Source organism: Cyphomyrmex costatus, unplaced genomic scaffold (assembly GCF_001594065.2).
Source record: "Cyphomyrmex costatus isolate MS0001 unplaced genomic scaffold, Ccosl1.0 scaffold8, whole genome shotgun sequence".
Lineage (NCBI taxonomy): Eukaryota > Metazoa > Arthropoda > Insecta > Hymenoptera > Formicidae > Cyphomyrmex > Cyphomyrmex costatus.
Genome location: NW_017280375.1, coordinates 1,734,410 through 1,855,429, shown reverse-complemented (window position 1 = coordinate 1,855,429; position 121,020 = coordinate 1,734,410). Strand labels below are relative to the sequence as shown.

The 121,020-nt window shown below is 33.4% G+C and overlaps 11 protein-coding genes across 14 annotated transcripts in view; 6 read left to right on the top strand and 5 right to left on the bottom strand.

Moving 5' to 3' along the window:
* LOC108781317 (UDP-glucuronosyltransferase 2B15) overlaps positions 1 to 10,817 on the top strand; it is a 12,043-nt gene extending 1,226 nt beyond the window's left edge. Inside the window, exons 2-8 of the mRNA XM_018549255.1 lie at positions 527 to 597; positions 690 to 788; positions 1,392 to 1,531; positions 2,814 to 3,127; positions 5,792 to 6,011; positions 8,564 to 8,783; positions 10,517 to 10,817. Coding sequence (XP_018404757.1) covers positions 527 to 597; positions 690 to 788; positions 1,392 to 1,531; positions 2,814 to 3,127; positions 5,792 to 6,011; positions 8,564 to 8,783; positions 10,517 to 10,817 — 1,365 coding nt within the window. The remainder of the gene's footprint in view (positions 1 to 526; positions 598 to 689; positions 789 to 1,391; positions 1,532 to 2,813; positions 3,128 to 5,791; positions 6,012 to 8,563; positions 8,784 to 10,516) is intronic.
* A 1,780-nt stretch (positions 10,818 to 12,597) lies between these two features.
* Positions 12,598 to 14,743, top strand: Mob3 (MOB kinase activator 3). The gene is made up of 5 exons (XM_018549269.1): positions 12,598 to 12,680; positions 12,916 to 13,066; positions 13,752 to 13,979; positions 14,096 to 14,211; positions 14,513 to 14,743. The coding sequence occupies exons 1-5, from the start codon at positions 12,636 to 12,638 to the stop codon at positions 14,678 to 14,680; spliced, it is 708 nt and encodes a 235-aa protein (XP_018404771.1). The 5' UTR covers positions 12,598 to 12,635; the 3' UTR covers positions 14,681 to 14,743.
* A 3,576-nt stretch (positions 14,744 to 18,319) lies between these two features.
* On the bottom strand, positions 18,320 to 22,346 carry UQCR-C1 (Ubiquinol-cytochrome c reductase core protein 1). The gene is made up of 7 exons (XM_018549166.1): positions 22,223 to 22,346; positions 21,422 to 21,640; positions 19,934 to 20,319; positions 19,674 to 19,867; positions 19,434 to 19,603; positions 18,920 to 19,174; positions 18,320 to 18,328 (listed from the first exon to the last, which is right to left on the bottom strand). The coding sequence occupies exons 1-7, from the start codon at positions 22,289 to 22,291 to the stop codon at positions 18,320 to 18,322; spliced, it is 1,302 nt and encodes a 433-aa protein (XP_018404668.1). The 5' UTR covers positions 22,292 to 22,346.
* Positions 22,347 to 22,830: 484 nt separating this feature from the next.
* On the top strand, positions 22,831 to 29,993 carry LOC108781369 (RNA-binding protein 5). Its single transcript, XM_018549324.1, has 8 exons — positions 22,831 to 23,015; positions 24,303 to 24,902; positions 25,004 to 25,073; positions 26,332 to 26,405; positions 27,217 to 27,330; positions 27,408 to 28,158; positions 28,247 to 28,410; positions 28,494 to 29,993. Exons 2-8 carry the CDS (start codon positions 24,327 to 24,329, stop codon positions 29,493 to 29,495), a joined length of 2,751 nt encoding a protein of 916 aa, XP_018404826.1. The 5' UTR covers positions 22,831 to 23,015; positions 24,303 to 24,326; the 3' UTR covers positions 29,496 to 29,993.
* Positions 29,994 to 34,045: 4,052 nt separating this feature from the next.
* On the bottom strand, positions 34,046 to 35,544 carry LOC108781326 (beta-1,4-N-acetylgalactosaminyltransferase bre-4). The gene is made up of 2 exons (XM_018549264.1): positions 34,604 to 35,544; positions 34,046 to 34,525 (listed from the first exon to the last, which is right to left on the bottom strand). Exons 1-2 carry the CDS (start codon positions 35,402 to 35,404, stop codon positions 34,331 to 34,333), a joined length of 996 nt encoding a protein of 331 aa, XP_018404766.1. The 5' UTR covers positions 35,405 to 35,544; the 3' UTR covers positions 34,046 to 34,330.
* Positions 35,545 to 37,213: 1,669 nt separating this feature from the next.
* Positions 37,214 to 45,641, bottom strand: LOC108781276 (5-aminolevulinate synthase, erythroid-specific, mitochondrial). The gene is made up of 4 exons (XM_018549199.1): positions 45,554 to 45,641; positions 40,498 to 40,552; positions 37,611 to 38,896; positions 37,214 to 37,529 (listed from the first exon to the last, which is right to left on the bottom strand). Exons 3-4 carry the CDS (start codon positions 38,880 to 38,882, stop codon positions 37,278 to 37,280), a joined length of 1,524 nt encoding a protein of 507 aa, XP_018404701.1. The 5' UTR covers positions 38,883 to 38,896; positions 40,498 to 40,552; positions 45,554 to 45,641; the 3' UTR covers positions 37,214 to 37,277.
* A 458-nt stretch (positions 45,642 to 46,099) lies between these two features.
* On the top strand, positions 46,100 to 64,491 carry LOC108781371 (protein SZT2). Its single transcript, XM_018549327.1, has 26 exons — positions 46,100 to 46,120; positions 47,123 to 47,440; positions 47,527 to 47,604; positions 47,678 to 48,071; positions 48,193 to 48,410; positions 48,499 to 48,883; positions 48,985 to 49,234; positions 49,373 to 50,116; positions 50,187 to 50,386; positions 50,457 to 50,620; positions 55,521 to 55,830; positions 55,904 to 56,092; positions 56,286 to 56,840; positions 56,971 to 57,347; positions 57,431 to 57,530; positions 57,835 to 58,671; positions 58,880 to 59,153; positions 59,251 to 61,208; positions 61,283 to 61,377; positions 61,455 to 61,893; positions 61,963 to 62,335; positions 62,397 to 62,583; positions 62,658 to 62,874; positions 62,954 to 63,569; positions 63,693 to 64,164; positions 64,245 to 64,491. Exons 1-26 carry the CDS (start codon positions 46,100 to 46,102, stop codon positions 64,374 to 64,376), a joined length of 9,903 nt encoding a protein of 3,300 aa, XP_018404829.1. The 3' UTR covers positions 64,377 to 64,491.
* Positions 64,492 to 65,203: 712 nt separating this feature from the next.
* HUWE1 (HECT, UBA and WWE domain containing E3 ubiquitin protein ligase 1) lies at positions 65,204 to 89,798 on the bottom strand. Of its 3 annotated transcripts, none has more exons than XM_018549303.1 (44): positions 88,449 to 89,798; positions 84,496 to 84,576; positions 83,939 to 84,157; positions 83,564 to 83,803; positions 83,439 to 83,501; positions 83,117 to 83,341; positions 82,607 to 82,878; positions 82,250 to 82,526; positions 81,456 to 82,100; positions 81,079 to 81,348; positions 80,472 to 80,981; positions 77,729 to 80,376; positions 77,117 to 77,357; positions 76,883 to 77,036; positions 75,543 to 76,773; positions 74,908 to 75,028; positions 74,715 to 74,820; positions 74,342 to 74,629; positions 73,756 to 73,900; positions 73,406 to 73,547; positions 73,200 to 73,326; positions 72,969 to 73,118; positions 72,658 to 72,801; positions 72,381 to 72,569; positions 71,913 to 72,168; positions 71,596 to 71,811; positions 71,297 to 71,525; positions 71,029 to 71,209; positions 70,507 to 70,879; positions 70,259 to 70,435; positions 69,521 to 70,142; positions 69,227 to 69,399; positions 68,928 to 69,109; positions 68,759 to 68,818; positions 68,406 to 68,498; positions 68,090 to 68,217; positions 67,728 to 67,965; positions 67,361 to 67,636; positions 67,088 to 67,276; positions 66,805 to 66,992; positions 66,600 to 66,733; positions 66,336 to 66,501; positions 66,074 to 66,264; positions 65,204 to 65,969 (listed from the first exon to the last, which is right to left on the bottom strand). In XM_018549303.1, the coding sequence occupies exons 2-44, from the start codon at positions 84,538 to 84,540 to the stop codon at positions 65,867 to 65,869; spliced, it is 12,627 nt and encodes a 4,208-aa protein (XP_018404805.1). In that variant the 5' UTR covers positions 84,541 to 84,576; positions 88,449 to 89,798; the 3' UTR covers positions 65,204 to 65,866. The 3 variants fall into 3 exon arrangements, with proteins under 3 accessions (XP_018404805.1, XP_018404807.1, XP_018404806.1); XM_018549305.1 differs by having other exon boundaries at positions 71,913 to 72,123; XM_018549304.1 differs by having other exon boundaries at positions 65,867 to 65,969; positions 72,381 to 72,560.
* An 879-nt stretch (positions 89,799 to 90,677) lies between these two features.
* On the bottom strand, positions 90,678 to 93,656 carry alpha-PheRS (phenylalanine--tRNA ligase alpha subunit). Of its 2 annotated transcripts, none has more exons than XM_018549220.1 (8): positions 93,506 to 93,656; positions 92,962 to 93,302; positions 92,656 to 92,877; positions 92,429 to 92,544; positions 92,166 to 92,350; positions 91,727 to 92,088; positions 91,552 to 91,653; positions 90,678 to 91,329 (listed from the first exon to the last, which is right to left on the bottom strand). In XM_018549220.1, the coding sequence occupies exons 1-8, from the start codon at positions 93,644 to 93,646 to the stop codon at positions 90,678 to 90,680; spliced, it is 2,121 nt and encodes a 706-aa protein (XP_018404722.1). In that variant the 5' UTR covers positions 93,647 to 93,656. The 2 variants fall into 2 exon arrangements, with proteins under 2 accessions (XP_018404722.1, XP_018404723.1); XM_018549221.1 differs by having other exon boundaries at positions 91,263 to 91,329; positions 91,525 to 91,653; positions 93,506 to 93,646.
* A 5,746-nt stretch (positions 93,657 to 99,402) lies between these two features.
* On the top strand, positions 99,403 to 101,197 carry LOC108781342 (cytochrome b561 domain-containing protein 2). The gene is made up of 2 exons (XM_018549281.1): positions 99,403 to 99,654; positions 100,654 to 101,197. The coding sequence occupies exons 1-2, from the start codon at positions 99,403 to 99,405 to the stop codon at positions 101,170 to 101,172; spliced, it is 771 nt and encodes a 256-aa protein (XP_018404783.1). The 3' UTR covers positions 101,173 to 101,197.
* A 13,634-nt stretch (positions 101,198 to 114,831) lies between these two features.
* LOC108781260 (TOX high mobility group box family member 3) overlaps positions 114,832 to 121,020 on the top strand; it is a 75,273-nt gene continuing 69,084 nt past the window's right edge. Inside the window, exons 1-2 of the mRNA XM_018549179.1 lie at positions 114,832 to 114,906; positions 115,361 to 115,458. Coding sequence (XP_018404681.1) covers positions 115,387 to 115,458 — 72 coding nt within the window. The 5' untranslated portion in view covers positions 114,832 to 114,906; positions 115,361 to 115,386. The remainder of the gene's footprint in view (positions 114,907 to 115,360; positions 115,459 to 121,020) is intronic.

Sequence of the window (121,020 nt, the reverse complement as noted above, 5' to 3'; positions counted from 1 at the left end):
TCTCTCTCTCTCTCTCTCTCTCTCTCTCTCTCTCTCTCTTTCTCTCTCTCACTTTCCCCCTCTCTCTTTCTAAACTCGAGTTCAAAGTTACGCAAACTTCGTTTAGCTTCAATTTACTTCTACTAACATTTCTCTTTGCTGAATGTGTCTTCTCACGGCTTGATGGTCCTGTTTCTTTCGCGGCAAAATTAGAAATTAAATTGTTCACGTAAACTGGATAAAACCTAACTAACGAAAACATAATTGCCTTGCACATAAACTATCGCGGTACTTTATTGCTTTTTCTCTTAAATTTACAACAATTACTGATGCGCTATTTGAATATATGTTTTTATTAATTCGTCTTTTGTAGTATTTAAGAGTAATTTTACTTTTATATTTCTTATAGTACTACTTTATTATCCTATGATTTTGTTTTACTTTTACATAAAAACATAATTACAAAATTTTTTTGATAAATAACTGTATGCTAAAAATCTTCTTTTATTTGTAATTAAAACATTAAAAAAATTTTTCTTATTTTCAGAATGCTCCACCGAATTATGAGGACGTTGACTTATCATTTTCATATATAAAAAAAGATTGCACAGGATTACGGTATATATGCATTCATCACGTTTCGTAAATTAATACAAGTGAATTATTTTACATCTAGAAAATTATTAATCTTAAATTTTATAATTTAATAGACATGTAGGAGCCTACGCGATCTTCCATCAAAATTTAGTGGAAGCAAACCTTTTATGCAGACATCAATTGTTCAGTCCTGCTGTTGACAAACTTATAGCGTAAGTTGAATGTAATAACAAGAAACCATAATTCGCGGAAACTTTACCAATCTTTATATTTTTATTTAAAAGAGTTTAAAAACTGATTATTTTTCTATTTAAAAACTGATTGATTATCTTATTTTTTAAAAATTGAATTTTCAATAATATGGTATTTCTAACTCTTTCAGAAATTGAATCCGTATGTGTTATTGTAAGTTATAAAATTTTTTTTCTTTGGGATGTCATTAACTCTGTGATTATAAGTTAATCAAACTCGCAACTCTCTCACATATAATGTCAAAAATAAATCGTAAACAAATAGTTATTGTCTAAAAATTATTTTCAAATTCTATGTGTATCTAATAAAAACTTCAGCAAAACCGATTTCGCCGAGTATAAGTAAATTTTAATTAAGCATAAAAATATTCAACCTCTATTCATAAATACTATAATAAATGAATCAAAATGTTAATAGTCATGGCTTACACGAAAAATTTTACAATACGCATTAACAATACATTTCCATCATTTGTAAATACGGAGACGGAAATGATAATTTTTGTATTTTAATTTTATGAATAACACTCAAAAACAAATCTAACTCGAATTTGCTTGTTATAGAAGCAACAAGACATTCGACGCAATCATTATCGAACAATTATGGTACCAATGTTATTACGCCCTCGTAAAGCACTACAACTTCCCCGTGCTGATTGGATTTTTGAGCGTAGGCAACTTGCCCTACGTAATGGATTCCGTAGGTAGGCATATCGTGCTTGTCGAACAACTTTCGTGGTTTCGTCGGCCTAGTAATTTTATTGTTTACGAAAGTCATCCAGCGCAGGTAACAACTGGAAATGCGAACCTGGTCGGACAGTCGTTCCGCAATGTCTCTTTACTGGGTTTGCACCCATCCAGGTTGGCATCGTCAACGAACGTCGTTACCGCGCGCGGAAATTGACGTAAATTGTCGTTAAAGCAGAAAGTGCGAGCAATCGGAGACCGGGTCTTCGTGGAAAAGGATAGATTACTAGGTAGTGCTTTAACTTGTACCGGGCTGACCCGAAGAACGCTGGAGAAAAGGTGGCGAAGGACGACGCGCCAGCTAGCCGCCATTCGATTCCTTTACCTCGACGTAATTGAAGATACCCGAAAGTACTCTTTCGGATGAACGTAATAGACCGTGAAATAGATCGCCGTGGCTGCTACTGAAATATTTCAATTACAGCCAAGCGAGTTTTGCGAGAGCGAACCACGTTTCAAAGTAGTAACGTTCCCTATTGATCCTGACCCAATCACTGAGTTGAGTTTTCGAAGAAATAGATACCTAACTATAACACATTGCGCTCCCTTCTCTTGACTTGCGAGAAAATTTACCATGTAATAACGCATTTCTCTACTCGTTCGAACAGAAGCAATAAAAGAAAAGTATAGTTCTAAATCTTTGAAGAACGCATCGCACTGTAGAGTACCTCTACTTGTAACCTATCACTCCCTTACTTCAAAAATGATACAATTAAAAAAATTAAGTTTCTTAGAAAAAAAGGTAGAAAACTATTTTTCAACTTGACAGAAAATTATTGATTAATCAAATGTCACATCAGCAAAAAAATTCATGTATGATCAAACATCATTTTTATATTATTTTAGTATTTTAGAACCCTTAATCCTACTCATCTGTTCATTATACGATTATATCGTATAGTGAGATCAATTATATCGTATAGTGAGATTAAGAAGCTCTAAAAATAAAAAAAATTACGGCAAAAGATCTTACATTAACAAATGAAGTGTTCAAATATCACAGAAAATGTTTTTAAATAAAATATTATTAAAATAAAAAAAATAAATTACATTAAAAGTGCTAAAAACATTACTAATGCCAATGTTTCATGAATCTTGCCGTTCACTTTATCAAGCGAAGAACACATATATACTTTTACATTACACAATTGAATATACTGCATTTTATAAGCAGCTAGTTTTAGAAACATTTTTTTTTATTTAAAAGAAATATTATAATACATGACTTATGGTTGGCAGGAAATCCAGACGATCCTAACTTTAATCCAGACATGACGTATCCATTCACGGATAGAATGACAATCAATGAGCGTATAATGAATATCCTTTACACAACATATACAAGATTATATTATCGATACTGGCATCTACTAAAGGCTCAACGCATAGCTAACGAACGGACTTCCGGCACATCCGTTTACAACATCGATAAAAATTTCAGTCTAGTGATTTTGGGCAACAATCATGTGTTCGGTTATCCAAAGCCGCTACTGCCACATGTGATCGAAGTTCACAGTTTGCATATTTTGGAAAACCCTGGTTCCTTGCCTAAAGTAAGTAATTATAATTCTTTTTTTTTTTTATTGAAGTCTTTTTTATCTTCTACCGAATTTAGCTCAATGTTTTTTCTATAAAATATAAAAGATGAGATAGAAAAATTGAACGATCTACTGAACAGTAATTTTGTTATTTCTTACAAATAGTAAAATGTCCAAAAAATTAAGATTATGATTTTCTTCTAATTCAACAGTAAATTTTAGTCTATTATGGTAACTAAAATTATTATATATGGTAACTTTCGAAAATGTCAATTCATCCTTGGGAGCTACAAGCAAGATGTCATCGATATGACAAAAAAAAAATATATAGATAATTACTCGAAACTCTTTCTTCCAAATCTTACATGACATGATATCTCTATTGTTAATTGACAACAAGAAACCTATGAGGATACCAAAAGTTTGTTAACAAATCATTGTTATTTGAAAAAGTAATAAATTTGAAATAAGGTAATTATAAAACGCACAATTGTAAGGACAAGACATATTGATAATTATCTTTTCTAATTAAGCCGTTTCCATTTACTTCAAATTTCTTTTAATCGTACATTTACGGTAAAAAGACATTTAGATTATAAAATGAAATTAAATAATTTAACGAGTTAAACGTATCGACATTTTTCCTACTTGAGTAACATCTAGAATTGATATTTTTATGTCAATTAAACCTTTGCTTCTCGTAGTTTTAAGTACACCTCAGAAAGAGAGAGAGAGAGAGAGAGAGAGAGAGAGAGAGAGAGAGGCGAAATTGTGTGTCGTACGAGAATGATTTCTCCCGGGAAAATACATACCATTCTCACAGGTGACCAATAATAGTCAGTTGGTAGAAGTTTACCAACAACTCAACGTAGCGATGTAAAAGTAAACATCATTGCTATTTACCGCGAATTGTTCTAAGTCTCCTAAGAGGTGACAAGAAAAATATTATTGAAAGGATATTTCCTTGAAAATCCATAAAAAAAATAACCGTGGAATCGTCTCTACATAATACTACAATAGTGGTTTGCGACTTTCGCAGTTAACCTAGATTCTAGAAATATGCTACCAAAAACATTCGTTTGTAACGATTGTTTAACATATAATTGTAAACTGACAATTTAATCATTGAAAGTGCATTTCTCTTTTTTTAACTTAAAACTAAAATAATTTTATACTAGTTTTTAATTAAAAATTAGACATTTTGTTGAAACATTGACCACACATTAATTTTAAATATATATTAAGAGAAAGGCAAACAAGTAGAAAAATTGAAAATTAACTTGATTTATTTATAAGAAAAAAGATAGTATATTAATAATAACAAAATTGTTTTGCTCTCTCTCAATAAAAAAAGAGAAAAACTATTTAACGTTTTGTAACTGCTTTTTAGTACCACCAAAAAAAAAAAGATTTTTTTAAATAAAAAAAAAATATATCTATACTATTAAATAAATATAACCTAACGCAAAGATGCTTAAAGATAACGTAACATCAAATGATATCGAGAACAGAACGTGACCGCGGCAATATGATCGTCTTTATATATACATAGAATATATCGAAATCCATGAATAGTTGTAATTAATAGGGAGGGAGGGGGGACAAAGCCTTCGGCTGCACATTGCGCATATGGAACCACCATTGCCGCCATGTCTACTATAAAAGCTAGCGCAGGTTTCGCAATTAACAAAGGAAGTTACATTATCAGTAATATCAGTCGTATTAATAGCACCATCGGTTCCATTTCCTATCGCAACAGTTGCTAATAATGCAGTTTTGAAAATATAGGTTACATAACGAATAAATGTATTTTATAAAACGAGATAGCTTTTTTGTCTACAAATTGATTACCTGATACAGCATCGTTTGCCTACATCATTTTTACCGACAGTTCATTTGTGCACAAAATTATTGCTTACAGCTCGATTGCCTACATGCACTTTTATGCACAAAAACAATTAAGGTTAAATTAGGTAAGAAAATAATTTGTATATTTTTAAAGCAGAGAGTAGTACGTGTAGTAGCCAATCAAGATTTCGAAGTAAGCAATCGATTTAGGTAAATGTGATATTCTCTTAAAACAAACAAACAATAACGCTTGTGATTCAATTATTGGGTTGGGGAAAAAAATCCTTTTACATATATCTAAAAAGACCCTTTCTCAACCCACCATTTGTTGCAAAATTTTCGTTGGTATATTATTCGATAGAGTAAAGTTTCAGCTTTAAGAATCTGATTGTGGCATCATGATTTTTAACGGAGTTATGAGCAATCAAAATCAGAATGCCCCTTTACTCGCGAATAATTGAGGAACAAAAAATCGTAGGAACATTTTTAAAATACGTAGAGAAACTTTCACGATATGCTTTCACGCATATTATATATTTTTGTAAATGTACAGAAAACATTAATTTTAGTTAATAAAAATAATGTAAACTATGAAAACAATTTTTCCGTTTATTCTATTAATTCAAACTTTGCTATTTATTGAAACTTTTGAGCAATATTGTATACAAAATTATAATAAATTAAGAAATATTTTGCAATATTTATGTATATTGCATGCCGCTTGTCATTAAAAATAAAAGTTGAACAAAGTATCACTAAATCATCATTATATATACGTGTCACACTTTTCAGGTCTCATTAAACGAAATTTTTATTAATATAATATTTCAGGATGTCCAGGAATTTCTAGACAATGCTCAAGATGGTGCTATTTATTTCTCTCTGGGCTCAAATCTGCAAACTGACCAACTACCCGCTGGACCTTTGACCGCATTGTGCAACGCCCTAGGCTCGCTTAAACAAAGAGTTCTATGGAAACATGCCGGTAACATGGCCATTCATGCGACCAACATCAAATTTGTAAAGTGGGTGCCTCAACAAGCAGTACTGGGTAAGGCTGCCCAAGGCTAAACTGACCAACTCTTTAACCTCGTTCTTTTCGAAAGAAGCGGATCAACTGCCGCGAGATATGCATTTACAAAATGGTTCGATGAGAAGCATTCTATACTGAAATTTCTTTGTGCTTGAAGATAGGGAATCGATAAAATTATAAAAAGAGAGAGAATATACTTCACAATCTTATTTTGATTTTATATAGCTATGGTCCTTACTATAATTACAATACACAATTAATATATTTTATTTTAACTTTAATAATAGATGCTTTATCAAATTTAAAACTATTTTTTCTTCGAAAGAACTATTAAAAAGCTAGAACAGAAGATATTGCAACATTGTAAGTTTGAAGATATTTAGTAATAGCAACACATAATTATGCAACGATGTACATAGTGAATAATTTTAACTGTTGGAGAATTTGCTATGGATTTAATTATTTAATTTAATCGCGCTTATGTAACACACAAAAATTTAATGCTTTAGCATTAAGATTTTCTTAAGATTTCTTAAAGATTTTCTTAAAAGGATTATCCCGAATTAATTATAAAATCTATTATAAAATTATGAAATTGTAAATTTTACAATACATATCGTATTCTGGTTAATTCAAATAAAGTTTATCGAGTTAATACGCAGTAAATATCGTTAATCAATCTAGGTTTCGCTGGTCGCAAATAACGATTACTAAAGAAAGCAATTTTACTAACTTTATACAAGTACGGAAACTCTTCCAACTTGCAAACGAAATGTAAAATTCTACCTTAATTGTCCGATAACGATCTTACAAGAACTTCATATATTGCCAAAGTACTTTAACCACTTATTCGTGATTATTATAAATGAGTTGAGAAACTTATACTTGGGCTTTCAATAATTACATTTTTATTTTGTTAACGGGTACAAAGATTTGTTGAATTCATCCAGCAAAATTTAGCGCGAGAGAGAAACAACGGCTACAAGGATATACGAACGTTGCACACAGATATTGAACGAACTTGCGACTTTAGCATTACTTTCAAAAGACGTTAATTTCCCCAAGTACATTCTCTGAACTAATCTTTTTCATGATTTGAAATCTTTAAATGATTCAAACTTAATTACACGGTTATACATATATCATGGCTATTCCGACACCGTTTAGCAAACGAGATGAAAAGAATGAGTTTTCTTTTACATCGAGAGACACACGGTTATATTTCAACCGAACAAAGTCCCAGGGATCGAAACGGCATCCCTACCACGTTTCGAAATGATCATCAAAGCTGTCTTCCGATCAAGATCACGTTACTCGGATGTTTGAATTCGACCAACGTTACCTCACTCTCTCTCGCGTTACATCAAAGAGAAAAGTAACGTAGAATATAAGAAAGGCCGATACACACGTCGATACCAGGTCCTTTTCCCGCCTTTGGATGGTTGAAACGCGTTATTTTTGCAAAAGTCGCTTAAGGGTAAGTATTGAAATAAAAAAAATTGCCAACAACAGAGCCGCGACCAAGGAAAATATAGCCACAAACTAGTATGGCGGAATGAAGTGAAACGATAACTCATGACGCATGCGGCGGTGAAATTCTCGCGGGAAATTCTGACAAACAACTCCTGTTGGCAGTAACGCAACTGGCTCGATGCAAATGCATAAGCGTGCACAAAGTTTTATACACGTTGATAGACAGGCAGCGGTTGCCTGCATGAAGAACGTATTAGTGTTGGGAATACGAATGGTGACTAGAAAAAATTATGCAATTATATCGAAACTTGAAAAATTATTGATGTACCATATAATATCTTTCGACACGCGTCCGCGTTTGATATCTATACCCTCAATAGTCATATTCCTTCAACATTCATATTACTTGTAATGCAGAAATATCCCCATGGAAATTTAATTTTAATAACAGATTCCTAACAGATTCCTTTACTTAATTTTAAAATAAGCAATAAAAAAAAGGTTTTAATATTTGAAAATTCAACTACCTATTTAAAGAAAATTCTTCACTTTTATACAAAAGATTTTCTAATAAATATATAAATATATATTAAAAATGGCGTATCTAATAATTTTACCGTTGCACAAATTTTCTAGATAAAATTTGTTCTAATTGAGAGAAGTGTGTCGCGTAACGTACAATGAAAAAAAAATATCCTTCCCTGGACTTCGTGTGACGATAAAAAATGCACATCCAGCAGAATTTCGTCGAAAAATTCCGAGTGCGTTGATACTCGAATGCGATCAATCGGCCGTAAAGAGCGACGCGAAAAAATAAATATGACAATGCAGACATTTTTATGAAATCTCGCGTCGCATCTCTCGGTTGCTCGTAATCAACGCTAGGGCTTTACTTTACTTCCACTTCTCATCGCTCTTTCTTTCTCCTTCTCCTTCCCCCTCCCCTCTCTCTCTCTGTCTCTCTCCATATTACGTTTTTTTATCACTATCCTACGCGCACTACTGTCCCATTGTTCCTCGGTAATTCTCCAAAGTAAATACCCGTAAAACATCATTTTGCGATACTTTATGTACTTATGCCACTTTTATATATGTAGGGCATCCCAAGGTGGTAGCGTACATGATGCAAGGCGGATTGCAATCGTTGCAAGAGGCGGTGCACTATGCCGTGCCTGTAGTCGCAATACCCTTTTTTGGAGATCAGTATTTCAATGCACGTAAAATCCTAGACGCCGGTATCGGACTGACACTGGACATCGACACCATAACCGAAAACGCCATCGTACAAACGCTCACGGAAATCGTCAAAAATAAAACGTGAGTATGACCTGATTCTAACACAGAATCGCAACAGAATAGTAACGTGATCTTTCAAAAAATTAATCCTGACGGTATTTCGCTCTTCGATAGCTATACTATTGAATCGTACTCATTTAAAAAAGTCTGAACAGAATCGAATTACTTATGATCTTTTCTTGTCAAATTATGTTTTATATAAACTAATATACAATAAGGTGATCGCCAATACGGTCCATACCAGTTTGTTTTGAATTGTATTTCTTTTAAATAGAAATCAAAAATAAAACTTTAGAAACAAATACAAACTAAAAAGTATTTCTTTAAGATGATATAACAGTTATATATTGTGTTTGCAATTTTGCAATAATTAACTTTTTCATAAGATAGTAAAAATAACAAAATAGTAGGCTAAAACATTAGACAGTAATGCCACACATAATTCTATTTTTCTTCTTTCACAATAGTTATCTGTGAAATATCCGTTATTTATTGTATGTGAATGAAAATTTTTATTTTTCTATAGAAATTTTTACTTCGATATAAAATATTTTGTTATTAATATACTCGTATTTTATGCTGTTGTACAAAACGCAAACATAAATAACGCGGCATTTTCTTTCTTTTGAAAATGCCTTTAACTCTGATAGAGCTATTTAATACAATAATGTTACATCATATAAAGATTAGAGTAGTCACATCGCAGCGTCGCAAGTGTTGCGGTTCAATGAACATCAAGTTTAGCTCGATTCTGATTGAATCGCAGTGCTTGTGACATGCTTGCAATGCTGCGATGTGACTAATCCAAAACCAGTCTAATGCGTTATTAGACGATATAATTACATTATCCTCAAATAATGTTTTTCAAGGAACAGCAAAAGACCAATTATAACTGTCAAAAGTCTTGATCAACTATGATATAATTATCATATTAGTAGGGGAGGCCGAGAGGCTAAATGTGGATTTACTCGAGCGTCGTGGGGACCTATTGAATTGTGAAGATTAGATGCTAAAAAGAAAAAAAGGTTATATGATGTATGCCGTTTCAGTGGTGGGGGGAGCGTGTATAGGCTTTCAAAAAAAAACAGTGACAATGAAATACTCGAGCGTGTCAGATATTAATAGTGTAAGCGACCCATGTGTTTCTGATAACGGATAAATATTAATCTGACGGTTTGCGTGGTGGAGTTAGCTGTAGGAAGGGGTCAAAAAAAGGGGGAAAAAAAAAAATTTCCTCGAGCGCGTCAGATTTTTGAAATGTACACTTTCCTACGTGTATTTTTCTATAGAAATTTTTACTTCGATATAAAATATTTTGTTATTAATATACTCGTATTTTATGCTGTTGTACAAAACGCAAACATAAATAACGCGGCATTTTCTTTCTTTTGAAAATGCCTTTAACTCTGATAGAGCTATTTAATACAATAATGTTACATCATATAACCCAAAATCCCCGCTTGGCCTCCCCTACTATATCTACTTTGTAAAGTAAAACAAAGTTGTCTTTAGACTTTAGAATAAAAACAATATTATTAGCATTGATTCGTAATCCTTCTTTTATGTTTAATTGTTTTATTCAACTGAGTCTGTATCACTGTATTTTATTTTATTAAATAAAATACATTAAAATTACGAAATAATTGTCAGCTATAACCTTAAGAATAATTAATGGATTAGTCGTAAGGGAATTATCGATGTCTACTATAGAATATATGAATTCGACATGTGACATGCCAAAATTGTAATTACAGGTATTTGAACAATATCAAAACAATGTCTGCGATAGTACAGGATGAATTAATGAAACCTATAGACAGGGCAGTGTGGCATGTAGAACACGTATTGAAATTTCCAAACTCGAGACATTTACGATATCATGGACAGGATATGTCATGGATTCACTATTATGCTACATATCTATACTTGGGTACAGATTTCGCTTTATTATTATACATCAGTTATATATTGTACAACAAAATTGTTAGTCCTTTTGTAACATACGCGAGTAACTTAAAACGATGGATAAGTAACTTGAAACGGAAACTCGATTAAATGTAAATGTACAAAGCAATGAAAAAAAATTGATTATATGGCAATTAAGAGAAAATTTCTTCGCATTACTTTCATACAAGTACTTTATGTAATGTTTATAATAAATAAATAAATAATACATTGTTGGTAATAGAAAGATGTTTTCCCAACCCAATATCATAAAAATGTCCTTATGTTTGTCAAATATCTTAATTATGTCCCCTGTTTGGGTATGCATGTTGTCTAGATTATGCGTGTAATTATTACATTTGTTTAATTTTTTGGTAAATATACATTTTAGGTGACACCTCGATCGACTTTAATGTGCTTTAAATACGTTGTAAGAAAGAGTGTCCTGATTCCCCACAAGAATTAAATGGAGGACGGCATTGGTTTAGGAGATATAATAAATTAAAATTAATAAATCCTTAGGGGACCTCGACTGTGATGATCTTGATCTTGACATAGAGGTGAAGGTACTGATCAACTTTTTCTTATAAATTAATTGGATAGTATCTTTTCTATCTTTTCTGCCCGGGCTCGATCCCATCACTATCAGTACTATCACACACATTGCCAAAACTTTCCAAATCTATACCTTCGTGAGGGAAAGTTCAAATAATCCAAATTTTTTTTTAATCCTTACTGTTTGGGACACATATGTAACAAATAAGGATTTATATATTTTTAAAAACTATTGCATATAAGTTAGAACCCTATATTATCTATTGTTGACAAATACCGACGGATAATGAGCAAAGTTAATGTATTTGAATCCAAAAGCTCCGATTGTGTAGTTTTAAGAGTTAAAAGCCGTAAAAAAAAGCCGTAAGAAATTTACCAATCATAATCGATTATTCTTCTCATATCCAACTATAATTGGCCAATTTCTTACGGCTCAGATCATGACTTACGATCATTCTATTGAATTATAGAACAGGAATAAGGGATTCTAAAGTCATCTGTATTATCAATTAAACATATAATTTTATATAACAATTATCTTTTTTCTCTTTTACGAATTCGAAAATTCTTTTCTAGGATTAAAATATATATATTAAAGAGATGCTGGAGTGACCAAATTATAGGACATTGTAGACCGATAAAATCTCCGAAATAACTGAACGGAGTAAAAAAAATCCTTTTAGGCTGCGTTCGGAAAAATCACCAGAGTACCCCCGTGTATCGTTTTATTCTTGTTTAACATTGAATGAACAACAAAAGGATAAGATGAAACTTGATGACTCGGGGAAACCTGAGTGATATTTCCGAACGCAGCCTGACGCAAAATTCAGAGGTGTTGTAATGCTCTTTATACTGACATTGAAAAAAGTTAAAAACTTACATTTTTTAACTCGTAGAGCTGTGTGTGTGTGCGTCCTGATGTAAATATTTCCATATTGTTCCATATGAATATTTCCTTATTTGTAACGCGTCCCGGGGGTGAAGACTGAAGAGTGTATTAAGTGCTACCAACCCATCTCTTGTACTCGCCGCTAGGTGCGGCAATCTCGAATCTCGATTCTCGATACTGGCCGTATCGACTCCGCGTCTCCGCGATTGGAGTCAGAGGCCATCCTCGTTAAAGAAGATTCTCTGCTCTTTGGTCACAATTTAAACGAGCATTTTTTCGTAATTCAGTACTTCAGTTTAATTGTATGATCAGATAAAATATTTTACTCCTATTCGTATACGATTACCGATAAACATCGTAAAGTGATTATTAAAGATGAACATTCTGTGCGTAAGCTAAGCGTGTCAGCCAATTTCCTTCTCTCAAATTTTTTTATGTATAAATAAAATCGTTAATAACAGTGACAATAAATCTTCACCTTCACGATGACTACGTTAAGTGGATTTATAGAATTCTTCCAGAAAGGCAAGGTAAAGACCGCTGTTAGTTTGTAACACAAATATAGATTAACCTCGAATTATAAAAGGCTTACTGTAAAGCTTACTGTAAATAATGAATTATCGTTTGATTTATTTTCTGATAAATATCTGATATTTTATTTCTACAATTTTCTACTTGTTATTGTAAAAATTGTTTTCAATTTCTGCAATTTCTGCATTCTACAAAAAATGTTTGTATATTTGTATATATGTATTGAAATTGCAGACATTTAGGCCGAAGAAAAAGTTTGCTCATGGAACATTGCGTTACTCTTTACACAAGCAAGCTCAAGCTTCTCTCAATTCTGGAATCAATCTAAGATCTGTTGTCACATTGCCACCAGGAGAAGATATGAATGATTGGATCGCCGTTCATGGTACAGAAAATGTTCAAATAATATAAAGATTTAAAGTTAAGATTAGAGAGTATCATTTTACTCACCCCAAAAAAACCAAGAGGGTTTTTTAGATTTTACCCGCTTAAAAATTGTACGCTCGAAATTGTGTTTTCTTTTTTGAGGTTTTATTGAAATTGTATTGAAGATCATAATCAAACACCAAACTTATAATAAATTTGTTTAAGCGTTAATTTTAAGCGCTAAATTTATCCATATAAATGTTAATATAGTTTATAGTATGTAGTATCATTGTTTCTTTCTTTATTTTCATTATAGAAGTGTTTTTTTATATTTGAAAAATTTATCATTATAATGCTTTTACAAAATTCTTTTATAATTAATTTTATTTAAATATTTAATTAAATAGATAATGATAAATACAATGTAAACTAAATATTACGTGAAAAAAATTAAATAATTTGATTTTAAAAAACCCAAAATTCCATTGGAAAATCAATAAAACCTAGTGGACTGAGCTTTTTTTTTAAATAATGTTTCGCTAACTTATAAGACGTAAATACTTTAATGTATAATATATTTCCTTGATTTTACTATTACTATTATATTAAAAAAATTTTTTTAATATTTTAATTCCACTTTTAAAAAACATCTCTATATGAAGAAAATACTGCAATTATATGTTTTTCCGGTTTTTTTTTTATAGTTGTAGACTTTTTCAATAGAATAAATCTTATATATGGCACTGTATCCGAGTACTGCGATTCAGCGTCTTGTCCAACAATGAGTGGTGGAGCACGTTTTGAATATTTGTGGGCAGACGGTGAAAAATATAAAAAGCCTACAGCATTACCAGCGCCTCAATATGTTACCCTTCTTATGGATTGGATTGAAGCTCAAATAAATAACGAAACGGTTTTTCCAGTATCAACAGGTTTTACATTTGTTTTACAATACTATTTGATATAGATATTTAATGACTTTTAATTTAATCCTATTTTATATTTTATTATAATTTTATTATAAATGTATAATTTTATTTATTTCTAGATGTGCCATTTCCTAAAACGTTTGTGCCACTATGTAGAAAAATCTTGACGCGCCTTTTTAGAGTCTTTGTCCATGTGTACATCCATCATTTTGATCGCATTGTAGCAATAGGAGCAGTAAGTATATTAAAATATTTAAGATACTTTTAGTATTTTACTAGATGACTTAATTTAAACTGAAACGTTGGGAGAACATTTTTTATTCGAATTCATTGAGGAATTAATTCATTTGGAATTCATTAAAGAATTAATTCATTGAGGAATCAATTTATTGATGTTTACGTTATGTCGAATTCGTTTAAATATATTATTATATATTATAGATGCAATAATAACTAGCATGGCTCATTCATTATTTGACTTAAATTTTAATTAGCTAAGCCTATTACTTTATCTAATTTTTAATATAATATTTTAGGAAGCACACGTGAATACATGTTACAAGCATTTCTACTATTTTATAACGGAATTTGATTTAATCAATTCTAAGGAATTAGAGCCGTTAGCCGAAATGACTTCTAAAGTTTGTAAGGATAGTGTTTCTCCTACTCAAAGCACAGCACCATCAACCAATCAAGGCAGATAGTTATTTCGTAGTCATATTTGATAAACTTGTTAATTTCAAGTTATAGTAGAAGAACAAACTTCCAAAGAGATACAGAAAAGGAAATCATGATAAATGTACTCATTTCATATGATATAATATAGTTTGTGACATTTTAATTATATACTTCCTGTATACTTCACTATATGCTTTTTAAATAATTTGTTGCAAAAGATATCAGTAACATTTTTAAAGCTTCTTATGTGATTTGTCTTATTAAAAAGATGGTATTAAGTATAAAGATTGTGTTAAGTTATTAGTTATATATTTGAAAATATAAAATGTTTTTTATATAAAAAAATATAATAAAAGTGCTAATGAATCAAGCTAGTTGTATAAAAAATTTTTCTTTTATAAACATAAGTAGACAACAAAATTATAAGTAAATATAAGATCATAATATTTTTCACAATAAATTTGTACAGGTTTGAAAAATGCTAGTAATCAAATTGATCCAATTTAATTTGATTGATGAAAAATTATTATTCAATACTTGATTATGTTGCAAATTTAAAAATAATTGGCGCACAATCATATATCTAAAATAAAATGTATTTAAAATATGTATAAAAATATTATTCCAACTAACTTTGGCTATAATGACGATAATAAATGTCGATAATAAATTTCGATAATAAAATAACTTTTTCAAATTTAATTAAAAACAGTGATTATGTACATGTGTAAAAAATATGAATTGTTCTCTTGGATGTAAAAATGTTAAGTTGTACTATTAGTAATTGTGTTTGTCATTCTAACTGATATCAGACAGTAATCAACATTGACAGATATTGTGTATGTTATATAGATAGATATTACTTTCCATTAAAAAAAATAACATCCACATGTAATATTTTTTAATTTTATCTGTTTGTTAAAGATGACTAACATTTAAGATCGAAATGACTGATTTTGTTATCTACGTCTGTTTATAAAATTTGAATTATACTAGCACAACTAATTAGCTTGGCCTATTAGTTATCTTTTTATTTCTCTTGATTATGATTTAATCTTTTATTTCTATTAAATCTTACAAATAATTATTTATTTTTATTTCTTTTTCAAATATTTAATTCCAAAAAAATAGTCATGGTGTACGATGTATTTTATTTTTACATTAAAAACACCTTAATAATAATATTATAATTATGCTTAAAGTATAGTGATAGGTGCAATACTTAATAAACTGTCATATATCTATATTGTTTCCAAAATTAATAATTGATATATACTCAATATTTATATATATTGTTTAAATTACTGTAATACAAAAGTTAAATCTTAAAATTTCGTTATTATACGATATTAAATATTTAAATTTTAGGTTGAAAATATTTTGTTAAATCTTAATTTTATTCCTTCTAGCTTTTAAATTTTGTTTCTTTTTGCATTACAAGATATTTTATTAAATAATTATACATATAATGTACATTTTTTTATCCAATTCTTTAAAATTTAATTATACAATTTTCTTATTGTACCTTCTATATGAATCTTCTTTAGCGTACTAGATATAGACATTTGATATACAAAGACACTTCCCTTTTTAATAAATATTATATTATATAAATATTAATTATACAAAAGAAACATGGAAAACTTTAATGATTGCCAAATAATAGAAAATTTATAATGCAGTTAACAATTAGTAATTCAAACATTTATTCATCCTTGAATACAAAGCTTATTTAAATTTGCACAGCATATGTACAGGATATTTCCGTGTTATACTGCCAAATTTGAAGTATGAATTTAGAATACATCAAAAATAAACGAAATTTTCCTCGCAAACGATTCGATTAGGGGGCTCGCATATACTTTTCATAATGATAATCGTAAAACCCAATAACATGCGAGCTCTTTATGTGTAGTCTACAGTAACAATAGTAGTAATAGTAGTGGATGAGACTGTAAAAGTAAGAAAATGGCCAATCTCACAGTCGAATGTGAGAAGAATAATCGCTACTGCTATTATAGACACGTATTAAGTATTTTTATGTACCAGAGCGCAACAATTTTGTAACCGTTTTATGATTGTTAGATAACTTAATTTACAAAACTATAGGAATGAATTTTGACATTCATTCCTATAGTTTTGTAAATTAAGTTATCTAACATTACTGCGAAGCAATAAAGAGGATAAATCTAGATTTCGACATCTAGATTTATCCTCTTTATTGCTTCGCAGTAATTAAAATGTAATTATTAAATGTTTTGTTCAAAATAATAGCCTCCAATTTTGAAATAAGCATTAATTGCATTAATGAGAGAATGAGTAACTGATTAACATTGTGCATCTATATAAATTCTTTGCACGCTTGCATTATCCTCTATTTTAATGATTGAAAAATAGTAATAAAATAAAGAAAATATCATTGCTCATTTCTTACTACTAGATTAAATATTTTGCAATAATATACAAGACCATGAATAATATAAGACAAAGAAACATTGCTCCAAATTTTTGTAAATATCTAGGACATTCTTTTTGTACTATACATTTAAAATTCTAACATTTCTGTTTCATAAGCTTTATAGACGTAACAAATTTGCATATTATTTAATGTTTGAACTTTGAAATAATAAAGCTTTAATATGCAATTAATATAGAAATAAAATTTTCTTTTTAATATATTTATAATCTATATTATATATAAATGAAGAAAAAAATATTATTCACATTTTTTCGCACAATCATATATGCCAAAGATTATTACGTTGGTAACACAATTAATTTTTTTATAATTTTATTATAAGTGTATTAATATATATACTTAAATTACATAATGTATATTATATACATTTTATGATTTAATTCTTAAGTACAGATATGCAATTTCTCAAATTGGACCATGTTCCTACTTGTTTTAATTATAAAATTGATCATATTTCATCTTTACTTTTATGTTTTTTTAAGCAGGTAAATAATATTTATCTCAATTAACGAACAGATTACAGAATTCATTGAACTATTTAATCGAAATGTATGTCTGTATTTAAGATTAAAAATTTATATTAAACATATTTAAAATTATTATAGCATTATTCTTATATACAATGATAAATACAGTTTATACTATATTATAATATTTTCTCATATACTATGATAAATACAGACAGTCCAGAGAAAAGTACAAATACCGATTAAAATATTCAGCTTCCTTTGTATCTATTACTAGATAATTTGTAACAGCATAATTGTGTGTATTGTATAAATAAAAATATATCATCTATTTGTTGCTTATGCATGCGTTTTTAATACATTATTAATTGTTTTTATATAGAAATTATTGATAGATAAATCAATCCCTAAAAATTATCATATATCTTTTGTAATCGTTCATTTGCTGAGTTTTCTAAATATTTAGAGATGAGATGATTGTATATCTTACTATTATCGATTAACTAAAAGTATTAAATGTTTTTTTTTTACTAACGAACAATGGGAATAGTATAAAAATAAAATGTTGAAAAAAAACAAATATTTTCTCAGTATAAAGGATGTAATTATTATAAAATAAAAAATTTTTAGAATCATGTCTTTTATATGAGAAATGTAATATTAAATTAACAATCACTAATGATCGGATACTCCTAATGTTACTTAATATTGAGGATACACTATACCATCTGAAACGTATTTTCAATTATGATTTATTTTCGCCAGACAATATACATTAATAAATATTTATTTGATAAATATATGGTAAAATAAAACTACAATCTCATATAGGGATGTAATTTTTATATTTGTTAGAAACTGTATTATTAGTATTTTTTAACTTGCACGGATATTTTATCAGAAGCATACATATGTATATCGTAGTTTCATTTTATTTCTAATTAATATACTAAAATTTATTAATAACTGCTTGAAGATAGTTACACTTTGAGCCAAAACATATCTGAACGAATAAGATTATAATCTGGTAAATTTTCAACAGGACCAACTGCTGTGACCACTGGACAGTGATCGAAAATGTATTTCATGCTAACATTTTGAATATTATATATATATATATAAGATATATTTTCTAAAAATCTTCATAAAAAAGATTTTGTTACAATAAATTACATGTTTACTCTTTTTGTACTAAATATTTATACTTTGATACATCTTACGCACGCACATGCAGAGTGATATAGACATTTAAAAAAGTTTCCTCATAATATCGTCTCTTATGACAATATTTTGATTCTCATACAATAAAAACTACATACATCTATCCTCATTTCGAGTTCATGGAGTGGAATACGGCGATTATAACAAAGCATCTGTCGACCGATATCTTCACAAATGGCAGTAGTTCCGTCCAATTGTAAGAACATGTTGGTTTTCAGAATGTTCTTTGCACGTGCTACATCTTTCTCAGCAATCGACGTACACAATTTCATCCATTGTTCTTGAATATGAGATAACATATCTTTACATTTCATAGGATCACAAACAAAATATATACCCCAGAGTCCTGTATCCTGCAATATTAAAAAACAATGTATTCATTGATTCGATACACATTAATTATTATAATCATGTTTTACATGCAAATTAGTTATTTTAGGCTTGATTTTTTATTTGCTGGTTAATTTATAGTTAAACTTAACCTGATGTTTTATCCAATGTGCTTTATCTATAATGATTTCATAAGTCAAGTCCATTGGATGAAACACCAGGTTCAGTTTATAATCATAAGTTAATTAGCAAATGAAAAACCGGGCCTTATTTAATACATACTTTGTAACATGTGTTAAAACTTTGATAACTGTGGCACAAGCCTTCTTCTGCACAAGCTCTAGCTAAATTACTAGCATTGTTTACACCTCCTCCTTGACTACGATCCCATCCTCCTAGAAGAGTATTCGCGACCATAAGAGGAATGTTGTCTGCCTCAGCCCATCCAGCACCTAAATAAGCATTCACTCGTTATTTCTATAACATGTTACAATTCATTCATAATATTAATTAGTACAATACCTTCAACAGCGATCGCAATATGAGCGAGAGGAATCGAATCATCACGAACTCTTATATCAGAACCAGTATAGCGACTTGCTTTAATATAATCTGGTATAACATCATAGTCCGGTCCTGTCATTTTACCGAAATGCTTATCGGCAAGCTCGATTAATTGATTGTGATCTACACCACCAGCACCAGCCAGTACAAATCTAAAAAAAATAACATTTAATTTTCTAATAATAAATATTAACAACATAAATCAACGAGAATTTTACCTAGGCGGTCCATAATGATTTTTCACATAATTAACAAGATCATCTCGCGAAATACTTTTGATATTTTTAGTAGGTCCCAATATTGTCCGTCCTAAGGATGTACCTTGATATGCAGCAGCATGCAAATGGTCAAATACAACTTCTTGCAAGTTTGTTTCAACTTCCTGCATTTCGCGTAAGATAACACCACGTTCCCTTTCAATTTCATTTTCACCTAGCTTCGAATTTTGTATAATATCACTGAGAATCTCAATAGCTTTTGGCACATCCTGTGACAAGCATTTTGCATAAAAGACTGTTTGTTCTCGACTTGTGTAAGCATTCAGATGTGCTCCCATATTCTCTATTTCTAATTCCAAATCAGTTTGAGATCGTTTAGCAGTTCCCTGTAAACAATAGATTCTAGTATCACTAAAGTTAAACATAAAAATCATATAAATTTTACAGCCTTAATCATAAACATAAGCATTATCAATTTAGTCAATTTTTTTGGAAAAAGCAACAATAAAATTCAAAGAAAAAAGCTAACAAAATATATGTATTAAATAGATGCAAAAATAATATCGATTTTTATTATTTTAACCTTTGGAGTTCTATTCTACAATAAGGATATGTTTAATCATGTTGATGTTATATCATTTTCAATTGCAGATTCTGGTTTGTTAATTTTGCTAGTAATTTTGTTTTCAATGTTAACTGTGTGGTTAATTATCATTATTATTAAATATGAAAAAGAAGGAATTCCGAAAAATTTTTTCTTAATATAAATTCAAACTAGATTTTAAAACAGCAGAAATGAGTCAAAAAATTAATAAAACATTCAGCTAGTAAAATTATAAATAAACGAACGGTATAATGATGTTTAAAAAATTTCATAACAAAGATGTCAGTCTTGAAAATGGAAAGGGAGATCGCCTGTAGTTATTAACAATGACCTTAAAGGCAAGTATTGAAATGGATTTATTAAAAACCACTCAAGAAATTCCACAAGAACTAATCAATCAACAGTTTTTGATCAATCAACAGTTTTTGAACAATCAATAGTTGTTCATTTTAATTGAATCAGGTAAAAAACCGACATTATTGTTGCATCAACCTAATAAAACTGTTATACAAATATATTCCAATAAGGCCTGATTTTTCATTATCTGATTAATTTGTAGTTAAGCTTAACCTGATGTTTTATCCAATGGGCTTCATCTATGGTGATGTCATGAATAAAGCTCATTGGGTGAAACATCAGGTTAAGCTTAACCACAAGTTAATCAGATAATGAAAAATCAGGCCTATAACTATTTTTTAATCTATTTTTATTAAACGTAGAACTTTACATTAATTTTTGAAGATGTTTTACAATCTTATAGTCATTAGTCATTATGTTTTCTTATTCAAAATTTACTCTAGTTTGATCATACATAAATCATAACTCTAAAATTTACACTAAAAACCACAAATATCATTTTTTATTAGTGATATTAGTTAGTTTACCTTGAAAGCCATGTGCTCCATGAAATGAGCAACACCATTGTTTTCATCTGTTTCATATCGACTGCCAGAATCTATCCAAAGACCAACAGTAGCTGTTGCAGCTCCACTATCTTCACTGGCAACTCTCATTCCACTGTCCAAAGTCGTAACTCTCGTAGCTGGTTGATTGATAAGCAATTCTTTCAGAGAAGCAGCAGTTGACTGCCATTGTTTTGGTATCTATAAGAGTATCATTAAGCAAGTCCAAGTAATATAGTTTCCATTAAAAAATATACAACTTATCCAAATTCAATTTACTATAACATACTTATATCTAACTTATCTGACATTATATCTGACTTAAATTACATCTGTCAAAATAAATAAAATGTAAACATGAAAGAGACCAATATTTGACTGTCCATTTCTACTAATGCAGATTAACTTTAATCTCGGTTTAATTTGCTTTTATCTTTTTCCAGATATAAGAATTAGAAAAATAAATTAATTAAATCGAGATTAAAATCAATCTACATTGGTAGAAATAGATATAAATAAGATTATGTACCCGAGGATATGTATTCAAATGCATTTCAAACTTCTTCATTTTATTAAGTTTTAATAATAAAATAACATAAACTACAGTCACACAGTTTTTGAATATTATACATTATAATTAAAATATTTATTTTTTTTTCTTATTACGTAAGAGGAAAGTATGAAATGGACGAATCTCCAATTCAACTTAAACGCAATTATAAATGGATCGATTAGAAAGCCAAAATTGTTATTATAACACAATGACTATACATCGCGTTTTACCTTTACAAGGCTGGTTTTATTGGAATATGGGCGAAGAACACTCTTAATCTTTAGCAAACGCGTAGCCATTTTTCCGATTTAACAAATTGACGGAATAATGCGGAATAGAACCAAACTGGTGAAAGTGAAACTGAAACGTCTGAAACATGAAACACAGAGATTATAGGGTGTCTTCTTAACAAGCGATATGTCGCTTGTTGGAAGGCATCCACGAATGACTGGCATCATGTGTGGATTTGGGTATTTGACGCCAATGTTTGGCGTCAAAACGATTATCATATTGTAATGTTGGCGACATATATTAAGTTGATTATTAAATACATTAGTAATTGTGTTCTTCTGAATTGATATTATATCAAAGAAATGATTATTCACGAACTAACAATAAATTAATATACTTTCAATAACGCGCCAACGCATTGACGTCGCAATGCTCAAATCTGTATGTTTGGTGCCAGCCAATCACGAAGTAGCTAGTCGCAGGATCAAGTTGGCAATTCTCTCGCCAGGTTCTCTAATCTAGTAGTATATATAAAGTCTGTGGTTTCTTCTACGATGTTCTTCACGGACTGACGGACTTGCCATATTCGCCATATTTTACAGATCGAACGAGGTCTTCGGTAACGCCATTTGTGTGCGCGTCACGTTAATATTTCTTGCGCCGTGCATTCAGCAGCATTCAGCGAGCCTTGGAACAATAAATATAGAGCGTTGCGGCATTCCTTGCCATCGTTTATTTGGAGATTGTTGAAAATTAACTCGTACGGACTAAGACGAGGAATCATTGAAGCTGGTAAGATTTATTTAACGTTATGTGTTGAGACTGCTGAGGTATTGGCATACTCGCGCGTCGTGGCTTCATCGAGACATGCGGTCCGAACTACGAATTTTTAATCGAACGAAATACAGCGAACGCATCGCTGGGACGTTCGTTAATCTGCGCTTTACGAAATCATTGCCGTTCTATATAAACCCCATTGCTGTCACAGTTTCATAAAAAGTTGCTGCATTGTATCGACTTCTATTTCTTCTTCTTTTTTTTCTGCACATTTAAGAAAGTAGTGATAAACGAGGAATCTAAATTTAAGTTTTAAAATAAAAGGATATTTTTAGTTCTGTGTTTCAGTAATGTATTTATGATGTATATGATTATTGTAACAAATTTTATAATTCTTTGTTTCTACTAGGTTCAAATATTAAAGGAATTAATTTTCTTAAAAGTAGTAAAAAATATTTATTTAAAAATATTATCTATTAATTTATACATTTCTTTGAAAGTTTGGGAGATTTTTTTTGGAAGTTTATACTCTTCAAAGAAAATTTTGGTTCAGTATGTATTCAGTTTTTAAAATAACATTTGCAATGTACATTCTCAATAACTTTGCTAATTTATTTTGGACACATTTACATCTTTGACTATACAAATATATAAATACTATATAAACATAACTTATTTATTTTTATATATCATATATTAAAATGTACTTGTACATATGTATGAAAAGAGAAACAGTAAAATTAGAATTAATATTTGAAACATTTTAAAATCTTGTTAATTATGTATAAAACAATTATGGAAGCTTTTCAACAAGCGATACAGATGACAAAGTAATCACTTTGTTTTTGTTCAACTCTAGCTATACACACACTGGAGTCTTGGAAATCCCAGTGCAATTTGCTAAATCGAGATTTTTTTCATGTTTCTGAACTTTTCTTTTTCTTTGAACTTATATATCTCAAGACTCTTTAATTCTATCAACTTTTATACATGGACTTGTTCCTTAATTCTTCATTAATTAAAAAAAGAAAATTAATTGAAATATGTCCATTTTTATGGAAGTTACAGTAACAAATATGGATGGGGTCTCAAAAAGACCTGAGTAATTATATCAAGAATACAAAAAAACAATGTGTATAGTTAGAGTTAAGATTAGCAAACAACATGTAATGATTTGTTATACTGTATTATTTGTTGGAAATCTCATTATTTTTACTTATTTGAAATATTCTGTACAAAAATAAAATTTTTGTAATTATTAAAGATATATGTAGAGAAGAATGATTTTGTTTTCTTTTTCAGAAATTGAATAAATGTGCAAATAACATGTACAGCAATAATATCGACCCATGGGAGCCTGGCTATGGGCCAGAAAGAAGAAGTCACAATTCCGATTATGACTACCGCAGTGATTATGGAAACAACAGATCACCAGAATATTCGGAACATCGTGACGTTGATCATCGTGATAGAGATCATCGTAGTCCGGATTACAGAAATCATCGTGGAAGAGACCGAGATCGCGAAAGAGATCGTTCGAGAGATAGGAGAGATCGTAGCAGAGACGATCGTGATCGCAGCTATAGGGATCGCGAAGATCGTTACGGGAGACAAAGAGATAGGGACTCTGTGGAAAGAGACAGGGATAGAGACAGGGACAGGGACAGAGATAGAGACCGTTCCAGACGCGACAGGGATCGGGACAGAGATAGGGATCGTAGGGGGAAACGGGAAGATCGCGATCGCGATCGCGATGACGATCATAGTCGAGAAAGTTTGGACTTCGAACAAGATCATGGTCGTGCCTATAGTTCGTCCATGGAGGGAATCCACTACAAATCGCAATCACCCAACAACACCATAATGATACGTGGGCTCGCTCAGCATATTACTGAAAATGACGTAGGTTGTCAACTTTGTGGCCTATCATAGTGGCCACTCGTGAGCCAGCATTATCGAGCATTTGCTCCATTATTATTATTATTATTATCTGTGTATCACAGGTGCGGCAAGACATCCTCAACTGTGGTCTTATGCCTAAGGATATCAGGTTGATACGGAAAAAAGATACAGGTAACTATTACATTGTATTAAAAATCAACATCCTTGTAATATCATTATTACGCATCCTAATTTAATTGCTATTTGTAATATTATTCGTATCGTTAGATTTATACAACCTTTGGTGTTTACCAAATTGTAAATGAAACAAAAAAATTGTATTGTACAGATTTACAAGAGTTTCTTACAAATTGCTACTTGTTAGAGTTTTAAGTTTATCATATTTCTTGATATCATTTGTATATATTTCCCAAAATATTGGGAAATATGTACAAGTGATATGAAGAAATTTAGCTATTTTATTAATTATTAATTATAAGAGGTAAGTATAGAGAAGTATGGGAGAGGAATTTGCAAAAAAAGATCATTAAGCTATTAAGATCACTTGAAATAACTCAATAAAAGCTTTATTAAATTTTCTTAATACAATCTAAAAAGATATTTAAAAAAAGATCTTGCATTTTACATTTGAATGATAGATTCGCGATTGTTTCAGAAGTAGGGGTAATATAATTTACATTTATAATAGTTGAAACATATAACAATTCTTCAGTTAGGATACTCTTATTACATATGGAGACATTATTTTAATAATATAGCTTCTTTTTTTTCTCTTGTAACATGAAGTTTCAAAAAAACTTGAAAAATATTTTAAAGTATAATAAAAAAATAATATATATGCACATATCAACTTTTTGTTAATTGATGTTTTAAAAAATTAAGTTTTTTTTCACTGCTTGTTGAATTTTTCTTGCTTTTAAAACTTCAGATTACAAGTGAAAATAAAATGATATTGTAAATTATTAAAATGATGTCTTACATTAATCTATAAATTGAACTGCTACTACAAATTGTAAACAGTATATGGTTAATATACGTCTGGGTTCGGTTACTATTGTCGGCGTTTTTTTTTTTAATTCGCAAAAAGTCTTTACGTCGTGCTTGTCTGTTTGCGTAGAAGGGTAAAAGAAGGCTAAGAAATTTTTGTCTCGGTCAGACAAAGACTCGGCGTTTAAAAAAAAAAAAGAAAAAATCTCGTAAAAATTATATACTATCCCGTACATATCGGTGAACTGCGGTCTCTCGCACAAAATTCGTTCTACTGAAATTTAGGTAAATGGAAAATGAAAGCAAGCGACGAAGCGAAGAGACACTTCGTTTGAAACTCAGTCTGTCAATGGTCGGTGCTGATTGCCTGCCCTCTCAGAGTAGAGAAACCCAGGCAAAAACGTCGATTAACTCTGGATATGTGTGTATTTGCTCTGTATAGGTGCTTCGCGAGGTTTCGCATTCGTCGAGTTTAACGCGACTCAGGAGGCCGCACGATGGATGGAGATGAAACAGGTAGAAAGAAGTTCGGTCCAGATACCCAACCGATGCGTTGTTGCACGCGTGCCACCGACTGCCCCGTGGCGGCAAGGCACGGTAACGCAGCCCTCTGGCCCTCCCCGTGGCCACGGCTGTGCACCTATAAAAAACTATTTCAATCTACCGTATTTAATTATTTATCTAGGAATCCCCACATATTTTGCAGACTTTTTCTTAAACTCGCTCGCAATACTCGCGCAATTTGGATTTAGTTTGCGTTTGTCATTCCGTCGGCGTCGCGTGCTTTTACATATCTAAAATTCACGGATTAACTGTAAAGGCCGGAGGAGGGTCATTCCAGTCGTTTTTTATATACCGTTTTGATTGCATATTTTCTGTTCGGCACGTTACTTATTTCGAATTACGATTTTTGCTACTCGCGTAATTCGCTTTTTATTGTACTATTTATATCTTTGCTTCTTCTATTTTGCTTAGTTCTTAATGCAATTACTTGCGACGTTCAAAGTCTCTATGGAAATTTATGCAGAAAAGAATTTTTTATTCGTACATGAAAATTTATTACGCGCAAGCAATTCACGTATTGCTTGCCTGCACTTTCTTGTTTAAAATTTAAATTATCTACATAAAATCGCGCATGAACAAGTCAGTCTGCAAGCGGTGTGGAATGGCCCATGTTAATAAGCCCATGAGGCTTTGTTCGCTGTTTGAGACAGAAAGCTATGAAGTAGAAAACTATAATTTCGTCAACCAAGAAGAAAGTTTACGGGAAAGAAAAGAGGCCTTAGGAAGACGTTGGACGGGATAACACTGAAATTCTCTGTTTCAGGGAGTGCTGATGCTGCAGGATCAATATCGTGCACTGATGCAGTACAGTATACCGAAAGAATGTCATGTGGATAAACCGCCAGCGAAGAATACGCAAGATTGGCATTGCGTTAAGGTTCGTATCACAAATTTGCTCTTTCATAGAATACGTTCATAAATAATTCATTACTGTTTTATATTTGTTTTGTACAGTGTGGAGCACACAATTTCAAACGACGTGAAACTTGCTTCAAGTGTTCTGCCTCACGAGCAGAGAGCGAAGAAGGCGGGGAAGGTAGCGACGAAATCAGCCCGCATCCCACAAACACTGTACTTTTACGAGGACTAGATGTATTAACGACTGAGGATTCGGTTCTGCAAGCGATGAAGAATTTGTCATCGATGCCAATACGTAGTATTCGCATTGGTCGCGATTCTCTCACGAACACGTCTAGGGGAGTATGCTACCTGGAGATGGGCAATGTAGTAGATGCCATGTATTTGCATACCGCGCTCACAAAACAAGGACTAGTGGTTGACGGCAGAAAGGTGGAGATAACATACTGTAAACTTCATCAAATTAATAATGCCAACGCGTGGAAGTCAAACGACACTCAGCCACAGAGATATACCTTGGACGACGTCGCTCAATTGGCTGAATATAGTGCCAACTTGTATGCCAAAACGCCTGCGCAGAAGGCTCATTACCTTCAGTATTACACACAATACTATCAAAATCAAATAATGCAAGGTTCGGCGATTACATTGCCATCCCTGAATCAAACGGATCGAGTGAACGCGGCCGCAGCGGTAGCGCAATCCGCTATACAACAATTGCAGGCATCCAGAAAGCTAGGAGGTGAAACCGACGACGTGAAAGGACGACCAACTCCTACAGCACCTTCCAGTACAGTATTAGCAAGTGGAAGAGTTCCTGCACACTCCAGCGATGGAAAAATATATTGTGAGTTTTCATAGAATACGCTTTTTAAATCTATCTTGGATAAACTGAATTTTTTTTAATTTTCTATATTTATTTATTATTTTTGTAGCTGTACCGGATGTCAGCACTTATCATTATGACGAATCATCTGGCTACTATTACGATCCTAGTACGGGATTATATTACGACCCAAACTCACAATATTATTATAACAGTCATACGCAACAGTTTCTCTATTGGGACGCCGAATCATTCTCTTATCAACCAGCTAAGGTAATTAAAATAGAATCTCGTAAAAGGACATTAAATCAATTCGTTTAAAGATATCACGACGAATATTTTCATATCATTTACAGACTACTGCAAGTACAACGCAAGGAGTTACAAGCACGATAACAGCAACGGCAAGTAGTACAGATTCCGCCAACACTATCAGCAATCAAGCTACGACTTTGTTAGCCGGTAATGCAGCTCAGGAAGCATCGAAAGAGGACGAGAACAAAAAGAAGGATAGCAAACAGGACAAAGTAAAAGTAGCGAAGAAGATAGCAAAAGACATGGAACGTTGGGCAAAGACTTTAAATCAGAAAAAGGAGAACGCCAAAAGTAATTGGAATTCTGAGTTTGCCGGTATGGATGGCAATCAAGGTATCGGAAGTGGTGCGGCAGACGCGGGGTATGCTATTCTGGAAAAGAAAACTATCGCAAATCCTTATCACGAGGATGAAGATCAAAGCGGTAATGGATTGGTAGCTGCTTACGGAGGCGGTAGCGATACAGAGGAGGAGATAGAAGACGTGCAACAGGAAGAAAGACAACATACGGATTGGAGTAAGCTGGCATGTTTACTCTGCAAACGACAATTCCCAAGTAAGGAGGGGTTGCTCCGTCATCAACAGTTGTCCGATCTTCATAAACAAAATCTTGAAAACTGGTATCAAGTACGTGGTCTGGATCCCAACGATCCACAGCAGAGAAATAATAAATACAGAGACCGTGCCAAGGAAAGAAGGGCCAAATATGGTGAACCCGAACCACCGCAGCCCAACAAATTGAAGGAAAAATATTTAAAGACTAAGGTGGAGGAGATGTCGGTATCTTATGAGGAGCCTACACGAGCCGGTATCGGGTCCGATAACGTTGGCAATAAATTACTGCAAAAGATGGGCTGGAGCGAAGGAATGGGTTTAGGAAAATCTAATCAAGGTCGAACGAGTATTATTGAAGCAGAGAGGCGCGTCCCTACGGCCGGCTTAGGAGCAAAAACTTCGTCGTATAGTGCACTACCGGGCGATACCTACAAGGATTGCGTAAAAAAGATGATGTACGCACGATATCAAGAACTATCTGACACGTAATACGTAGGATATGATTAAGATAGGTTTTATATATACACATACACAACACACAAGTTCTTGGTACTCCATTTTCCATAGACACATAATTACACATTCGTATTGTTATCATTCGAATAATGTAATAGCAATTTACTGTAACTGCACAGTGATAGCCAATTCTTTGGGACTGTTGCGTGCGCCATGCAATACGCATTTTATATATCCTCGTGTAAAGTCCCGTTTTCGTGATGATTTAACGAGTATTTTCTCTTTATAGATAATAAATTTTTTTCTTATAATATATACGGTAAACGAAAAAATAGTATGTTGTCAAAATACATAATATACATACTTTATTTATGTAACAGCCGTGTTACTCGTAAACTAAAAAAATATTCTTTCAAGGATGCATTCTCTGCACGAGATCACTATCGAGATAAATATAATTACCTTATCATTGTGCAATGCAATAATTGTGTCCACAAATAAATTATGTAATTAAATAGTAGTAAAAAAGTTCGCGACAAACGAATACGATCTTGTTAAAAGTTTTTTTTTTTTTTTTTCAAATTGTATGCATTTAGCAAAATTAATTATTTATAACATAAAAAAATTTAATGATTTAACAAGTTATATAAAGTTGTATTAAAAATAAATATCACTACGAATATTACATTATGCATTATGCAGAAATATATAAACTATATTATGTCTTGCTTCAATTTCATGTTTCTGTTTAAAAAAAATACGTGATCATTACGTACGATTCGATATATTTGAATTTATATATATATATATATTTTGGCGCATATTTTATATTTATTGTATTACAACGAAGTCTGAAGAGTTCTGACCCAATCAAATTGGATATGAAGATACTGCAGTTTTTGCTTATTCTCATACACGTATATACATTTATTTTTTCTTATTACAATTTTTGTCATATTTTGAAGGTAATGCATTATAATCACTGTATACATTTCTAATAGCATTGTTATAATTTACTGTTATTTTTCTAAAATTATTGTGCTATATATTCATATATTAAATAAATTAGAAAAAATTAATAACTACTCGCAGCGCTATTTTATTTGCATATTGAGAACGTGTGAACTTTTTTGTAACAGATTAAACTTTATAAACTTACCTGTCTTATTTATCTTCTATAACATCCTAAAATTCTTATACTTGATCCAAAAATTATTTATATATCAAATATTGTATTAGTAATGAGAGAGAGAGACAGAGAATACATGATTATTAAATCTAATCAGAGATTTTACAAAAAAAAATAACTCGATTCAACGCTTAAAAAAACGATTATCTATAGTACATTGTGTAACGCGTGGGGGCTAGTGTTATGGCGCGAAAGCACGAGCGAAGCGAGTGCGTTATTCGCACCCGTCCCGCGCTATATACACTATACCCCCACTAGTTATTCATAATATTTTATATCACGCGGTTCGCGTGACATAAAAAATATAAATGTACATAATTAAGTATATTACAATATACTTAAATGTATGTATGTAATTGTTACATATATAATGATTTTTCTAAATCAGATCAATTTAAATTCTTATCGGATACTTTTAGGACTGTTAAAAATTTTGTATACGAGAATATATATTAGATATACATATATATTTATGATATATGAAAATTATATCTCCAAAAACATTTTAAAATTTGTTTCCTTTATATCTGAAATATAGTAAAAAATTAAAAATTTTGTATTACATTTTTAAATATATTTAAAAGTGTATTATTTTAAATATTCATACAGTAGGGTGTATGTATGTTTATATAATTTTACTTTATTTTTCTACAATCGAACATTTTCCATTGTCATGTCTTTCACTTAATTAATGTATTTACTATTTATATATTCATTTAATTAATTAAATTGTTTTAGATGATATTTTAGATGTATTATAACTTAATACAATTAGGAGTAGGGAAATGCTTTATTCGATCTGAGTTAAATCATGATATTTCAACGTGGACTTTCTAATATACACATCCAATTCTGCAAACTACGTACCAATTTAATTTTTAGTTTTGAAACGTAATTCTAAAGTATACTTAAATCACTAATATTGCTCTGTTATGATTTTTTTGTATATTCAGAGATACAAAATACTCAAAATATAAATTTCTATACTCTGTTTATGAATAATTTATAAACATTTAGATATATATAATAAGTTGGTATCAAGCATTAGAGACTGAATAATGTAGAAAGTTCTTCTAATTATTCATTCATATTTAACACTTTATGTCACGAATTTTTGTACAAGACCAATTTTTTGAAACTTAATGTATCCGGGAATTTTTTGGATTACTGATTATGAATCAAAAGTTAATTTTTTTAATTTAATTGCCGTTTCAATGACGGACCAATAATTCAAATAATTTTTAATAAAATATTTAGTATTTCATTATGTACAAAAATAAATTATTTAGTAAAAAAAGATTTTAATAATCTTCAGACTCTCAAATGCAGTGACAACATATATAGAAACTAAATTTTAAACAGTTTTAAAATAATAAAAACTATTTTTTTCGTTTTTGGTCCGTCATACGGTTTCACTATTTTTTATTTTGAAATAAAGTTTTGATCACAGATTAGGATTCAGTAAACCAAAAAACCCCTAAAACATTATAAAAAATATTTAAACTATCTATTTAGATTTACAGTAAATATCAATATTTCCATATTTCTCCAAAATTATCAATTATAATAATAAAAAACGTATGGAAAAAATTGATAAAATTCTGAAAAATAGTTTAAAATGTCTTAATTAAGTATCTAATTGCTATTTTGATATTGATAATAATTTCAAAATATATTTAAAAAATAATTTTAATAAAATAACATAAATTTTGACTATATATATACATATATATACTTATTTAGTTACAGCAATTAAGCAAATAAAAATTAATGGTTATATTTTTTTAACACTTATTCATGTTTTAGGGACTCTACAAAAATATAAAAACTGGGTACTTAATGTCAAGAAATTCATCAAAATAATTAAAAATTAAGTGGAAAAAGGTGGGATTCTGAGACTTCTGTGACGCAGAGTTAAATTATATACATAATAGTATATACATATATATGCATATATACATATATATTATATATTAAACACACACATACATATGCAAATCGCATCTTACATTAAAATTACACAAGAAAAAAATTTATATCTAAAGTAGAAGTAGGAACAATCTCAGTACGAAAAATACTGTGCACTCTATTATAAGTTACAACAAAAAGACCAGAATCTCTCTTTGGATCAGAGGTATTATTGATCAAAGATTACAATAACATACTTTCTATGTATGTGAAAATTTGTACCATTAAATAGCTGCAACTCTTTTACATAGTAAATATCACAAAAATATAAAATTAAGTGATGTAATGTATAGTGACAGTACATTTAAATATTATATGTTTAAATGGCATTGTTCTTTCTTATGAGCTTTTAATGAGCTAAAGAAATATATCTGATGATTACAGTCTTTAACTCTTATCAATAATATAATATGTTATTACATATTTCTTTTACATCTTTGTACAATCTGTTAATTAATTATTATTATTGTTGTCATCATTATGTGCTACCAATATTATTGAAAAAACATTAATCTCATATACAAGGGAATATTTGTTGCAAGTTCAATTGTTCAAACTCTTAACACACAAAAATGGAATATTATTTCAATCATTAAAAAATATTCTAGTAAGTAATCATAATGCTCTATCACATGTTAAAACAATTATATACATTTTGTTGAATACTTTAAAGGGGATCGGCAAAATATTTTTTAGGAAATTGGGCGCTCGCGGATGCTAAACTGTTGTGCATGCCTACAATCAACTTCGGGTAAGTTTTTTTAATTTATCGATTGATTATAATTACGCATTATATGCGCAAATGTAATTTTATTCCGTAAATGTTGCGTTTATGAATTGATCAAATGCGATTGATCAATCAATAAATTAATTATTGATTGATCAATAATAAATTAAAAAACTCGCCCTTTATCTATAACTCAGGAGCGTATTCTATTTTTCTTTATTTTGTACTTTAGAATGAAATTTTATATTTCATACTTTTTTACTACAAAAATAGCATCGCGCATACATATGAACGTTATAGTTTTGAGTCTTGAATACTAAATTCTTTAGAAGTTTAGTTAAACTGTTATTGATATATATATATAATCAATCTCGGCAGTGCCAATATTACTTTTCAATTTAGAAGAATAGTCTTATCTCAGCAAAAAAGATTTTTAAATATCGCAAATAAATATTCTGCTGAAAGCGTAAATTTTTCTAATTATTTTTTAATTATCATATTGTTTTCTATATATATATATATATAATAAACAGAAATTATACAAGAAAAAGACAATGTATATATCTATAAATATATTTAATATAATTATATTTTTGTATACTTCATTATATAATTTTTTTTACTGAGATACCAGATAAAAGATACGGGTTCTTTGAAAGGTAGATGAAAATAGCAACTAAATATATAAGTACGTGTCCTTTCTTTGTGTACATATCTCGTCCACCTATGTTTTAGAGACCTGTATCTTTCACGTGTGACACTCATTATTTCTCCCTATATCACTTATTGCCCAAGACGTTCAATTTATTGCCCGCGAGCAGTGCCCACCTGCCAATCCCTATCTCTAATTTACTTTGTATAAGATAAAACTTTTTAATATTAAAAAATATGTAATGCGCTATAATAACTTATATGATTAGCAGTAATATCTTTAAAAAAGATATATATATATATATATCGTAATATTAAATAATATCTTGTGAATTACACATCAGCTAAAATCCAAGAATATAATGGTCGCAATTGATGATTTAATACTCTGTATTCCAGGTTGCTCAATCCATCAGTGTCGTATCTTCGAGCACCATTTTCCAAATTTTCAAATCTCGTAGTACTGGGAGATTCCTTCTTATGCGTCAGCATATAATACTGTGCTACATTAGGTCCGAAGCGTGTAATCTGTAAAACAAAGCCAATTATATTACTTGAATTACTTGAAAAAATAAGCACATTGACACTGATTTAAGTTAACCAAACCTGGAAACCCCTGGATTGTAAACGACTGTAGAAATCATCATCTTCTCCACCCCAACCGTAGAACACATTGGAAAATCCATTTACTCTTTCAAATTGCTTCCTCGTCAACGCTATCGCACCTCCAAACAGGCCAGTATAAGGTAGGTTGTATCGAAAAGTATTTACACTGGAGCTCATATGCCTGGGCATTTTGGTGCATGCGTAGATATTGTTCGGATTCTGCGGTATCAAGTCTATATCTTGGAAAATAAAACAATGGAAATCGTTGATCTTGGTAGCCTCGGCGTATCCAACGTTGAAGAGCTTAGCGCGATTGAACTCGCGCATCGGACTCTGCTCGATTACGAATATCCGATAGTCCAGATTCTGCGACTGCAAGAAGGGATGTATGTAATTCATAAAAATGGCAAGCTGACTCTGCCGATTGCGATAAGGTAGTATAATAGCCACGTTGAAGAGGGGATGGCAATTAAGTGGCTTCCACTGGCCGCCCGGTAAAATACCGAGCCGCCGGGCCATTACCACTGGATCCTCCCTGGGATGTTCCTCTGGATAAAACAGTTGGGAGGATCGTCCATCGCTGACGGAGATTACGCAGGAGTTGTCTCTCGGTGGATACGATCTCTCCATCTCGTCATAGATGTTTTCCGTCTTGATAAAGGTGTAGTGAGAAGCGAATCGCGCCGGATGAAGACAATAGCACAGGAGCGTGAATGTCACGGTGTAGCATAGCGCGCGCAAGTAATTCAGGAAAACTATCTTCAAAGTACTGATAAAGTTCTTCATACTGAAAAACTTCATACTAACCTATATACGCGGTATACCGCCGATAAACATACCAATCGAAGGAAGTGAGTCTCGGACAAGTTGCGATATTTGCGCCGTAATCTTTGACTGATTTATCGAACGGGCATTTTCGCGCGCGTGCCCGCCGACGACGCTGTCAGAAGTGCAAAATTTACATCTTTTTCGCAGAATCACCTGCAGCAGAGCAGAGCAAAGGTGACAATTGCAGACGACATTCTTCCTTTGTTCCTTTATATGGCCGACGTTTCCGACTTGATACGGAGTCAGAAATGTCCAGTAACATATATAAGACACCTCCAATCCTTCAACTTTCGACAGATTTGTATAAAATTAGATAAAATTAAATGCATAAGTTAAACCCAGCGGACACTTCCAAAAATTAAAGATAATGCAATACTTGACCGAAGCAAGAACACACCCCGGCTGAGCCGTCAAATGAGATTCTGTTGCAGACGACAGAGACGAGAGACGAGCTGGAGAACGATGAGATGCGCAGTCGCAAATATTAGTTTAAATTTAAAGATTTTAAGTCCTCTTTTCGATAATACTTAATAATATCTGTTCAATAACAAAAAAATTACTTTTTTTTTTTTCAAAAAATTGTACTTGTAGATATCGTAGATTTACTTAGAACAAGTTTTTGTTTTATTATTTAAAAAATGTTGAATATGATAAAAAACATTTTTTGCCCGTTTTACTCCAATTTACTTAAAATTCTGACGAGCTACGCAATTCTGCCGATGACATTATGTTTAAAGTAAAAAAATCTTTGGAATATGTATTATTATGGCATTTTAGAGAGAATTTTGATGTTGAACGTTGATATACGTGTAATAATGAATGCAGGATGCTGAAGCGAGAGAATTGCAATTGAATATATATATATTACAAATTAATTGGAATACTTATATTGCAAGTTACTTCTATAAAAGTTAGATATAAAACAATTAATACCTTTCATTTCAAAAGTTTTTCATGCATGAATATATATAAATAAACATACATATAACATACAGTAAATATACATAAATATAAAACATTTTATATTTATGTACTTATATATATAATATATAAAACATATGTACTTATATTCTATATGAAATATCTGTACACATTCATATACTTCCTTTTTTCTTTTGTAAAATTTATAGTTTAATATATTTTAAAAATAATAATAATGTGAAAAAACGCAAAAAATATTTAAAAGGACAATTTTTGTGTATTTTTGTTTTAGAAAAAGTTTGGAGAAATGTAAAAAAATTGCTCATATCAACTAATTATATAGCAGAAGACACGCGGTAGTATTCCGGCATTAAGCAAGCGCAGCGACATAAAAGTATGCACAATTATATACATGAGCATTTTTTTTTATTTCTCTAAACTTGATTTTTTGTATAAGAAACAATGTAAAAATGATCCTTTTAATAATTTTTGACATTTTGTCATTATTGCTATTGTTTTTACTATACTAAACAGTAATTTTACCAAAGAAGGATATATGGACACGTATCGACATATTTCATATCTTTCATATATATAATTATATCATATATATATTATATACATGTTTATTTATTTACATTCGTATATAAAAAACAGGGTAAATATAGACGTAGTTAAAAAAATACTAATAAGATGTAAAGATAAATAGAATTCATTAGTTAACACTTTATTTAAACCTCTGTTAATTATTAACGTTGTGATAAAATAACAAGATTTAATTTTAAATGTAGTTAGAACACAACGGATAAACAGGATAAATAAATATATATTTAGACATCCTTAAACGAGATGTATGTAAGATATCTGCGTGAATAGGTTTTGTATACGATAGATTATGTATACAATCATATATTATATACATTCGTCAATGAACCAGAATAGCACGCGGCACATCGTTCGATTTAGCGGCTATCTTGAATATATTTAATTGACGAAAAACATCCAACGTGTCGCACATGAATTTATCCATCATGGCTTGAGTATGTTTCGGAGTTGGGGCTAATCTCAATTTCTCTTCGCCCTTTGGAACTGTGGGATAATTTATAGCTTGCACATAATGTCCTTTATCTCTTAATAAATGGTCTGCTATCTGACTACACACCAATGGATCTCCTATCTAAAAAAAAGAATATAATTTTAGCAATTATTATTTAATTATATAAAGATAAATTAATTAAACCATTTAATCGCAGCTTACTTTTATCGGAATAATGTGAGAGGGCGATGTTTCTAACGGAAGACCGGCGGCAGTAAGAATAGATTTCATATAGGCCACATTTTTTTGGTGATTCGTCCTCAATGATCTGCCCTCGTCCGATGCCAAAATTTCGATGGATGTCAAGGTTCCGTACAGGACAGTAGGCGGTAGCGAAGTAGTAAAAATAAAACCGGCTGCATAACTTCTTATCATATCTATTAGCTTCGCAGAACCAACAATGTAGCCACCTACATTGCCAAAAGCCTTTCCCAAGGTGCCAGATATAATATCCATTTTATGAAGTACCCAATCCCTTTCACCGATTCCAGCACCAGAAAAGCCATACAAGCCAACGGCATGGACTTCATCAACGAACGTTATTGCACCATACTTATGTGCGACGTCGCACAACTCTTCTAACGGACAGATGTCGCCGGTCATGGAATGCACCGTCTCAAACGCCACAATCTTTGGTACACTTTTGTCCACCTTCGACAGGAGCTCCTCCAGATGTTGCACGTCGTTGTGCCGGAATATATGTTTCGGCACGCCACTGTTCCTTATGCCCTGTATCATAGAGGCATGGTTCCCGGCGTCAGAGAAAATGTGACAACCTGGTAGAATTCTCGCTAACGTGAATAAAGTAGAGTCATTGGCAACAAAGCAGGAAGTAAAAAGCAAACCGGCTTCCTTCTGATGCAGCAGTGCCAGTCGTTTCTCCAATATCTCATGACCCATAGAGTTGCCCGAGATGTTTCTTGTGCCTCCGGCACCAGCACCAAACTTATCCAACGCTTCTCGAACTGCGCTAATCACCGCGGGATGACGCGACATTCCTAGGTAATCGTTGGAGCACCATACCGTTATAGGTTTCTCGCCCCACGAATGTTCCATAGCTACTGGACAGTTTTCAGCCAGACGATTAACTTTCTTGAATACTCGGTACGAATGATCCTTCTTCTTTCGCATAAGTTGCTCATGAAAAAATTCCTCATAAGGGAATTGCGCCTCCTCTTTTTGCTTCGCAGCATCTAGATTAATAACATCTTCCTCCATTGCTGGATTGGCTTTTTTAATGGCATCCCGTTCTCTGGATAAGAAAGGACACTGATTTTGTATAGGCTCTGGAATTGGCTGAGACTCCTCTGATTCTGCCACTGTACTTGACAATCTTGACATTACTGGGCAATGTTGTCGGTAATTCATTATCAGGGATGATCCATAATTGCGAACATAGTTTGCAGACAAACGGGTCAAAAATGGACACGGCATTGTTGTCAGAAGATCTGAAAGTATATATTGATTTGCATATAGAGTAATTGAAAAAGGTAAGTAGTGTAACAAATTTTGATATATTTAAGAGATCATTCTGAATAAAAAATGTTATATAAACACAGATCATGTTCTACTATATTTACAGTAATTATAGAATTAAAAAAATGTTGCTTCTATCATATGATTTTTTGTTTAACAATGGCAAATGACAACGATAATGGTTTATGTTTGTGTCATCTGTGTCTCTTGCTGAAAAACACTCATAAAATCACATATATGATAGACATCAAAATAAAAAATAATATGAATGAATTACTGATGCAGCAAATAAAATAGGAATGTACTGAATTGTAAAATTACCGGATATCGAATATCCAACGTCACATCTTTCGGATATTCAATATTCGGTCGGATATCTGGAACGGAACCGTGAGCGCTTGCTGTTATTGGACGATGTAAAAGAATACACCAATAACAGTGAGCGCTCACGAATCTGCTCCGCAACAGTTGCGTCTGCTGAAAGCAACTATTGGAAAGCATTCAGTGGACTCGACGAGTGAGTGCTCGCTGTTATTGGTGTATTCTTATAAATCTAAAATTCTGATTTGATATTGGTGTATTCTTATAGATCTAAAATTCTGATTTGATGATCTAAAAGAATACACCAATAACAGCGAGCGCTCATGTTATGTTACTATTAATTAGCGTTTACTAAGCAGCGGCAAAATTAAAAAATTTTTGTAATTACGTGTTGAGAATAAAACTTACACTCATGATATTTTTCACTCAAAATGATCTCCCAAACGTTCTGACAAAGTTTGTTACACTCTACTTACTATTGAATTATCCTATGTATATAAATAATATTGGCCATATTTGTACATTTATACTGCCAGTTGACTGTTAGTACTAAAAATCTATAGTTCTTGTTACTGTATATTGATGATTGACAATAATATACGAACACGGCCTAAGTTAATGAAAATCAACAAATATTAACATCATGCAAATATTTCAACAATAATCTATAATTAATTAAGTAAAAGGGATCGAAGCGTATATATATATGTATGTATACATATACATTATACATATATATGTATGTATACACAAATTAAATAAATCTACAGATATGATATCAAGAATATAAAATAATATTAAAAAAGAAATCCGATACATGGTAGCATGATAGTGTACAATCTGAAGATTATATCTTAATCCAATAATTACAAATGTTCAATATCTTGAGAATTGCATAATTCGCGTGCGGGAAAACGAGCAGAGAGAGAGAGAGAGAGGAGAGAGGCGTTGACGTTAGATAACAACCTGTCATTTTAGACTCCAAACCGAAGCTTATAAAAAAAGTAAGTGAAAAAAACTGAATTATAATCATCAATGGCTACCTGTAAGAATGCATGACGGAACGAAGGAAAAAGAGAAAGTGACAGGATGACGCAGCATCTATGTCTCCAGGGGTGCGTTCAGAATCGTCGTCCTGATGCACCCAGATGTTGTTTTATCCTTGTTGTTCACGAATGAAACAAGAATAACACGACACCTGGATGCACTCGGATGATGATTCTGAACGTAACCCAGCTGGTGAATACGTTACCTTTTCCAATGATACGACGAGTAGTTGCTCCGCGTTGGGCGTATTGTTGGATCAGCTGAAAGCGGAAAAATTGAGACTGAAAGTCGTCAGCTTGTTGCGAACTAGGAGAAATCTTATATAGAAAGCAGGGAGATCCGAAACGAGAAAAATTTAGATTATGTGAGAACGCGGGAGAATTCAATCCTTCACCGATCAGCTGCAACCTGCTACGACCAGCGAGACAGCGAACCTACTACTAACGCACATTGACGCATGCGGCCCGTGTATATAGTACAACAGTACTATACTAGCATTTGTGAAAACGTTGAAACTCGAGAGAAACAGCCGATTCACTTGAGACGTGTATCGTTTTACATATACATCAACGAAATTAATTCAAAAAAATTGCGAAATGTAAAAGCTAAATACGTGTCACTTGCGTCTATTACGATTTTATTTCTTGACGTTTATCATATATATGTTCCCGTTCGGAACTAATAAATGGTCCACGCGAATTGTGAGATGCAACGATTTGACGTAAATAATTGTATCGTAATGATGACTTTTATTTTTTATGTAAAATGCGCAAATTTAATTTTTTTTTTCTTGGTATGAATATGCAGATATTGTATTATTATAAACATTTTTTCAAATAATTTATATACATCAACTATATATAAAATTATATAAAAATATACAGAGTGTAATAGAATGATCAGGCTTTAAAAAAATTTTTTTTTAAATGTATATATTTTTGAAAAATGTTTTAAACAAAATTGTAGATTTTAAGTGGCACATTTTGTGGTAGGTATATATAGTGGGTGCCTTCCAAGTGAAACAGATGACACGATGTGACACAGTGTGTATTAATAGGTCCTTGTTATTCACCAATGTTAAACAAGGATGAGATGATCACAGTATTGTACCATGTCGCTTTTGTTGAAAGGCACACAGTATAAATAGTGTATGCCTTGAATATAGCGTTGTCAATAAGATTACGTAAAAATTACCTTGAAATTTTGTAACTTTTGTAACTACTATTTTTTATATGTATATTCTTGTAGTTGATATGTCAAGAGCTGTTTAAAACACTATTATAAAGTTATTTTTTATCCTTTTCAAGTTATAAGATTTGAAAGTTAGTAATATCGCTGACATTATACATATAAGTACTCTCCAACTTCAAAGTATCATAGACTTCTTACAATCAAAACTTTTTAAATATATTGTTTATATAGTCATGATTTTAACAACATACGTCAAAATCAAGGCCATATTGCTCTAACAATACATATGATATCATAGAGATATTTTGTATTTTGGATATGGAATTTATGTACGATGCAGTTATCTATAATACACTCAAAATAATATCTTTTTGTATCATAAAAGATTAAACAATGCGAGGGAATAGCAATAACAATAGGAACAGAGGAATTCAACATACAGGAGAAATATGATAATTAAATTGACACCGAATTGATGTTGATTCGACGTCGATTCCATTGTCATTTCTCACTGAATGTAACCTACCAATCAGCATTCCGATTTTTCATATTGAAACAAATGGAAGAGTATATTACAATTTATACGTCATTAGATTGGCTGGCATTTTAATTTTTTTCGCGGCATTGTACAACGGAGCTGGTTCTACATTAGTCGCATCGCAACATCGCAAACGTTGGTCCAATCAAGCTAGCTCGACTCTGATTGGACCGTTTTTGTGACACGTTTGCGATGCAACAATGCGACTAATGTAGAACCAGCTTTATGCGTTATGTAAATATGTACTTTCTGCTTTAGAGCAATCATATACAAAATGACATAATAATCTGCGTAGCCATAGCATGAAGCACTAAAGCATAAAATTTCTGTGTTGATTTACATAAAATTCTTATTGATTTAAGAGCCTTATTATATTGTGCTTATACTCTGTTCCATATGCAAAATATAGGCTTAATTATATATCCAACATAAAAATGCCAAGTTGATTTACATAAAATATTTTATTGAGCTCAGTGACTTTACGCTACGTTACAGTTCTGCAGTTTATGTCATTTTGTGTGGCATAGCCCTTTTAGCATGGAGAGATTGGAGAAAACTGTTCACGTAATCTGGCTTTTTATTGGTCGAGGTCACTCAACTCCATTTATATCATGAGAATCGTGTAACCAGTTCGCCACTTTCTTCCTATGAAGGAAGCCTTTACATATAAACCAATATATTGATATATATTAGTTCTTATATATTCAAGATCGTCTTAAATTCAGTCTTGATGATATCAATCAGAGAGCTGCATTTTCGAGCAAATTAGTGAAAAGTGTTACAATTCGCTTCAAATATTATTTTTGAAAGAAAAACGAACTCGATCCTATTTTATTACTTGACGTTAATCTCTCACACGGAAATGTGAAATGTCTTCTTATTGCTTTTCCACTTTGGTTGTGAAAATTATCCGTCAAGTTACACACACACACGCACGCACGCAATAATGTACAAGACAATGAATGCTAGATAAGTGAGAGAGAGAGGGAGAGAGAGAGAAAGAGAGAGAGCGCTGTGTGTGTGTGTGTTTTATGTGGAACAGAATAATCTTATCCTTACAATTAGACAGCTGATCGCAACAATTAAGTGCCCTTCGATCGTTATCACTCGCGTCGGACGCGATGAGCCGCCCCTGTTTACCTTCTGTACGCAACTTATTATAATTCGTTAACTTTATCTTTTAATAACTCAAAAAATAAGCGTCGGATTAAACTTTCGTAGAGGAAAAATCGTCTCAGAATTTAGTCAGGAACATGTCTTTATAAAGACACGGGGTTATTCTAAATCACCCAGTATATATAGACATACAAACTCTCTGTTCTTGAAACTTTGTATTTACATAATTTATTCTAACACGTGGCGTCACATTTACAATAACTCGCATTAATTTACTTGAAAATAAAAACAGCGCGTATATCGTGTGAATAGAACTGTGAATTCTTGAGGAAATATTTTTTTCATCTAATTCAATTAGCAGTTAATTTGAATATGAATTGCTTAATGCGAAATTTTAATTTTTAACTATATATAATTTAACTATAAGAATTTACTATATATAATTTAACTATAAGAATTTACTTTCATGTTAAAAATTTACTTTGATAATTTAATTTGGAATTAAAAGTTTATATTTTAAATAATATATTTAAAAAATAAGTTAAAAATGAAGTTAAATAAATCAAAACAAAAGCAGGGTTCAATGAGGTATTTTACGTCAACTACGAGCACTTATAGAACATCGTAATTTTTAATTTTTAAAATTTGCTAACGTTCTACAGATAAAAATATGAAATACGTGTTTCGCGAAAAATAATTATTCAAACAAAATTTATATGTTTTGATTTAATTCATCTAAGTTTTCTTCAGAACAACATTAGAGTCGTAAAATATTCACAATAAAATTTCTTTTTTAAGCAATCTCACGCAAGATATTGCAATTTTTATGATTGTAATGATAATTAATTAAACGCTGAGGTCACGGTAAGGTTGGACAAGTTCTTTTGAAAAGTAACGAAGTCATCATTACGCATTTATTTATTGAAAAACAAAAAAGTAATAAATAACAAGTAATGTATGAAGTTACGATGTTACAAAAAGTTCTTTTTTCAGTAACGACTTTTTCTATCCATTATAAATAACGATTAAAATGACTGTTTCAATTCTGATATTATCATCATCATAAAAAATTCGCAACGTCATTGTAGCTCAATTAATTATTTCGATAAAAATGACAAAAAATATAGTTTATATAAAAAGATACATCGATAACATATGAAGTTCTCAAAAAAGCCAAATTGATGGAAAACTTCACATTTTTACTTATAATGTATTTAATTTTTGAAAAAATAGCAAACTTTTAAAATGTATTTTGTCCAACATTTGTAATTTTCAGAAAGCAAGAAAAAAACTACGCGGGTACACAATAAGAAAACTATGTGTACTTTACAGAAAATAACATGTTAATCAGTGGAATGTGAAGTATTAAACAAAATTACTAAACAATTGCTAAAAATTTTAATCAAATGCATTTTGTTTGTCTCTAGTTTAAAAAAATAATGTATTTCAAAATGTCTGTGTCTTTTCAGCATATATATTATAAATTTATGAAAACATACACACACACTATTATATCCTGTAATATACGGAGGTAATTAAAAAATTATATATGGATATAATAATAAATAATCTATATATAGATAATAAAACGATTAATTCGCAAAAAAATCGATTCTTCAATAATCGAATCAGAATCTCGCATCACTAAGTCGTCAAGACAAGAACTGACTTAAGGATCATCTACAATAGGCACGTAATATACGTAACGTAACGTCCGTAATCGTAACCGTAAAAGTTGGAATATTTGAACTTTTGGTTACGGTTACGGAAAGAGATCAAGTTAGGTTGAAAGAGATTACGGAAAGAGGGTTAGATTAAATTGTATTGATTATAAGTGCAATAAGTAATAATAATATTGAACGAAATGGAATTTTCTGATAAAAATTTAATTCATTTGAAAATTGTCCTCATTTATATGCGATAAATCGTCAAGACTACAAAGACAGACAAAAGGCTCAAAATGCTTTCTTTCAAATGCTTTCTTTCTTTCTGCTTTTTTTTCTTTTTTCTTTATAACAATTGTAATGCAATTGTAGCTAAATTAAGGATTATCAAGGCTGCCTTTCTGGATTGTTGATCGATCTCCATGATTTATGTAAAATATAAACTCCAACAAGTTTATTAAATAGAAGAGGTTAAAATACTTCGCAATTGTATTTTACAAGTACAGTTCCTTACGTTAGTTACGTTACCGCTACGGACTGCCATTGTAGACGGGAGGAGGAGATTTCTTACGGTTACGGTTACGGACGTTACGTTACGTATATTACGTGCCTATTGTAGATGATCCTTTATGAATACCATTATATGAATACCAGCCCACACACATATGAATTTGATCTGTTTACGTTGCTTTGCTTCACTTGCTTGTTGTTTCACTTCAATTTATATTGCACGGTGTGTATGTACCACTTACCAGTTCAGGTAGTGCAGGAATAAGAACAGATCTCTTATGTGTTAAAGCTGGAAACAGTGGAAACACAATGAAAACACAGGCTGTAGGAACAGGGAATAAGAGATTTCAACCTACTTCAGAAAGCGTTCATTCTAGTAGACATGGTTTCTGATAGGTTGAAATCGCTTATTCCCTGTTTCTATTGCTTTTCATTGTGTTTCCAGCTTAAGCTTCCGGAGCTTTAACTCCGAACCCACGCGGTGAAACTGCACTGCGATTGCTACGAAACGTCATCGTGTGGCTGCGTGTGGCGCGTGCACAATTAGTTTGAGGTTATGTTGAACTATGTTTATCACTCCGTTGATGTACGCAAACGTCGCGGTAAGTGCAACAATGTGACCTTTGACCAAACGGACGTGCAGTTTATTTCCCCGATCGCAAGGTGGAACGTCTCGCATTGCACGCGCGATGACTTGTTTTCGAACCAGGTTGTTGACGATCATTGCCTGCTGGCGAGTTCAGTAGTTTTAGTAATGACTGATAGAATGTGCGTGGACTAAATTTGCCATGGCGAGCACAAAGAATGAGGTAAGCTCATCGATCGCGCCGCACTACTTTCTTCGTCTTTGATTCTTCGGTGACATGGACAGACATAACCTTTCCCTGCGATCGATATCTCTTAATGCGTTGACAAAAATGTGGAATTTTGATGAAACGTTTCTTAAGATTTTTTAAAAGCTTTTATGAAGAGAATGGAGTTTAACAATAGCGATGTATGCGTAAAGTTTGAATTTTATTACGTTAATTCATGGGTCTAAATGTGGCTGATGAAGACTTAAAGTCGAAACTTTTTCTATCCATGATATGTTACCATTTCTTACTTTATACTTGATAATATAGATGATAGTGATATCGAAAGAGGATATACAATATAAATCTAAATTGATTCTTGAAAATAACTGCAATGTTCAAAAAAATATTTGGTTTATTTTTTATCACTGTAGCAGACTATACTTTCTTTTTCACTTTCACCAAATATGAAATATGTATGTATCTATTTCATTTTAAACTTCTGTAGTTGATATTGATCTATTGAACTTATATAATTATATCCCTTTGGAGCTGAAGATGGATCTATTGGATCCACTAAATTATAAATCTTTTTGTCAAAAATTCAATTTTTCTTAATTAATTTTGATCTAGTACTATATTTTTTGATTCCTTAATAAGAATAAATTATAAATTAATTAAAACTGCTAATAGAAACAACAGTAATTATTAATGTTGAAATATTAATAAAATACAATATTAACAAATTACATTGTGTTTGTAAAGATGGATGATACAAACGTGCAGACGTTTTTTAATTCCTCTGAGTCTTTTTCAGTGTAACGAGAAATAAGTAACAGAAAGACAGAAAAATTAATATAAATTAAATGGATGTTATAGACCCAGCATTAGTAATTATATTATAGATTTTGACAACATTTCAGGTTAAATACAAAGTATATTTATATACATAACTGTACCAAAACAGACCTATTATTGTAATAATTACATTTGTTAACATAGTTCTTTTTCTTTGTACAGGATAGAACTGTGTTAGAAGCAGAAACTATCTTTCTGTTAATGAAGAAGGGCTTTCCCATCTCTCGCAATGTGAGAGCTCAATGGTTACTGGAGCATTTGGACTCTGTGATAAGTGTACAATGTCCGAATACGAAAAGTAAGGAAGAATCAGAACTGGAAATAGTGTCTGTGCTGCCAAAGGATAAACCTGTCACATGGTCTATAGATACCAGCTATCAATTTTTTTATAAAATTGTTTCAACAACATCAATTGTATTCCTAGCACACAAGTATAGGATGGTCTTTAGCTTAGATTTAAGTCCGTCGCTTGCCACTGTTGTAAGTGTTATAAAATTATAATTTTGTTATGGAATATTATTTTTTGCAGTGGCGTCTGTCAGGAAATAAAATAAATGTCTTTTTAGGATGTAGAAAGCGGAGAGATTGTTATTGACGAGGTATGTCTAACAACAAAACGGTGTCTAGAAGGTATAACTAGACCTGTAAGTATAGAGTTCTTTAAACATTGCAAATTCATAAAAACGAGAAGATTCTTAATTTACTGTATATTTGTAGTTTACTGTACCAGGCAGCAGGCGCGTGATGCAGCCTGAAATTTATGTGACTGTGATAGCTCATACGCCGTTCTTTACAAGCCCGGCGCAACAAGTACTAGTACAAGGATGGCTGATCACTATGGATAACGTAAATTCTCTCACTCAATACATAGAAAAACAGTTGTACCTGTTAGAGGAGAGAGTGGCGACCGTTACAGCCATAGCTAATCAGCAATTAGAAAATTTAAGGGCAGAGAGTGAGCGTTTGGTAGGGAGGCTTTTTGAGGAAAGTAGTACCTGCTTGAACAAAAATAATTGTAATATCTCCATAGTTTCACCGGAAGCAAGTTTTGTAAATATGCTGAGATACGGGATGCTGGCTTTGACACTTTTACCTGAGCACAGCTGTGCACGTGAGTTCGTAATTTATGATCGTATTTAGCGGGTTACCTGTTACCTAATGTATACACTATGCAAGGTAATGGAAAGAAATATTGTGGAGAACAGAGAGTGCAGAGAAAGAAACATTTTCAGATATGGTAATAGTCACGGATGGTATCATTGGAATTAAGAATGCTCACACCTTAGATTCTATTATACAGCAGTTACGCGCAACGACAGTTGCATGTAGCTTTTTGCGCGTGGGCAGCGCGTACAATCCACATTGCGCGGACGGTTTAGTGCCATATCAAGATCTGTTGTATTTCATCGCTGCAGCTACGCTTGGTAGTTACATGTCCTTCAATTCATATGTGGTACATATACTTCTAATCTATATGTATATCGTTGCACCTACTTAGTAGCACCATTAATTATAACATATAACTATTTTATCTATAGATGCCTCTGCATGGGACAGACATAAATCTTTATCATAAACATTTTTTATGCTGGCAATTATATCGGGACATATCGGATGATGATACGTCGGATCGTCACTGTTGGCAAACTGAAAATAATTGCTTCCATGGACATAGAAGCGGTCAACTCTTGAAGAAAAAACAGATTGACGACAAAGTTACTTGTACTTTAAGCAGTTTACTGTGTTGTCGTTTAAGAGAAGGATACTTAATAAAAAGAGCCAGCATACGTGATGACATTCTTGAAATAAATTTCGTATTATTATGGAAAACCAACGTTTTCTTGGAATATTTAGTAACATGTCCGTGGTCTTCAAAATCATTATCTCTATCCAACGTGATACAATATACCATTACCGTAGAAGGTAAATTGAAGACAATAAATAATTTAAGGCGTTAAATAACTTAATTACACATTATCTGTGTAGTTATCCGTAGCCTAAATTAAAATTAACTTTTATTACAGCTCCATATGAATTTTTACATGACATTACATGTCTATCGAAAAAACCATTAAACTCGCATTATCGCCAAGGTGTCATCTCTCGTTTTTGGACGGCATTGACATCATTAACTGAAAGTGACAATATGTTAGCACACTTTAGCTGGTTTCCAGGATCTGGATGGACTTGGTATAGTGTACCAGACACTATCAGAAGCGGAATGCCAGTGTTTTACTTGTCATCTTATCCATCACCAAGTACAGTACAACTTAGGTATATTTATTTGTTTTATAAACAAAATAATTACTATTATATGGTTGTAACAGATATATTTTTTTTAAATAAAGAAAAATCATAATTCAACATAATTTTATATATATATATATATATATATATATTATCACTTTGTAGTGACGCTGCCTGCCCACAGTTTGGACAGATATGGCAACCGGTTGTCTCTTTAGATCCGCTTCAATGGGCGCGTTGGATGCACACTCAGAGAATTACGTTAATACTAGCTTATGATAGACCGTTGCCAAGACATCTTCATCAAGCAAATCAGAGTGGTCGTTTTCAATGCGTTCAGAGTCGACAAGCGGCGGCTGTACTATATGCTATGTTAAAAAATTGGGCGACTTTTGTATTAGTCGAGAATCACACGTATGTCCAGTTTATATATAGAGAGGCGGAAAAGCCGCCGGTGTCATTTTCATTGATTCGTATTAATTGCAAAGCGCTCTGCGTTGTACTCAATATAGCATTCGCCGGTGGCACTGAAGGTGTCGTGCGCCACAATGTAGTTGTAGATCTCGTGGACAGATTATCCAAGCTCACGTTGCCAAATAGGCCGACGGAGCAACGTGAAATTCCATGTTGTACAATAATACATAAATCACTCGAGCGAATTCTCGTAAGGTATGAGCGTATACCAAACAATTTGAGTATGGTGGTGTTTCCTGACGGAACTCAACCAACTTGCACCAGGGCTGCACTAGGACTATTGGGAGGTAGTCTAACGACTACTCTATCTAGATATTTATATCACAATCGTTGGTTGTGGCATGTAAAGCGACCGTTCGTTCAGACTATTCCAGGAATTACTTTGTCGAGACTAAATATTACTGCAATCGCGAGAATACTCTCTACAATTACAAAGTAAATACATTTATATTGATATTTTGTGATAATTGCAAGAATGGGGTGGTAAGATATCTTCCATTTATAGAATACGTCTAGGAGAGGGCTTTAATTTTGCGTATTCAGCTGCTGGCATCACAAACATGGTGTTGGAAGTGCAAATGCAAGGCTTCGGGAATGATGAGAATTCTTATCCGTGTATTATTCAGTACGTCTTGTTCCCGCCACATGTTGTGCCGAATGCGGCTTTAGAACGCGATAGCGGTACCGAAGATGATACAGAAGAAGGTATGTAGGAATATTTATTTTTCGATAAAAGTATTATTTATGCAATATGAATGAATAATTTGTATGTCAGGTATTGCCGAGGCAGAAGTATGGACTGAAGATTCTGAAGGATACAACGATTTTCAAATCGTTACAGAGGTTTGGATTGAACCACAATGCGGTTATGTACAAATGCCTACACAGTCGGTTGCTATGTATATGTATTCTCTGCAGTATCATCAATTACCAGATGCAGTAAGTACAATTATGATATTGATACAAATTTTAGTTTTGCATGTGTTTTTTTTGTGTATGCTTGGGCGTGTTTGTCATTAACGAATAATAATTATTATATTTATCAATATCTTTCGTATATAAATATAAAGACAGTCTAATCCGTTTGATATAGATTAATCAGTTATCAAAAAATGTCTCTATATATGTTTCTAGTCTATCTAGTTTAATAAAGTTTAGTTTACTGCACCACACACATATCTATGAGCTTACTTAAATTGATAAGACGCGATTAAAATTCCTTGAACGTCTTGAGTGATAAGATATCTTCAGTCGATACTTCATTCTGTGATACATTTGCAACATATATATCTACGTAATTTATAAAGCAGTGGAAATATTAAAAATTGCAATATTAATCGTTGATATTTATGTGTTATATATCACGTAATCTCTGACAATTCGCAATCGTAAATAATATTCCAAGTAATATTCCGTGCTTGGTATCTTTTTTTTAAAGTTTATGGGTAATATTATGCGTAATTAGTATTTTGTTTCACAGTACAACGCAAAATGTTAACTATATCTAAACACGCGAATTTTAAGCGCGATATGATTTGCTAACTTTAAGTAGATACTTATAATTTAAAAACATTATTGTAGCTTCGGCATTTTGCATTAAAGCTTTCATTTCAAAATGACTTCAAGGCTTTTTTATTTATTTTAAATATTAATATTTGTTTTATTTGTTGTAAATTTTGTACAAATAACTATTTAGCAATCTTCAAAATCACTTATTCAAATTCAAAATATTACGTATGCCAGACTGAATATATGTATAATCCCGGTAAACTCTATCTTAAGTTGACATGTTTCTATATAACAGACAATTACTCTCCAGCATTAGCTTCCATCCTTATCTTGAGCGAATTTGATAATGCGTATGATAACACAAAAATTATTTCGATGACATATAATTGTTTAAAGTGTTTTATTTTGCAAGGTACACACACTGAATCTATCTAATAGTAAATATCTATCAGTAATTATTTAATTTACTCTATTTGTATATATACATAGTATTCCAAACCTACTACACCACCTGCTAATGGTAGATTCTTGTCTACCATTCACAGAAAGTCTGAGACATCTTGTATAGTTTGAATTGCCATGCTTTATAGCAAGTACTTAATCGTATAATTCATTTTGAGATAAAAATTCTAATATAAAAATATCGAGACTTTATAATAGTTTTTAAATTCTAAGTATATATTGTATTTAAAAATAAAGAATTATGTCACCTAAAGTTTGCGCGTAATTAGCATTTTGTTCTACAGTAGGCTGGGTTCACAATTTCGCTTTAAGAAGTCCTAAGCCGTAAAGCTGTAAGAAATTAACCAATCACAATCGATTATTTTTCTCGCATTCAACTATGATTGGTCAATTTCTTACGGCTTTACGGCTTAGAACCCTTTAAAGAGAGGTTGTGAATCCAGCCGTACAATGCAAAATGTCAACTATATCTAAACGTGCGAATTTTAAGCAATATGATTTACTAACTCTAAGTAGATACTTATAATTTAAAAACACTAGCTTCGGCATTTTGCATTAGAGCTTTTATTTCAAAATGACTTCAAGGCTTCTTTATTTATTTTAAATATTAACAGATGATGTGCTAGATCTGAGACATCCTATATACAAGTTTGGATTGTTATGCTGGTTATGCATTATTACAGCATATACTTGATCACATACTTAAGTATATGTATGTGTCCATCTGCAGTTTCAAAGTTTCGACGGAAATTTCGATGTTCTTGCCCAATTTCTACCTTCTAGAACATTAGAAGCATTTACAGGAAATTTTATTTGCTTAGCGATTGTGCTTAGTTTACTTTCCATTGATTTCGTAATACACGTCATACGTCTATACGAATAGTTTATATAATAATTTATGATATATTTTCCTATAGAATATCGTGTAATTTTTATGGTGTTAAAAAAGAAAAAGATAATGTCATTAAACAAATAGCTGCAATAAAAGAGATAATATTAAACTAAATAACTTATCAAAAGCAGTGGTAATAGATTCGCGTAAATATCTTAACTTCATGGCGTAGCATGTAATGTAGCTTTATCTTCAATCTTATCTTTCTTCCAATTCTGATAGAGATGCTTATAAAATCCGTGTATGCACTGTCATTTGACGATGAAGGACGATAAGGATAAAGATACCTACTTTACACTTTCTATCATCGGAATACGATTTTATTGCAAGTTTTTTCCATGTATTAGAGAGCAAAAGGAAGATTGAATATTATACATATTATATTTCATATTGTTTTTAAATGATTCTCAATTCTTTTTACTGTTAGCATTGAAGATTTTTTATTTAATGATATGTGTTTAATAAAAATAATATTATAGCTACATAATATTATACACATAAATAACAAAATTATTATCGCTATATAATATAAAATATGATTTTTATTTAACTACATTACACCATTTTAATCTTAAAATTTTAAAAATTCCCATAAATTAATTCTTATAAATTTTAAGAAAAATGGAAAATTATTATTCTTGATATACTTGATAATTAAAATTTGTATCATATTTTCGTAATACAAATATAATTCTAGCATAAATTCATGTTAACCAGATAACTGTTATCTGATTTATTCGTTACCTGTAGCATTGCGCTAATCAAAAGATCAAATTTCAAGATAGGCCAACAGTGTGTATGGTATTTTTTGTATATTATATTTTATTCCACAACGAAAAATAATTTAATTGATTGATAACTTTATTCTTCTAGAAGAAACTGAAAAAAAGTGTAATCTTACTTCTCAATCAACTTGATAATGCGTAAATACGTATCCTCAGTCTATATTGACTTTGTAAATTATATGTGCTCTAACGTTTGCATTACAATTAATCAGATTTAATTGAAATGAAAATAAATGCATAAACACTCGTCTCATGAATTGCATTTACATGATGACGTTGTATATATCGATTCTGAATTTCAAAGTTCTCTCGTGAGTTTTTCCAATGGATTTAAGGGTCATGTCTGATAATTGGTAAAGGATCTTGCGCATTGAACGTAGAGTTTTTCTGATTATCTTTCCTTCATTGGAATTACAAGTCCGAAGCTAACGATAAAGCTGTGTCAGTCATCAGAAAACGTTATCATCACATCGCGAATAACGCAAACATTTATCTACGCATGTTTTGTAGAAGGACGCATCCGGTTAGGCAAGTGTATTTTTCAGAATTTTTTTTCTACCTCTAATTTTTATATCGTTCTTCCTACTGAAGAGAGAATGAAACTTAAATACAATCTTGCTATTACGTCTGGTTTACACGCATTTCTTAGGAGGATATTGACGAGGAGGAGCGCTTACTTTCGAAAGACGCAAGACCTGTTATTTTCAGTTGGCGTTTCTGCCATTATAAAACGGAGAATTTCACGGCTTGTGAAATGAAGAAGAGGAATGTAAAAGTATATATCACTACATGTCGTTATCGTTATCGGGGTGTGGCTTCGATATCGATGAGGGTCTTCGGAGGTTTTCCTATCAGTCGAGTCAGGTATATATAGGGCCTGATACGCACCCTGTGCTCACCAGTGATCGGATTATCTTTTTCGCGTAATTTTACAATCGCAAGTCCGGTTACCTCTGCACGTCTCTACGTGCTCCCAAGTCTCTTATCATCGAATCCCTGGTGACGACTCTTTATCACGTTTCGCACGCAGACTGGAAATGATCATCATATAGTTTCCGTCGCACGATCAAGTTGTAGCATGGCCTTCACGCGATGTCGTCCTTGAGTCGCGAGATCAATTGTTCGGGTTTCGGTGATGAACGTATTTACTGGTAGTCCTTTTCCAAGAAGATGAGCCAACTGGATTTTCATTTGCCTGTGTGCCCGCGAAGAGCCTCGTCCGGATAAAGTCTTATTCTCTTTATCATCAGATGACTTCGCGCAAGATTAAGGCTGGCAGAGTCAACCGCCTCTGGGACAGAATCTGGCATGTGAATCGCATCCTTTATCGATGGTTCGCTCTCCATGTTCTCTTCGGAATCCTAATCCGCGTGACTTTCAGTTGGAAGTGAGGATCTAGGCAGTGAGCGACCTTTTAGGTCTTGATAACTTGTCAGATCTAACTCTTCCAGCTCAGAGTTGCGCGGCTTCACGTCGTCTCACAGTCATAGGCCATCAGTGTTGTTCCTTCCTCGGTGAATCTTTCACGCTGACATCGGCCGTCCCCGAGATGCATTTGGCGGGTGTCATGGTTCAAGTGGAGAAGTGGTCTCTGCGCTTTGTATGAAAGTGAGATTCAACTCCTCCAACTTATTCCTGATCCCCCGTGATCGTCAGAATTGACATTCGATCGTGTGCAACTTTGTTATCTTTCTCGAGGATACTTGTTTACAGGCAAACTTGAACGTAATTGTCTGTTAATCGCTAAGCGACTAAGTGTTATTGGCAAATAGATTATAATTAATTTTAAAATTTTGTTTTTTGTGTATGTCAGTACTTAAGTATGTGCTCTATAGATTTAGAATCAAAGCACGATGACGATTTCTGTAGCTCTCATTTGCGCTGTGTTTTAAATCGTTGGTAAAACTATTACGCATGACCTTACCTTCACTGATTCCTATTTATGCACTCACTATATTCCTTTATAAATATAATATATCTAGATACATTTTTTGTTATGACAGAGAATGAGAGAGAGAGAGAGAGAGAGAGAGAGAGAACTTATTATAAAGTTAATATGTAATAACTATTATAAATTTGACACAAAATTTGTTTATAATGTTTGTACATATAAGTTTATTTGTATTTATATTATATGTAATATTAAAATTGTTTTTGTAAATCCTATGTACTATCACTTTTGTCCTATTAGATTGCTCGAATAGACGAGGAATGTATTAACGCTCTATTGACCTTAGAATACTTGAGCCTCTTGTGCCAAGTAACTCCGGTGGAAAAAGACACCGAAATTGTATTCGGACAAGCGCATCAAGGAGTCAAATATCACGGTATCGTGGGTACGTCTACAGACCGTATCTCAGAATGTCCAAATCCAATCGAGCCTTTCGAGGCGACACCAATTATCGACGAGAGGATACATCCCATGTACTTCTCCTTCGATACCCTGAGTATTTTATCAAAGTGTCAGCAAGCGGAACTCTTGTTCTCGATGTTTGTTGATGGTTAGGAAACTTATTTTTTTTAAAACAATGAATAGAAAAAAAACAATATAAGTAATCGATTTTATTTTACTAGATCCTGTACATATCGATGAGGATAGAGATAGTGCAAATAGAATTCTTATGGGAAACTTCCTGGAACATATGAAACAATTGCATAATAAAGAACTATTATTTACATCAGCAGAATCGCAAAGGTTCACTAAAATGCTTCTTAACAGGCCACGTGAGAATATTCCACCGTTATCTTTCTTTATGCAAAGAGGTACAATATCATTTTTTTATTTTTTATTCTTTTATCGTCAATTATTACATTATAAAGTTAATAAATACATATTTTACATTATTACATTTATTTGCATTTTTTTAACGAAGATATAATATTCCACAGTTATTTACATTAGTTGTTTATTATATAACGTTTCTTTTAGAAAAAAATTGTAGAAATGACGTGTCAGATATTTATCCGAGATGGAAATGTTTCGTTAAAGGAATTAGCACGACACATGTCATTATCACGATATTACCAGCCACTGAAAAAGATGTTCGCATGATAATGTACACAGGCGATAATTATACAAGTAACAATTCTGAGAAGAACTGCGATTCTGATATTTTCGATATTGATATGAACGAAAAGGTATCGTCTCCAACATTATGCGCAGAGAATTTACCTGATTTTGTGACATTCGAACGCAGAGAGTCAAAAATTTCTAGTCAATCTACTACTGCAAATAGCACGTCGAAAGCTAATATAGATCATAATTATGATAATGTTGACAATGAGGGGAGCCTTATTATACCCGTGTATGTGTATGATTGTTCGTTAGCATTATTAATTGATGCATTGGTCGGCCAATTGCAAACACCTCAGAATAAAGACATTTATTATGACCACACCTTTAAGGTCGGAGAGCAAATTGCAGAAGATTTTGTCAGTCTGAAATCAGAAAGTAATACAAAGCCTTCATCTCCGGAACCAAAGAGCGAAGATTCTGACAATATTTCTAGCGGTACGAAAATATTTTTGACATATGACAATAATGTAAAAGATGCTGATCTTTTAAAGAATATTTATTGGCATTATTTTGCATTAATGTTAATAATTAAATGTTTCGAATAAAATTGATTTTTTTGTGATAGATCAACGAAGTTTAATGGAGCATTGCAAATTGTTGAGTCTAGCACATTGTCATTGCTATGTGGTTGCTGTTTATAAGTCACTTGCACTGCAGCAGTCACTAAGCTATAAAGATATGGAAGCTGCCGTAGAACAATGCGAAGAAAATCTGATCGAGATTAATATTACAAATTATTTACGATCAGTGTGCAGACATTTGAGCATGTTGCCAGAAGGCGATTTGTTGAACCAATTAAAAATTTCCGCATGCAACGATGTTAAACCATTACACAGTTTGATAAAAAATAAGTTTAAAAGGATCATGGCAGTTGCATTTAGGCCTGTACCTGCCCATCCAGAATTTTATTACTGTTTACCATCATGGATGTCAGAGAAAATGGTTCGTTTCTTTGAATATTTTGCATTATATTACTGAAAATATGTGCAGACTTTCGTTGATTTACAAAGATTTGTTGTTTCCAGGAAGTTGTGTCACAAAGAACAGATAGCGATGATGATTTAGATGAATTCACGTGTCATTCTGAAATACCAGCTCCAAAAACAGATAATTCTTCGAATCAAGGTAGAATAATCAATATATATATATATATATATATATGTACACACGCACTCGCGCGCGCGCGCGCGCACACACACACACACACACACACACACACACACACACACATACAAAATTCATATTGAGTTAATTAAACAACAAAGATCCAGCTTCGATTATTATAGGAATTTTATTTCTATTTCTTATTGGTTGTGTTCTCACATGTATGGTCCTATGAAACATATTTAATATTTCATTATAAAGATAGAACTTTTATAAAATATTTATTACAAATAATGAAATAATATATTATATTATCACTTGCCAGTTAGTCAAACTGTCAATATTACATGGCCGGTTACAAATCTTCATAACAACGAAAAGCTGTCTCATTCTGACTCTAAGGACTCGCTCATCAGCGAGTTTGATGAGGAAAATACGTGGAACATGAAAAATCAGCCGCTCTTTTTACACTTGAGCTGTTCGATTCGTTTCCGCTCCGAACTTTTTAGTATACCCGTTAAATTGATGCCTACTTGCTTTACCGAAATCGTTCAAAGGATTAATGACGATAAAGAAAGAAATCTTTCTGAATTAAGTCTGGATGACCTGAAGATTACTTTAGATATCATTTGTTTAAGCCTTCCAAAAGAAGTGTTGGAAGTGTCATTAGAACGTTTTCCTGCATTAAGAACCACATCTTACTGCAGCGCTTCGACATACGGTAGCATGCCGAGCGGAAACAGTCCGGGTATAAATCCGAAAACTGAATCGGTGCAGGAAAGAATGTCGCAGCTATCTCAGCATCATGCGGTAATCAACTTGAAAGATGAGATCGAATGGCTGTTGCAAGACGAGACTGCGACAGCTCTTCTGGATCATTCTTCATCGAATGCAGACACATTGAAGTTTATAGCACAGCATGTGTCGGAATCTACGGGAAGATTTAGTTGCTCGATGGATAAAGTACCTTTGCATTTTGTCTTTCCCTCAGAGAGCAGTACACCCAAATTTTTAAAGGAGTTGAAAAATCTTGAAATTGACAAGTACTGTATTTGTCAAGAGGCCGATTTATTTTACGTCGTTAAGAAACCAGGAATAACAGTATCTGATACAGAAGCCGACATATTACGTGTAGATGTAGAAGAACAGCCATTAAAAGATGGTAAATAATCTTGTAATTAGTTTGTAACTATTTAGATAACTTATCAAACAACTATGATACAAAATATTTCCAATCACTTTTAAGAATGTGTATTAACGATATACCTATTATCTTTTTAATAATTCTATTAAATATTTCGAAAAATTTTTTAAATAATTTATATTTATATTTGTTATTCTAAATTTTTATTTATTAAATTTATTTACAGATGAAAGCATTGAAAATGCGGAGCAAGAAGAAACATCTACTACTATTCAAATAAACGGGCAAGACTCTGGAGATGTACCAGGTTATTATTCTGAAATATCAAGTGTAGCTGAAGAGAAACACGGGACAGATGATGGATATGAAGGTGACAGCAGTAATTCTGAGGATGATTATCAGTGGTTGATACAACTTGATAAATGTAGAAACCATTTACCCAATTTCTGGCTAATTATGAGTGTCGAGAGCAGTCACGTTAATGTTTATTTTCATTGCAGGTTAGTAATTTAAAATAAAATGTTTGTTGCTTACAGCAAAAGTTACATATAATATAAGTAAGAAAGACATTTGTATCATCATAATTTTGTTATACAGATTTTTGGAACTTTCTTCGCCAGAAGTGGATTGTTATTTGCAAATACAGAGAATGCTGCTCACTCAAATCAAAGCTATATGCCGACGAGTAAATCAATATTTACTGTTACAAAATCTTCACGATACTCGTATATGCGATCTACTGTTAGAACCCGAATCCACCGAAGACCATAATACGTGGAAAGAAACCGGCGGTGAGTCTGGAAATCTTTTCCAGAATCACAGTTATTCAACTTTGAATATTACGCCAGGCATGTTCAGATGCCCTGTCATTTGGCAAGAACCCTTCAATCTTCATCCTCGTCTAAAGACCGGACCTGGAAGATCCGGATTATCGAGAGGGATTAAAGCATTGCATGGCGTGCTTAATAGGCTCTCCGTTAATAATCGAAATAATATGTTTGTATATCAGGAAAATAATGAGAACGTATTTTATTTGCGGCTTCACGAGCAGATGAACGATGTCAAACTTTTACAAAATAAATTGTCGGAAAGTGATGAGAAATTAGTTGTCTCGCGTAGTAATAGTGTTGCATCCTTATCGCAAGCTAAAGGCATCGGCTTGGTAAACGATCATGTCATAGCGAACGACACGAGACCTAGAGTTCGTTCATTTGGTGAAAAAGAGTCTGATATTTTGAACAGAACTGGTGATTCGATCATTTTGATGGTACACGGGATATCGGAAGCCGGTCCGGAAGTCAAACGAGATTTAGTGCAAGTATTGCAAAATCGTCTCGATGATGCAGTACTAGAAGTGCTATCCGTGATGTTAGCACGTAACCCAATGTGTAAACTGACACCGGCAGATGTGCATTTTATACAAAAACCATACAAGTCTCCCGAATGTATAGTACAATTGTCGGTACAGCAACACTGCTTACGATATATGGATGCATTGGGATATTATTTGAGGCAGAATATACTGCAATTCTTGTATACACCAAAATATACGGATCTTGGTGCGCATTATCATTTTCAGGATTACACCCCGTTAGATGGTACTAGAAAGAAAGTATCCGAATCTGACATCTTCTTATACAATCAAAGCCACTCAAGTGGTAGCAAAGGTATAGCTTGCATCGCGTTAGCCATCACCGACGGCAAAGAAGAATCCTCAGCGTATCCAAATGACGAATCAGACTTTCCTAAGTTATTGAGAGTTGAAAATTTCGAAAGCATCGTATCGACGAACATTTACGATTATAAAAGTGATTCTAAACCGAGCGCACAAACGTTAATTGAATTTCGAATCTGGAAGCAAGGCAGAGTCAACCTGGAATCATTAATTCTGAAATTATCGTCCGCTGTGAAACATGGTACTTGTGATTTGGTCACGGAGTATAATCTTTTAGCGACTCCGTTAACGGAACCAATTATTGATTCTTCAGCAACGATCAGTGAAAAGGAAAATAATGAAGTTCAGACACCTGTAAAAACGTCACAAAAAGTTTTCGAGAATTTAACAATCAATCAGTATGAACTCGGTGAAAAAGGAAAATTGAATGAGACTTATCACACTACGCTAGCACGCTGGTTTCAGTTTGCATTAGAAATGGGAGTCCCTGCCGTCAAGAAACACGAGGTGACCATTCACCACAGGCATGCAATTCCCGTGATCGTAAGAGAGTTACAGAATCTTATACGTAGTCAGGATCCAGACACGTCTAGCAAAGTTTTTGTTTTACAAGATCGACAACCATTCCTAAATCAATTTATCGTTTCACACAAAACTGGATCTGCACCTAAATGGTCCGACAGCATTCGAAATAATTCCGATCAGTCGTTAACTGAAAATACAGATCAAGGAAGCGCAAATTCACCCATATACGTGCCACATGAGTTTAACAAAGAAGAACAAACTACTTACATCAAATGTATTTTAGTCGCAAGGAATTTTTATCAATGGAAGGCATCTTTGGGTAAAGAAATAGATCCAGAACTGCTTGCTCCTAAAGGTTAGTTAATTTAACAATTCTCAACTCAAATATTATACATTTCGTTATTAATTCTTTTACATTTTATGTTACAGATCAAAAGCAATTGCAAAAATTTAATCCTCTTGTATCAGAATCAAATTTTGTGCCTAGGCAGAGGATACTGTTAGCTGAAATATTAAGTGACAATGTTAGTGTTTATTACATAACATAACTATATAAAACATTTGTGAATAAGATTGAATCAACTTTATATTATATTTTCAGATAATCATTTACATGTACAACTGGTCTAAGGAAAAATCGGAAAAATTGATAAAACAAACAACAAGTTTAGGCACATGGCTCTCCTCTAGATCGAGTTTATTTACCAGCATAATCATGCAAAAATTGGGTATATTTCATCACAAATTTACCCGAGAACCTCAGCAGAGATCCGAGCACAGTTCTCAATATTACCAGATCAACGATATGGAAAGTTTAGCGAAATTTCCAAGTCAATCAAATACCGATGGTAAAGACTGGACGCGGTCAAGTAATCGAGCACAGTCGATGAAGAATAACGCGTTTTCGTGGGTTCAAGTCATCGGACAGGCGATACGCGATGCAAAACCAAGCGCTTCACATTCTCACAACACGACAGATACGATTGTAAAGGCTGCTTACGACTTACAGGATCTTCGACATCGAGAAAAGAGAATCAAAGGTAATCGATCATCAAATCTGCGAGTATCAAAATGATTACGGTAACATAATCTGATATGTATGTTTGTAGAGGATTTGGAGAAACTATACGCGATGTGGCAAAGTCGCACGTCTAACATACCAATATCGTGGAACGCTTTGAATACATTCAAGCAATACTCTCGTTTAATACATTTCTGCCATACGCCTCTGCTCTTTTTGCCTGCTTGGCGTTTGCAGTCCGCTGCCACAAGAGATCATTCATTAACACCGCCGCAGTCATCTCACTTTGGCTTAAATAGCAACGAACAATCGTCGCAAGCGACGCAGTCGAAACAGGAAGCGACAAACGCAATTATGATAAAGTGGCACCAAGAGCTCTGCAAGTCAATGCTATCTGAATATAAACAGTATCTGCAGATTTTGGGCTTTAATCCAATTCAAGTGGAATCACCGCATAAAACGTTTGTTTGACTTCAATTACCGGATTTTGATTTAACGAAAATACGCGTATATTTCTATAAGTACGTTACGTTTTTTTTATAGAGACGAGGAACACACCCAGCCGCAATCTTATTATCTCAAGAAGTCGATGCTGGGTGGTATTTTGCTGTTTGAAGTTCATTTGTCACAGCCGTTTTTTATTGTAAAGTTGCATATCATTGAGTGCAATCGCTTACAGACGAAGACGAGTAGCGGTATGATGAATCAAGTAAGATAAATTTGAATTTTATTCCCATGAATATACATAGCATAGTTATTTACAAATGTATTACTTTATTACAGTTTGTATTAAGTTTTGTGGATGTTTGCGACAAGGTTCAAATCAACATGCATTTGCATTCGTTTACGTATGATTTTCATTTGCGTTGTATTCACTCCTATATTGCTGGAACTGGATTGTGGTCCTTGCAACAAGGTTACCATCTCACTCACTTTATGGACGATTTCATCAAATATTACAGCAAAGCACCAAATTACGCCAGAAATCTGATATACAGCGGTAAGCTTAGAAAATACATATCAGTGGTATAAGTCAATTTCTAATTTGTAACACAGTGCATTTAACATTGTTGTTTCAGATGTGATAACAATACGCGATATAACGATACCTGCGCATACGTTATACTCCTATTTGCTCTCGCATGAGAAAATATACGGCATGCGTGTGTTCGTGATGTCCGGCGAACTCCAGGAATCTCATGATAACGAGTATGTCCTAATTAAATTGCAAAGTACTCCCTCAGTTAGTTATTGCGACGCCCATGATATAAAGTGTACAGATGACTTCGACGTAGCGCTAATCGTATCGCGCATGGAACAATCACCACAAATCGAAAAGACTGAGATTACTTTGAAATACTATCTGATATTGACAAGTAAGAGGGAATTATATCCGAAAAGGGAGGTTGAGAATAATAAGCTGGGCAAGTTTAGGACCGTGTACAGCGTTGGAAAGCCCGTCATCAGCTCGTATACAGAGGGCCCGATAGAATCCAGTTCCGTTTCGCCGTTTACGAGATGCAGTTCCAGGACAGAAATTTCGACCGCCGATCATCAGGAAAAGAGTTCTTCAAGCGATGTGACTTCTAAAGATATTGACGTCAAAACGGCGAACTATAATGTTCACAACAATTCGGCGCCAACGCCTCCACCGGTCCCAAATTCTCCCTTAGCGCAAAACTCCAACATCCCGAGTGCAGTCTTGGACACACCACCCCCGTCGTCATCATCCTCGTCATCGTCGTCGTCGTCGTCGTCGTCGTCGTCGTCGTCGTCGTCGTCGTCGTCGTCGTCGTCGTCGTCGTCATCATCGTCATCGTCGTCATCGTCATCACCACACCTGATGCAGATTCGTCAAGAATCAGTAAATTATCTGGGCTACTATTCGTCGCATGAACAGCTCATGCAACAAATGATCATGGCTCAGGCGAAGGCTGCCCGTCAGCACATAACAAACATGGTGGAGCGTGGTGCGTTGCAGTGTCGAACGCACTTACTTTGGGATAAACTATTAGAGAACAAGACATCGATGACATACACCGAATTCAAAGAACTCTGCTCGTTAGCCCATATCGAGCCCCTTTCAAATCTGGACCCTAGGCTCGGTCCGCTTGTTAATCAGCCAGTATCGTGGTATCAGGGGTTGTCCAAAGTGTTACAGAATAAATATCAAGACCATCATAAGCAATTTATTACTTCTGATGGAAATATCACCCATCATCTTATATTGCATCCAACTCTTGTTCAAGCGTTCATGATGTTGACCATCGATATGCATACATCGAGAGGAGTAAGTAAACTGCGAATGCGAGATTTGAGATATAAGACAAAAAGTAATCACACGAAATTAAACATTAATATTCGTTTTAGGACTTATGCGCCGTTTATCGGAAATCCACAGAGATTAATATGCCAATAAATATGGAAGATATCTACGCCTTAGTCGAAGGTTTCGTCAACGCTTGTTGCTTTCACTTATGGATGGGCCTTTGTAGCCAGTGATAACATTCCGGACGTACAATACAATGGTATATTGTTTGTGAAAATAACATACATATAAAAAAATTGTTATATGCAGTGTTTTGTAGCAAATTATCTTTCTGACCGCGTAAATCAGTACTCGTAATTGTTAATATGGATTATTACACTTATACAATTTTGTAAATATGAAATATATATTTTCATGTTACATACATTAATTCTCATGTAGTTAATCGAACAATAATTTATTTGATAATACATAAAATTTAAGCTAGCTTTAAAGGGAGACTAAAAAGTATAATATTACGCAGCATCATCGATATCTGTCTACTCAGGAAACTCGGAGTTAGTAATTAAGGACTCTGCAATAATGAAAGAATGCAACTGCTTGGTTTTTTTTTTTTTTTTTTTTTTTTTTATAAGAAATACAACATTCACTTTATTCTGCGATTTCTAATCAATAATTCCCTAACAATTTCGTAAGGAGTTCCGTAACTAATTGTAACGGTGCCTGTGCGGTGTTTCGCTAATATTATTCCGTTCGATGTGTGTTATGAAGTAACGTCTGTTCAACTGTAAACTTTATTTCGTTAGATCTCAAGAAAAAGAAATTACACTTGTTTAACATCACATTTCGAGAATGATTAATATTAAAACGATATTTAATGATTACTATAATTAAGAATTAGTTATAATTATTAATACTAATAGTGCGTACAACCATACAGTTTTTAGGGAAGGATAGCATTCATATTGTGAAATCTTTTAATTAGGCTCAGTATCTCTCGATTGAATTCTCTCTCGCTCTCTCTTCCTCCATTTCTCATTTCTTTTTCTCTCTCTCTCTCTCTCTCATTTGCTCATTTTTTATCACTTTCTCTCTCTTTCTCTCTTAGATATTTCTCTTTCATTCTCACAAGCATTCATCACTTATACTTTTGCTGCTTTTTTCTGGTAAAGAACCAGGCTACCCCGTTTTTTACCACCGCTGTATCTATTCAATCTATCGAACCGGTTAAAACATCGCTGACTTCAAAGTGCAGTATATTACATTTTTTTCATCCTATATTACTTCTTATGACAAACTAATGTATCTAACTATTACAATTATGTGTGAATCTTATCTTTAGCTTATTCTTATCGCGTAAAACTGAACTAATCTCTCCTTATCATTCCTTGTTGGGAATTATCGTTAAGCTCAGCATCTTCTTCCAAGATCCTCAACAAAATAAACCCTAGCTTCGGGTATCATTGACAGTTATTCTCACGTAATTACATCAGAATTAGTTATACGTATATACATATCCATACGTCTATATGTATATATCGAGTTTTCCATTAGATCTTGAATGAAGACCAAGCGTGTCATCAGAACGTCACCGATTGGACACATGAACGCATGAACGCGTGATTATGTAAGGAGCGAGTTCTCGTAATGTACTTTACTCTGAACAGGCAGAATAACGCATGATAAACTGCTACAATATACGACAACAGCGTTTTCAATAAGCTTATGCAAATCCAAATCCTTCGCTGCATTCGTGAATTGCCTTGAGTAGATTTGTACGTAATTTATCATATGTCTCGTACACTGGTAGATCCAGTTGATTGAAACTATGGGAGAATACAGTTTTAGCCTCGTAAATTCGCGATCAATTTAATTTTAACTAGCATGCTTGAAGAAATGTAAACAAAAAAAATTGTTTTCATATAATTACCAAGTATGGGCAGATGGAAGCCTGTCTGTTGACCTATCTTCTCTATGAATTTGGAACTTTTGTACACCATTCATGCCTTCTAATGCGGCGAAACCTTGTAGCGGTACTTTGGATGTACCAGTAACGAATTGTAAAAATTTTGCACGATCTGCCTGATCAAAACCTCGTAATGCACGCCAAAACCATTGAATCTATATTTAGGAAAAAATGATAAAACATGGTATAAAATAAATTTTTTTAAAATATAACATACAAAATATACCTGTAAAGACGTAGCAGTATATTTATGGTACTCGGTATTTGCTTTCAGATCTTCAATATCTACATTAGGCAAGCCGCTGATCAATAGTTCAAGTTCTTGTTCATTAAATATAGAGATCAGTCGTTTAGGTATAATATCATAAAAGCCTTCCAAGAACGCATTTAACCTATAATTTTGATGAAAAATAAGATAATGTAACAAATTACACTAATTTAAAGAGTAAATACTTTTTTAATTTAATTTCAAAACTTCAAATTCACTTACTGTTTACGAATTGCTCCAGTCATTTTCATTTGACATACGAGCCTAATATATTCAAGTTTGGTCTCTTCTGTAACAACTATATTACGTCCATTTGGTATTAAATCTCGCACATCATTAACGCCAAATTCGTTTACCTAGAAGTAACATATGCATTTAGTAATTACAATACAAAGCCAAAAATCACGCTAAAATAATTATTCTTTACCTCCGTGGAGAATGTTAACTCGTATCCCAAGTCGGAAATATTATGTTCCGTAAGATAAACGAGTCCTTTGTAAAAACTATAATCCTCACTTTCCATATCCGTATGTTTCACAAGTATGCCAAGTATATGTTTATAGAAACTACGCGTGAAATAGCATTCTAATAATTTGTTGTCATAAATAGCCTTAGCTGCAAAAATAATATAAGAATCAGATAGTAGAATTATCTTTTATATCTGAAGTCTTCGATGAAAATCGAATCGATAAGCAAGCGCTAATACTTACCAATTACTCGACCGACAAATTTATAATAACACAAATGATTAGGATTACAGTGTGAAGATGAATTTATCATGTATGTAACTCGATCGCCAGGGCTAACGGTGAACAGTGCGTACATTGGATTGAAGATTTCTCTCGAAATTATAACATACCACTCTCGCAACAATCCTCCCGCATCTTGCCCTTCCTCACCTTTTAAATAAAAAAGTAAACTATTAGTGTCGACATTTATAGAGTTCGTACAAGCTTATCAGGATAAATGTTAAGAATGTGCACCTTCAAAGACGATATAAAAGCGGTTTTTCCATTCGTCAGCATTTCTTCGATGAAGCTCCCTGAATGAATCTTCGAAAACGTGACTCCTACGAACGTGAACTGCTAGTTCTTCCCTACGTATACCTTCATCCATTCGTTCTAATTCTGTTCTGAAATAACGTCTCTTCACGTCGAAATCTAACACTCTTGTGTGATCCACCAATACGGAAAATGGTCCATCTGCTAAGTGTGTAGTCGTTTGTCGCAAAATTTGGTTGAGCACAGTTCTGTGCGTTTCTGTACGAATAAAATACATATTACATTAAATAGATTGTTTTGTGTGCGTGTGTAAAACTATGGTTTTTATTCATTATTAGTTAATATATACCGGCAAATTTGAGGAACTTTAGTTGATCCGGTGGTAATGTTTTCTGCGGCGCTGGTGTGATATCCCAAGAAGCGGGAGTTTCGGACTGAGAAGTACCTTCATTGTCTGAATATATTGGAGAGACTGGTGCCAAGTCTGGTACTACTTCTCGATTCTCGCTAGTCGTGTTAAGGCGACTATCTCGATCTCGAGACGTACTTGAAGATGAGTGCACTAAGAAGAACGCTTCTACTGCAGGCTGCAATGTTAAATATATGTACACTATATATTTATATCGCAAATAATGTAATAATGATCAGTGACGGTACAATAATTCGAGGACATTTTAAACTCCTAAAATATGATCAATTTAAACTCTTTACCTGTAAAACAAGGACGGCATGATGATCAGGAGTGTATTCTAATTCAAGTAAGCAAGCGCTAAGAGTTTCCCATAAGTTATCTAACACTAAACTCTCACTCAGTAATGGAAGTGTAGTTTTCTCTTCGTCTAAAAAAAAAACCAAGAAAGAACAGACAATAAGTATAGGCGTTTTTTAATTTATCGATTAATCCAATCATCTATTATATAGCAAATGCAGCTTTTATTGAGGAAAATTGCATTTTTTGCATATAATGATATTGGTCTATTTATGAATTAAAAAATTCATAGCAAAAATAAACAACAATTCGACTTACCATTACGGGAAGAGGATGTCTTTGAATTCTCAAGACTTAAAGTATTTGCTTGCGTTGTATCCATAGGAACATCGGTGTCTGCATTGTCAGCGGCTGTAACAAAATATATTAATATTCGAATATCTAGCTCTAATTTGTTAAGAAAAAAATAAAAAGAAGATAAGTCAATAAAGATTTATTTATATTTAAGAATTAATAAATTATTTTGAATTGCAATCCTTAATCATATATAGTCTTTATTGACCTATCATCTTTTTAAAATACATTAGTTTTAGTATGAATATTAGGAAACATTATTTTTAATTTATGAATTTAGGAAATATTATAGAAATAAAAAAAAAGATAAAAAATACCTGTCTCTGATGCATTGCTTGTCGTGCCTGTATCCATTGCTGTCTCTGTTGTTTGATTAGCTTGAAATAGAAGTTTTAATTTGTAAATATTATAAATTTAATGTAAGTAATGAAATATTAAAAACTTATTGCAAGATAAAATTATAATAACGGTATATATATATCATACTTGTTTTCTTGGTGTTTGCTAAGCGCACAGCTTCCCTTATTTGCACAATAACTTTAAGTATTCTCAGAAAGAATGCCTGACTAGAGGTTTTACTAACGAGAGCAGCCATCGATGGTAATTGAAGGTCACTTCCGGCTTTAACTTTACTCGGTGCTGTGACGACTACATTTTCATTAGTAAATCTGAAAAGAAAATGTTTTATAAACTATTATCTAGCTTCTTCTTGAAAATGCAAGACAAATTTGACGCTTTAACATTTAATTGTTAACATTTAATGGCGTGTTACAAGAATATTTCACCTATCTAATAAAATTCCTCGTCCGTTTCCGCTACTAGTTGATGATTGGTCCTCCAAAGAATTTCTTCGACTTAATTCACGATTTAGGACTTTTAATTCCATCATCAAATCGTTGATATGTTCACACACCATATTTGCCAATTCCATCGCACCTTCCAAAAGTAATTTTAATATCTAGAAAAAGATATATATATATATAGAATAAAAAAAATGTTAACATCGTCTCATTATATTAATGTTGTAATATCAACATTAACATCATTTGTATTAATCTATATAAAAATACAATACATACTAATTGTCTAGTAGGATCGGGACAATGAGATAAGTTAAGTAATAGTGCAGTTGCATCTTCAAGTCCATCCTCAGAACAACTTTTACTCGTCAAAACTTGTACTGCCAGCTTGAGGTGTCCTTCTGGTGCAGCAACGCTTTGATCCTTATTGATTTCTGTTTTCTTATTCTTTGCACCGCCTTCCTGCCGTCGGTAAGGATTTACTTCCGTCAAGCCAATTGAGATCAAGGACAGAAGTCGCAACAACTTATCTGTCAACTGACTGCTTCGCTTAATCACAGACCAGTTGAGCATCGAGATAAGCTGACCGAATGCGGAAGCTTCAAATGAAGTTGTGCCGTGTTCCGGCTCACTTCCTAAATTCGTATTCGAATGAGTTCTTGCGACTGATTTTCCTTTTTTGGATGCACACGAATCCAATTTCAGAAGCAAATCCCAGAAATCTGGAAGATCACTCCTTCCTATTTTAGACGCCGACTTGTTTTTCGTCCCGCCTTCCTCTTTGCTGCCACTCACGTCCTTCTCTTTACCGCTATCTTTATCGTCTGAATCTTTAGATTTTATTGGCACAAAATATCCAGGAAAACTTTTAGCGAGTGAAATCAACAACTCTAAAGTATGTCTTCAATATAAAACAGAATATAAAACACGTTTTATTAAACATCTAATAAAAGAAAAGTACTTTTAATAGTTGTTTTTATTTCAATCTAAATATTCTTAAGATAATAATATACTGACCTGCATACAGTAGGTGCAGCTTGCGGATGAATTGCAATAATATTACCCTGCCTTTCAGATTTTTTACCAGCATGACGTACTATATGAAATACATTTGCCCTACAACCAAGTGCAGCGTCGATACTGATATTTAGCCACGATTGTGTGTTATTTCTTTGGTCAAAAATCTTTGGAGAACTGAAATAAATTATCAAATATTATGATAAACATGTTTAGAATCAATCCCTATAAGTGCGGAAAAATCATACCATAAATCTATGGCAGCATTTAATAATCCTTTTCTCTTAAATTTCCCACTGAAATCTGTCATAATATCCTTATTCTCATCGTTACTTCTTTCCATGATACTCAGTAATGCTTTCACTATCCACTCCCTTGTGCTACCGTGATAGCAAAGATTTCTGATCACTCTATGAAGCCTAAGCGTGTTTATTTTTGGCTCATCGACGAATAATAACACAAGCAAGCAAGCCATCGATTCATGATCAAGTAATTGTCGGCCTCTTAATCGTAAACCAGCGCCTTGGTGAGCCATATTTGTATCGCCACGAGCATTCCAGGCATTCCATTGAGATCGTTGTGGTACAGCGTGAATCGCATATCGAGTGCCACCTCCACGAGCTACAAATATATTTGCAATTTTTGTATAAAAACAAAATTTAATTATGAAAATAATGTGTATTTTTTAAATATATTTTAATACTAAAGCTTTTTATCCATGTTAATGCTAAGCTTTATGCATGATCCAATCAATTAAAACCAAAACTTACCCCTACCAGAATTTCTTAATATACTCGAGAGAGCAGTATTGCTTTGACTAACATGATTGAGGAATCTTTCCTGCATCATGTGTCGATTACGAGCTTCCCACTCTCTCCTCAAGTTTTGAGCTTCTTGAGCTAAATCTGGTGGAAGGACGGATATTTGAGACTCTTCCATATCAGTTAAGATCTACAAAGACAAATTTTAACTTTAAAAATAGAAATGAAATATCACTATCGAAATAAACAGTAAATTAGTTCGACAATATATACTAACGGCTTGTCGAAGGGAAGGTTGCAGATTTTGGAAGAAAGCGGCGGCATCCACAGGATCTTCTGGATTTGCCGATGCAGCAGCGTGTCGTTGCTGTTCCATGCGTTGTTGTGCCAAGACCTCCTCTTGTATCGCCGGTGGTAAAGCAGCCAGGAATTCAGGATTTACTTCAACCGGCCCGCTAAGCTCTTCGACTACAGAAGCCTGTGCGCGTTGCCTCATACGTTGCAGTCTGTCGACATATTATTTGATTATTATATTATCATTACCTCCACATATAAACATATAAGTAAGATCATAACCTGAGCTGCTCGGCAATAACTTCGTCGCGCATGTCTTCTGGCAAAGCAGCCAGGAACGATGGATCTACACCATCTGGTAGTTGTTGCTCCTGATTGCTCGATTGCTGTTGTGGCTGCTGTTGTGACGGTTGTTGTGACGATTGTTCCGAGGTTCCTGCTGCAGTGGTAGTCTCGGTCGTAATTGACGACGTTGAATCTTGGTTGACGACATTGGCGCTACAATAATATTTATGTTAATGTTGCTGTAATTTATATTTACAATGCTTTCGTTCACGCCGTAAATCATTATTACTGTAATTTATATTTACAATACTTACTTTCGTTCACGCCGTAAATCAATGTCACTCGTTCGACATTGACTGTCGTCTGTCAAAAGTCTACGAATCCAATCGGCCGAATCACTACTCTCTCTTGACAGATCCTCGCTAGTTTCTTGACCAAAATCTACTACTAATGGTGCAGCTGATGTGCGATTGGATGATGCTTCGGGAACATTCGCTGCTTCTGCGTTACTTCGTCCAGATTGTCCTGTTGAAGCAAGATGCGTAGGCGCGTCATTAGACACATGTAGGTCTAATGACGGAAGAATATTAGTACACAAAGTTTTAGCGATAAGGATTTAGTAATAAGGACAGTTAACCAGTTGAGTGCGAAAGATCCCAATTTCTAAAGTAGTCACTTGCATTCGATTCATGACATAAATAACAAAAAAATAAAAGATATGTATAATAGCGTTTTAAACGAAGGGTATTAAAATTTTAATAAAATAATAATAGGTATGTTACTTAATCTAATGGTCGCTTCAGATGTGCACGCAAGCACAGAATCGACGATGCTTTCAGCCAACTCTAACGTGGGATTGCGATTTGCCGTGCGAGGGTCACGACTATCGGAAGCAGACTGTTCCTCTGGCGGTGGTGGAGGTGGTCGTTCTTCGTCCTCTTGAACAGTTACTTCCATTTCACCTGTTACATCTAATATGTAAAAAATACATAGAAACACGCATCTAGAACATTCATTAAAAATAAATAATAAAACATTGTCTTGCATATATAGTTATACCGATTATGTCCTCTTCCGGAGTGCGCTCCTGCCTTGTTGTTTCTACTGCAGTTTCTTCTCCAGCAACAAGTGGAGTGACATCGGTTCTTAGTGAGGTTGATGCTGACGGTCGCTGTTCATCCAATGTCAAACTGGGTAATGTGGCTAAAATAACAGATGCAGTTTAAAGAATCGTATTATTGCATTTTAATCGTTTAAATAATTATGTATTTACCCAATGTGTTCTAAAATATGATAGTTCGAAAAGGCCGAGAACATTTCGAACTATTCTCGTATATACATATGTATAAAAAAAATGTATAGAAACATACCTTCCGCAGTATTTAAACGTTCCTTTTCTTCTTTATTATCTTTTTCATTTTCTTTTTCGGATCCATGTTGTTTTTTACGTTTTTCCTTGCGTTCGGCAAGCTCGACATTCCTGTGCTTTTCTAGTCCAGGTATCAGCTTATGAACAACACCTGTTTAACATGAAAAAAAGTTAATAAAATTGTATTATGTACATAAAGATATAAAATTAACACAAATTCCTTCATTCTCACCAACGCAACAATCCGGTTGAGAATCCCCGTCTAATTGCTTGCTTTCTTCTATCCACCAATGTAATGCGGTTGGTATATTATTTAAAGTTGCGGCAAGGCTTGGACCATAAAGATATCCAGATTGATCCTAACAATAAAGTTAAGCGTTACAACTTACATTGGTATATATTTGTTTATATTTTCGTATTGCACAATTATGTACGTACAACATAATCAATTTGCTCTTCCTCTTGATTAGTAAATATTCCTAATCCATTATCCATTACAACAACACGTGTATCTCTAAAACTTGATGCTAAAACTTGACTGGCGGACAAAGGGAGAGTCTGTGCAGCCGGACCTAAGAGTCTATATATCATGTATATTAGAGAAGAATATATAATATTCGTTTTTTTTTGACTATGTAAATTTTTTTTAACATTAAGAAATTTCTTTCAAATATTAGCATATAATTTTCAGCGCTTCTGATTTTTATTATTGCTTTCATATATATTAAAAATAATTAAACGTATTCTATTTTCTTTATCTACAAAACACGTTTTATTAATATATATACCTTTGTAATATTACAGGTGGGTTTGAACTACGTGGGTTGGATAATTGAAGATACTGATACTGTCTAGCACGTCGTAGAACACGCGTTCTAGTACTTGCAGTATCCAAACTTCCTTGCGATATCAATAGTGGATGAGTACTAATACCTGTATCAAAATTATTGGAATTATACACTTTACAATCATGCAGGATATCAAATGAAAGATAAAAAAAAGGAGAGAAAAAAACACAGTCGATTGTTCATATCGAAACCCCCTATTCTCGACCAACTAAGCCTTCGTAAACTGTGAAATTACAGGATACTTTCATCTTATATGTATATGAAAACCTATTTTAGCAATATATTATATAAAAATTGAAGAAATTAAAGATCTGTTCTTTTTTGAAAAATACTGAACTAGTGCAATAAGTTAGAGTAAAATAAACTAAACCTGTCTCACTTTAATTTATTACACTAGTGTACACTAGTTTAAAAAATGGGATGGAAAAAGAACAGACTTTGAAGTCAAGAATAGAGAGGTTCGGTCCCGATTGATCAAGAATAAGGGAATTTCCGACTGTAATTATCTATTTTCGCTCCTATTTACCGTTGTTCTCAGAACCTGCAGGCGGCTCTTCAAACAGACCTAATGGTAACGGAAATGTGGTATTCCATGGAAGACTAGGTCGCGTATTAACTGGCGTCGATGTATTCGCGATGTCCTGATTTTCAATGTTGTGTTGTATCATTACGACATTACCACCATCGCGCTCAGAAGAGGGAAACATACGAAAAACACTGCCCTCTCCCACGTCCTCGTAAAACTCTATTCCATCCTCTTCATAATTGGACGATCCTTCCTCCTCCTCTTCCTCTTCTTCTTCATTTTCTTCACCTATAATAATATAAATAAGTATAAAAGATATACGATCTTTCTATCTTAGCTATGGTTTTACTATGTATCAAGTCAGAATATCTACCATCATCTTCTTCTTCCTCTTCTTCATCCTCATCATCCTGCACTTCATCCTCATTATCATCAGACGGATTGCTATCAGAGTCTGAGTCGGAACTCAATAAATCCTCCTAAAACAAAATTCATTGTAAATTCAGAAAATGAAACGGGAAGTACTAATTACATGAGAAAAATAGAAAAAGTGACGTTACTCTTACTGTGGTATCTCGAGTTGGATCAAAATCGCCTTCTGCGTCACGCATTGCGAGACTTTCATCATCGATATCCATTGGCCTGTGTGGGCGAGAAGATGGTTCTTCCGCCACGGCCGAGCCGTCCCTGGAAAACAGTACACTACTTGATTATAAGTACTGTAGTTTTATAAATTTAAAGGGCTAGGAAAACAAATAAAAAGATTCGCGAACGTGTGCAATACATGAACAGAAGATAGACAAAAACGCACATAACAGCCAGAAAAAAATACATATGCTTAAATTAAAAAAAAATATGTATACACACATGTATTTGAATTTGATATAAATTGTATAATTAAATTTTACATGTATATTACAAAATAAAATCGTATAAAATATAATCCGTGCAAGGAGAGTACTTTGCTAACATCTCTTAAATAAAAGATTATGCGATATCTGTATCACATATATACAATATATGAGAATATTATTTTAAATTTCATTCATTACAGTAATATTGAATATTTTTTTATCTGTCATATTGATGTCATTACTACATAAATACATGTTAATCAAACATAAAGAGACTAAATTTACTTTTACTCTTTGAATTGCATGACGTTCATCAAAATCTGATTTGTTAATATGCATCTCGTTACCTTTCGAGAAGCTGATCCATGATATCCTCCAGTGCAGCCTCATCTCCTTCCTCATGTACCTGACTTTCTGACGTTGGTTCCAAGCTTTCAGCTGTTACAGAGATATCGTGCTCAGTGTTCTCTGCGTCCTCGTTCGCTTCCTCGCCCACGGCATGCGTAGTTTCGGAGGTTGTAGTGCCTGTCTGTTCTCCAATTGGTTCTTCCTGAACTGTTCTATTTTTCGGCTTCGTAAATTTGTTATTGACCGCACCAGGTATTGGCTGATTGATAATGCGCGATAAGGTCTCTAACGGTTTCAACGCGGCATTAATCGTACCGGCCATATTCGGACTCGACAAATCCAGACTGTGCGGTATTTTGGCCAAGTCGGTAATTATACCTTTTCTCAGCATTATTCTGACAATGTAATTAACGTTGTTGTATTGATGGGCTCTCAAAGAAGCCCTCAGCTGAGTATGCGACATATTTGGCGGGCAACTGTCAATCATGGTAGAGATCAGTCCGATTAATAACTGAAGCTGCGCGTGCTTCTCAGAACTCTCTGGAAGCGCGAGCGTTCTCATCAAAGCTGCCTTCACTTCCGTTACCAAGGTCGTCTGCACATCTGGCGAATGATTACACGAAGCTATGGCAGCAATCAACATTCTCGCCATACTGCTGCACGTTCTATCGCCCGAATTTTCCGGCGACATCGGCAAAAGTTTATCTAGCAAGAACGCTAAAGCCGTTGTGTCTTCAGATACCATCTCGCTTTGTCCAGCTCTGTATGTATGTTCGGTGATAAGACTAGCTACAGCACCGTAAGATCTCACAGATTCTGCCAATATTTTTAATATTGCAGATTTTGTCAAAATAGGTTTCTTTGCCTCCTCCGGTTCTATCTTGCTGTTGTTACCAAGGTCAGTGTAGATCTTTAGAGGAATAATTTGCGACACTTGATCGTCGTCGTCCAAAGGATCGTTAGTGGTTGTTGCATTATTTCTCAGTACATCTCGTCGTGATGACGATGTCGATGATGTGTTACCAATTGATGAAGTTGTTGCATGTGATGTCTTCTTTTCGGGGCTTGTTGGGGTTGCTGATCCGTCATCCGACAACACTGGCATTGGCTTAATCAACGCGTTCAACATATCACGAATAACACCTACAGATACCTCTTCTACCATCGGTAATGCTGGAGAGTGACTAGGAGGTAAGGCTTTCACGACTAATCTATTGTCAGCATCATCTTCTGTAAAATAAAAGATATAATTTGAAAACATAATAAAAAATGTTAATAAAAGTTAAATTATTTCATATTAAATAAACTGCAAGTGTCATATGGATTAACTAAAACTCACTTTTTAAGCAACTTATGTCAACTCTAAGAATACTTTCGCACACTTCTTTGTATACTTCTGGATTACGGCAAACAGCACTACTTATTTGTCGCGTCATAAAAAGTATTTCTTTATATGCAGGAGGTATATTGCTCTGTGTGCGCGCTCGAATGACCTAAAATAAAAGTAAATGATTAATATATTGTTACATGGATGGATAACGCGAAATTGTATTAAAAAAATAAACACAAGTACCTTCTCCATCGCAAGACGAAGCGTGCGCGGCTCCTCGAGAGTATGTCGTATCAGTAATGTACATAGATTAATGCAACCGGTGAAACTGCACATCTGTGTCATTTCGAGGAGTAACTTAACACCACCTTCCCGCGCGAATACCTCCGCATTTCGATAATCTCTCGTTAGCCGTAGACACACTTTCAACACAGCGTGTAACGCGTCTCGATCGACTGGGATTGCCAAAAACTTTACACACGCGCTGTAATATAAATAATATTTATGAGATGTTTATTACTCTTGGTTAATTCAATTTTATACGTAAAATGTATTTCATATAATAGAACTACAAAAAATTTTCTTGAAAAATAAATCAGATTCAGTGATTTAAAATCTATAACAGCTATTCTGGTTTGTGTTTTACTCTACGATTTTTTTATGTGATCCTGTGTAATGCATGATCACACAAAACATTATGAAAAGTATTACTAAAAAACGCAGAAAAGCATTAACATGTCAATTAATTATACAGCATCCTAGAAACCAATATTGTGTAATAAGATTTTCTTCTTTTTTTCCAAGGTCTAAATTATCACATTACATATTATTTTTATTCATCAAAGTATTTCTCACCGTACAATACTCGGTGCTATACTAGGATCTAATCCTTGGACCACTGTATTTCGTCTCTCTTCTCCTATCGGACTCTCGTCGGTATCCATATTTGAATCAGACCCCGAACCACCGTCCTCCTTATCTGTGTTAAGCTTAAAGCCCATCGTAATGGGCCGCCTATTATCACTATCTTCGTTCACTTGCGTCATACACGAGAAGGTAATAAGATATCTGCGTCGACTGCATGATATTCGCACACTGGACTCGCCTGCCCAATATGCGTCATTGATGATTCGATTATTCATAGGAGAATAGAGGGTCCATTTGCCAGTACTTAAGTCAAACCACTTCCACGATTTGGTCGTGATTTTGTGCATCATCTGCTTTCGTTGCGTAAGAGTAGCCACTTTTTCTAGTCGATCGATGAGCAATAACAAAGGCGCTAACCACTTCGGTGTCTTCATGCTCAACACAGCACTGGTATCCTTGCAGTCTTTAGCGATTCTATTTTTGTTCGCGGTGAGCGGAACCTCGCTCACCACCAACAACCGTACAAGTTTGTCAAGTATCGCGCATTCTTCTACTATAAGAGCACATGGCACTCGCATCTCTTGAAACGAACCTTCGAAAAATAGAGTATAGAGGTAAAGACGACCCGACAATTTATTCGCTTCCTCACACTCCACCAATTGAGCTCCGGCATTTTCATCCTGGCTCTCGGCGATGTCAATTAGATAATCCACTAGACGTCCGACCTCACGTATCAACTGCCGCAATGTATCGTCCCGCCATTCGTCGCCGTTTCTTTTGGTAATTGTCACCAACAGATCGCAAATTCTATACACTGTGTCTGGCATGAGGTCTAATAGATTAAGACATTGTCCAAGCGCACTACGTGTAAATTCGTCTATACTTTCCGTGATGGTTGTTTCGCGAGAAGGAATTTCATCAATGCCCGAAATCTTACGCGTATCTGTATCACCGAGCGACATTGCAATAGCATGCATTATCTGATCGTCGTCCGTTAATTCCAAATCCATAATCAAACCTTGACCACTGGCGTCGTTTACTGGAGCGTCGGGTCTACGTAGAGTTGCAGGATTTGTAAGAAGGTAATCGGTTGCCTGTTCTACGGTCATCGTATGCAATAACGCTTCTATACAATGTGCTCGACTAAAGCCCATATCCATCAATTGTCTTAGATATTCCGGATTAACGTCCGCCTCTGGTTCGTCACGACGATCAGATCCACTACTTCTGCCAACACCGCTCGCACCGCTACCACTAGCTATCGCATTGTCTCCGCTTTCTTCCTTTTCCGTACGTTCCTTGATGATTTTTTCGCCACGTAAAATATGTCGTAAAATCGATAAAATAGACTCTGTCATGCGAGCTCCGTAGTTTTTGAGTGGTTTTTTGCCCCACATCAACATCACTGCCTCGAAGGCTTTTTTATGGATATCGATAAGATATCTTATTGGATCGAACGTCTCGCATACTTTATATATTCCCGTACACTTTGACGAGACCACGTGGGGTGAATCTAAGATGGCCTTAGGATTAACCATTTTCTCCAACAGCATCAGCCAAGCATCCAAGAACTCGCCAGTTCCATCGGGTAGATTGGGATGCTCCAATCCTTCAGATAATGCAAAATGACCACCACCTGATAAAGCCCAATGAAAAGTAGAGAAAAATGCATTTTGACCGTTCAGTTTAACAAATTTCTGAAGCATCAGGTGATAAGGATGCCTCTTCTCGTCAAAGAGCATCGGTGATGTGAATCCCACTGAACATATGAGAAAGGTGAGTTTAAATTTGGGAATCGGTGATGGAGGTAATTTATCCCATGATAAGCCGCGCGTCAATAAGCAGTTTAATGCAGTGGCAACACTTCGCGCCGCCTGAGAAGGCAACGTGGGTGTTAGGGGCATTTGCTGTCCTCTACGTTGTCTTACAGGAGAACCCATGCAGAGTTTAACAAGTAAACCAAATAATTCTGAGAGTGCTCTACCGAGTCTTGAAGAAGCACCAAGTAAAGGTTTGATATATTTTAATTGATAGTTGTTGGGCTTATCGGTGCTTACATTTGGTTTGTCGTCTACCTCCATCGGCACCGGCGGTGGATCTGTACTAAGAGCTTCCATGGCCGTAGTCATCCCATTACTTCCCATATCCGAGGATACACTAGCGGACCAAGAGGTCGAAGGTTCGCCCTCGGTTTTTAACTCGGGTGGCATTAATTTATCCATATCTTCTTTGCCAAATTCGCATCCGGTCGGAATAATATCCTCGCTACATAAAGCGAGTAGCAATGTACTCTCCCAAACCAGAGACATATAAAGCTCCGATAAACCTTTAAGGACAGTCAAGCCCAATTCGGAACCCCAATGATTCATAGAAAGATTTCGAATATCACTTTGGCTAGTACGGCACACATGAACAAACATCACTACGTATCCATGAGCTGCATTCATAGCGTGTAATAAAGGCGTAGCAGTATCACTTGTAAATGCAGTTTCCAGATTTGGAGCTGATGCAAGTTCGTGTAACAAAACAGAGGCGCCAGGAGATTCCAAATTATTGTGAAGTGGTTTCAACAAATTTAGCACTTCATTTAATTGTGATAAACCCGTTTTGAGTACCAATGGTTCATGTGCAAGATTCTGCAAATATCAAATTACATTCGTAATATGGTAATATTTAAAAAAAAATATACATCTTTAGTAAAATAATTATACGGAAAGATCAAAATACGTACCAAAATACTTTTGCATACGGAGGCTACAGATTGGGCTGCTTGTGCTACAGGATAATCAACAGGTAAATTAGGTAGACCTAAAATTGATAATAGTGGAACGAGTCCCTTTTGGGCAACAAATTCTCTGCAATGATCATCGGTTGAGTTATTGCTGAGTATAGCATCCACAAATTTCATAACATTGTGAATATATTCCACTAAAGCAATGGGAGTCTTCTCTCTTGGTTGAGGTGGCGGTCCAGGCTGTTGGGGTGACATACTAGGTTGCTCTTCTCGTTGAGGATGCGAACTTGTACTAGCTTCCTCCTCATCTTCTTCTTCTTCGTCACTACTACTGCCACCGCCTCCTCCACCGCCACCACCAGAGTCTCCTACTCCGACACCGACTGATTGACCAGATGTTTGACGATTTCCTGAGGCCGCGTTTGATGGTGAGTTTTCAGATTTACTAGCGGCACGCCAGCATATGTACCGTGGATCACAGCCCAATACACACAATTCTTCGAGTAGCTAACAAGTAAAAAAGACAAATAAAAATAATAATTTGAGAAATGCGTATACAATAAAAACTAGCTATTAGAAAATACAGTTCATTTTTAATTAATACCTTAATGATAGCCCCAATAGCGTCAACTTTTAAACTTGGTTGGTGCCTCATAAGCTCATCCATAGCATTGCCTAAATTTGAAGCTGTATCACCTAATGGATCAGCGCTTCGTCGTCGTCGCATTGCCGAAAGATAAACAGGTGAGAGAAGTACTTTAAATAAGCGTTCGAATGGTCGCCGTTTCACAAAAGATTCAAGACCGCGTTGATTTAAACATAGAGCACTGAACACATTAGGTAAAGAGCCCAATACTTCTCTAGTGGCAGGAACCTGTTACATAACATAATAATTAAAAATGTTTTTAGTATCATATATCATGAAAAATACTGTACTATTGTGAAAAAAAACACAAAATTAAATATAAATTATTTACTCACTTCTTTTATGAGTAAAGCATGAAGTACAACATCAGTCAAGCCGTTGTCTTGTAGAGACGACAATAATGACGGTTCTTGAAAAACATACACAGTCACGACGTCAGTAGCAAGTAAGAATAACGACGGACCGTAGTATTCTGAATTACTTATAATATGCTTCAGAGACGATGGTAATGTACCCTCCATAACATGTCGTATACTGTCAGAAAATGCTGGATCTTGAATTGCCTTCTTGAGAAAATTCAACATTGATTTCAGGAGTGCTGCTCGTTGTGGTAAACATGTTTTACCGGTCTTAGCAGCAGAATAGTTTGGCTGTTGCTCATTCTTCTCATCTGCTTTGGCAACTGTATTTTCATCTTCTGATATTTCCATGGGATTAGACGATTCCTCTCGTTCATCGAAAGTCTCGTGTTCTCGGCGTGATGTGGAAGAGCCTTCCTCTCTTTCGATCGATCTTTCACGTGAAGTTTGTGGTGCATCCTGATAGAGCAATGGCTCTATTTCAAACGGTTGTTCTTTTCGACACACGTTAACTTCCATGTCTAAACGATTGATGAAACTAGCTAAACCACTGTGAGTTTGAAAACCTTGCATATCTATGTTTGTTATTAAGTCTATGACACGCACTGCTCTTGTTACAAACTGCAAAAAAAAAGAGATGAATAAATATATATAAGATTTAATCAATATTATAAATAGAATGTAAAATACAAATTTAGTAAATCGTAATTTGTTTTTATTATTAATATTGAATTGCAAGAAAATATATTATTTATTTTGTTAAATAGTACCGTTATATGCTCCAGTTCACTTCCTGGCCAATTGATGACTTTTAAAAGACTCTCCATCATGCCACAACTTACAAGAGCCTCTCCACCCGCCTCGTAACTTGCAAGATGATACAAAAAACTAAACAAAGCTGTCGCAAGCGGAAGAGGAAATGGTTGGCCATCTGGTTGTGGCGAGGTTAACGTTGTTATACAAGTACGAACCAAAACAGGCAAAAAGCCATGGTACGAGCTAGCACCAGTGACATCAATAATCATGTTCAATCGTGAACCTGGTTTTCTGAAATTACATGAATAAAGATTAAAGCACCATATCAGATATCAAATTCTTATAAAATAGAAAAATATATATATACTCACTTAGGGAAATGTGGATTCCGATCTAAATGTATGATGCTTGTAAGAGTGCGCAACGCTGCTGCGCGAATTTCAACAAGGTGAGTATGTGGTAATTCTAACAGTTCCACAAGTTCTTCAAGAAGTCCAGCATGGAGAAGACTATGCGCATTTTCCTGTAACGCATTGCTATATACAAGCACGGATAATGCTTGAAGCCGAGCTTGCACGCATTGCAATCGTCTTCGATAATCCGAAAAACTATGCGCTAGTCTTATATGTGTCAATAGAGCCATCTAAGAATAACATTTTAAGTGCGTTAAAAAGATCTATCTATTGCTGCAATCTCTGGGAGTGCGTTTTTAGCACTATCAGAGCATTCTGTTCTTTTGCATATCTCTAATTTGTGTGCATATCAAGTTTTACGTATAACTAATAAATGATAAAGATTAAATGACGCATTAATTAAAAGCGTGCTCCCAGAACGCAGCCCATCATGTTATTTACATGAAAAAATAAAATTCTAAACCTTACTTGTCGTTCCTGAGGTACGTTATAAACTTTCAACAGATCATTCATAATCTGTGCTGGGGTTTTTCCGAGTTTATCAACATTTTCTATATGTATATATGTTACAAGATTCATTTGACCAACTTTCTTTGTACTAGAGAGTGATGTACCAGTTGTCGATGGCTCCGTTACAGTCGGATTTTCCGCATAAAATTCAAAATGTAACGTTGTAGCACTTGTTGGAAATGGCTATAAAATAAAATATTACACATGTACTCTATATAATATCATTAATAAAACTGTCATGTTACATTATCACATAATAATTAAATATGCACATGCTTACTTTTTCTGGAAATTCCTTGCAACAGTCTGCTAAACCGAAACCGTTTTCCTTTCCTCCCCAACTCTATAATAAATTAATAAACAGAATTAAATTATATCATTAAAATATAAATTAAGGTTACTAACCTCTGCTAGATGAATAAGCCTGCTGAGCAAAGCTTGTCGTTTGTCACTATTTAGACGTGTAATAAAATTACTGCGTTTACTAAACATGTACAGAAGATTTAATACACCAAGGACTACATTCATGTTACAACTTGATAGTAAAGTAACCAAGTGCTCCATGCTGTTGTACAAATGCCGTGAAAATGAATGCTCAATTAACAATGTTGTAAAGTGGAGAACCCAAAGAAGCAGCTCTTTTGCCTGTATATCAAGTTAATAACCATATATGAATTATTGTATAATATTAATTAACTAACTTTTAATGTAAAACTGTATATTCAAAGTAATACATATTTTAATCGGTTGAGGCTAATAAAAATAAATTATTAAACAAACCTCTCGATTCTGAGGAAGATCACATGCTAATTCCCATGGATTATCCGGACTTCTTGCAGCAGCTTCTTCTAAAATACTGTCACTGAGATCTAAGACATCAATCCAATGAAATAATTCGCACTTTCCAAATGTCCACGCATCTATCTGCTTTAGTTCTTCTAGCAGCTCTGCATGTGAGCAAGAGCGTAATTTGCTTATGAGTGCCTGACATTCTGCTGGCTAAACGTTAAACACAATTATAATTTGAATAAATTAAAATATAAGTAAAGTGTGTGGGTGTATTAAAGTTTTGGTATTTCAAGAAATAATGTACAATTAAATTAAATTAGTATATAAACTAAAATTATATTAAAATTCTTTTTGCACTGCGTATGATTCAAATAATTATATATACATGTACACACACGCGCGCGTACAGTATACAAAAGAAATTACGTAATCTTTCCTTAAATTTAACTTAATGCATATTTTATACACTTTAATGGAAATTACTTATCATACAGATCTAACTGAAAATATTTCAAAGTATTTCAATAAAAATTGTGCAAAATACTTACCACTTCGGAAGTGCATTTTTTCAATCTACTGCGATCAATTTTCATTTTGATTGTATTAATGAGTCCTTGTAAATTTAATATCTACAATATAAAATCACAAATATCGCATTATAAACTTTATAGGGACTTTACTTTATGAACATTTGTAATTTAATAAATATATAATTATAATATAAAATATATATCGAGTTCTTGATTAATAATAGAAGAAAAAAATATTATAAAACTAAGTTATTTTGTCTATTTATTAAAGAAATATGATGGAAACATAATTAGTCATACTATCATATAATAAGATTGCTACATTCCACAGATATCCTATCACAATGGCTTAATATCATAAGATATAAAAATTCTAAATAACAAGTAATTTCAGTATGTTTTTCTAATTCATTCACATAAATATTACAAAATGTTTCTGTTACATCCTATGGTATAGCCACATACATATAATTGCCAACTGAATACCAACAATAAACATTTAGTAATATTCAACAAATTTTTAGAGAGGGAAGGTAATTTTTCCCTTCTAGATATATATAGAATATTATTAAAATCACTTAATCAGATACAAGTTCTTTAGAGAGAGGGTACATTTTATTAAATTATTTACGAGGGTTTACAAATCTTGAGAACTGACAGCATAATCGATTTCTACAACTCATAGATTAAACTATAAATAAAGAAATTACAAGATATAAACAAAATATACAAATAGATTGTTTTTTATTGCAGTACTAGAACTGCATTAGAACTGTACTAAACTAGAACTAAGTGAGAACATTGTTCTTGAGAATCGATAAAGACAATAAAGAAAAAAAAATTTATAGTAAAGACATGGCAGATATAGTGGATCATAACTATTATTATAGATTCATCTGATGAAGATGTAATTGAAATTTCACTATTAGAAACAATCTTAATCAAAGATAATGATGGTAAAAAGTACATAAAGATGACAAATATTATCATATTTAGACATGTTATTAGCATCATATATATGCAAAAGTTGTGTTTTGCTGAATGCAGCCATTTCCACGTGCTCCGCATTGCTCTACATCTGGTACAGCCAGTGACCTTTTACATCAAGTTTTGCTACATTGCAATAAAGAAGTGTCACTGACACCAGTACTGCAATAAAGAACACTTCAGTGTACGCTTCTTATACTAGCTCAGAAAGTTCAGAAATTATAAAACAAACTTAAAGATTGATACACTTAGAAGAATCCTAATCTTTGTTTGCAATGACATGTTTGTTAAACCATGTGCATTCACATGGGGAAGTTTGAAGAAGATAATATTTAACGGCATTTGATATTGTCCTTTGTTTCAAAAACTCTTTAAATTTATATGTAATGTCGGTAACGAAAAGATAACAATGCAAGTAAAAGAATTTCAGATAATAAAAAAAAATATAGATGCCTAATATTTTTTATCCAAGCTTAGAGGTTTCCTATAAAAAGCCTAACTTCTGACTTTCTATTATCATTGTAGAAAATCTCTAAAAGGAGTTTGAATTCCAAAAGTAGACAAAGCGTAGTCTTAGAGATATAATTCTAGACTTTTCCAAGGAAAGATTATGTTTTAAGTACCTTTGTAATCTAAATTTTTATGACTTTGCAAGTTGCATATTATATGATGCAATAATAGTCAGAAATACATATCTTTTTTTAAAAAAAATTCTAAATTGATACACACTGGTGCAAAAGTTAAAGCAAAACAAACAAATACAGCTTGTTTCACATCAACTCACTCAATGCCTGATGTATACCGATTCAGAATTTTTCTTGAAAAAGGATAACTCCGTATATTTGTTTTTTTTTTTTACTGCTGCACTAAACTGCACAAAAACTTTCTTGTTTTCACCAAATTTCAAACGTATACCTATTTTTTCACTTTGAGCACAGGAAGTGTACACTAGTTTAGTTATAAAAAAAACAGATTTTATGTATATCTACGTGTGAAATCTGATAATCAAAGATCACAGATCAGAGAAAGAGGACAAATTGGACTATCACATTTCAGTCTTGTGTACCTCGTGATTTCTAAGAACCGACTTACAATCGCACAACAATGACCCAACGTTATGAAACGTATCGCAACGCGAAGCAACTCTTTTTCTTCAATGCTCGATCCTATCTAGGTCGTCTTACCCTTTGTGCCACGCGTCGGTCATCCCTCGAATCCCTCGATCCAGACCGCGGTAGAACACTCCACTCGCCTTCTTTCCGCGGTCGGTCGCGCGTAACGCGAGAAAGCGTATCGCGGATATCACGTGGGGTCGTTTCGGCGAGGATCACGCTTTAATCTGCATAGTCATCAGTGGCACAGGAGAATATATACCGCGATATAACCTATCGCGCGCGCGGCGCAGAGGACAATGGTGTAACTTGACAACACACGCAGATCGAGTGACAACACCCTGGCGGCGATCGGTCACACTGCCAGCGCTCAGCGAGTCAGCGCAGACCCGTGCGCCCTCGTAAATAAACGTTTGAAGGTGAAAAGAGGCGTGATACCACGGTTTTCGAATACGATGGTTTAGCGACGCGGGAAAAAGAGCTTTTCCCTCCTTTAACTGGTCACGTCAGAAGAGAGGAAGTAATTGAAGAAAAAGGGAAACAGAAAAATCGAAAGAAAAGACAGAGAGATAGAGAGAGAAACACGCTCGCAGACGATAAGTCTGATGCACAATTAAAAAAATACAGACAGAGACAATAGGAATAACAAATTGCAACCTTCAGAAACTGTACATTCGAGTATACATGTAGTTTCTGATAGGTTGAAATCTGTCATTCCTATTGCCTATGTAATTGTATATTAGCCACTATTTCATTTGTGTGTTTTGTCGTACGACAAACTCTTCAAAGTCTGTTGATTGGCTGTAAGATAGAGATATCTCTCTGTCCTGTACACATTTGTTACACGACAAAAACGTACAAATAAAACTCTTAAGCCCTGTATCTACAATGCTAGAACTCTGTTTGAATTTCTCGGACTGAGAAATGTGTAACCAATCAACTTGCAGTTTTTTCATAAAAACTACATATTGATTGACTACACATTCTTGGATCCAAGAACTTGGATTCCCAGTTCTAATACTGTGGACACAGGACTTTAGGTTAAAAAGGAAAGAAGCCAGCAGGGCTATGTTGTAATTCTTAATGCAAGTTCCGTTATCGTTATAACACTGTTATGTTATCATGCTTTTTTTATCATGATAAATGCATGCCATTATAGTGATAACGAAAACTTACGTTTTAAAAGTTACAGATAAGGATGTTGTTCTCTATCAAAGAATCTTCTGAACAGATACAATGCAATAAAAATGAAGCAACTATTAATACTTTCCAGTAAGACACAAGGTCTATTCATGGCTTAAAATCCTTTAAAATTTTTGCACAAATAATACATATGCATTCATATATATACATATATATGTATTAATATGGACATCGAAAAGAGAGAAAATGTAAAGATGCTGAATCTAAAAAGTATAAGCAACGCAAAGCGATCTATAGATGGCACAGTGTAACCTAGTAAATCATTATATCTTTGTTATTTGCCAATGTTAAACAAAAATGAAATAAACACTGTGTTAAGCTTTAAACATAATGAAAAGTGCAAGCAATAGAAACAGTTGATAACAGATTTCAACCTATCAGAAACTATACATTCTAGTATATATCGTTTCTGATAGGTTGAAATCTCTTAGTCTATTCTCTCTCTCTCTCTCTCTCTCTCTCTCTCTGTGTATGTGCTTTTCATTACATTTAAGACTTTACACAGTGTCTCTCTCATTGGAGAGCACCATATATTTGTTTTACTTCACTTTTCTGCACTAAAATGCACAAAACATGCCTCAGTTCAGAGAGTTTATCAATAAAAAGAAAAAAGATTTACGAGAATGTCTCCCTCTCATTTCCCCCTCTCTCTATCTCTCTCTCTCTCACCTGGCGATGAGCCGTCGTACTTCCGTGCCCCCAACTACTCTCCGTGATAACGTAGCACTGCCGCTACTGGTAGCCTCTTCCGTCGATGTGCTCGAATTCCGTCCGATGCGCTTTTTCACGTCAGGAGCGTGGCGATGCGGCACGGGCATCGCGGTCGCGTCGAACCCGTAAACCCCCCTCTTTTTTTTTTTTTTTTCTTTCCCTCCCGAGATCACTGCCGCCTGTATACGTCGCACGTCGATGCTGTCGCGGTTCTCGCCAGCGTAGCTTCTCTCTCCGTCTCGTCGGCGTCAAGCGGTGCACCGCAAGCACGCTCCTCTCGTGGTCGTGGGCACGTTGATGGTCGGCCGCGACTGCACTTCGCAACTGAGACGGCGAGAACGCGAGCGAAACGTGATGGATAAGGAAGCGACGAGAACGGGTTATAAGAAGGGGAACAGAAAGAGCGAGACAGAAGGGAGAGGGGAGACCGACGATCCGAGGGTGCGTGGAATGAAGGGATGATAATGTAACAATTCTCCGTGCGTTCTGGACGATGTCAAAACAAAACCACGACAACGGTCGTTTCCCCCTTTTTCTTTACTTCTCTATCTCTTTTCTTTCACAACCTCCTGCCCTTTTTTTTTTTCTCTTTCTCTTTTTCCTATCGGCTGACGGCGGTGCCGATCAGCGCCATTTTAGCGAGGCACTCACGATATCGTTTCGTTTTCTTTAACCTTGACAAACAGACGGGGTCCGCGTACACCACACTGGAGCCCTGGGTTGCTCGAGCGCTGTCGATGTTTCTCGAACGATTTCTCTCTCCCTCTCTCTCTCTCTCTCGCTTGCTCTTTCCCACGTTTGTTCGTTCACTCGCTCGAGTGTGAGCTCACGACCTCCTCGTCGCGGCACAATCACTCCGTCTCGTCCCGATATACTCCGTCGTCGTATGTACACATAAAAATTCGCACTTTTTGTCTCTTTCACCGATACAGCGGTATGTATTATTGCGCACCGAGAGAGAGAGAGAAAGAGCTAGTTTGCATGTGTCACGTATATACGCGGGCAGAACAGGATACACGCGCGCACTCTCTCGCTCGCGCCTGTCGAACACAACCTCCTTCAAAAAGATGTTTTCACTTCATTCGTTTCCTTCGGCCCGAGGAGTCATTCGCAGAACGCGATATCGTCGAGACACGCAATTGCACGCACGTCCGCGTGTCCTAATCCACCTCGCATACATGCACGCACACACATACGCGCGAGTGCGCTCCTCTTCCGCTTTTTTTTTTTCTCTTCTTATTCTCTTATTCGATGCAGCGCATACACAACAGACCGAGCCTCACGTTGCGTGTCAGCCAGTCACTTGCTCGCCTCGCCTCACTTCATTTGCTACCTGCTGGACAGCGCACAGCAGGCAGCCACGACGACGATGCGCGAGGCGGCGCTTCCGTACGATCTCTTGTAAAGTCACTAGGCTATGGTCCATTTGACGCCACGACGGCTTCGAAGCATTTTTTGATTGGTCAATCGGAAGCTTCGAAGCATTTGTAGCGTCAAATCACGTCAAATGTATTTTATTTGGAAAAATGAAGCTGTGAGGTAAACATGTTTTTCAACTGTAATTAATGTATTTATACACGAAGAAATATGTGTGTACTATAGTATTTTCTTAGTTTTCTTTTCAAGATTTAGGGATTCAATGTGTATAAAAAAGTGCACACAGAGTACATGTAAATACAGTCAGATGATCATGAAAATTTCCGAGAAAAAATCGGAGTCCCCCTTTGGGTATACAGTGGACAGCAGAAATGCCTTTACACATTCAAGATGGATGCGTTTCGGAACACGCTTGTAGAATAGGTTTTAGAATCATTGCACATAAAAAAAAACACTGAAGCGAGATAATCATATGCAAATACCTTTTTTTTTTATAATTATATTCATAATGCGAAAGTTAAAATAAACGAAAACATTTCGATTCTGGACTTGAGTTCACTTCAGAGTCCGGAAGTCAAGTGTGAACTATAATAATGAAAAATTGCAAATTGCATATGTTGTGAACATAATTTATGCATTATCCATGAAAATTCATATACTTCGTACTTCACGTGTGTTAAATTTATTTTTCGAGGTACTCATTAAAATATATATATATCATTTTATTTGAATAAAACAATCTATGTATATGAAATTTTTCTTGTTTGGCACTGCCATAATTTATTGACAAAATAAATAAGATTCAATTAATTAACTTTCCTTTTTTATCCCATATTTATCAATATTCTCAAAAATCAAATCGATTATCGAGATATGTTCTCCCATTATATAACGTGATTTTTTACACAGTTTTAGTGATCTACTGGTGTCCATGTCATGTAAAACACAATGTATTTTATCTAAATAAAAATCTATCTCATTTGCATAAAGTAAGCCATTTGTTTCATACTTTAATATATTCGTGTCAATCTGTTCAATTAAACGATTTAAATACCGTGCTATATTTACCATCCCTAAAATTTTATGCATTTTTGGCAACACCATAATGGGATCGAGTCCAATAGTTTTCCAAATTATAGTTAAAGATATATTCACATTTGTGTTTTTGTTGAAATGAAGTAAACCAAAGCTAGCAAGCTCATCAGGCAAGTTTGCCACTGTAGAATGAACGTACATGGACAGAGAAATACGAAAGTATAGTGATATGAATTGTAAAAAAGGTTCAATAAAATAAATTGGATGTTTTGGATCGCAAAAAATAACAAGTTCCTGCTTAAAAAACTTCAGCTTTTCTGGGAGCTTTCCTGTCATCTGCTTGATCTTTGTTTCTTGATTTGACTGTGTTTGTACAAGTGTTTTTTCTTGCTGTATTTTCCATTGTGAACGAATCATTTTACTAGTTCTGTAAAAGGATATAATAATCTTAATGGATCAAAAATGTCAGAAAAAATTTTCAGCTTTAACTACAATATTAATAATATAATACCATCTAACTAAGATTTTTTTATTTTGTGTTTTATAATTTCGTTTATAAACGTTTTACCTAATTTTATTTTCAAAAAAATATATACCTAAATACATAATTATACATAAATACCTTAATAATGTTTAGAATGATATTTACTTCTCTAATCGACATAAAGGATTGTTATGAACCATTTCCATGTCCACTTTTGGTCCAACAAGATCCCGTATATTGTTTAAACCATATTTAATCATAGTTGGTCTAAAAAAAATTAAGTGCATTACATGTTTATATTGAATTACAAATCGTTAAATCTTATCTATTTTATACATACCTTTCTAATGACAAACCCCATGCAATGACATTTACATCAGGAGGTAGATTCATTGGCAATAACATTTCAGGTCTAAACATACCACTATTACCAATCTCTATCCATTTCTCCAACCCATTATGAAAACAGAATATTTCCATACTCGGCTCAGTGTATGGATTATATGCAGGTTTAAATTGAAGTTGAGTAATCCCAAGTTTACTAAAGAATTCATATAAAGTGCCGATAAGATTACCTAATGTGAGGTTGTAATCAGCAACAACACCTTCAACTTGATGAAATTCAGCAAGATGTGTTGCATCTAGAGTTTCATTGCGGAATACTCTATCAATACTAAAGTACTTGATCGGCTTAAACTCTCCCTATAAAATATTTTTTTCAATTACGTCTCACTATCTTTGGAAAGTAACTTATATATACTTTTCCTATGACTGCTTACTTTCTCCATAAGTTTATATAACATTCGTGCACTACTAGACGTTGTATGAGTGCGTAGTAAATTTTTTTGTGCCTCTTCCAACTTCCAATCGTATCTATAACCTTGAGATCCATATGCTCCTTTACTATGAACAGTCTTCACTCTTTCCAAATATTCCATAGGGAATTTTGTACTAATGCAAGGTTCTAAAAAATAAAATTAATTTTTTGTTCACATATTTTAAGTATTCCTACATCAATATAAAATAAGATTTCAATAAGAACCAGAAATGAAAAAAGTATCGTGAGCATCCCGAGCTGGATGTTGCTGTGGCTGAAAAAGAGCATCAAAATTCCAGAATGAACTTTCTACATAATTATTTGTCGGCATTTCTGTAAATCTGAAACAGAATTTTTTGATAAATAAAAATCAATATAATATTAAAGTATATAAAATTTTCAAGGTTTTAAAATTAATATAAATCTTGCAAAGAAAGATTAATGTTGATTACCCCATTTCCAAAAAGATTTTCCTGAATTCATGACGAACTTTTAACAATGGATGTAAATGTCCTATTTGAAGTGATGCACCTAAAGCGTCAAAATTGTATGGTTTAAATTTCTTATCTTTCCAAGCACCATTTACTAATAAATCTGATGTCAAGTCTGCTTCTAGTTTTTCTATTTTCATAGAAAAATTTGGTCCCTTTCCAAGATGCATAATTTTTATCACCCTATCACATGTTATAAGAAAAAAAATTTTAAATAAAAGAAAACATAAATTTTACATTATTTGTTACTTATTTTATTTTGCTTACACCTCTTGTAATAATTTTCTCTTCTTATATTCTGCTTTAACATTTTCTGGGACATTTGAAAGATTCTTCAAATGTATCTGGATGATATCTATAATGGATGGTGCTTTTTTTCGTACAGTAGGAACGTTTCCACTTTTGTCAAGTTCAATCCATCCAGCAACCATCGCCTTGGAAAAACCTACTTTAGCATAAGGGCAAGATTTAATAAGCTTGGCTTGAGGTATCCCTTCATCAGGAATAGCATTGTAAACAGTCGCTTCGTGACTGCCGTGTTCTATTACATATTTTCCTTCTTCGGTAATCTCCCATCTTTTTTGCGAAATCGGTTTCACCGTGATCAACTGTAAATAGGTTAGATTAGGTTAAGGACAAGCTTGATTAACACGTCTGAAACAACAGTGAAATATATCAACTAATCATAAGCGCATCTTGCATTAATTCAAATCGCACATGCAGAAACAATTGAGAATGTTGAAAATAAATGTATGAGTTTAGATAATATGTTACGATCAAGATATAAATTAGTATTGCCAAACAGACTCACGTCATCGACCGTTTCGAGACTCTTAATCGCTCCTATAATCTTTTGATGATCTTCCTGAAATATATCTGCCAAATCTAACGAATTTGTTTCGCCATGTGCGTTCAAATATTCTAAAATCCTATCCGTCAAATGGCCTGCCATTTTTGCAACACGAGTTCAGGGTGCGTTCCGTTTCTTGCATGATGCGCATAGAAACATAGAAGTTCCATTTCTCTTCATGCGGATTCACACTGCATCCGATTTTCGTCATACGACGAATCTGCAACCAATTGGAAAACAGGATTTTGCTTCGCATCGACGATACGATTTTTCTGATTGGTTGCAGAGTCGTCGTACGACGCACATCGGATGCAGTGTGAATCCAGTAATATTGGGTGAGTTCAAGACGACAAAGCAGCTAGTTCGCTTGCCGAGCGATCGAATATGATTGGTTGGATCTATAAGTAGTAACCAATTATGTTCATTTGTTCGGCAAGCTAAATTTGTTCAACTTGAACATGCCCATTGATGCTGAGTTTGAGCGCGATCTGTCATATAAGTGCGGTCAAAGGTGCGGTCGAGTTGCCACTACAAATGCTTTGAAGCGTTTCTTGATTGGTCAATTTGTAAAACTCTTTCTTTTGATTGGTCAATCAAACGCTTCAAAGCATTCGTATTGGCAACTCGACCGCAGCCAATATCTGTTCCTCCATTGTGCGCAGTCCTTAGTTTGTTTACGGCAGCCAACGGCAGTTGTTTATATCAGTTTACTTTAGGTACGCTTGTCGAATTTTATAATGGAAAAAAAAATCGTGCAAAGAGTATGTCTGAAATTTTGTGTTGCTAATGAAATTTCTTGTGCCGACGCATTAAAAATGTTACAAAAAGACTACAAAAGGAGACTCTTCTCTTGAAAACACAAGCGTATGAATGGTATAAATTGTAAAGATGGCTGTGAAATCGTTCGAAAATCAAGGTAATGCTGTTTTTTTTTTTTGGATTATCGGGGTGTTATCCATTCTGAATTCCTTCGGGAAGGTCAAACGGTCAATAAGGAACATTATCTTGAAAGCGTTTGCGTGATGTCATCCGTCGCAAATGACCAGATTTGTGGAAGTACATACAATGCGTCAATTTTGTATCATGACGCGCCATGACATACATTGTCTTTTGTATATATATACGCGACTTTTTGACCAACATGCAACAAGTACACCGTATTCAGACGTGGGCACCGTGTGACTTTGTCTTGATTTCAAGATTCAAATTGCCACTACAGGAGGAAAGCGTTTTGATTAGATTGATTGCATAAAAGAAAATTCAATGAAGGAACTAAAGGTAAATAATGTGTGCTTTAAGCCAAAATTAACAAAGGAACTTTTTAGTTTAAAATTTCATTTTCTTTCACTTTTTAAAATATTAATTAATTGTTTTGGGACACTATGTGTGTGTGTGTGTGTGTGTGTGTGTGTGTGCGTGCGCACGCGTGCGTGCGTGCGTGCACACACACACACACACACATATACACGTGTACTTTACGTCAAATGCAATTTTTAAATATCAAATATCTAAATTATATTTGTATAAAACAAAAAAATAAACTTCCAAAAGCATCCTATTTTTATAAATTTTGGCAGAAACACTTCAAATGACGTTAAATAAATGCCCTTAAATTGATTATTTTCACCAACAAAGAAATTTAATACCAAAAACATTTGAATAAAGTTACATACTTTATTCAAGTATATATTTAGCATTAAACTTTCTTTAGAATAAGTCATTACGTGTGGAAATTCATGCACCCCCTAGGTATGGGAGGAGGTGAAGTAGAAGTCGCTTTGCGTAGGAGTGTGCCTCTAGGGGCATATTCAATGCCACTCAGGTATCTTTCTATCCTTATTGTTTACCAAATGTTAAACAAGGATAACATGACACTCGTAGAGCACTCTGTTGGGAATCTGAACATAGCCTAGGCAGAGAGGAGGAGAGAAGTGGAAGTTGTGTGCTCCTAGGCAGAGGGAGGAAGTGGGGTGGAAGTCGCCCACCCCTGAACTTCTACAATTTTATTCAAACATTTTGGTATTAAACTTCTTATTTATATCGGTAAAGGATCCATTTAAGAGTATTTGTTTAACATCATTTGGAGTATTTCTGTCAAAATTTATGACAATCGAACGTTTGACGTTTCCAAAAGTTCACCCATTATTGTGTGCATGTCTTTATATTTTTGCATGAGCTACATATATTTGTTTGGTATTACTGAAACAAAATGACTCTTACTCTACCTTCCTTCGGGGCGCACAACTTTTCATGCGAAGCGACTTCCATGCCATCGCTTCCCCTGCTTTAGGAGCTCATGACTTCCGCGCGAAATGACTTGCATCTCATCTCTCCTTCCTACTTCAGAGGCGCACGACTTTCACGTGTTATAACTTATTTTAAAGAAGTTTAATGCCAAATATGTTTGAACAAGGTATATAATTTTATTCAAACATTTATTTAGAGTGTTTCCGCCATAATTTTAATAAAAATCGGGCATTTGACATTTTCGGAAGTTTATCTCAGGATATATATTAAAGTGTCGAAGTTATCAATGATAATCGCGGTAATATTAGTGAATTGGACAATGAAGTTGGTCCTTCCAAATGTTAAACAAGGACAAACAATGTTCGCAAGTATTGCGAATGTTAAGTAAACGCGGCCTATAGGTGTAATAACGAGAGATAATATTATTCTATAATATATATATATCCTTATCAATATAATGATCTTATGGGCGATATGAGATCGATATCGAAAAATATTATCGCTACGTGAGAATTAGCAGGCACGATGGTATATCGATCCTATTGTTCCGTTCACACGGCTTTTCCACTTAAGTGATGTCATCAGTTTTTTATTTGAAGTGCATGATTTTTATCAATGCTCACATATATATAACTTGTCATATTCAGATTCTGCGTGGTATATCTTCTTTATTTTACATTTTTTTATTTATAATATTCGTAATAAATCTACATAATGTGATAACTAATATATATATATAATAAAATCCGTAATAGTATCAGCAAAAAATAACAATAATGTAAGTATAACGGTAAAATAAATAAATTTAGGATATATATATATATATACATATAATGAAATATTTAAATACAATGTGCATAAAAATTAATAAAATAATTTTTTTGTACATTATAAATCCATACATAGTAAAATAAAATAAATTAATATCTGTCGTAAATCCATTTCAAACCTTGTAATATTGTTAAATTTAAAGTTGTAATGTGAGTGTGCACATATAAATGTGTATTTTTTATATACCATAATCTTCTAAATAATTCAAAAGTTTATTGTTAATAAATATCGCCCATACATTATATTTTTAAAGGTAATAAAGATTAACATACACGTATACATATATATTTGTACTGTGTTTCATTGGAAGCCTAATGGTTATTCTTTAATGTGTGCTCTTTGTTTCCTAGCAGTTTCTTGCCTTTTACTTCTTGCTTTTTTCCACTTTGTGATCGTTTTACCGACAATTATATTTCTTGCTATGTGTTTCCCCTGTTTCTTTTAAAGTTTGTTAACTTTCATCTCGTGCAATAAAAAACGAAAAACGGGATAAGAAGGATAAGAAGATTAAAATAATTAAACAAATGCAGAAGAAGTTTATATATGATGAGAAAATAATATTTTAATTATTAAATATTATACTATGTTGAACAAAAAGGAGAGATACAGAAATATTGGCGACTAATATAATTTTCGTATAATTAGCTCTCATATTTAATACACTTATTGTGAAAATGTATCATTTTTAAAAAATATGTGTTATTATCTACCGAATCTTATGAAATTGTCTTATGAAATATGTGATTCGATAAACTCTTTATCCAAAGATATAATTCAAATGTTACATAAGAATCTATACATATATTCGAAGTGGAATTTAGTATTTAAATACATATTTCTTGTGTGAATTTATATGCATTCTAATTCTGCATATTGTGTGTTAAAATGCTTCTTCAGATTTAAAATGTATTCATGAGTAAAACGGGAACGGTACCAATGTCACTTTTTAAATTGTACAAACAATTTGCCTCGGTAATTTAACTGTGAGGACACTCGTCTGGCAAGCGAGGTTCGATTTCTAACCGAGGTAATGCAGTGAGAAATGAACACATTTATTTGACGTTGATTCAACATCAAATTATCGATTATTCTTGGGTAATATATTTAGCAATAAATGATTTGCAGTTTTTAGATTTTATCAACATATGGCTATTAATATTCTTGTTAAAAGATGCTTATTAGAGCATAAAAAAAAATTATTAAATTATATAATTTAATAAATGATATTATTCTGGTTCGGCTCATGCAAGTCTGAAAAAACATTTCGGCGCGCGATATGCAGAATCAGAATATATATAAATTCACACAAGATATACATATATAGCATTAAGATCCACTTTGAACGCGCGAATATAAATGTTCTTACTTAAAAAATGATTTATTTATATCAGTCTAACTTACATATTCAAGATATAATCTCGATATTTTGATGAAAATTCTCATAATTTCGACGATACACGTTAATGCATATAAGAGCGACAGAATCTGCAAGGGACATAAATGTATCCGGTGAGCTTTTAAGTGATTTTGGTTGATTATGTTCTCGATAGTTTTGGTTTAATACATTTTTCCGTCACATTTACAACTGTAACTGATGGATATTCATAAAGCGTATGAAAGTTGGTGTCATTAATTCGATAACAGTGTTAACACGTCTTAGAAGACATATGATAACACCCAATATGTGCCGTATTCGTCTTATTAATGTAACGTGAGTTACGTGAGTACGGTAACTATCGCGCGCTTATCAGGCTCGAAGCGCTTGCAGACAACGAAATCTCGCTAGGAACATCTTGTATTTTTTCCATTTACTTAAGATTCCGTCGATTAATACGAATTCATTCTTACGATAAACGTATTCAACATCGACCCTGACTCATAGCACTTCGCTCATGACCAATCTTCACCATCTACATTAATCCTACAGTTGCTAACATGTTACGAGGAAAAAGTTTGCACAGTATAGTTTTATTTAGACAATTATCAGTCTGCTTGCAGTAGTCATGATGAAAGTGTTAATTGTATACGCATGTTTCTAACATTAACTTACGTAAGTAATATTATCCTTTTTTTTTTTCATTTCCTTTTAAGTTGGGATTATTGTACGTAATACATCATATAATTGTATACGAAATAGCAATGATATACCCTATACTGAAAAGTATTGCAATAAAACATAACGAATTTCAATTTAAAAAATATAAGTTTAATTTCCAATAAGCTCGAGTAAAAGATACATAAATTTTGGCATCTCCTGACTGATACAGAAAATATACGAATTTCGATAAATGTTTTGATTGGTACTCCATAATATTTATTAAATCTGTGTGTATGTGCTATAGTTATTATAAATCTTTACTTACAGCGCTATATCTGTATATTTATTTAGCAATTATAAGATTAACGCTAAAAGGAAATTATGACGATATTACGCATAATATCCACTTCACCGAAAAGAAGAACTTTGAGATTGGTTGATTCTCTTATGCCATGCACTATGCGTTATGCAACGTCTGTGTCGTGGCCCTTAATTGTGTCATTAATCGTGCACAGATTATGAGCAGTAACATAGAAAAGTGGTCACTTCTCAGTTTGCGAATATTGCCGAGGGAAAAATAACTAATTTTTTTCTCTTTAAAAAAAAATTTCAGTTTCTCTCTGTATATGACGGCATTCGGTTGTTATGTTGAAAATAGTGCATACTCTTGCATCGTTACAAAATCTTTCGATTGATCACTACTATAATATTGGTAACAAATCATATATATTACAGAACAACGATGGATAAAAACAACAGCGGATTATCACTCCAATCGATGGAATCTAAATCATGGTTTCCACGTGAAGATTCTACTGAAAGAATCGTAAGTTCCGAGAACAAGGAGCTGAATTGGACCGTCCAACGTATACTTATTTCTGCAATAGACACGATTAATCATATATTGATTGGATTGGTGACATTATATATTGTATATCACGCAACAAAGGAATATTCCGTAACAAATGTACATGTAATCCTCTGCACTATCGGTGTAAGTATTCTATACCTATGTAATATACGTTTAATCTTTTACTCTCTCCGTTTTCTTTTCTTATTTATTTTAAAATTTTATATATCTCTAGTAGAAATATGCAGTTTTCGTAGATAATTATTTAATTATTGTCCTATATTATTGTATTCTCATTAGTTGTAACAATATTGACTAGGAAATGCACAAGACTTGATATCTAGGATTTTATTCAATAATTGAAGCAGCTTTCCTAATAAAAATATGTGCAAATTGCGTAAACACCTACTCATTTATTGTCTAGATTAACCGATTATTATTAGTTAAAATACTGCTTAATCCATTTAATGTATCCTGTTTTTATTCAGTAAATACATAGATTCAAATTTTACTGTGCATGTGCAATAAACAGTAGTGGGGCTCGTACAGTCCATGACCATATTGTAATGAAAAAAGGATAAGAATACCACTTGAGACTCTCTTTGTCGGATCATGAAACTAACGCCGCGTGCATTCCAGTAGTATTATATTTCAGTGGACATTACTAGGCCATCGTTATAGGAATTACATAAAAATTTGATAGTATTGCCCAGTAATTCTCACAACTGTTTACCTTTTGGTTCCCATAAATCCTGGAACTTAAATCTATTTGGTTTTTGTGTCGAACCTATTTTGATTTCAATCGAACTTATTTGCCCCCTTGCATTAACCCTGTGTTCACGGTGCTAGAACTCTGTCTGAGTTCTTGGATCCAGGAATGTATAGACTTGTAGTTTTTATGGAAAAATGGCAAATTGATTGGCTACACATTTTTCAATCCGAGAATTCAGACCGAGCACCATGGACACAAGGCTTTATGATCGGTACAGAATTCGAACGTCTTATCGAACAATGACTGGATCTCTGTCCTTGGAGAAGTTTAAATTAAATGAGATAGTGTTAAAGAATTTCTAACAATGTAGTTAATCAATTTAAACATTTATTCACATATCGCTTACAAATAATTATATCTTATCTTTCCAGTACGTTCTGTTGATGTCGGAGGCAATTCTTGTCCTCGCCAATGACAACATGTTGACCGCTTCTTTGTCGCGTCCCGTCAAAAAACATCTTCATTGGATTCTTCAAGTTACTGGGCTAATCCTGATTTTTATCGGCATAGGCGTGATGTATAACAGCAAATCAGTGCACTTCCTCTCAAACCATAGTATTGCAGGCATCTCTTCATTGATTATCATCTGTGTAGTAGTTCTCTTCGGATATCCGGTATGGATCGCATGGAAACTTCGAAAGTTTGTACGACCAATGATTATCAAATTTCTTCATAATATTTTGGCTATCACCGGCTTTATCATCGGTATGGTTTCTCAATGTTATGGTTACAAAAAAAGCTGGGTATATCGTGAAACGAAAATGAAGCATGCCGACGATACGTTACTTGTTCTCACGATATTGATCACGATATTATCTTTAAGGAGTGCGCTCAACTCTCTTTATAGACAAGCTGTCAATTATTTGAAATTAATTTGCTCTTTTACCTAATATTCAAGAATGTTGAAGTGCTAAAATTTTTATCTAATTACAGGAAATGATCACACTTCATTAATTTTTGATTGTTTACATTTTTAGTTAAAATAATGTAAATCATTTCTAATAGTTTTAACACCATAGATTTGAAACAAGCATTTTCTTAAACAAATTTTTTTAAATGATTATGTATGATAATAATAAAATTGGTAAGTTTTTCCCATAAAATCGCGTTAGATTTATTTCATTCGATCTATTTTTTGCCGAAATAATAATCAGTTTAGTTTCACATTATTTCCATCGGTTATCTTGTATATCTACAGAATTTCGTATTGATTAAACAATTTTTTCGTGTTATGTATTAGTGTATTCCGTTTCATTCATAATGCATTATTTACCTTTGTTTTGTTCATCAAATTTAAACACGGATAATAAAATATTATGCGCATTATGCGTGAAACAGAATGCACTATCATCTGTGCAATATCAGGTATTTACAAAGCAAGATAACATACAGAAATTTGAATTAATCTATTGAAATAACTTCTATATACTACTCAAAACTACATTGATGAAAAAAAAAAGTTTTTTCTGTCAATCATGGCACATACAAGTATATGTAAAAGGACCCTTCCCCAACCCATCATTTGTTGCAACTATATTATTTGAGAGAGCAAAGTTTCAGCTTTGAGAATCTGTTTTTTATTTATTGCGTAATAAAACTCAGAATGCTCCTTTACTTAACTCGCGAATAACTTAGGAACAAAAAAAATCGTAGGAACGTTTTCAAAAAACAATTTTGTAGATAAGTAGTCAAAAGTTTTCGCAAATTTTTTTAGACATGTGAAAGCCCACAAAGTGAAAAGAAAATTTTTCATCTTTTTCAGAGCTCGTAGTTTTTTATTTGTAAAAATTACCAAACTCACAAAACTCAAAAAATAAAAAAAAATTTTGAAAGTAGAGATTTCAGCTTTTTTAAAATTTAAATTTCGTTTGTTTTTAACGAAGATATTGTAAAATAATTGTCCTTTTACACATATATATAAAAAATCTTTTTCCTCAACCCAACATCATTTTGATCCACTTTACTAAAGGATATAACACGCACGACATAAAGGATACGTTTCTTTGCACGCATAATACGCATAGATTACATAGAGAACCGTTCCGTTTTAATCAATGTGCGCATCAATGAATACTGATAGCGCACAAATTTCTCTAGATTCTCCCCACTTTTCATGCATTAACAGCAGCTCACACGTAAAGCAGTTGATGTAGAGTTGATGCACCTTTAAAAAATTCGAAAGACTTGCCACCTTTTGCTCGGATTTACAGTGCATTAATAATGAAAAGGAATTTAATCGAATTTCCAGTCATCATTGACAAGAGTAATGAAGTTCTCACTCATCTCTTTCTCGATAAAGAAACTGCTGCGAAGGCTACTATTAGCTCAAGGTAACTATTAAAATATATACAATCTTATATAATTGTAATTATAATCTCAAAAGTAACTAAAATATATTTTTCAGATTAATAATTTTTGCAAGTATTGTAAATTAATACAAGCAAAATGCTGATAGATTAAAAAATGCATTGCCATGTTTAGAGACCGAAATTAACGCTAAGGAATCTGCAACAAGTATAATTTTTTACATCAATGTCTCAAAACAATTAGAATAATTTTTACAATGAAATATAATTTATTATGATTTTTTAATGAAATTTTAGATGAGTTGAATTCAAAAGGTTTTTTGTTTGGCCTGATGCTGTAGTATTTTTATTCATCAAACTATGCAGGAAAAAACAGCATGATTTTAATAATAGGATAAAGAAACATAATGTCACATTTGGGGATAAATTGCTATCCAAATGCAAGAAGCTGACAAGAGGTATAGAGTTACGGGACTTCGATGCTCTACACAATTTTTTGATTTAAAACAAACCTATAAAAATATATATGCTCAGAATAAAAAGAATGGTAACTCCACGAGAATCTCCAATCACGCAAAGATATTAAAAAAATCAATAGTTCACGTCTTATGAGATATTTAATATTTTGTGTCAACACATGTCAGAATAAAATGTAAAATATCTCGTAAACTATTAGTTTTTTTTATATCTGTATCTTCATACTTTTATAAGCAAAATTGTTAAAGAAATCATATTGTATAAAAAAGTCACATAATTCCATTTAAAAAAAATGGAGTTAACCTTCATATCTTTTTGGTGCTTCCACCTAGACGAAAAACAACATGATTAAAACACATTCTCCTCGAAACCGTTTCACTTTCATCTGAAACATTTTTTCGTATCATTAAAAACAAGCGAGTATTTAGGTAACCTGTTTTAGATGCCTCACCCTGTATACGATGATAAATGTATAGGACAAAACTAGTAATATTTAATTAAGCATATACAGTATAAAAAGTGTAAGCGAGAGAGAGAGAGGGGGGGAGGGGGGGGGAGATTGTGCTCCACTAGTGTTAACACTGAGTTTACGTATATCGCGATTCCAATTCCAAAAATCTGTTATAAAATTTTTCTAACTAGATATTTAATATTCCTAAAGACAAATGCACGCACTAAAACAACTTTGTATTGTCTGTGAGTAGTTTTCAATATGTCTTATCAACTATTCGAGCAATAAAACTGGAATATACATACATAGAAGAACGAAGTACTAGAGAAATGGGAGGACTGCAGGGGCGAGGGCGAGACCGAGATATTCTTCGAGAGTAGAGGCGAACTACAAGCTTGTATTACACATTTTTCAGCTGAAGAAACCTGGAAAGAGAACATCCTCGTCTTCTTCTATTCCTTTACCATCCCAGTTTCATTCTTTTGAAATTTCATTTCGAGTTAAAGTATTCTCACTTTTATTCATTGAAACTTTAAATTGAGAGCGAGTCACAGTGTCGACGTGTTTTACTCATGGTGCCGCTTCTGTACTATATCGCAAGTTGTCCATCTAAATCTTTGTTAAAGTTTAGACCTTTAATTACACAAATCTATCCTATAAGTTTATATACTATATAATATTCAAGACTTTAAGTATAATAAAAGTAAAGATAGTTTTTAGCAAGATATAACATTAGATACGTGTCGATGTGTGTATTCGCACATACGTGGACATCATATACACATTGAAAAAGATGAGGAAAGAGAGGCCGGTACTAGAGATGGAAACGAAATGAAACGAACGTATATTTTCAGAACAAATATTTACGCGAAAGAGATATAAAAAGAGCGAAAATGTGTTTTCTGTTTGATTTGCGACTGTATTTTTCTTTCCGGTCCAACGGTCTTCTCCTCTTCATCCCTCGTCCTTGCTACCATCACTCAGGCAACTACCCAACCACTCACACTGGCTCTCGACTAGTTCTCCCCTCTTTCGCGCTTCCTCTCGCAGATCTTCTGCACCCACGCTCGTGGGCGAACAAAAGACTGAAAAAGAGAAACAATTCTGCAGGCATAGATTACACGCATATGTACAATATATGTATATGCATTGAATTGTTCCCTTAAAAGAATCGCCTCTCGAAATCATCGAACGCGGTTTTTCATAATTTCGAACAGTTTCCAAAATATAGGGGTGGCTAACTGACTTTATAGACACCCTGTATACGTTGTGATGAAAAATGTGAGACATCCAACTGTATACAATGACAAATTGCTAAACGAGAAAAAATTACGAATTTTTTTCTTAGATTCCATATTTTTTGTCGCTCGCAAAAATTACACTTTACACTAAATTGACAATTAAATAGACGACATCAAGCTAATCGCATTTATATTGGTCAACACTGATACTGAATTGTATCTTGCGAAATAGTTAATTCTTATTAATTTTATAATGCTGATAAGTATTTTAATAAAAAATGTATCTTAACTTTAGTCTTTATAATACATTAATATTGTAAGTTTGAAAAATCTGAGTTTAAATATTAAGAGTTAAGAGAGAATCCATTGTTCAATACTATTCTGTAATGCGAGTAAAAATAGCATTTCCGCGTGTGCGTGCGGGCGATGTATTATATTTTTGTCTGCTCAATACTAATTTATTGTCCAAATGTAGTTGTTACATAACAATTTTAAGAAAAATGGTTTACTCTTTTGATGCCATAAAGGAGTAAAAAACGATGATTTTTACTTAAGACTTTATAACGTTTTAGCACCGGCAGCAAATTTTACTTGTTTATACCACGCAAAAGTATAATTTACTTTTTAGCTTTAAAGTGCATATTGCTCCGTTTTTTGTATGATTTTTCACTCTCAAAATATAACAATTTGAAAATAGCCATATTGTATTTTGCCCGTTTCATATCGCATTTTTATATTGTTTGATCCGATTATGTAAATACAATATCGTACAAATATTATATACTTTTCATATAATACAATATTAATATTATGCTTATATAGTTATATGTATATATGATACTGTATTTGCACAATCGGATCAAATTATACAAAAAAAGCGATACGAAATTGATAAAATACAATATGGCTATATTTTCAAATTATTATATCTCGAAAACGAAAAATTATACCTAAACGAAGCGAAATGCATTTTAAAATTAAAAGTTTACATTTTTATATGGCATTAATAAAAATGAAAAAAAAATTGCTATCGGTGATATAATATCATGAATGTTTAAAATAATCGTTCTTTGCATCGTTGGCGTCATTTTTTTTTAAATGCAAAGTAATAAAATTTAAGTAATGAATTCATGTTTAACAGGCAAAAATATATTGGAAATGACTATTTATATTTGGAATATAAAAACAAATTAAATTTTGTTACGCAGTATAATTAATCATCCTGGAAAGTGTATATTTATCATTAAAAGATATCATACATTCGATATGTTGCATTATTTATAATATATGTGATTTATAGATAATTCGGTGGATAATGATTTATTCTCATAATAATGATGCTTTATTCTCACATACGAGTTCTAAATTTAATGTCATAACACATACATTCAGTTGCAATTAATAGTTACATTATAAAATTATGGAAAAATCAGCAATACTAGTGGGATGTTAAAAGTGAAATAAAGTATTTCGTGATATGTGAAGTATAATTTAATTATACATTAAATAGAGCATTTCTAAAAATCAAAATATTTCTTAATCCTATCCTGAACTTTGATTAATATTCACTCTTAATTGCATATCGATTATTTATTATGTTTCTTCAAATTTTATATGAAACAGCAGTTTTATTATTACATGATATTATATAATCTGTTTTTCTTCCAGCAATTCAGATAATTCAAATTTAACTTTAAGTAATATATATACTTTATGTACATATATTATTTAAATTATCTGAAAATTATCTTAACTAGAATGATGATTTTTATTAGAAAATGAATAAAAATCACAATCAAATATTATATTGAAGAACTGTGAAATATTAATAGATATCAGTTCGAGTAGTTCTTATTTATCATTAGTTAAAAATACTACACATATAAATAAAATGTGTGTAGATGTAAATTTTTGTTGGCATGATTAGTTAGGAGTGATTGAACGAGGGCTGTAACAGTCCAAGCGTTTAGTTTAAGTCGACGCGACGGGTTGGCAAGCTGTCGCGTGCCACACTGCTATCGATTTTTTCCTGCCGCTCTCATTTCCTCTTTCTATCTTTCTACCAGCTTCCTTCCTTTTTCACATAAACGCACGTTATTGCTGCTCGTCTCCAACGTAATCCAATGATTTTCTTTATACGTAATGCTCACTAATTTTTAACTATTTTGTTTAATGTTATATTGTAATTATTGTTAGAATATATAAAAACTTGTTTTAAAAATTTGTTATACGGGTATAAAAAATATGTGTATACAGAAACGTATTATTTTTCCTCTAAAATTATAATATGTTGAGTAGCATAAATTATTATGCTACCCAATTTGTTTCTTTGAGTAAGAGAAATAAATTTAATTATAAATCAATATAAATTAAGAATAGTTACGTACAATTAAATATATTACTTTGAGTCGCGAGTAAGTTATAGAAAATTCTCTGAAAATAGTCATCTCGAAATGAAATAATTATGTTTTAGAGAAAGAGACAGAGACAACCTGTAACTTGTTAAATTGGTGAAATCTAAAATCTCCCGATTTTTTTTTTAAATTGATCGATTTTAATCCTTGATTTATTTTTATTATTACCTTATGCTTAGCAAACATCATTAAAGAACACACACACATACAATATTATAATTTCCTATTCACAACGTTGTAACTGTTAACGTACATGTATTTACATATATTGTTGAGTAGAAAATTATAATATTGATGTAATATTATTGTTGTTATGTACAGAATTGTGTATTATATTTAAAAACGTAATTATTACTAAATTATATTAAAAATTATATGTATGTCATATGTATATGATATTAAAATTAAGATTTTTGCTTCTAATAATTACACAATATTTTGTACCAATGAGTCGCTACTTAAGAACACTGTTTTGGTAATTTCTGTATAGGCAGTAAAGATTCCGGAACGTCCATTTGGAAATGTAAGAAGGATATGACACGTTGGAAAAAAGTGAGAAAGAAAGACATCGAGAAGAACAAAAGATCCAGGTCAGGGGTGGTGGCCGTTGCGAGAGACGGCAATAAGGTGGCGAGGTGAGACGAAGCGAGACGAGCGAGGTACGATGTACGACGGTGGCGACGACGATGGTCGCGTGCTGGTCGCGTGCCGGAGGCGGAGCCAAGCTCTACCGCTCCGTGTGCCACCCCCAACTCTACAACCTACGATCCTTTGCCCCGCCACTATACCCTCTACGCTCCCTCGTCGGTTATTGATTCCCCCGGGTAGCTACCCCCATGGGGTGCTAAAGTGGAATGAGTAGGACGCGGTGGCTAAAGATGAAGCACACTCCGGAAAAGGTACGGAAACGAGACATCTTGGAATTGCAATAACTAGTCATGGTGATTACTTTTTTGAGTACATTTTCGTCTTTGTTTTTTGTACTTCCCCACTTCCCTTTATCTTTTCTTCTTTTATAATACAAATGTTTTCTGCGTATAATAAAGAAAAAATAGGGTTAAATTTAAATTTTGTATAGTTTTTGCAATTTTTAAGTATAGATACAAATATAAAGAAATCCATTTTAAAATGGTATATTTTTAATCTTTTTAAGTAGAGTGGAACACGTACAAATTCAACAATGTTGAAAGCATTACTATTTAATGAGATCTTTTAATAAAAAAAAATATATTTTATGTATAAAGTATCCACTATTATTTGAACATTTTTATAAATATTTGAAAATTTTTGAAAAATCTCTTAGCTTCTTCCGTTACTCGATTCCGTTATTATTTTGAACAAATAAATATATAGAAGAAAGAAATAAAGGAAAAGTGGAAAAAATGTTTCGTAAGAGATGAAGAATATTCTCAAAAAGAATCGTGTGTTATAGGTGGATATAGAAAGAATAAACTTGACGTGGGGTAAGCATTGTAAGAGGAAGATCCTTGACGTGGCGGAGACTGTGGCGATTAAGAAGAACTACATCTAGCGAAAATAGAATAACGAAAAGTAAAAGGAATGCGGAATGTTGATGAAAAAGGAAAAACGTGGCAGAGATTGGTAAGTTGTAAAAGCATGAAAATATTTAAAGATATATATCTACGGATAAAATGAATGGAGGGGGGAGAGAGAGAGAGAGAGATGTATAGTATATAAGTAATATAAAATATCTTGTAAACTATTGCTTTTTTTACATCTGTACCTTCATACTTTTATATGCAGAATTATTAAAGAAATCATATTATGTAAAAAGTCACGTAATTCCATTTAAAAAAGATGAAGATGACTTTCATATCTTTTTGATGTCTCCATCTAGACAAAAAACAACGTGACCAAAATACGTCCCTTTCGAAACCGTTCCACTTTCATCTGAAACATTTTTTCGTATCATGAAAAATAAGCGAGTTATTTAGGTGACTTGTTTTAGATGCCTCACCCTGTATACAGAGTTTGCGACATTGCGGATCCTCAGTTTCTCCCGGATATAATCTGTACCTGTACCTATACTAACCTAACAAGGGATATGTCTAAACATCACCCCATTAACGTGGATCCGCAATGTTGCACACTCAGACAGGTTTGTTCGCGTCGCATGCTCCAACATATTCCTACCAGCTCCTTTTTACTTCAATTCTTGTTTGATCATAAGGGGAATGATTTCTGAAAACGAGTTACAAATTTCTGTTTTTAAACATTTATTTTTCGGCAGAAATTGATACTATAGTTTGTAAGAAGGCACTCACGCAAATAAGTGTCTTGTTTCTTTTATAGAACTTTTATAGAAGAATCAAAGGCAAGTGGTTGCACTTAACGCTCAAAGGTTTGTCCGGACACAGATAACACCCAGACCACGGTTTTTTTTATCGTCAACAATTAGAAACAAATGTAAAATTCAATTTCTCTTATCTCATTCCCCACCGGATTTGCGATCTAATCTTATTCTGCATTACCAGTAAAGCATGCCCCTGCTGATAAGCAACCCGATTTATTGATATGTAGATTGCGAAAACACCTTGTACGCAATAAACTAAATAGATCGATAACTAACATAGGCTGTGTTCCAAAATTTACTATCAATACCGAAAATTTACAGTGTATGTAACGTAAACTATAGATTTTTAGTATTGGCGGTAAATTTTGAAACACAGCCATAGAAGCGCTATGATTGAATATAAAAATAACTTCAAACAGATATACTAATAAAGACTAAAGGCCAAAAATAAAGACTTCAATAAAAGTATTTTGTCATCATCCACGTATCATGTGTGTCAACATAATGTACGTTAAAGCAAGGCAACGACCTGTACGATTAATGACAATGACAGGTATAGTTGATCCTATATGCGTACTTATAGTTCATCGATATTTATTGGTGCAACGGTCGACAGTAACATGATATCATGTTGAAATCATTTAACTATATCATAATCATCTGTAAATAATTATTTTTTATTGTGAAAAGTATTATTATGCCTCAGCCGGGAGTCGAACCCGGATCTCTTGCATTCCGTGCGAGCGTCCTAAGCTTTTAGACTACCGAGGCTAGTCGAGACTAGATTCGATAGTCTAAAGGTTTAGGACGCTCGCACGGAATGCAAGAGATCCGGGTTCGACTCCCGGTCGAGATATAATAATATTTTTCACAATAAAAATTAATTATTTATAGATTTTAATATGTCATTCAACATTATTAAGATCAATCTAAGGTTCACAAAGAGTATTCAAAATTGTTAAATTATTAATGAATTTAACTCGTGATATTACTGCGGTAGTTTAGTAGAGCTTGCGTTTCAAGTCTGATACTAGCAACTTTAGGAACATCTAATATTGAAATTTGAATTTTTATCTTTCTGGAAATGTCGAAAACTGAAAGTATAATTTCGTGGAAATATTCATTTAAATTCCACATATTCCTTTAGATTTTAGATTTATACTAATTTATCCCTATATGACAAACGTATCTGCCACTTCAAATTTTTGAAATCTGACTTCAGATTCGTAATCAGCGATAAACATAGAATCGCAAGATTTGACAGGAATCCGTCAGTTGGAAAAAAGTGTGTTCTTCAAAGGATTAAAACAAAAATGAAAATAGATTTCAATTGCACAATATATAAAAGCGTATAATATGTAAAAATGTGAATTCTTCTTCGTTATATTTTCTGATAACACGAATCTGTGTACAATTATCGGAGAGCAGTGGACTTTTGGTAGCGACTGTACTCACGCTGGAAAATCCATTTCGTTTTAACTTTACGTTCAAATTGAATGTTTTGTAGTTGTGTGTCGACTTGGGAGAGACGTAGCTGCCGGGGTAGAGAAACGAAGGAGAGGTTGGTAGGTTGACGTGGTGGAAGGAGGGAAGATAGTAGTGGGGAGCAAGAGGAATCGAGCGTGGGGAGACTGAGAGGGTGGTAGAAAGGGTTGTAGAGGTAACAAAGGAGGAAAGCAGGCGGCCGTATTCCGTTCTCCCTTTCTCAAAATCACATTCATCAGAGGCGGACGGCCGCACTGCTCCATTCCGCTCCTCTCCTCTTTACTCCAACACTACGCAAGGGGTAGTACACAGTGCACGGTATCGAAGAAGCACCCATGAGAAAGTATGAGTTAGGGGGTAAATCTATGTACAGGAGGAAAGAGGGAGCGGGAGAGCGAGAGATGGTCGATGAGGGGCTAGGGAAGACAGGGGTGTAGGGGAAAGGCTGAGAGACGCGCGGATATTGATTCCCGCGGGATATGCGCGCGTTCAACGAGACTCGGAAGTCTAAAATGTACCTATGCTGTTTTTAAGAGCGTATGCATATTATGTATCTTATAAGTCTATCATTGTACATTGATCAAACTTTAAGAGAGAGATGGTACAATATCGTTTTATTATGACAATTGTAAATGAACAGAAATGCAATCTGATTACAAAGATTAAGATTGGAAATGCAATGTTGAGAAAATTCTGTGCATTATTCAAAAGTTCAAAGGATCAAAAATATTACTCGTGAATATAATGCTGACTAAATGATAATTTATCTTTATCATTTAATAGTTAGTATAAAGAAAATAATACATACTGCTTTATACACAGTTACGTTAACAATTGTTCGTATTATAATGTAATATGTGTTATAACCGTATAATGTTTTAATCCATAACTTACTAATTTTATGTAAAAATTAATATAAACACACAAATTTAATAGAAATGCTTATACAGTGACATGTTTATTGAAAGTGACTCTATAGTTTGCAAGATAATCTGATTTTATAAAAAAAATCACACCTTTAAACTTATTGGATTAGAGAATACAGTTAGTAAAAAGGGAAAGATAGAAGTAAAAGAGCAGGCAAGCTGCGAAAAAAATGAGGTGAGACATAAAGACAGTTTTAAAGTTAACCTTTAGATGCAGTGGATAACGGATACGTTATCCACATCATACATAAGGGAAATCCTTTAAGGAAGCTCAAACTGAAAAGTCGAAGAGAGAAGGGTCGGAAAGAAGGACAAATAGAGATATCACATCTAATTCCACGGTCGCGTGAGTTCTCTTCCTCGTTTTCCCTCCACTTTACTTGGCTGGTTGGTTGGACAGCTCGTGCTCGGGGCAAAAATCCAACGCGTGTAAACCAACACACCGCACGCCACTACACTCCGCTTCTACAACATCCGCTGTTGCTTCCACTTGCCAGCCAGCCAGCCAGCCAGCCAGTTTGGGCTAACCACCTTCCTGCCTGCTAGCTTGTCTGTCTGCCTGCTTGCTTGTTACCTACCGCAGTTACTACTACTAATACTACTACTATCTCCCGCTGTTGCTATGCTCATCACTACTACCAACCACCACTGCTACTACTCTCGGCATTGCTGTGGCTACAACCTACGAACACGTTTTATGAATGGAACCCACGTGCAAATCCACGTGACTGCTACTACCGTCACTGACCCTACGTATACAATTTCGACAATTGAGTTTACTTTATATCACACTTTTAGCGACTTCTTCTTAGTCGACCAATTTAATCGCGATATTTACTCTACTTGCAAAAGACTCTTAAGGGGTGTTAAGTATTCAGTAGTACATGTAATGTGTCGTCTACAATGTAAGCAGTAGCAATTGTGAATTAAGAAGTAGGCGTAGAAATAAACAAATCATATAGTCGAATTTGAAAAAGATAATTAACTATGGTTGGTCGATTTCTACGCCTATTCCTTAATCCACTACTGCCACTGTCCATTGTAGACCACGCATAATAGTATTTTGTATAATCATATAAAATAAAAAAATAAAACGTACGTACATATTATTTTATACATTACTACATTAATTACATATGTATGTACAATATGTTTATTTCAATGGTTTTGATATTTTTTATTCTAAAAAATAAAGAATTAAAAACATATATAATATTATTACAAAAGATACTCACAGCATATTGTGTATAAGACAGGTATATATAATATAAATTGTATCATATATCAGTAAAAATTAATTAATAATGTAAAATTACATCACAGCTAAACTTAATACATTTTATCTGATAGAAATAATATGAATAAAGCCGATTTTTTGCTGTACTCGTAGAGTTCCGCAACATTTATAATTGTAATTCTTTTACGATCCACACACACATATACAGCACAAATATCTAAAGGAAATCTCTTAAAGATATTCTAAAGAATGTCCTGTACATCCTAAAAATGTACTTAGGAGATTTCTCGGATAAAGTGTGTTGTTAAATATAATCCGTAATGCTCCATATTGATTTTACTTATAGAATGTGAGATCTTCCGTTAGTTTAGTTGTTTCCATGTTGTATTATAGTTTCATTATTTCTTGCTAAATATGGTCGATTCGCACGCGACAGAGGTTGAAAATTGTAAAACTGGAAACACGATGAAAAGCACAGGCAATAGGAACAGGGAATAAAAGATCTCAACCTATCAGAAAGCGTTCAATTTAGTATACATAATTTCTGATAGGTTCTCTTATTCCCTGTTCCTATTACTTATGTTTTTCATTGTGTTTCCCATCTTAAGCGTAAAACTTATACCGCTTATTTCCTTTCGACAGAGGTGCTTATTTATTTAATGATCGTTAAAGATGAGAAAGCATCATCTCACTTAAAAATAATCAATGATATGTTTTCAAATGCATTTTGTTTGAATAAGAAAGTCGTGATGTAATCAATAATCTTTGTATACATTACTTGCTCTGGTCTACGGCATATATATATATATATCATTTCATTCTCTTAAATTGATAGTACAGTACGTAAATTAGATCAATAAATAAACTAAATAAGTAGATGATTACAGAGGTAACTGATTAATGGAAGGCAGAACTGTAGATATGTTTTTTTAAAATAATGTATCACGTTACAGTGCATTTTTTCCTCGCGATTCGAAAAGACAGTAGATATCTGCAAAAAAATACAAAGGTGGCATCCATGACTCCAGGGTCTTCGCGTAGCGACGCGGGCCACACGCGTTCCCGTCTGGCATCGCGCAGGTCGTGCACCGAGGAGAGAAAAGGAGAGAAGTCGATCCGTTCTGCGAATCCCGTGTGAACGAATGGTCGACGAACGGAAACGATCGACGTACCTCGTGTACATCGAACGGTTAAGGGAGGGGCGGGGGGGAGACGGGCGAGGAAGAGTAAAGGGGGGGGGAGAGAGAGAGAGGGAGACAGATGAATAGAGAGGAGTATCGAATTTTAAATGGAAGTGAAGAACCCATCTCGCATTGCACCTATGACACTGTCGCGCGATAGCATGCATAAACTCGCGATATCATATGCGAGAGCTAACCCTAACCTAACCTAACCTAACTTCGTTTATAATGTATTCATCCTCGTATATACTCACGGTCTAAATCTTAAGATTCGCGCCCGCGCTCATGCAGCTGAGCAGCGAAGAAGAGAGTTCGTCTAGTCCCCGCCACGAGCGTAACCGCCATATAGTCGCCGACGTACTGCCCGTCGTACAGCCGCCGTTGCACGTTCACGCGCGCGGTCGCCGGCGGTCCGCTCTCTTTCGTTACCCACCGTACTATCACGACTTGCATGGGCACCTGCCCGACCTCAATCAGTGACGATCGTAGTTGCATTGTCCACGTGCTACGTGCGCGGTCCATTTTCAGCCGCGTGTAATCAACAGTGATCAATAGTGAGACAAGAAGCCGCTCCAGTGCTTTCGATCGCAATGTAATTTGATTTATGTTATTGTCGTCTTTTTTTTTATATAAAAAAAAATATTAACGTTTCAATCTTGATACAAAATAACAGGATATTCATCGATTATCTAACGAGACATTTTTTAAAATACCTTGATATAATTGAAAATACTTCACGTGCCGAATCATGAATTCCCGCCTAAATCAACGTTGATGAAAAGATCCGCGCGAATCATGAGTCTGTGTTTGTGTTACATATTGTGCGTTGTACTGTCGTAATTGAAAAAAGTACGAGTCCCAAAGCGTGCCAAACTGATAATACTATCTTGCAACAATATCGTATCGCATTTGTAATTGTGCGTAAGACAAATTGTACAATGAGCGCCGATATAGTCAGTGCAATCGCGATTAGTTTGTTGGGTACTAATTATTAAACTGTGTCTGTGCGTGATAGATCGCTTTTCATTTACAAGGGTTCGTTTTAGGCGGCGAGAAGAAGCATCGAGTCAGTATGGATGCTGGTTATTCCGTTCTCAATAGTGATCTCGAAGCCTGCAGAATGTTTGATCAGTATTCCTACAAGGTGAGTCGAATAATGTTGATAATAATAAATATCTGGAGACACGGTAAAACTAACCGGAAAATGTTTAGTCTGACATTATATATCGCGCGTAAAAAGATTCAACGGTTGACACACATACTTTTTCAAATCTTATTTCTAAATGATTATTTATATATTTTTTAAATAAGCAGGCTCGCGTATTTTTCTACAACAAATGGGAAAATACAAGAAAAAGATATATATATTTCTCTAAACAAAACTTTTTAACAGATAAACGATGAAATACAATTTGAATAGTGAGAGAAAATTCGAAAAATTCTATCCGATTTATGAAACAGTTATTTCAATGTTATAATTATTAAATTATGCTGTAATTCATGAAAACCAGAGATATGTTGTTACGAATCAACTTATAATTAAATGATTTTCATTTTAGAATAAGAGTATTTTTTCATAATTTTTATTATATCTTCAAGCAATTTTTTTTGTCACCTAACAACTCAATCGTTAATATACTGAATTTTACGTTTGCACTTTTGCTTGTGTTGTAATTTTTGTAACAATTAATATTGATAGTCATTAAAAAGGATATATTATACAATATCGTATTATACAATGGGTCTGTTTTTTGTTCCTCCACTACCTGAACTAGTGCACACGGTGCAATAAGTTAAAGTGAAACAAACGTATATTTGTTTCACTTCAACTTATTGCACTGTCTGTACTAGTTCAGGTAGTGCAGGAACAAAAAACAGACCCAATATCTTCGACACAAGTCGGGTAAAAAAATAGTTTATATTATACAAGAGTGCATTACTGTAATATGCATTTGTTTGTATAATATTATAAGACTCCGCACAAAAACATCCGTAAGCATTACGTTAAGTACTGAAGCTTGTAACGTAACAATAAACTTACGAAGGCAAATCAATAAGTACCCGTGTTAGTAATGAAGATGCAAGTTTAGAAAAAAATGTATTTTTATCTTTTAACGTAATTCCCTTTTAGGAGCATACACTTTTTCTAACGCTCTGCCATTTTTTTTAATCCTTCCGAAAAATACGATTTGTCAAACTCTGCAAAACAGACCTCTGTTTCGATGATGACCTCATTCAACGTGAATCTCTTTCCACCGAGCCATTTTTTTTCAAGTTTGAAAACAGGAAGAAGTCGCAGGGGGCTAAATCCGGAGAGTACAGTGGATGCAGCAGCAATTCATAGTGCAATTTGATGAATTTGGCTGTGGCGACTGCGGAGGAGTGAGCCGGTGCATTGTCGTGGTGGAACAACACTTTTTCACCAAATGGGGCCGTTTTTTCTTCAATTCAACATCGAATCGGCCCTATAAATCAGCATAGTACTGCCCCGTAATTGTGTTTTTCCCTTCTCCAAATAGTCGATGAAGATCAGGACTTGCAAATTCCAAAAAAACAGTGGCTATCACTTTTCCGACTGATGGGACCGTCTTAGCCTTTTTCGGAGTACGTTCATCAGGTGAAGTCCACTGTTTTGACTGTTGGTCTCCGGTGTATAATGATGAATCCATGTTTCATCAATGGTTACGATTCGACGTAAAAACTCGTGCGGATTGCGCTTAAACAGCTCCAAACACTTGTTTGAAATTGATAGCCGCATCCGCTTGTTGTCTATCATGAGCAATCGCAGCACTCACGTCGGGCCGATAGTTTTTTCATTTCCAAGTTATTATGCAAAATATTGAATGCCGTTCCGTACAACACGCCTACGGCCTCTGCTACTTCACGCTCTTTCGTTTGCGATCAGCGAGAATCGTGTCGTGAACCTTTTCAAAGATTTCCTCAGTCCACCACCGTCTGCCGTTTTTGATGAACAATCACATTTGAATTCGTTGAACCAATATCTGACGGTTGTTATAGATGGTGAAGGGTTCCCATAGACGGCATCCAACTTCGTTTTTATTTCTTTGCACGTTTTTCTACCCAAAAATAAACAACGAATCACGGATCGATATTGCTCTTTTCATTGTACTATCGAAAAACGTCAAACACGCTAACTACGAATTGCTGTCAAATCGAAACTATTGCATAAATCGCTCTGAAATTTTGTATGGCGTCGTTTGAAAGATAGCAGTATGCGATGGTAATGCCAATTTGCATCAGCAATGTCGCTTGTCTTCAAACACGGGTACTTATTAATTTGCCCTCGAATATCAATGCACAAACAAAATCATAACGTAACGTTAAAACTTTATGTTATGATTTTGTTTGTGCGTTGATATAAGTTTATTGTTACGTATAAGCTACAGTTTATTATTCAATACTTAACGTAAGTAACGCTTACGGATGTTTTTGTGTGGAGAGCCTAAAAAAAGTTAGATTACTAGAACTCAAAATAATTGAGAAATTAGAAGTTTTATTTGAATTAATTAATTGCATCGAATTTAAATTATTAAATTAGAAAATTTTAATTACATATTTACATGTATGTGTAAATACGATTTGTAAAAAATTTATTTTCGGCAATAATTACACAATTTGTCCTAATTATACTAAACTAAACTGAATGCAAAATGAGAGTGTTATAAAAATAAAATTGAAGACTTTCTACAATGATAAGTGACATTTTTTCAAGTGTGAATTCCTTGATAAAATGTTTATTATATCACTATATGTCATTATTATGTCCATATAGTACTAATAGCAGAGTATTATGATAGAGTATTAATAGAGAGAGCGCACATGTATGTGATTTTAAAATCTTTCTTTTAAGACATTTTTGTTTTAGTTAGTATTTTTTATAGGATGATGTATTGATAATATTTTGTTATTTATAGGAATTTTTAAATAAAAAATTTTTTAGAATTTTTATCATTATCATGTCTGAATAATATTAATGTAAATATAAATTCTGATTAATAATTGTGATAGTTACGACTTTACAAGCAACAATTATTAATATTTCTCAATTCCTTAATACTCAATGATTATCCAATGGTGATATGTTCGATTCGATTTTTTTCCTCGTTCCTAATACTGTGAAAGGTTTTCTCCCCCTTGTCTATTGCTCTTCACTACATCGCTGTTAATACTACTACTATTACTACACTACATCCTTATTTTCCGATTCAATCTGATTTGAAACATTCGTCTAAATTAAATCTCTTCCATAGAATGCCATTGTGTCTGGCATCGCGCGATCAATATTTCCGATTGTGCGTTTCTATTCGTCAGAAAATCTCCCGCCACTGAAATAATAAAAGAAATAATAAAATAGCGAATATTAATGCAATAAATGTTTCATTTACACACCACAAATGTTGCTTAATTTAAATAATTGGATAAAATTGTTTTGAACTTTTCATTAATTGCAAATATCAGATCTATTTTCAAGAATATTCAATGAAACTCTAACCAGATTTTTATTAATCTATGGTAAAATGAAGTTTTATGTTATCTAGGAAAGTAAGATTGGATTCTATTCGATAATATTTTATTCATATTTTGTCTGATGAATGTGACAGAATGAGTAAAAAGTATATTAAATAATGTACAGTGTGAGTCAAAAGTCTCGGAACGGCTCATTATTTCAGAAAGTATTAGTTTATTGGAAAAATGTTTCAAACAAAAGTTGTAGGGTTTAAAAAGATCTATTTACTGATTAATGATCTTATCAGTTTGACCTTGGGTGGCATTTTCAATGTCAAGTCAAGGTCACATCGATTTTTTTAAACGGAACACCCTACTTTTGATTCCAAAATCTAATAGTTGGGTGTCGAGAACTTTCCAAAACGCTATAATAAAATATTTTTTCATTAAATACTTTTTGAGTTATGATGCTTGAAAGGTGTACTCAAGGTGTACCATGTGGAGATTGCCTGGTCGGATTTACACCTCTTTTGTGTGTGTGTTCATTCGTGTGTGTGCGTCCGTGCGTGCGTGCGTCATGCGTTATTTAACAGAGAAGAAAGTTTCATGATATATATTATTTAATTCTTTTTACTCATTCTGTTATATTGATTAGACAAAATATGAGCAACATTAAGTCAGATCCATTTACTTTTCAGATATTTTAAAAATTTATCTTATCGTCTAGATTAATAAGAATCTGGTTAGGCTTTCATTTAATATTCTTGAAAATAAATCTGATATATAATAGATGTGCATATATATAGTTAAGTATTAAGATAATAAATAGAAAACAAATTTTTAAAGTTATTATTGGTTAAAAACTTAAATAAATGACTGCGTTTTTATCACATGATTTACACTTTATTTAGTATATTTAATTCTATTTAATTCTTATCTTGTATTGTATTTTATTAATCATTGAATACATTGTGATGTTACCAATATAATTTAATTGCAATGAAATATAGATTTTAATAGTTAATGTAAAATTGAAACTGTATGTGCATAATTTTCATTTTACTTTAATTTAAGATAGGTAAATGTTTTGAAAATTAAAAGATAAAATTTTATGACGTTGGTGATTAAATTGTTAGGCCATCGTGTCCATCGAGTTAGTGCAATTTTTCTTCTTTCGATACGATTCTTTTAAGAAAGATCGGACAAGCTCGTTCTCCGAAAATCTACTTTGAAAAGCACTCGAGGCGACCCTTTGAGAAGCAGAATTTTTCCCTGGGTAATATCGCCCGAAGGTAGATACCTAATGCATTTCTACAGGTTTGTATACTCTTCCTCCACCTTCGAGTCTTTCCTCCCCTGCCTCGGCATCATCGCGGGAGTAACAACCCGCCACCCGCTCTTGCCCCTTTTTCCTTGTCTCCTTTTTTATTTCCCCCTCAATCCTCCACTTCCCCTCTTTCTCCGTACACACTCTCCTACACTCGTCCCTCTCCTCCTCCTCCTCCTATTCGTTTATTTCTACTCTTTTCCTCCGTCCGTTTCAACTTTTCATTCGGTTCTCTCCTTCTCCATTGAAACAAAATGAAAGGCGAGCCTGGTTGGTATCCATAAAAGAATGAATAAACGTAGATTGAAAGGGCATAAAAAAGCATGTACATACACGTACATACATATACATAACAGGAGACTGAGGCGAGCGTATACCTACGAGTAAATGTATGCGCGGACAAATCGAGAATAGTCATATTTGTGTATTTGTATCTATGTATTGAGAAGAGAACAAATTAAAATCCGCAATCGCGATAGCACAAAGTAAATTTGTTTTAACGAACGTAGATAATTGAATTTTTCTGTGTTACTTATAAACATGATGATTAACAAGTTTCATTTTATTTACCTTGTTGATAAATCCTCACATAATTATACTGGTAACTATAAATTCTTAAACACGTCTATAAATTGATAAGTGTTGAAAAAATATATTACGTAGACCTCATTACTCTTCTTCTATCTTTATATCGAAAACTTATAATGTGAGTATATACTGAGAAAAAAGTTATTAACTTTATTAAATGCATTTAATTCATAGTGATTAATTATTTAACTCATGTACTTATATATTTAACAATGAATTAAATACACGAGTGATGTTGTCATGTTATTTGTTTGAATTAACAAAAACACGATAATAACATAAATTAACCACTCAATTAATCTGTAATATATATATATATATATA

What these genes read in the sequence shown, in the direction of transcription:
- HUWE1 (XM_018549303.1), bottom strand. Translation starts at nt 84,540, where the DNA reads ATGAAAATTGATCGCAGTAGATTGAAAAAATGCACTTCCGAAGTG. An exon ending in GGCTTATTCATCTAGCAGAG is followed by an intron (nt 83,502 to 83,563) that starts GTTAGTAACCTT and finishes AATTTATTATAG; the next exon opens with AGTTGGGGAGGAAAGGAAAA. An exon ending in ACGTTTAAATACTGCGGAAG is followed by an intron (nt 72,802 to 72,968) that starts GTATGTTTCTAT and finishes CTGTTATTTTAG; the next exon opens with CCACATTACCCAGTTTGACA.
- LOC108781342 (XM_018549281.1), top strand. Translation starts at nt 99,403, where the DNA reads ATGGATAAAAACAACAGCGGATTATCACTCCAATCGATGGAATCTAAA. An exon ending in TAATCCTCTGCACTATCGGT is followed by an intron (nt 99,655 to 100,653) that starts GTAAGTATTCTA and finishes TTATCTTTCCAG; the next exon opens with TACGTTCTGTTGATGTCGGA.
- LOC108781326 (XM_018549264.1), bottom strand. Translation starts at nt 35,404, where the DNA reads ATGAAGTTTTTCAGTATGAAGAACTTTATCAGTACTTTGAAGATAGTT. An exon ending in TACAATCCAGGGGTTTCCAG is followed by an intron (nt 34,526 to 34,603) that starts GTTTGGTTAACT and finishes TTTGTTTTACAG; the next exon opens with ATTACACGCTTCGGACCTAA.
- LOC108781371 (XM_018549327.1), top strand. Translation starts at nt 46,100, where the DNA reads ATGGCGAGCACAAAGAATGAG. An exon ending in ATACTCTCTACAATTACAAA is followed by an intron (nt 50,117 to 50,186) that starts GTAAATACATTT and finishes TTCCATTTATAG; the next exon opens with AATACGTCTAGGAGAGGGCT. An exon ending in AGAACTGCTTGCTCCTAAAG is followed by an intron (nt 61,209 to 61,282) that starts GTTAGTTAATTT and finishes TTTATGTTACAG; the next exon opens with ATCAAAAGCAATTGCAAAAA.
- alpha-PheRS (XM_018549220.1), bottom strand. Translation starts at nt 93,646, where the DNA reads ATGGCAGGCCATTTGACGGATAGGATTTTAGAATATTTGAACGCACAT. An exon ending in AGAAAATTATTACAAGAGGT is followed by an intron (nt 92,878 to 92,961) that starts GTAAGCAAAATA and finishes AACATGTGATAG; the next exon opens with GGTGATAAAAATTATGCATC. An exon ending in TGGGGTTTGTCATTAGAAAG is followed by an intron (nt 91,654 to 91,726) that starts GTATGTATAAAA and finishes AATTTTTTTTAG; the next exon opens with ACCAACTATGATTAAATATG.
- LOC108781276 (XM_018549199.1), bottom strand. Translation starts at nt 38,882, where the DNA reads ATGCCGTGTCCATTTTTGACCCGTTTGTCTGCAAACTATGTTCGCAAT. An exon ending in CTCACATTATTCCGATAAAA is followed by an intron (nt 37,530 to 37,610) that starts GTAAGCTGCGAT and finishes TCTTTTTTTTAG; the next exon opens with ATAGGAGATCCATTGGTGTG.
- UQCR-C1 (XM_018549166.1), bottom strand. Translation starts at nt 22,291, where the DNA reads ATGGCTACGCGTTTGCTAAAGATTAAGAGTGTTCTTCGCCCATATTCC. An exon ending in ATAAAACCAGCCTTGTAAAG is followed by an intron (nt 21,641 to 22,222) that starts GTAAAACGCGAT and finishes ATACTCTTATAG; the next exon opens with ATACCAAAACAATGGCAGTC. An exon ending in TATTGCGATCGCTGTTGAAG is followed by an intron (nt 19,604 to 19,673) that starts GTATTGTACTAA and finishes ATGCTTATTTAG; the next exon opens with GTGCTGGATGGGCTGAGGCA.
- Mob3 (XM_018549269.1), top strand. Translation starts at nt 12,636, where the DNA reads ATGACTACGTTAAGTGGATTTATAGAATTCTTCCAGAAAGGCAAG. An exon ending in TGATTGGATCGCCGTTCATG is followed by an intron (nt 13,067 to 13,751) that starts GTACAGAAAATG and finishes TTTTTTTTATAG; the next exon opens with TTGTAGACTTTTTCAATAGA. An exon ending in GCATTGTAGCAATAGGAGCA is followed by an intron (nt 14,212 to 14,512) that starts GTAAGTATATTA and finishes ATAATATTTTAG; the next exon opens with GAAGCACACGTGAATACATG.
- LOC108781369 (XM_018549324.1), top strand. Translation starts at nt 24,327, where the DNA reads ATGTACAGCAATAATATCGACCCATGGGAGCCTGGCTATGGGCCAGAA. An exon ending in GATGGATGGAGATGAAACAG is followed by an intron (nt 26,406 to 27,216) that starts GTAGAAAGAAGT and finishes TCTCTGTTTCAG; the next exon opens with GGAGTGCTGATGCTGCAGGA. An exon ending in TCTCTTATCAACCAGCTAAG is followed by an intron (nt 28,411 to 28,493) that starts GTAATTAAAATA and finishes TATCATTTACAG; the next exon opens with ACTACTGCAAGTACAACGCA.